Source organism: Bufo bufo, chromosome 1 (assembly GCF_905171765.1).
Source record: "Bufo bufo chromosome 1, aBufBuf1.1, whole genome shotgun sequence".
Classification (NCBI taxonomy): domain Eukaryota; kingdom Metazoa; phylum Chordata; class Amphibia; order Anura; family Bufonidae; genus Bufo; species Bufo bufo.
In genome coordinates, this window is record NC_053389.1 from 820023333 (window position 1) to 820167511 (window position 144179).

The 144179-nt window shown below is 44.7% G+C and overlaps 2 protein-coding genes and 1 long non-coding RNA gene across 3 annotated transcripts; 1 reads left to right on the forward strand and 2 right to left on the reverse strand.

The window, feature by feature from the left end:
* Nucleotides 1-2631: 2631 nt before the first annotated feature.
* Nucleotides 2632-7007, reverse strand: LOC120986638. The gene is made up of 3 exons (XR_005775715.1): nucleotides 6873-7007; nucleotides 3228-3265; nucleotides 2632-2690 (listed from the first exon to the last, which is right to left on the reverse strand). It is a non-coding gene; the product is annotated as an uncharacterized LOC120986638 (long non-coding RNA).
* Nucleotides 7008-15493: 8486 nt separating this feature from the next.
* Nucleotides 15494-70220, reverse strand: LOC120989368 (olfactory receptor 10A7-like). Its single transcript, XM_040417429.1, has 2 exons — nucleotides 69750-70220; nucleotides 15494-16420 (listed from the first exon to the last, which is right to left on the reverse strand). The coding sequence occupies exons 1-2, from the start codon at nucleotides 70218-70220 to the stop codon at nucleotides 15494-15496; spliced, it is 1398 nt and encodes a 465-aa protein (XP_040273363.1).
* Nucleotides 70221-118318: 48098 nt separating this feature from the next.
* Nucleotides 118319-119296, forward strand: LOC120989375 (olfactory receptor 1468-like). Its single transcript, XM_040417442.1, has one exon. It carries the CDS (start codon nucleotides 118319-118321, stop codon nucleotides 119294-119296), a length of 978 nt encoding a protein of 325 aa, XP_040273376.1.
* The last annotated feature ends 24883 nt before the right edge of the window (nucleotides 119297-144179 follow it).

Genomic DNA, 144179 nt, shown 5'->3' on the forward strand with positions numbered 1-144179 from the left:
CTCCAAATCCAGACCTCCATGGGTTGAAAAATTTGATTTCCATTTTTTTATTTTTGTGTGATTTTGTTGTCAGCACATTCAACTATGTAAAGAACAAAGTATTTCAGAAGAATATTTAATTAAAGAGGACCTTTCACCGATTATTACACTATGAACTAACTATACAGACATGTAGAGCGGCGCCCGGGGATCTCACTGCACTTACTATTATCCCCGGGCGCCGCTCCGTTCTCCTGCTATGCCCTCCGGTATCTCCGTTCACTAAGTTATAGTAGGCGGAGATTCCAGTCACTAAGTTATGGTAGGCGGAGTCTGCCCTTGTTCTGCTCTAGCGCTGGCCAATCGCAGCGCAGAGCTCACAGCCTGGGAGGTTATTTTCTCCCAGGATGTGAGCTCTGCATTGCAATTGGCCAGCGCTACAGAAGAACAAGGGCAGACTCCGCCTACCATAACTTAGGGAACGGAGATACCGTAGGACATAGCAGGAGAACGGAATGGCGCCCGGGGATAATAGTAAGTGCAGTGAGATCCCTGGGCGCCGCTCTACATATCTGTATAGTTAGTTCATAGTGTAATAATCGGTGAAAGGTCCTCTTTAACTCAGATCTAGGATGTGTTATTTTTTTGTTCCCTTTATTTTTTTGAACAGTGTATGTGTCTGTAATTACAAAAAACAAAATGGCTGCACACCGCTATATATACAAACAATAGTGCTAAATATATGTGTCTATATAATTGTATGTATGTGTGTATATATGTAAATATATAGAAAAAAGAGAGAAACCTAAGATGTCTATGTGCCAAACTCTACAAAGACGAATGGTGGCTGAAAGAAATCATTTTGACTTTCATTGCTGGAGCGCGATCAGAACATGCGTGAGTACAAGTACACATTGTTAGACGCACTACTGACGGAGTTCCCGTTGGCTCAGTGAAAGCACGAGGTGGAGGAGGAAGTCGCCAACACAGCTGGGGCACCAACACCACCTCAGAAGGGAGGGTTAACATGGGCGAAATGTGGAAAAGCTTTGTCAGCACACCACAACAATCAGCACCACCATCTGATACGGAACGTCTTAGCAGGAGGCAACGTTTCAGTAACATGGTGGAACAGTACGTGTCCACACATCTGCACATACTGACTGATGGCTCTGCCCCATTTCACTTCTGGGTTTCCAAATTGGGCACATGGCCTAAGCTTGCTCTTTATGCCTTGGAGGTGCTGGGCTGCCCTGCGGAAAGTGTATTGTCCGAACGTGTGATTAGCACGGCAAGGGGTGTGATCACAGACAGGTGCATCTGCCTGTCTACAGCCAGCTTTGACAAGCTCACGTTCATCAAAATGAATCAGGCATGGATTCTACAGGACTTGTCCGTACCTTGGCCAGAGTAGAGAGGTATACTGGCCACACCCAGCCATTGTTATACTCCAGCGCAGTATGCGCATTCTCTTTGCCATTTCCTAATGTTTTGGGGCCTTCACAAACCACATACACGGCCACGTCCAACTTCACCTCCACTCGGACCTCCACCTCCTGGCTCAAGATTATTAGTCATAAGCAGGAGGTGCCATTTTTGATTTAGCCGAAATTTGCAAATATTCGCTAGAATATTCGTCTCATATTCGTCAAAATCGAATATTCGTCATTATTCTAGTTATCGCGATTAATATGTGATTTAAATAATTGCGTATTGCGATTTTAACTCAAGGCAACTTTCCTATTGGTTTGATATCTAGAATTAGCGAAGATGAGGAATATGACGAATGTATTTGTGATATTCCTCAAAATGAAGATAACAAAATATTCTCTATCTTCGTTTTAGCTTCATATTCGTCAACTTCGCTTATTCTAGCAAGTTGACCCATTAGAAACCCAGCTCTAAGTTGAAATCGAAATGCGATTACTTCAAGTTATATTAATCGCATTGCGATTTCAACTTATTTCTCACATCCGACAGTACATTCAAGTATGGAGGCGTTCCCATGAGCACGGAAGTCGGCAGAAGCGGCAACGGGCACTGACTGGAGCAGCCAGGAAGCCTCAGAACAGGTAAGAACTACTTTTGGGAAGTGGGAAAGAAAAAAATATAACAATAAACAAAATTATAATAATAATATTCGAAATAACAAATTTATAGCGCTATATTCGAAATATTCGCGAATTAGCGAATGGCCGATATTTTCTAAAAAAATTAGCTATTCGAATATTCATGCTCAACACTAAAGATTATTATGTCTTATATTGGCAAAGTAGAGAGGTATACCAGCCACACCCAGCCATTGATATACTCCAGCACCATTTGTGAGTTTTGTTTGCTATTTCCAAATGTTTGGGGCCTCTACAAAAAAAAAAAAATATGTTGGCTACCTCCTCCACCTCCCCTATTGGGACAGCTCTTATTGGGAGTAGGGTAATACAAAAATCACAGCAAGAGGGTTTTATTCTTTTCCGTGAATTAATTTTATTGGAAAAAAGCAGCAACATATATGCAAACGTTTTCGGCCTTATTGGGCCTTCGTCAGGCACTAAAAAATTTATTTTGACAACATTCAGTCTATATGTACATGATTAACAGTTTACATGTTACATCTTTGATATCAAGTACATTCATTGCAACAAAATTTGCCATCTTTTTTCTATATAAGTAGAAAGCAGTGCATATCGGTAAATGTATCATGGCAGTCATATCTGTTGAATAGGTTATAAGGAAAATATCCACATACATTTTTTGGGATTTCCTCAAAACATCTGAAGGCAGGTAAATCTTTAGAATGATTGTATTCTATGATGACAAGCTATCCAAAGTATTCTTATATTGCATTAAATCTCTAAAGACAAAGACCAGAAGGAATAACAGATATCTAAAGCTAATATGCAGTCTCACCTACAGTATAAGGTGAGAGGGTGAGTATAGATGGGAAGATGGAGCGCTCCAGCCGCCACACAGTACATCTGTAACTGTGTCTCTGGTGTCCCGGTGCCGCTTTTGATCTGTTCGCGGCACCGGAAGGACGGCCGTCTCTGAGGCAGGAAGTGCGGCCGGCGTGCGTTCCAGGAAAGCGGAAACGAGCAGTGGAACGCAAGATGCGTTCCAACTGACAGGAAGTAGAGGCTATGTGCGCTCCAAAGACCGGAAATGACGCCGGTGAAGCGCACTGGATAGGAGCTGGTATAAAGAAAAACTATTAATTATAAGAGAAGTACGAAATTTTGAAAAAAGGATACCTCCTGCGGCATGGTCCTAGTGGATCTATCTAGGATACCTGTGGGGATGGTGAAAAGTATAGAAATTAATGTTGGAAGAGAAATGACAGATGGATAGACTATGGCCATATGTAAATACTGACAGTGTGATGATCACATAGAAGTACATATTTTGCATAGACATTAAATAATTATTAGTAGTAGCCGTCAGGTCATAGTTATCTCAACTGCAATTGATCTAGGCTGGAACCGTCATGGAAGTCACATAAACGCATAAAGTTCATATTTTCTGTTTAGTCCTTTGGGAGACAGGGTTTGTAGAGTGTGGATCCAGAATGCCTCCCTGTATTTCAGCATCCTGGATCTGTCTCCCCCTCTTCTCGGGGGTAATACCTGTTCAATTATTTGGAATTTCAATTGTGAGATGTTATGGTGAGCCTGGTCAAAATGGTATGGGAGTGGTAGGAGCAGGTTCTGACGGCAAATTGTGGACTTATGTTGGCATATTCTGTCTCTGATTGTTTGTGTAGTTTCACCTATGTACATTAGTCCGCAAGGACATTTGATGGAGTACACTACATGGTCTGTCTCGCAGGTAAAATAGCCTTGAATTTTATACGGTTTGCCTGTATGTGGATGGGAAACAATAGAACCTTTTTGTACGTTGCTGCATTGTGCGCAATGCAAACACGGGAAAGTACCAGTTTTTTGAGTTTGAAAAAATAATTGTCTTGGGTGTGATCTAGATGGGCCTATGTCTGCTCTGATAAGGAAATCCTTAATGTTTTTAGGTCGATGATTACACGGGAGAATGGGGTTCTTGAATTCCTCAATATCCGGAAAGGCCTTACGTAGGAGGGGCCAATGGGATTTAATTATGTTGATCACTTTCTGAGCATTTGGGGTGGAATTTATGTACAAAGGCGAGACGTTTGTCATTCGTGATTGTTCTGGTTTTCCCTTTTGTCGGGGTATGTAATGTTTGTGGAGGATAGCCTCTTTCTCTAAAGCGGTTCTTCATCTCTGTTTCCCGTTCCCTCCTAAGTAAGCAGTCAGTGACTATTGCCTGAACTCTTTTGAGCTGTGAACCCGGTAGTGCTTTTTTTGTTGTGGGAGGGTGAAAACTGGAGAAATGAAGTAAACTGTTTCTGTCCGTTGGTTTGCGAAAAAGGTCAGTGGATAATTTTCCTAATGAATCCTTGTGTACTCTTGTGTCCAAAAAACTGATGGATGTATGGTAAAGCGTAATTCAGGATAAATATTATTGAGGAATTGATGGAATTGTGTAAGTGTGTCTATGGGTCCTAACCAGATGCAGAAGATATCGTCTATGTATCTTTTCCATAGGCGGCTGTGTTGTTTGAAAAGTGAGTTTTGGTAGATGAATGACTCCTCTACATCTGCCATGTAGCTATTTGCGTATGGGGGGGCCACGTTGGACCCCATTGCCGTTCCTTATATCTGCATATAATATGTATCCTGAAACAAAAAGAAGTTGTTGTGTAGAACAAGAGTTAATAGATAGGGATGAGCGAACCCGAACTGTATAGTTCGGGTTCGTACCGAATTTTGGGGTGTCCGTGACATGGACCCGAACATTTTCGTAAAAGTCCGGGTTCGGTGTTCGGCGCTTTCTTGGCGCTTTTTGAAAGGCTGCAAAGCAGCCAATCAACAAGCGTCATACTACTTCCCCAAGAAGCCATCACAGCCATGCCTACTAATGGCATGGCTGTGATTGGCCAGTGCACCATGTGACCCAGCCTCTATTTAAGCTGGAGTCACGTAGCGCCGCACGTCACTCTGCTATGATCAGTGTAGGGAGAGGTTGCAGCTGCTGTTAGGGCCAGATTAGACAGTGATTAACTCTGCAAAAACACTTAATTCAGTGATCGATCTACAGCTGTGGATCATTGAACTGCTGCTATTTAATTGCTCACTGTTTTTAGGCTGCCCAGAGCGTTTTTATGTCACTTTTTTCTTGGGTGATCGGCGGCCATTTTGTGTCTTGTGGTGCGCCAGCACAAGCTACCACCAAGTCCATTTAACCATCAATAGTGTGGTTATTTTTTTTGCTATATCCTACATCAGGGGCTTGGCTGTGCTTGCTATTTTATTGAGGGGTAAAATACAATTGCCAAAATAGCAGTACACTAAATCTGGTGTTTCAGCTGTGCTAGCCAATTGTAATACTGTCTGCTGTCAGCCGAAGCACAGTTTTTGTTCTGGGTTGAATACAATTCCCAACTTAGCAATTCCCTAAATAATTTTTTTTCTGCTGTATCAGGCCAAGTTTAAATCTATCCATAAAAGGGTATATTAGATTGAAGGTGCGAATAGTGTCATCCTCAATAACTTCACACGCTACCCAGCATTTCCAAGTCGAATTCTGTCCGTAAACGTATACCTGTCATCCAGCGCCTAAATAATAGGCCTAAAATTTATATTCAGCTAAATCTGTGTTTATTGCTGAGGCTGGTCAATTCATTTAGTGTCCGCCAAAGCACAGTTTTTGTTCTGTTTAAATTATTTTTTTATTCAAATTTTTAAGATTCAAAAAAGTAATTCTGTTTTACAATAAAATGATAATGAAAATCCATATCATAAACATAAATAAGATTGGTCTACATAGCATTAAATATCATGACATGTATTACAATGGGATTGTACAGCAATCAAGTATTAATGTAAGAAAGAAAATTTTTAGTTTTCAAAAGTTATTGAACCTATAACAATTGACGCTGGGGTGACAGGCAATCAAATATCAAGTTAGGACCGAAGTCTTTATTGACAACATGAATTGTGTTTGCCATTTGTTATGTGCCTATACCACTACAGTGTCCTTAATACTTTGGAGTTTATCAAACTTCTAAATTACTGATTGTGGCAGACCTAGTCAAGTCATCCCAGCTATGTCTCAGAGAGAACAGTAACTTTGGGGGGAAAACAATTTAACAGGGGAAACACGGGGAAGGGGATGGGAGGGAGTCAGGTTTAATCTAACCTTATGAGTACAGGGTCAGGATGATGAAGCTGATTAATTAAAGATGTTCAGTTATGGCGTCTTTTTCTAACAGTTTGATCCAAGGGTCCCAAGTTTGATGGTATTTTGGTTTATTATCATCTCTAATTAATCTTAGTTTCTCATAATTATGTAGGGTATGCATCTCCTTCAGCCACTCTGAAATGGATGGGGGTTCTTTTTCCCTCCAAATTTTAGGGATAAGTAGCTTGGCTACATTTAACATATGTAGTGTTAATGGGTGCCTGATAGTGGAAGCTTGTATATCGAATATACTAAATAGAATCAAGTTTGGGGGAATTTTAGCTGTCGTGTTAAAGGTTTTATTGATTATCATTGTAATGGATTTCCAAAAGGCTTCTAGTTTTTTGCAGTGAACCCAGATATGGGATATGGTACCCTTTTCCGCCTCGCATCTCCAGCACAACGGGGATACATCTGGGAGCATACGATTAAGTATAATAGGGGTTCTGTACCAGCGTGAGACTATTTTGTAGTGAGTTTCTTGTATTTTGGGGCTAATTGATTTAGATCTCGTATTTGCAATAATGACTTTTATCTCGGAGCTATTGAACTCCCTACCTAATTCTGCTGTCCATTTTTCAAGGTATGAGGGGGGGAGGTGTGCTCTTATCTAAGGTTACTACCTGTGATCTGATGACTCTGGTGGTATTCGGATTCGCTGTGGTTTCTCCGCCTCTGTTTCCTTGGTTGGTACCTCGGGGTCTCCGAAATCCGCAATTCGGTAGTCTTGCTTGCTCGTTGCTAGAAGTGGACATCTGTGAATCTCTGGATGATGACCTGTCTCTCATGCGTTGCCTTCCTTCCGACCAGTTGTAGACGTTGTTATTTTTATAGTCATTACAATCCCGTAGGAATTTCTTCCTTTTGATGGTTTCAATTTCCTTTCTGGCTGTCATTAGAGTTGACGAAATTCTGTCTTGAAGCTTTTTGAATTCTTCCGGTGAAGTAATTGCTTGTAATTGGAGTTCAATGGAATGGATCTTTGTTTGCGTATCTGTTATAGCTGTCTGAAGGTATTTGAGACTGAGTTTCATTAAGTCAAATGAGCACTTATTTAGGATTTGTTCGAATCTTATACAGTATTCCTTGTTCTCTCTGAAGAAGGTTGGTTGAATTCTCATTCTCAATCCCCTTGGGATTCGTTGTGTTTTGATGTACTCCGCGAAAGTTACGCTATGAAGTTCGTAACTCTGGAGTCTCCTTGATTCCTTTTCAAGGTCTCTTGTCTGGAGGTCCGCCACTGGGGTTTGGAGGAACTCATTTGACAAAGTTACTTGGGATAACACCGTGGATATCTCTTCCTCAGTGTAGGACAGGGTATTCTCTGTCATGGTGTGGTCTTCAGCAGGAGCCTTCCAAATTGGGAAGAATAACAATATTTGCCAGACTTTGTGGCTACCTGCCTCTTTAGGTGCTGTGGATAGGGTCCCCACCCGTAATATGGTAATACAAAAATCACAGCAAGAGGGTTTTATTCTTTTCCGTGAATTAATTTTATTGGAAAAAAGCGGCAACGTATATGCAAACGTTTTCGGCCTTATTGGGCCTTCGTCAGGCACTAAAAAATTTATTTTGACAACATTCAGTCTATATGTACATGATTAACAGTTTACATGTTACATCTTTGATATCAAGTACATTCATTGCAACAAAATTTGCCGTCTTTTTTCTATATAAGTAGAAAGCAGTGCATATCGGTAAATGTATCATGACAGTCATATCTGTTGAATAGGTTATAAGGAAGATATCCACATACATTTTTTTGGGATTTCCTCAAAACATCTGAAGGCAGCTAAATCTTTAGAATGATTGTATTCTATGATGACAAGCTATCCAAAGTATTCTTTTATTGGGAGTAGTCATAGTGCTGGGTGGGTGGTTACTCCCCATGATCCAGGCCAGGTTTTGACTGGCTTACAAAAAGTCAGCCGGCAGGGTCAGGGGTGTGATTATCTGGCTGATGGTGGAGCTCTGTGTAGCTGTGTGTTTTTGGAGCCGAGTGAAAACCGGAGGGTCTGTGCCAAGAGACAAAGGACAAAGCAAGGTCCCCATCCACTCCGTGGGGAGTACAGTACTGTATATCCATCCTATGTGATTTGTTCAGATTCAAGACTGAATTGTTTTTTCTTTAAGTGTCGGCTGAAGTAAGCTGATCACTGCCGCCTGTTGAATTGTGGTGTGCCAACAATAAAATACATTTATCCGAAGGCTACCATTTGGGAAATCCCTACAAATGGTGTCGGATGCTGGCACACCCAGGATTGCTTGAAGTAGCAACAAGTTAAATGTCAGAAGCTGTTTTCTTTTCTCTGGTTGGACTCTTAAAGGGCCAGTAGCCTAAATTACTGAATGGACTTTTTTTGTTGAAAGCAAGTTTTTCAATTGATGTCCTGGATTAAAGCAGCAGTGGAGCTTCAACAAGAGTCGGTGAAAATGGAGGATCTTATCAAGCAGATGGTGCAGAGCAATCTACAGCAGCAAAGGGCTCATGCAGATGCTTTGCAGGCTCAACAGCAGGCTAATGCCCATCAGCAGGAGATGAACCGCCTACTGTCGGAGAAAATTGCAACCCTAAGAGAGAGGGTGGCAGCACAATCAGTGGGGTATGTGGCTGAACAGAATGTGGGCGGAAGAAAAAACATGCAATCTGCCTTACAAAAAATGACTGCAGAGGATGACGTAGAAGCCTTCCTCACCGCGTTTGAGCAGATCGCTGAGCGTGAGAGACTACCAGCTGAGCAATTGGCCAAGGTGCTGGACCCCTTTCTCTCAGGCGAACCCCAGAAGGCGTATTATGACTTATCGTTGCAGGATTCATGGGAATACTCCCGACTAAAGGCAGAAATATTGGCACGTCTGGGGGTAACCATCACCGTTCGAGCTTAGAGGGTGCACCAGTGGGGGTTTCAGAGAAGCAAGCCTCCCAGGTCCCAAATGTTTGATCTACTGCACCTCATCCAAAAATGGCTACAGCCAGATGTCTGTTCCCCAGCCAAAATGGTGGAGCGGGTCGTAATGGACCGATTCATGCATGCACTCTCTAAGCCGGTACAGTGCTGGGTTGCGCAAGGAAATCAGCAGACTGCAGATAACTTAATATGCTTGGTAGAGAGGTACTATGCCGTAGAGCCAACCCTAGCTGCCTCAGGATCCTTGAACTCCCCCTACTGGAAGGCGCGGGTTGAGTCTGAAGTGCAGAGAAAGGGACTAAACCCCCCCAGGGGTGGACGCTATGAGGCCAAGAGTCTACCAGAACCAACACCATGACCGCCCTTAAGAGAGGTCATCTGCTGGAGGTGCCATGGCCTGGGATATATGGCAGCCCAATGTCCCATCAGCCCAGAACAAACGGACTGTTCTGTGGGGAGACAAACCTCAATGTTTGCGTGTAGTGCGGTTCCTAATGTTAAGGAAGGACTCCCTTTTTGTACAATTCATGTGAATGGCAACCCCACAACGGGACTTCTGGACTCGGGGCGCCTGGTCACACTCCTAACGGCCCGGATTCCTTATAAGTTGGTTCCTGGGAAGACCTTGGGAGTCACCTGCATTCATGGTGATACCAAGGTTTACCCAATAGCCCAGGTCACCTTAAAAACAGAAGAGGGTACGGTATACCACCAGGTAGGGGTCATAAAGAGGATGATGCACGAGATGATTATTGGCCGAGACTGCCCTGTGTTCTGGGACCTGTGGGCCAAGGCAGTACCGCAACAACGCCCTGGGGCCGCAGATAGTCTGGTGCTCCTAGACCCTGAAATGGTCCCTGACTTTCCATTCTTGGCCATGGTAGGCGAGAATGAGGAGGAGTCTGCCCTTGAGGAGATGGTCCCGGACTTAGATGTGTCTCATGGAAACTTTGGGACTGCTCAGTTTTGAGATGAGACTCTGAAAGAGGCCTTAAACAATGTGGGGGTAGTCAATGGGGCACCCTCACTTTGCTATGATTGAAAACTTGTTGTACCGGGTGACTAAAATCCAGGAAGAATTAGTGGAACAGCTCGTGGTTCCTAAACCATACCAACGCATGGTAATGTTTCTGGCACATAGCCATGTATTAGGGGGTCACTTAGGGGCTGATAAAACCCTTGAAAGGGTTTTGCAGAGGTTTTATTGGCCCGGGTGTTACAGAGAAATTAAGGATTACTTCCAACCCTGCCCCACATGCCAAGTATCCTCTCCAGTAGCAAACTTCCGCAGCCCTCTAATACCTTTACCAATTATCGAGATACCATTTGAGAAAACTGCGATGGATTTAGTTGGGCCTTTAGTAAAATCTGCGAGGGGGCACCAATATATATTAGTGGTAATGGATTATGCTACCTGATACCCTGAGGCGGTGCCCTTGAGGAAAGCTACCTCTAAAGTTATAGCCAGAGAACTGTTCCAGATTTTCTCCAGAACAGGGCTGCCCAAAGAAAATCCTGACTGACCAGAGGGACCCCGTTCATGTCCAGGGTCATGCAGGATCTCTGTAAAGTATAAAAAATTACCCAGTTGCTTACCTCAGTGTACCACCCACAGACAGATGGCCTGGTGGAACGCTTCAAAAAAACTTTGAAGGCCATTTTGAAAAAAGTGGTCGAGAAAGATGGCCGAGATTGGGATTACCTGTTGGCGTATCTACTGTTCTCAGTCAGAGAGGTACCCCGAGTGTCAACAGGTTTCTCGCCTTTTGAGTTGTTGTATGAAAGGCATCCACGAGGCCTGTTAGATATCGCTAAATAGACCTGGGAGAGTGAGATCACGCCTTATAAAAGTATCATTGAACATGTTACTACATTGCAGGAGCAAATAGCTCAAATAACACCTATTGTGAAAGAGCATATGCTCCAGGCACAGGAGGCACAAGCGAACATATACAACAGGACAGCCCGTCTTAGGCAGTTCAGCCCAGGGGACAGGGTTTTAGTCTTAGTCCCCACAGTGGAGAGCAAGTTTATGGCCAAGTGGTAAGGGCCCTATGAGATAACTGAGAGGGTGGGCGAAGTTAACTACCGGGTACATCAGCCAGGTAGGAGAAAGCCCTATCAAATCTACCACATCAACTTGCTAAAACCATGGAAGGATAGGGACCCTCCTGAGAGCCCATGTCTGTTGACCCAACCAGACACCACGATCGACAATTTAAAAATTGCCGAAACCCTGTCCCCTTCCAAAAAATACCAATGCCAGCTCCTGTTGCAGCAGAATAGGGACTTGTTTACAGAAACTCCTGGCTTAACCAAGGTCGTGGAACATGAGATTCTAACGGACCCTCAGGTGCGAGTAAACCGTACAGGATACCTGAAGCCCGAAGGGAGATAGTTTCCAAAGAGGTCCAGAGAATGTTAAAACTAGGGGTAATTGAGGAATCAAAAACAAAGGTGGTCTAGTCCCATAGTGATAGTCCCGAAGCCCAATGGAGAATGGCGGCTTTGTAATGACTACAACAAATTAAACGAGGTGTCCAAAGTAGATGCTTATCCCATGCCCCAGGTGGATGAGCTCATTGAGAGTCTAGGGCCAGCTCGATACATAATGACCCTGGATCTTACAAAGGGATACTGACAAATTCCATTGTTGAGAGAAGCTAGGGAAAAAACTGCATTTTCTACACCGGAAGGGTCCTTCCAGTACGTTAGGATGCCGTTTGGGTTGCAAGGGGCCCCCGCCACCTTCCAGAGAGCTATGGACCAAATCTTACACCCACATCGGGAATATACGGCCGCTTACTTGGATGATATAGTGATCTTCAGTCAAGATTGGGAGAGTCATCTCAGTAAAGTTCAGAGCATCCTAGATGCGCTACGAAAGGCCGGATTCATTATAAATCCAAGTAAGTGTGCCATGGGGTTGGAAAAGGCTCGATACTTGGGATATATTGTAGGAAGAGGAATAATAAAACCCCAAGTAACTAAAGTGGAAGCTATCCAAAAATGGCCCCGCCCACTTACCAAGAAACAGGTCAAAGCCTTTCTCGGTATTGTGGGATACTACAGGAGATTTGTTCCTAAGTTTGCAGAACTAGCAGTACCCCTGACCGACCTTACAAAAGGGGGGAAGTCTGCTGTGATCAAGTGGTCCCCGGAGGCTGAAGAGGACTTCCAAAAACTTAAGTCCGCCCTCGGTAGACAGCCCATCTTGGTAGCCCCTGACTTCTCCCGGGAATTTATTGTTCAGACAGATGCATCAGAAGTAGGCGTAGGGGCAGTAATGTCTCAAGTCATAAATGAGGAGGAACATCCCGTGTGTTACCGCAGCAGAAAACTGTCCCCGGCAGAGCGGAATTACTCTATAATTGAAAGGGAATGCTTGGCCATTAAGTGGGCCCTTGATTGTCTCCGATACTACCTCCTGGGACGAAGATTTACACTAGTCTCGGATCATGCCCCTCTGCAATGGTTAAGAGAGAAAAAGGGTAAGAATGCCAGTATCACCCGTTGGTTTCTAGCCCTACAGGACTTTAGGTTTTTGGTAGAGTATAGACCGGGCACGCTACAAGGAAATGCGGATGCCCTGTCCAGAGTACACTACAAGTTTGCTGGAGTTGCCCAGACCCCTGGCTTTGGGCAGGGGGGGTATGTAGAAAGGCACAAGGGACCATCATAGATGGAAGATATGTGTCACCGAGGTTCCTGGCCTCGGTGAAGTAGGAGCCAGTAGTGTATATGTCAGCAGCAGTTGCTGATGGACACTTTGGTAGTTAGCATAGCTGTGAAAAGCTAATCCGGGACGGCTCTTATTGGGAGTAGCCATAGTGCTGGGCGGGTGGCTACTCCCCATGATCCAGGCTGGGTTTTGACTGGCTTACAAAAAGTCAGCCAGCAGGGTCAGGGGTGTGATTACCTGGCTGATGGTGGAGCTCTGTGTAGCTGTGTGTTTTTGGAGCCAAATGAAAAGCGGAGGGTCTCTGCAGAGAGACAAAGGACAAAGCAAGGTCCCCATCCACTCCGTGGGGAGTACGGTACTGTGCCCTAATCCATCCTATGTGATTTGTTCAGATTCGAAAATGAATTGTTTTTTCTTTAAGTGTCGGCTGAAGTAAGTTGATCACTGCCGCCTGTTGAATTGTGGTGTGCCAACAATAAAATACATTTATTACTTTGATTTCCACCACTAAAAGGCTACTGTGTATTTATCCGAAGGCTACCATTTGGGAAATCCCTACAATATATATATTTTTTCACACTTAAAGGTTTTCTGTCACCTGAAAAATGGGTATTAAGCTGGCTGACATTAGCAATGTGCTAATGTCAGCTGAACATAACTATATTAGTGCCATCTCCCTGCCTAAAGCCTTTATTGAGAAAAAAAACTAACTTTTATATTATGCTAATTAGCCTCTAGGAGCAGGGGGGGCATTGCACCTGCTCCTAGAGGCTCAGTTTGTCCACCTCTTTTAACGTCCTTCATCTCTTGATTGACAGGGCAGTGCTGCTCTCCTCCCGTCGGCCGTGTCTGCAGTGTAACGGCACAGGCGCAGTGAGGGATGGACGCTCGGCTGCTGCTGGCTTCCTCACTGCGCCTGCGCCAAATACTGAACGGCGCGAGATTTACACTGCAGACACGGCCGGCGGGAGGAGAGCAGCGTTGCCCTGGCCCTGTCAATCAAGAGAAGAAGGACGTGAAAAGAGGTGGGCAAACGGAGCCTCTAGGAGTAGGTGCAATGCCCCCCCATCCCCCCGCTCCTAGAGGCTAATTAGCATATTATAAAAGTTTGTTTTTCTCAATAAAGGCTTTAGGCAGTGAGATGGCACTAATATAGTTATGTTCAGCTGACATTAGCACAACGGTCATTGGACCAAAAAAATCCCTTTAGGGATCTCCACTAAATTTGTAAAATTATCTCTTTCTTTCATTATTTTAAAACATGCGGTATCAGGACAGAAGGAACCGTTAAAACTGTCAGTCCTTAATGGATTTTGAAACCAATTAACCCAGTGGCTGCTAGTGATCACTAGCGGTGACTGAGAGGCATGTGGCCATATGGATGTTGTAACCACATCCCAATTCTCATTACACTGTTTTGGAAAATGAGCAAAACAACATGTGTGATTTTAAATGCAAATTTGCAAAGGTATACACATGACCCTATTCCTGAGGGCATGCATTAGCCATTGACAGCAGAGTATGACTTGTATTATTGATAGGGGCAAGCTGGTACTGTGATAGCTGCTTGGTTGTGCATACGTATGCACATAGAGAGCAGGCTTTTAGATGACTGAGTGATGCTAAAGTCTAACCACACAACTAATTATTGTGGTTGATCTTTGCCTGTTTATTTCACAGGTATAGCACTTTGCTACAATGTGTATTAAACACATGACTCAATGGCATACATTGTTACTAAACACTATCTGTGTGCCGCCCCTGTCTTTATCTATCTATACTGTGCTTGCCACTGCACAGTATAGATAGATAAAGACTAGTGTTTAGTAACAATGTATGCCATTGAGTCATGTGTTTAATACACATTGTAGCAATTGCAGGACAATTGACCAAAGTGCTATACCTGTGAAATAAACAGGCAAAGATCAACCACTGTTTACCGCCTGCCCACTGACGTCACGACTAGTATCAACTAGCGTGGGCGGGGCTAAGCGCTGTTCACTTGATCGGAGCTTAGCCCCGCCCACGCTAGTTGATACTAGTCGTGACGTCAGTGGGCCGGCGGTAAACAGTGAGAAGGCCGCGGCGCTGCTGGAGCGCCGCTGCCTTCTGAAACAGCTGATCGGCGGGGGTCCCGGGTGTCGGACCCCCGCCTATCAGAAGCTGATGATCTATCCAGAGGATAGATCATCAGTTAAATGACTGGGCAGAACCCCTTTAAAAGCTAATTTTATGATAATGCATTCCAAGTTGTAACATAAAATTATCAGACCCTTCACTACAAATAAAAAAATTAATCTGCAGTAGACGAAGCAGTGTTCTACCATTAACTCATGCTTTTATTCACTTGGGGAAAAAAGTCATTTGGTTATCCTAATCATGCATCTAAATCCCTGGCCTTTTTTGTTGGTGTCCCTAACACTCAGCCTCTGGGGCCACGTTCCCCCCCCCCCCCCCATCTATGCCCTAGATATAGATATTATTGGTGTTTTACCAACTGGTAGCGTACATTCACACATTCACAGGCTATTTTGGTCTTTATAAAAGCCATATGTGGTCAGGTGTGATGCATGGCTGGTTTCATCATCAGAAGCCTTTTGTTACTTGGGGAACTTGAAGCTACACACTAAAACTATCATTTTTATAGATTGTTCTAAAGTATAAACTTACTAAATGTTTCATTTAGGGCTGTCACAATATCTTTGTTCCTCAAACTATAGATAATGGGGTTGACCACTGGGATAAACACAGTATATAGCAGTGATAGGATCTTATTAATGGTTGAGGTTTGTCCTTTTGTTGGAAATACATAAACACTGTATAGAGTCCAATAAAATATGGAGACCACAATGAGGTGGGAGCTACAGGTGGAGAAGGCCTTCTGTCTACCGGTACTGGATGGGATCCTTAAGATGTTGACAATAATATTGACATAAGATGCAATAATGATAATGCTTGGTATAATGACTACAGGTATGCTTACTATAATCACCTGAATTTTCACAATGAAGGTGTCAGAGCAAGCTTTTTCTAGCAGAGGAACATAATCACAGAAAAAGTGGTCAAGAATATTTGGTTTGCAAAACTTTAGCATTGACGTTGTTATGACATAAATTAGCACAAGGGTGAAAGCTGCAACCCAACATATACAGATTAACTTCACACAATGTCCACTGGTCATTATGGAGGAGTAATGGAGGGGATTACAGATGGCCACATATCTGTCATAGGACATCACTGTGAGAAGAAGGCATTCAAATACCTCAAAGACACAAAAGAAATATAACTGAGTGATACATCCAGTAAAAGTAATGATCCCCTCATTATTCAGTAGAATGTAGAGCATGTTGGGGACAATGTCAGTGGGTAATAAGATGTCACTGATGGACAGTTGTGAAATGAAGAAGTACATTGGAGTCTGGAGGTTCTTGCTGGTGGACACCAGGGTGATGATCAGGAGGTTCCCAGTTATTTCTCCACAGTAAACCACAAGCAGCAAAGAGAACAGGAAAATGCTTAACTGTGGACCAGTGTGAAATCCTAGGAGAACAAACTCTACAACCACAGTCAGATTACTCTTCTGTATTTAGGGACAAAAAAAATAAGACATTAAATAAAAACATAAGGGGTCAATGATCAAACTGGTGTAAAATAGAAATGGCTTAGTTGCCCATAGCATCCAATCAGATTTCTCATTTCTTTTTCCAAAGGAGCTGTCCAAAATGAAAGGAGGAATCTGATTGGCTACTCTGGGCAACTAAGCCAGTTCTACTTAGGGATATTTGTCAAACTCAGAGAGTTGCAGAGGGAGCAGAGCCTCTAGGTGTAACGGCAACGCCCCTGTTGCTCCTAGAGGCTAATTTGCATATATTTAAACATAATTTTTCTCAGCAATGCGGGCACATAAGAACATGGGGCCAACACAGATGCCTTCAGCTGCCAAGCGCACATGTAACAGCTCAATTTCATAGGTACAAAACTGCTGACAGATGCCCTTTAAAGCCTATTACGATTGCTGGGACTCCTACCTCTCCAGTGTGTTCTGTGCACAGCAGCGCTCCTTCCCATCCACAGTGGAAATACACAGCTCCCTTCTGAAGGCTAGGGGCATTGCTATGCAGTGAAAATCTATGATTGAACAGCAGTGCTCAACCAGTTTTCTAAGGAATCGGTGAGGGTCCTGCCAGTTGGCTATGATATGTAATCATTTACTTTATATACTCTACATACTAAATACAGTCAAAGTAAAATCAATAGGGATTATAAAGGAAATACTGAATAATTAAAGGTTATAAAAGAAATTGATAAACCGTGTCCATGGTGATCAGGAGGGCAATGATGCTCATCGCATGGTAAAATTTTGCTAAATGTTGTATTAGATATACAGTAATATAAAAAACAGTGTGTGGTAGAAGGACTGGGAGAATAATGGCTGAATCCGGGCAGTAATTTATTATTAGAGGCTGAAGGATCAAGCAGATCTGCTATCAAGTAGATATTCACTCATTGCCAAAGTAAGACAGTGTCATACAACAGTAAGCAGTCCATGGTGCCTTTTGTGTCCTTGTACTGAACTGTAGAAGCTCTGTGGGTCATTGCATGGTCCATCCAGAGGGCAGGTGTGGTGGAGATAGTGCTCCCTAGAATAACTCCACCATAAGGCATCAAACCTGTTACTTTTCTGTCAATGACTTGCCTGGCTTCAGTTTAGATATCTGTGTCATGCTCACCTTGAAATTTTGGCCCCATCTACTGCAGCAAGCGGGTCGCAGGGGCAGTATGTGAGTATTGGCGGGCCGATGGCGGTAGAAGTTATTTACTCACTGTTCTGTAGAGCTCCTTGGGCCGGTGTGAATGGAACGACAGCACCAGTTCCTTCGGGGCACACTCTGTTGTCCAAGGACTCCCGCCAGATGGTGGTTGAGGTGCCATTGGTGGAATGATTTAAGGTGTTTGGAGGCAGGGTCCCTGGTGTTTGTGACATCAGCACCATCAGGTGCAAAGGAAGGTGGTTGAAAGGATAAGGAGCCAATGGTTGTGAACAGCAGAACCTTTACTTAATCAATTGCCTTGAGGTAGTTAGTGCAGTACATTTACATGCCAAGGGTGACAACCCATGTGATGCATACATGACTGTCTTAGGCTACTTTCACACTTGCATTTTGGATTTCCGTTTGTGAGATCCGTCATGGGCTCTCACAAGCGGTCCAAAATGGATCAGTTTGCATTCTAATGCATTCTGAATGGAAAACGATCCGCTCAGAATGCCTCAGTTTGCCTCCGTTCCGTCTCCATTCCGCTTTGGAGTCGGACACCAAAACACTGCCTGCAGCGTTTTGTTGTCCGTCTGATGAAACTGAGCCAAACGGATGTGTCCTGGCACACAATGTAAGTCAACGGGGACGGATCTGTTTTCTATGACACAATCTGGCACAATAGAAAATGGACCTGTCCTTTATTGACTGTCAATAGTGTTCGAGACGGATCAGTCTTGGCTATGTTAAAGATAATACAAACGGGTCTGTTCTGAACGGATGCAGTCGGTTGTATTATCTGAGCGGATCCGCCCATGGCAGATCGGTAAAAAACGCGATTGTGAAAGTAGCCTTAGCTGCAATCCTAGTAACAGGCTTGACAATAGGTGCATTGAGATTTTCCTCTGGCTGGTATGAGAGAGCTCCTTTCTAACTGTCCTCACTTTGTCCACACTCTAGCCGCCAGATACTGGATATAATAATGACTCTTACTTGTGTTTAGCAACACACAGGGCGGTCTCTCTAACAGCAGGCATGAATCCTCTGCTCCATTGTTTGCACTGGTTGCTTTCAGAAACACTGGTCCACAATATCCATAGAGGTTTGTGGTAATGGGCAACCTTGCGCCTAGTCGTCCGGCTGTGTCCAGGTGCTGTAAGGCTTCTCTCAGTCACTGGTGCTGTGGAGTCCATAAGCTAATGCTGCTTCTACCTCCACTAGACTTTCTCTATATCCACAGTTTACTCTGGTCTGTGCTAGATAGCTGTAAGGATGTTCTCCCTGCTTCCTCAGCTTGGCCAGGGCCAAGGGACTAAGATAGCAGCTACATATTGGACTTTGCTTCTCCTGCTCCTCAACTACCAGCCTGTTGTAGGGAATTTGAAGATTAAAGTGGCCAACTTCCAACACGGAGTGGGACACTCCACTACTGCTGTTGATTTTGTACCTTTAAAATTTCTACCCAATACTGACACAGGATCCATTATCACTATGTTCCTAACCAAGCATGCTACCAGCTACCTGGATGTCTACTGGGGACAATCCTAAAGACCATTGTCTGGATATTTCACCAGTAAAGCCAACACCCCTTTGAAGGCTAGGAGGACACCTTTAAACTCAAGCCAATACCAACTTGATAACAGTCTGTAGGAACTGTTTTCTAAATAAGCTTTGAAGCTTCCAATATTACATGGTTATGCACCTGATTCCTTATAGTACCATAAATATAGATGTGCCCTTGGGGTCACGTTTTATTATAGAACTCAATGGTAACTTCACTACATTATATAGAGATTGTCCTATCTGCCATCTGTGACGAATGTAGACGTCAGAGTTATGAGGGAAGCAAAATGAGATTGAGATGAAGAGTCTGATGGCCCCAATGACCAATGAAGGGTTACAAAGGTTAGAAGTACAGTATTTTGATAAATGACTAGTTGAGAATACAGTAGAGGTGTGATGACAAGTGTAGTGATCAGTACTTACATCAGATATTTCCATGTTGCTGCATTAATATATTCTAATAATAAACAGTTGTTATGAATTTCTTGGCATTGCTCGAAGATCTGTGCTCAGAATGTGTATAATATCTGTGTTATACGGAGATTCCTGGTGCTTCAGTGAGATGTGGAATAGGGATCATTTATAAAACACATGGCTGTATATATGGGCACGATAATGGCATGGGACTCCGTGAAGTCTCTCTGTGCAGATCATTTCATGTTTTCTCCTGTGTATTCTGTCTTCTAAATTTAAACTGTATTCACATAACAAAACATAAAACCAAAACAGGCCTCAATACAACAACAAATCAAATCAGGGTATGCACATTTACCAGAACATATACCTATAATGTTGCTCACTCACAAACAACAAAGACATATCCAATATAGTCAAAAATATATCCACTTTATTGCATAAAAATCCATGTACACAATATATAACAATATAATAGTAATAATAAAACGACAGATGTATAAAGGTGCCAGAATCACCTGACCTATGCTGCTACTACCCCCAAAAAGATCTTCCACATGTCAAGTGTCACCATATCCCAAAAATATACACTATAAAACATGAATATCACAAAACGCCCTACCTGGTACTCCATGCACGGGTATATCCCTCAGTACGGGTAGATACCTATATCAAGTTCACTTCTAGGAACACTCCCTAATAAATATATCCTAAAACAATGGTACAGCATGAGCCCAGGAATAACCAATGGGACGGAGAAAATGGGGAAAGAAAAATATAAAAAACTGAAAAAAGAAGAAAAAAGAAAAGTAAAAAAAGAAGAGAAACCCCCCAAAAACCACCACCCACAACCTAGTCAGGAAAGCCAATAACAGTGTGACCAACATTTGCCACACGTTGCCACAATATTATGTACAATACATATACAGGACATGATTGGGGGAATACAGAGCATGGCAAATCAGCAAGAATACCTCACATAACAAAAGTATCTGCAAAGCTACACCAAAACCCACTGCTTATAGGAGTGATGATAGATAGATGAAGGCATCAGATCAATATCGAAACGCGTTACATTACAAATACAATATATAAGAACGAAATTCTCTGCTGTTTGTAGATTGCCAAAAAGGGACCTGCTTTTGATATTATTCCTTTTATGGAGCAGTTGTCAGATCCATATTTCCATACCGTTCTTGGATAGGCCAGATAAACACGTTTTGTTCCTCCAGGCTGTCTGCCGACATTGCCTGTCGCTAGTACAAACTTACTGTAGGTATGTGCTAGGCTGAGCGAATTTCTTGGGATTTGTTTTTTGTCCAAATCATCAAATCTTTAAAAAAAATTAATTTAAATCAAATTCTACCTGAATCTAAAATGTTCCAATTGGCCTGGAAATTGTTATAATGAGACTCTGGGGTCTCCTAGGTTCAGTTTTTCTTTCCAATATTTTGCTCTTACTTTCTCCCAGATTTGTTATGCTTTTTAATATTACAAAATTTCCAAAAATTGTCCCTTATTGGGGGCAGGTGGTGTTTAACCCCCTCTCGTCGCTGCACTGTCTTTTAATGTTGTTGCAGCATGTGCCCTATGCTGCAGTCATGTTAAATAAGGTCACTCTACTGTTCCTGAAGCATGCTTCTGTGCACGCTTTCAGAAACAGTTGCCCCGTGCTGCCGGCGTCCTCAGAACCTCCCCTTGGTTCCGTTATCAGCTATGGGATCATCATGATTTAACCAATGGATTCGGCTACAGTGCTATACTGTAGCTATTTCCCGCTGCTGGTCTTACTTTCCCATCTTCTCCATGCTCCCCAGTGATAACTGAACCAATCAGTACAGCTTGCAGCTATGTGATGATCATCAGTGCCAAGGGAATCGAAGCATCCAAAGTGAAATTTGTTCTGAAGTTTAGGAAAAATTTGTTTTGCCACAAATCCGAATTTCCTCATGCTTTGTGGTAATGAATCTTAATTTTTTTTCTAAAATGGATGCTGCGCTTGTTACAAAGGGAAATTAAGAAGCCTGGGAAAGCGATATGACCATGCAGACCATACCATGCAGCTAGCCAATCTGCAGGTAGCCATCCCCTGTGATTTCATAGCCCTATAAGACCCTTATCCCGCTCGGTTTCTGCCATTTCACTGTGAGCTTAGGGAAAGACGTAAGAAATGCTTATGTGCTAGGGACAGTGTTGTAGATAGAATATTGGATAGGGAGAGTGCAGGGACAGTGCAGTGACAGTGAGGAGAGATCGTAGGGAGAGATTTTAGAGACTTTAGGGAGAACATAGGGAGACAACAGAGACAGTGCAGGTTGAGTATAATTGCCGTGTGCATGTTGTGGAACTTCTGCCACATTCCAGTTAATTTGTTTGTTTATACTGTGGCTCAGTATTAAAGGGCGATCTAATATATCGCCGTCTGCATCTTGTTCAACTGCTGCCACATTCCCAGTTAATCTGTTACTTTATACATAGAATTACTGTGCCTCAGTATTAAAGGGAAGTGTAATATATCACCGCATTTATCTTGTTCAACAGCTGCAACATTCATAGTTATTTAATCTGTTACATTACTGATACAGTTACTGTACACTATGGCCTACAGTTTCCCGGGCCCTCCAAAGGAACAGACAGTGGCAAAAAATGTTGCTGTAGCAGGCACAAGTAGCAATCAAGAAGTAGGGAGGAATCATGTTTTCAGATGGAAAAAAATGACGAATATTCTAAAAACGAATATTTGCGAATTCTCGAAGTTACAATATTCGCAATTAAATATTCGTAATTCAAATATTCGCGCTCAACACTAGTGATAAAAAAGTTGTACGTACCACAAAAATGGTACCAATAAAATAAAAAATTTCGTCCCACAAAAACAAGCCCTCATACGGCTCTGTAAACAGAAGTATAAAAAAGTTATTGCTGTTAGAAAATGCTGATGCAAAGAAAATTTTGATTTTTTTTAAAAGTGTTTATTTTTTAAAAGTAGTAAGTTTGGTATCATCATATTCGTATTGACCCACAAAATACATTGTATGCAGTATTAAATTTTGCAAAAAGTGCAACTTATCTCACAAAAACAAGCCCTCATGCTTCTATATTTATGGAAAAAAATAAAAATAAAGTTATGGCTTAGGAAAGGCAGGAGGTGAAAAACTAAGCTGTTGAGCTACTTGCTACTGTAGCAACCAAAACTCAGCTTAGCAGATCTGCATTACAAAACCAACCAATCTCTCCAAAGCTTTTTTTTTAAATCCTCAAGTTTCTACAGTTCATTATTGCCAGCACAGTATCCCATCAGCATTCTGCTGCAAACATTTTTTTTCTTCAATGATTGTGTATTGGATAAGACCTTGGAGCCGGATCAGCTTAATAACAATAACAAGTCACAGGTTCAGTACACTGATTATCAAAATTTTTTTATTTATTTTTTGGGGGGTGGACAGAGGTACAATTAAACATCTCTGTCCGTTTACAAACATTACTGACAATTAAAGGAAACCTGTCACCATGATTTTGCGCATAGAGCTGGGGACATGGGCTGCTAGATGGCCACTAGCTCATCTGCAGTACCCAGGTCCCATAGCTCTCTGCGCTTTTATTGTGTTAAAAAAACGTTTTGAGTGATATGCAAATTACCTGATATGAGTCCTGTAGCCGGAGATGAGTCAAGCGGAAAGGAGCCCAGCACCGCCCCGCGTCCTCCGAATCTCCTCCTTGCCGGCTGACGTCACAGAGCTGGAGCGCCGAAATCTCGCGATGCGCGAGCTAGCGCATGCGCAGTGTCGGCATCATGTTCATTTCCTGTGCTGGCATCAGCACAGGGAACGAACTACGCATGCGCTAGCTCGCGCATCGCGAGATTTCGGCGCTCCAGCTCTGTGACGTCAGCCGGCAAGGAGGAGATTCGGAGGACGCGGGGCGGTGCTGGGCTCCTTCCCGCTTGACTCATCTCCGGCTACAGGACTCATATCAGGTAATTTGCATATCACTCAAAACGTTTTTTTAACACAATAAAAGCGCAGAGAGCTATGGGACCTGGGTACTGCAGATGAGCTAGTGGCCATCTAGCAGCCCATGTCCCCAGCTCTATGCGCAAAATCACGGTGACAGGTTTCCTTTAACAATGGTTTATTGACACAGTAAAATCAGCCATCACATTGTACATGACAGCCCATGGAGATTGCCCCTTCTCGAGAGTGGGGTGTCTCCTGTCAACTACAGTTGCTGACAGTTGAAGGTTGAAACGGAGCTTGTGCATCCACCTCAGTGTGGTGGACAGAGAAATTAGAAAAAGATCAAATAGCATGAGGAGCTATACAAATACAGGGAGTGCAGAATTATTAGGCAAATGAGTATTTTGACCACATCATCCTCTTTATGCATGTTGTCTTACTCCAAGCTGTATAGGCTCGAAAGCCTACTACCAATTAAGCATATTAGGTGATGTGCATCTCTGTAATGAGAAGGGGTGTGGTCTAATGACATCAACACCCTATATTAGGTGTGCATAATTATTAGGCAACTTCCTTTCCTTTGGCAAAATGGGTCAAAAGAAGGACTTGACAGGCTCAGAAAAGTCAAAAATAGTGAGATATCTTGCAGAGGGATGCAGCACTCTTAAAATTGCAAAGCTTCTGAAGCGTGATCATCGAACAATCAAGCGTTTCATTCAAAATAGTCAACAGGGTCGCAAGAAGCGTGTGGAAAAACCAAGGCGCAAAATAACTGCCCATGAACTGAGAAAAGTCAAGCGTGCAGCTGCCAAGATGCCACTTGCCACCAGTTTGGCCATATTTCAGAGCTGCAACATCACTGGAGTGCCCAAAAGCACAAGGTGTGCAATACTCAGAGACATGGCCAAGGTAAGAAAGGCTGAAAGACGACCACCACTGAACAAGACACACAAGCTGAAACGTCAAGACTGGGCCAAGAAATATCTCAAGACTGATTTTTCTAAGGTATTATGGACTGATGAAATGAGAGTGAGTCTTGATGGGCCAGATGGATGGGCCCGTGGCTGGATTGGTAAAGGGCAGAGAGCTCCAGTCCGACTCAGACGCCAGCAAGGTGGAGGTGGAGTACTGGTTTGGGCTGGTATCATCAAAGATGAGCTTGTGGGGCCTTTTCGGGTTGAGGATGGAGTCAAGCTCAACTCCCAGTCCTACTGCCAGTTTCTGGAAGACACCTTCTTCAAGCAGTGGTACAGGAAAAAGTCTGCATCCTTCAACAAAAACATGATTTTCATGCAGGACAATGCTCCATCACACGCGTCCAAGTACTCCACAGCGTGGCTGGCAAGAAAGGGTATAAAAGAAGAAAATCTAATGACATGGCCTCCTTGTTCACCTGATCTCAACCCCATTGAGAACCTGTGGTCCATCATCAAATGTGAGATTTACAAGGAGGGAAAACAGTGCACCTCTCTGAACAGTGTCTGGGAGGCTGTGGTTGCTGCTGCACGCAATGTTGATGGTGAACAGAACAAAACACTGACAGAATCCATGGATGGCAGGCTTTTGAGTGTCCTTGCAAAGAAAGGTGGCTATATTGGTCACTGACTTGTTTTTGTTTTGTTTTTGAATGTCAGAAATGTATATTTGTGAATGTTGAGATGTTATATTGGTTTCACTGGTAAAAATAAATAATTGAAATGGGTATATATTTGTTTTTTGTTAAGTTGCCTAATAATTATGCACAGTAATAGTCACCTGCACACACAGAAATCCCCCTAAAATAGCTAAAACTAAAAACAAACTAAAAACTACTTCCAAAAATATTCAGCTTTGATATTAATGAGTTTTTTGGGTTCATTGAGAAGTCACAGGGGCCTGATGAGATACACCCAAAATTATTAAAAGAGCTTAGTGGTGAGCTGGCAAAACCGTTAACAGATTTATTTAACCAATCATTAGTAACAGGAGTCGTCCCGGAAGATTGGAAATTGGCAAATGTCGTGCCCATTCACAAGAAAGGTAGTAGGGAGGAATCGAGCAACTATAGACCAGTGAGTCTGACATCAATAGTAGGCAAATTAATGGAAACCCTATTAAAGGATAGGATTGTGGAACATCTAAAATCCCATGGATTGCAAGATGAAAAACAACATGGGTTTACTTCAGGGAGATCATGTCAAACAAATCTTATAGATTTTTTTGACTGGGTGAATAAAATAATAGATGGTGGAGGTGCAGTAGACATCGCATATCTAGATTTTAGTAAGGCTTTTGACACTGTCCCACATAGAAGACTTATAAATAAACTGCAGTCATTGAGCATGGACTCCCATATTGTTGAGTGGATTAGGCAGTGGCTGAGTGACAGACAACAGAGGGTTGTAGTCAATGGAGAACATTCAAAACAAGGTCATGTTACTAGTGGGGTTCCACAGGGATCTGTACTGGGACCGATTTTGTTTAATATCTTCATAAGTGATATTGCAAAAGGCCTCGATGGTAAGGTTTGTCTTTTTGCTGATGATACAAAGATATGTAACAGGGTTGATGTTCCTGGAGGGAAACGCCAAATGGAAAAGGATTTAGGAAAACTAGAAGAATGGTCAGAACTCTGGAAACTGAAATTTAATGTGGATAAGTGCAAGATAATGCACCTGGGGCGTAAAAACCCAAGGGCAGAATATAGAATATTTGACACAGTCCTGACCTCAGTATCTGAGGAAAGGGATTTAGGAGTAATTATTTCAGAAGAATTAAAGGTGGGAAGACAATGTAATAGAGCAGCACGAAATGCCAGCAGAATGCTTAGATGTATAGGGAGAGGTATAAGCAGTAGAAAGAGTGAAGTGCTTATGCCGCTGTACAGAACACTGGTGAGACCTCACTTGGAGTATTGTGCGCAGTACTGGAGGCCATATCTCCATAAGGATATAGATACTCTAGAGAGAGTTCAGAGAAGAGCTACTAAACTAGTAATGGATTGCAGGATAAAACTTACCAGGAAAGATTAAAGGACCTTAACATGTATAGCTTGGAAGAAAGAAGAGACAGAGGGGATAAGATAGAAACTTTTAAATACATAAAGGGAATCAACTCGGTAAAGGAGGAGAGCATATTTAAAAGAAGAAAAACTACCACAAGAGGACACAGTTTTAAATTAGAGGGGCAAAGGTTTAAAAGTAATATAAGGAAGTATTACTTTACTGAGAGAGTAGTGGATGCATGGAATAGCCCTCCTGCAGAAGTGGTAGCTGCAAATACAGTGAAGGGGTTTAAGCATGCATGGGATAGGCATAAGGCTATCCTTCATATAAGATAGGGCCAGGGGCTATCCATAGTATTCAGTATATTGGGCAGACTAGATGGGCCAAATGGTTCTTATCTGCCGACACATTCTATGTTTCTATGTTTCTATGGTTGTTGTTCAATAATAAAATTAATCCTCAAAAATACAACTTGCCTAATAATTCTGCACTCCCTGTAGACTTCATTGAATACATTTTCAATTACATGCAATCACAAAAGTATTCAGAAAGATCCAGGTGCTAGTTTGAAAACTGTAGAATATTTTTTTGTGGGCCAACCCCTTGAAACTGGTCTACTAATGCAGTAAAATGCTGGTATACTGATGCAACAATTTATTTTAAATTAAACTGGTATATTGATGAATTAAAACATGTTGAATTAAATTGGTACAGTGATACAGTAAAATATATAGAATTAATCTGGTATATTGACATAGTAAAAAGTGTTAAAAAACTTACAATTTTAAAAGTTAGCAAAATTGCATCGGCTTTTTTTTCTAGAAAGGAAAAAGAGCTATGCAGCAGCACATCCATTGCAATGTATGCTGCTGGGGGTGCTGGGAATATGCATATAAAACACTTATGAATTGTAGAAGTTGATTTTTTTTAAAGGTTGGCCGCTCATGCACAGACAAATAAAATATCTGTGTGCATGTTACGCTGGTGGCCCATGCCCTCCACTGTTCCATTTCTCTAAAAAAACATAGGTACTGTGTCACTCATTCTATGTCTGTTGCAGTTTCAGTGCTCCGGCAGCCAGTGTCCTGGGTGTCGATTACTGATCTTATTCATTGAACCTCACCTCTTTCTTCAGTACTACTAGAGTTAACGCTCCCTTTTCTCTGTGTGTAGATGCTTGGCATGCTACTAAGCTCTGCTTTATATGCGGTGCTGTTCGTCTCACCCCTTGCCTGAGCAACAGGTATATCTAGCTTGCTAGATCTTGCAAAATTCTATTGTCTGTTTGCCTGCTGTGTACCAACTTCTGTCTGATTACTGAATTCTGACCCTCTGCTGACTGATCTGTCCTAAGCTTGATCACCGTAATGACTCACTACCTGCCTCAACTTTAGTTAGAGTTACTCAGTTACATACAGTAGTTAATAAGGTTGAAAAAATACTTAAGTCCATCAAGTTCAACAAAGGGGTAGGAGGGCATGTGAATATTAGAAAAAGGGGAGTGAAACCCAGATCTCTGCATATTTTCATAAACATTAATGTCATTAACTTTTAAGACTTTATCTAAGCTTTTTAAGACTGTCCACTGTTCCTGGTGTGACCACATCCGGAGGAACTCTAGTCCACAGATTCACATTTCTTACAGTAAAGAAGCTTTGACGCTTCTGGAGACTGAACTTTTTCTTCTTCAGTCGGAGGCAGCGCTCCCTTGTCTTTTGAGGGGATTTTATATGGAATAGCTTTTCTCCATATTTTTGTGTGTTCCATTTATATATTTGTATAGGTTAGGCCTCCTGCACACGACCGTTGTGTGCACCCGTGGCCGTTGTGCCGTTTTCCGTTTTTTTTTCGCGGACCCATTGACTTTCAATGGGTCCGTGGAAAAAACGGAAAATGCACCGTTTTGCAGCCGCATCCGTGATCCGTGTTTCATGGCCGTGAAAAAAATATGACCTGTCCTATTTTTTTCACGGCCAACGGTTCACGGACCCATTCAAGTCAATGGGTCCGTGAAAGAACACGGATGCACACAAGATTGGCATCCGTGTCCGTGATCCGTGGCCGTAGGTTAGTTTTTATACAGACGCATCCGAAGATCCGTCTGCATAAAGCTTTTTCAAAGCTGAGTTTTCACTTCGTGAAAACTCAGAACCGACAGTATATTCTAACACAGAAGCGTTCCCATGGTGATGGGGACGCTTCTAGTTAGAATACACTACAAACTGTGTACAAGACTGCCCCCTGCTGCCTGGCAGCACCCGATCTCTTACAGGGGGCCGTGATCAGCACAATTAACCCCTTCAGGTGCGGCACCTGAAAGGGTTAATTGTACTATCATATCCCCCTGTAAGAGATCAGGGCTGCCAGGCAGCAGGGGGCAGACCCCCCCCTCCCCAGTTTGAATATCATTGATGGCCAGTGCGCCCCCCCCCTCTATTGTAATTATTCGTTGGTGGCACAGTGTGCGCCCCCCATCGCCCCCCCTCCCTCTATAGCATTAACAACATTGGTGGCCAGTGTGCTGCCTCCCATCTCCCCCCCCTCCCCCCCCATCATCATTGGTGGCAGCGGAGTTCCGATCGGAGTCCCAGTTTAATCGCTGGGGCTCCGATCGGTAACCATGGCAACCAGGACGCTACTACAGTCCTGGTTGCCATGGTTACATAGCAATAGTACAGTAGTAGAAGATTCATACTTACCGGCTGCTGCGATGTTCGTGTCCGGCCGGGAGCTCCACCTACTGGTAAGTGACAGCCTCAGGTCTGTGCGGCGCATTGCTAAATGAACTGTCACTTACCAGTAGGAGGAGCTCCCGGCCGGACACGAACATCGCAGCTCCCAGGTAAGTATGAATCTTTTACTATTGTACTATTGCTAGTAACCCGCTGCCACCAATGATCGGGGGGGGGGGGAGATAGGAGGCCGCACACTGGCCACCAATGTTGTTAATGCTATAGAGGGAGGGGGGGGGGGCGAGGGGGGGCGCACACTGTGCCACCAACGATTTATTACAATAGAGGGAGGAAGGGGGGGGGGCGGGGGGGCGCACACTGTGCCACCAACAAATTATTACAATAGAGGGAGAAAGGGGGGGGCGGGGGGGCGGGGGGGGCGCACACTGTGCCACCAACGATTTATTACAATAGAGGGAGGAAGGGGGGGCGGGGGGGCGCACACTGTGCCACCAACGAATTATTACAATAGTGGGAGAAAGGGGGGGGGGGGGCGGGGGGGCGCACACTGTGCCACCAACGATTTATTACAATAGAGGGAGGAAGGGGGGGGGGGGCGCACTGGCCACCAATGATATTCAAACTGGGGAGGGGGGGGGGGTCTGCCCCCTGCTGCCTGGCAGCCCTGATCTCTTACAGGGGGATATGATAGTACAATTAACCCCTTCAGGTGCGGCACCTGAGGGGTTAATTGTGCTGATCACGGCCCCCTGTAAGGCAGCAGGGGGCAGTCATGTACACAGTTTGTAGTATATTCTAACTAGAAGCGTCCCCATCACCATGGGAACGCCTCTGTGTTAGAATATACTGTCGGAAATGAGGTTTCACGATCTAACTCATATCCGACAGTATATTCTAACATAGGGGCATTCCCATGGTGATGGGGACGCTTCAAGTTAAAATATACCATCGGATTGGAGAAAACTCTGATCCGATGGTATAAAAGGGACTCCAGACTTTACATTGAAAGTCAATAGGGACGGATCCGTTTGAAATGGCACCATATTGTGTCAACGTCAAACGGATCCGTCCCCATTGACTTGCATTGTAATTCAGGACGGATCCGTTTGGCTCCGCACGGCCAGGCGGACACCAAAACGACTTTTTTTTCATGTCCGTGGATCCTCCAAAAATCAAGGAAGACCCACGGACGAAAAAACGGTCACGGATCACGGAAAAACGGGACCCGTTTTTGCGGACCGCAAAAAAATACGTTCGTGTGCAGGAGGCCTTAATCAGGTCCCAACTTAGACGTCTTTACTCAAGACCCTCCATGCCCCTTATCAGTTTAGTCACTCTTCATTCTTTCCATGACCTGGTGCTCAGAACTGAACTGCATATTCCAGATGAGGCAGCACCAAAGCTTTGTAAAGTGGTAATATTACATCCCTGTCCCGCGAGTCCATGCCTCGTTTAATACATGACAATATCCTGCTAGCCTTTTGGATTGTCTCAATGATTCACACAAACTCTGCCTGCCCTGACCTTGGCCTGTTACCAAAAAAAATTCCTGATCCCTGGGTGCCCCACACTGGTGTCTCTCCAGGAGGTAAGGACCTGATGGCTCCCCTGCAGCAAAGTCCATATCCCTGTATAGGGGGTTAAATGGTGAATACTAGGGAACTAACAGGATAACGTCATTAGGTTTAACCCAAAGTCAAACTGGTTGGTTGACACAGTGGTTCTACACCCACCGATCATGCATTGCAGGCACTGCTATTTGTTTTAATGGCAGTGCATGGCATGAACAGCTCCATCTGCCCTCACTGTAATACACATACAATACAATGCTCTTCCTTTCTACTGATAAAATCAAACTTTTCTACCTATTAATTTAATCTATCTATCGGACAAATATTCTTCTCATTCACTGTACTGTTACTAAAAGACTCTAATATGGCCGGCTTGTGTCTGTTATTGATGTCTGCCAGACACATGGCACACATTTCCTTTCACATCACCAGATGACCTAAGAATGGTGCTCGTGAGCTCGCTCAAAGCCTGAAGGATAGGCCAATACTCTGCCCCATTGTGGGCAAGCCTGCCAGTCAGGGTTCCTCTCACGGTAATGGGATCGCCCATCATCTGCCCTGTATCCGAAGCATTTTAGCAGTAAATTGGTGTCTAACATTTATCATGTTTCTTTTTAAGCAAATTGCCAAAATTTGGGATTTGTTTGGCAGAATTTTGTGAAATTTGTGATGAATCCAATAATGATTGATATAGAATCAATTAGCTCAGTTCTATCCCATTGTCATCATTTTCCATGATGCTAATGATACACCTGTCAGCATGAAAGCAATCAAGCATGCAACTTACCATGCTTTCCAGGTACCAAAGGACCCAGTTCTTTCTGTCTCCGCCCCAATGCTATGATTGGTCATGGGCAATATTGTCATCCTCCTCATCAGACTCATCCTCTTAAGCAAGCAACTCTTCTTCCATCTGCTTCTCCTTCTTCTTCAGTGGTAGCTCTTCAACTTCCACCTTCATGGTACCTTGTCCATATGGGTAACCATCAGCTGACAACAGACTATATACTTGCATTGATGAACTAAAATGAACTTAACTAGGCATTTAAAAATTGTAAAAAAAAAAATACAACAGGTTCTTTGGTAAGAAATACCTACTCAATTAACCCCTTCATGACAGAGAGATTTACTGTTTTGGTAATTTTGTTTTTCATTCCCTGCCTTGTCAGAGCCATAACTTTTTTAATTTTACGTTCACATAGCTTACTATGTAATGTTGGCCTTACTTTTTATTATTTTTTCCAGACAAGTTTTTTTTTTTTTTTGTGGCAACATTTATTATTGCACATGGTATAGTGGGAAGCTGAAAATAATTTCCAAATGTGGTGGATTTGGGAAAAAAAATGTACATATACAATAAAGCTAACTTGTGCTTTTTATTTCCTGGGTCAGTACAGTTACGGCAATATCATATTTGTATAGTTTTACCATACTGTTTTAATACTGAAAAAAATAAGAAAAACTATATATATATATATAATTATTTTTCTTTTCATTGCCATATTTACAGCCCTATAACTTTTTTTTTATAGTTAACATCTACAGATGTGTCTTTTTTTATACCATTTTGGAGTGTGTATGACTTTTTGATCACTATTTATAAATTTTTTGGGGGGATATGAAGGGATGAAAAAATGGCGAATTGTCCATTTACATTTCTTTTTTTCTGTTATGCCCTTCAACATATCGGATACTTTTTTAATATTTTAATTGTATGGGCATTTTAGGGCACAGCAATGTCTATGATGTGTATTGAATACATTGATTGTTTTTGGGGAAAGGGAGGGGAAACTTTTTAAACTTGTTTCTGTTTTTGTTGAAAATTGATTGAAATTTGTATAAAGTAATGGAATAGCATCCATTACCCTACACAAAGATTGCTCTATTACAGTTCAGTGTTACCACCTGCAGCCCTGATCTGTAATAATCAAGAAATAGGCCTAGAAGCCTTATACAAACTGTGGCTTATTACTGCAGTGGACCGCCTTCCCCGATCTCCACCCGGCGGAGGCATTGCTGCCTGGGAATGGGCATTTCTGTGTTTTCGGCCTCTTAGATACAGTGGTCACATTTGACCACAGCATTTGAGGGGTTAAATTTCCACAAATGGCATTACTGCTGATTGTGGACATTAGCCCAAGGTGTCTGCTTTGTGAAACAGCAGGCACCCGGTTACTATAATGCTTGCTCCGGTTGCTATAATGTTCGCTCCGCTCCGGAGAGGGCGCCACCTTTAAAGACCCGACAGGTGACGTACTATTATGTCACATGTCGTAAAGGGTTAAACGTCCATACTATGCACTATTAACCTGTTAACTACCAGCACTGTACACGTACGGCGCTGGAGGGATAGGCAAACATGCCTCCCGCTCACACGTGCAGTGGGCGTCATGGCTGGCAGGTCTCTGCTGTTTCAAACAGTATAGACCTGCCGCTAATTATCTTGAACGGCAATAATGCCGATCGCGGTAATTAAAGGCTTTAGATTCCGTGATCAAGTGAGATCACAGCATCTAAAGTGTCAAAAACTGCGGCCAATGGGGATGTCCGTATTTGCTTTGAATGCTGTGAATCTCGCTGTCGTATTCATGCTGCAATTCTTATTTCGGTCACCAGATAGCAGGCCAACATAAGAAATGAGCAATTGACAGTAATAAACTCATTTTAAAAATACACGATGGTTCAAAATGAAAAAAATAAATAAATATTTTATAGGCTCACATATATGAGTTTCATAAACATTACAAACCATTCAAGTGAACGGAGCTTAGCCCCGCCCAGGCCAGTTGATACTAGTCGTGACATCACTGGGCCAGCTGTAAACAGTGAGAAGGCCGCGGCGCTGCTGGAGCGCCACTGCCTTCTCAAACAGCTGATCGACGGGGGTCCCGGGTGTCGGACCCCCACCGGTCAAATGCTGATGATCTATCCAGAGGATAGATCATCAGTTAAAACAAACTGCAGAACCCCTTTAAGGCTCTGGGAAGGCAGAGAGCACAAAACGAAAACGCAAAAGGAAAAAAAAGCCTCTGGGGTAGAAGGGGTTAAAATAAAACCTTTGAGAAAAATTTTTTTCTTTGCATCACGATTTTCTGACAGCCATAACGTTTTCATATTTCTGTCTACAGAGCTTTATGAGGGCTTTTTTTGTGGGTGAACTGAAGTTTTTATTGGTACCATTTTTGGGGTGCGTGCAATTTTTGGATCATTGTTAGGGCCCATGCACACAACCGTATGCCCTCCGAGACATACAGTCCGTGAGCGAGCCATATGTCCCGAAGCGGCATTGATCGTGTGCACAGCTTCATAGGTCATGTGCGCATTAGGCTGCACGCGAGACTACTGTCCCATAATAATACATTTTAGTAATCTATGAAGCTATGCGCTCCCGTGCACATGATCAATGCCACTCCAGGACATATGACCCGCTCAAGGACCAAATGTCTATAGTGAAGACTATTTTTTCGGTTTATTTATCTTTATATAAAAGATTGGGAAGGTAGGTGATGCTGTCTATAGCTTTCAGTACATGGCAGCCTCCCCTTTCTGCTCGCTGTTCCGCCATGTACTAGTGCGTATTATAGCACATATAAGCGCACACCCTCTGCATATATAAGAGTAATAAAATAAGCAGAAGTAGATGGCAGAACAGCAAGCAGGGTGGCGCAGACAGGGGCCAAGGGAGCACAGGCCAGGGCGGCGCAGACAAGGGCCGGGGGCCCAGACAAGAGCTGGGGGGGTGGCGCAGAAAAGGGCTGGGGGGGGGGGTGCTGCAGAATTGTGCTTTCCGGGGTAATATAACCGGAGAGGTGAACATGACGTCACACAGGATGACCCCTGCTGTAGGATAGGCGCCCATTCTATGTAATGCTGCAGGGCTGAAACCGACTGTCCCCATGGACTGAGCCCCTGATAACCACAGATCACTGTCTCCATACATAAGGGAAGCCTACAAGTAGCCAGGTTTTAATGGATTTACACCTATCGCGAGAACTAGTATTCTGGGACTTGTAGTTCCACAGAAGCAGTACAGGACAGGCGGGGGGCTCTGGTTTTCTGCGACCCCCCGTATCTCCATTCACATGTCCTACCTCAGGAGATGCTAGTTCCTAGTGCGCAAAAGGACCTTTCATGATGTCACAAGCACGTGATCAGTCACATGAGTGGGCGGAGTCAGGCTCCGGGCTGTGCTGGAAATTGTGTGGAAATGACTGCGCTGCTCAGATTCGGTCACACACGGGGCGGGGGTAGAGGTGATGATGGACAGGCCCCCAATGTCGCCAGCGCCGTGCTATATGTGAAGGCGCCTGGCCTGAAAAACTGTATTAGAGAATCAAGAAACTTGGTGTCACGCTGCTGGGCGCCGGGCCCCTTGTCAGCCCGGGCCCCAAAGCAGCCGCTTCCCCTGCATCCCCGGTAGTTACTCCACTGGTCAGGGGAGATGCCACTCTGGGGTAACTGAATTGTACAGAGCAGTAAAATAACCTTTAACCTTTTTGTGACCCCTGTTGTAATAGTATATGGAGCAGGGTCATTAGTGGATTTGGCCCCATATGCAGCAAGTGCCGGCAGTATAGTACAATGATCAGGATCAATGATATATTTGAACTTGTTCATTTTACCCCTGAAATACAGATGTAGCACAGTTAACAGTTACAGTTATAACATGTTAACTAGATGTGATAACTCACCAAGTGTGACTGTTAACTGTGCCATCAACTGTACATGGTCAATTGTGATCACAGCATTTGAACATTTAACCACCTCCGGACCGCCTAACGCAGGATTGCGTTCCGGAGGTGGCAGCGCTGCGCAGAGTCACGCATATATGCGTCATCTCGCGAGACGCGAGATTTCGCTCAAAGCCGGCCCGCGCATGCGCATCGCGGGCCGGCAAAATTAAAAGAAGTATTTCGTCACCAGCCTGCCAGCAACGATCATTGGCTGGCAGGCTGGCGATTTTCAAAAAATCCAATCCAAAGTCATATAACAGATCATATTAGTAAATATGATCTGTTATATGGCTTCTCTGCTCCTCTGCTGGTCCTTTTCGTCGGTTGGATCCAGCAGAGGAGCAGACTGAACTGTGAGTACACCAACACTACACCTTAGCCCCAGATCACCCACCTGCACCCCAATTAACCCTTTGATCACCCCTTTGATCGCCCCTGTCAATCACTAGTGAAAGGAAAAAAAGTGATCAGTGTAAACTGTCACTTTTTTTTTTTCACTGGTATTGGCTGTTAGGTTTTAGGGATAGTTTAGGCCCCTTGGTTAGGTAGTTAGCGTCAGTTAGCGCCCACCCCACCGCACCGCAGTCACTTTTATTCGCTGTTTAGCGTATCGCTAATCAGCATTTGTACTTTTATAGTATCTGTAAGTGATCAAAACTGATCACGGTCAGATCTATAATAGTATTAGTGTCACCTTAGCTCGCCCTCCACCCAAAACGCAGTGTTTGCCCGATCAGGCCTGATCAGTCGCCCACACGTGCGTTCACCCACGCCCGCCCCACCGCAGTGACAAAAAATATATATTTTTTGATCACTGCACATTCATTTTACACGCACTGCGGCGATAAAAAAATCAGTTTTGATATTTTTTATCAACCGCAGCAGCCTCCGGTACTTCGCTAGCCTCCCCTTTGTAAGACAGGTTTGCTTTTTTTCTTGGGTAGTCTCAGGGAATACCCCTAAATTTAGTAGTCCAAAATGTCAAACAGGGGGTATTCTTCTGAAGAGGCCTACAGGATTCTGACCCAGTCGGATGAGGAGTGGGAACCCTCATCTGACGAATCTAGCGGGTCAGAATATGAACCTGTGGAAAGCAGTGGCTCTCTGACCCAAAGTTCGGACGAGGAGGTGGAGGTCCCTGGCAGCACCAGGCGTACCCGGCCCCATGTCGCTAGACCACAGGTTACGCAGGATCCGCTTCAAGAGCAGCAGAGTGGGGCTGTCGCTGCCGGATCACGTGGTGAGGCATACACCAGCAGCGCAGCCCTTCCTGGACCTAGTACCAGCACTGCCGTACAACCTGGTGAAGTAGCGAGCACCAGAAGGGCAGTTGAAGCTGGTACGGTGGCACGTGCAATAGTTACCCCGTCGCAGCCACCGCAAAGACGGGCCCGTAGAGCCCCTAGAGTCCCTGAGGTGCTGGCAAATCCTGATTGGCAGTCACCAACTTCAGCCGCACCAGTAGTTCCCCCTTTCACCGCCCAGTCTGGAGTTCGGGTTGAGACGGCTCAAATCGGTTCGGCCCTGGGATTTTTTGAGCTGTTCTTGACTGCGGAGCTCTTGGACTTAGTCGTGGCAGAGACCAACCAGTATGCCACACAATTTATAACCGCTAACCCGGGAAGCTATTATGCCCAGCCTTTCCGGTGGAAACCAGTCCAAGTTTCCGAACTTAAAATTTTTTTGGGCCTTCTCCTCAACATGGGCCTGACAAAAAAGCATGAATTGCGGTCATATTGGTCAACGCACCCAATTCATCACATGCCCATGTTCTCTGCTGCTATGTCCAGGACACGATTTGAGACCATCCTACGTTTTCTGCATTTTAGCGACAATACCACCTCCCGTCCCAGAGGCCACCCTGCTTTTGACCGGCTCCACAAAATTCGGCCCCTCATAGACCATTTCAACCTGAAATTTGCAGATTTGTATACCCCTGAGCAAAACATCTGCGTAGACGAGTCCCTAATACATTTTACCGGGCGCCTTGGCTTCAAACAATACATCCCAAGCAAGCGTGCCCGGTATGGGGTCAAATTGTATAAGCTCTGTGAAAGGGCCACAGGCTATACCCACAAATTTCGGATCTATGAGGGAAAAGATCAGACCCTGGAGCCGGTCGGTTGCCCTGACTACCTGGGGAGCAGTGGGAAGACAGTCTGGGACTTGGTGTCACCCTTATTCGGCAAGGGGTACCATCTTTATGTGGACAATTTCTACACAAGTGTGGCCCTCTTTAGGCATTTGTTTCTAGAACGGATTTGCGCCTGTGGCACCGCGCGAACTAGTCGCGTGGGCTTCCCCCAACGGCTTGTAACCACCCGTCTTGCAAGGGGGCAGAGGGCTGCCTTGTGTAACGAAGAACTGCTCGCGGTGAAATGGAGAGACAAGCGTGACGTTTACATGCTCTCCTCCATTCACGCAGACACGACAATCCAAATTGAGCGAGCAACCCGTGTCATTGAAAAGCCCCTCTGTGTCCACGACTATAATGCGCTCATGGGAGGGGTGGACTTCAATGACCAGATGTTGTCTCCGTATTTAGTTTCCCGCAGAACCAGACGCTGGTATAAGAAGGTGTCTGTATATTTAATTAAATTGGCGCTCTACAATAGTTTTGTTCTCTACAGTAAGGCTGGGAGAACAGGATCCTTCCTCAAATTCCAGGAAGAGATCATCGAGAACCTCCTTTACCCAGGAGGTTCCGTGGCCCCATCCACCAGTGTAGTTAGCCGTCTACACGAGCGACATTTCCCCAGTGTCGTTCCTGGTACCTCAACCCAACCGTCACCCCGAAAAAGATGTCGTGTCTGTAGCAGGAGTGGAATAAGGCGTGACACCCGCTATTTCTGTCCTGACTGTGCTGACCACCCTGCCCTATGCTATGGAGAGTGTTTCCGGAAGTACCACACACAGGTACACCTAGCATAGGGATCACATCTCACCAGGACAGGCACACAGGGCTATTAGGGCCCATTCACTCACAGCTGCTGCAAACCTCTCCTTTCACCTGGGATAAAGTGCATAATGTACTTCGCCACATCTTTGGGCGATTTGCGCTTTGCACATTGTCCCATGGGGAAGGAGAGGTTTGTTCTATAAAAGGTAAAAAAAACTAAACAAAAAAAAAAATACCGGTAAGTAAAAAAGTTAAATGTTCAGTTAAAAAAGTTTAAAAAAAGTTTCTATGTTCTGTTCAACAGTTAATAAAGTTATTGCTTTGCGGCCTGGTTTTTTCTTTTTTGTTTTGTTTTTTTTACCTTTCAGGTGGACCAACCGATCGACTAGCTGCAGCACTGATGTGCATTCGGACAGAAGCATTGCGCTGCTGTCAGATTACACGCAAGTCGGTGTATGCGGCGCTGCAAGACGAGATTTCTCCTCTGCAGTAAAAGATACGTTTGCCGAGGCATATGAGCTGAGGAGGTGGCGGTGTTCATATACTTTGGCAAACACTTTGTATATAGAAAAAAAAAAATCCCGGCAATGATTTATTCATCCACATCGATTGATGTGAATGGAGAAATCTGGTTTGCCAGGGCATACGGGCTGAGTGGGTATGGATGTTGGGCGGAGCTCCTATGTCCTGGCAGACGCCTTTCCCCTCCTTTTTCTTTTTTTGGCAGAGATTTTTTCATCCACATTGATCGATGCGAATGAAGAAATCTGTGCCGTTCATTTTTTTCTTTCAGCCCAGAGGCTGAACGGAAAAAAAAAATCTCATTACCCGTATGCTCAATATAAGGAGAATAGCAGAAACTCCTAATGCTGGGCATACATGTAATGATTGCGGAGACCCTCAAATGCCAGGGCAGTACAAACACCCCACAAATAACACCATTTTGGAAAGAAGACACCCCAAGGTATTCGCTGAGGGGCATATTGAGTCCATGAAAGATTGAAATTTTTGTCCCAAGTTAGCGGAAAGGGAGACTTTGTGAGAACAAAATCAAAAAAATCTATTTCCGCTAACTTGTGCCAAAATATTTTTTTTTCAATGAACTCGCGATGCCCCTCATTGAATACCTTGGGGTGTCTTCTTTCCAAAATGGGGTCACATGTGGGGTATTTATACTGCCCTGGCATTTTAGGGGCCCCAAAGCGTGAGAAGAAGTCTGGTATCCAAATGTCTAAAAATGCCCTCCTAAAAGGAATTTGGGCACCTTTGCCCACCTAGGCTGCAAAAAAGTGTCACACATGTGGTATCTCCGTATTCAGCAGAAGTTGGGGAATATGTTTTGGGGTGTCATTTTACATATACCCATGCTGGGTGAGATAAATATCTTGGTCAAATGCCAACTTTGTATAAAAAAAATGGGAAAAGTTGTCTTTTGCCAAGATATTTCTCTCACCCAGCATAGGTATATGTAAAATGACACCCCAAAACACATTCCCCACCTTCTCCTGAGTACGGAGATACCAGATGTGTGACACTTTTTTGCAGCCTAGGTGGGCAAAGGGGCCCACATTCCAAAGAGCACCTTTCGGATTTCACAGGTCATTTACCTACTTACCAGACATTAGGGCCCCTGGAAAATGCCAGGGCAGTATAACTACCCCACAAGTGACCCCATTTTGGAAAGAAGACACCCCAAGGTATTCCGTGAGGGGCATGGCAAGTTCCTAGAATTTTTTATTTTTTGTCACAAGTTAGTGGAAAATGATGATTTTTTTTTTATTATTATTTTTTCATACAAAGTCTCATATTCCACTAACTTGTGACAAAAAATAAAAATTTCCATGAACTCACTATGCCCATCAGCGAATACCTTGGGGTCTCTTCTTTCCAAAATGGGGTCACTTGTGGGGTAGTTATACTGCCCTGGCATTCTAGGGGCCCAAATGTGTGGTAAGGAGTTTGAAATCAAATTCTGTAAAAAATGACCAGTGAAATCCGAAAGGTGCTCTTTGGAATATGGGCCCCTTTGCCCACCTAGGCTGCAAAAAAGTGTCACACATCTGGTATCTCCGTACTCAGGAGAAGGTGGGGAATGTGTTTTGGGGTGTCATTTTACATATACCCATGCTGGGTGAGAGAAATATCTTGGCAAAAGACAACTTTTCCCATTTTTTTATACAAAGTTGGCATTTGACCAAGATATTTTTCTCACCCAGCATGGGTATATGTAAAAAGACACCCCAAAACACATTCCTCAACTTATCCTGAGTACGGGGATACCAGATGTGTGACACTTTTTTGCAGCCTAGGTGGGCAAAGGGGCCCACATTCCAAAGAGCACCTTTTGGATTTCATAGGTCATTTTTTACTGAATTTGATTTCAAACTCCTTACCACACATTTGGGCCCCTAGAATGCCAGGGCAGTATAACTACCCCACAATTGACCCCATTTTGGAAAGAAGAGACCCCAAGGTATTCGCTGATGGGCATAGTGAGTTCATGGAAGTTTTTATTTTTTGTCACAAGTTAGTGGAATATGAGACTTTGTATGAAAAAAAAAATAAAAAAAAAAATCATCATTTTCCACTAACTTGTGACAAAAAATAAAAAATTCTAGGAACTTGCCATGCCCCTCACGGAATACCTTGGGGTGTCTTCTTTCCAAAATGGGGTCACTTGTGGGGTAGTTATACTGCCCTGGCATTCTAGGGGCCCAAATGTGTGGTAAGGAGTTTGAAATCAAATTCTGAAAAAAATGACCTGTCAAATCCGAAAGGTGCTCTTTGGAATATGGGCCCCTTTGCCCACCTAGGCTGCAAAAAAGTGTCACACATCTGGTATCTCCGTACTCAGGAGAAGGTGGGGAATGTGTTTTGGGGTGTCATTTTACATATACCCATGCTGGGTGAGAGAAATATCTTGGCAAAAGACAACTTTTCCCATTATTTTATACAAAGTTGGCATTTGACCAAGATATTTATCTCACCCAGCATGGGTATATGTAAAAAGACACCCCAAAACACATTCCTCAACTTCTCCTGAGTACGGAGATACCAGATGTGTGACACTTTTTTGCAGCCTAGGTGGGCAAAGGGGCCCACATTCCAAAGAGCACCTTTTGGATTTCATAGGTCATTTTTTACTGAATTTGATTTCAAACTCCTTACCACACATTTGGGCCCCTAGAATGCCAGGGCAGTATAACTACCCCACAAGTGACCCCATTTTGGAAAGAAGAGACCCCAAGGTATTCGCTGATGGGCATAGTGAGTTCATGGAAGTTTTTATTTTTTGTCACAAGTTAGTGGAATATGAGACTTTGTATGAAAAAAAAAAAATAAATCATCATTTTCCACTAACTTGTGACAAAAAATAAAAAATTCTAGGAACTCGCCATGCCCCTCACGGAATACCTTGGGGTGTCTTCTTTCCAAAATGGGGTCACTTGTGGGGTAGTTATACTGCCCTGGCATTCTAGGGGCCCAAATGTGTGGTAAGGAGTTTGAAATCAAATTCTGAAAAAAATGACCTGTCAAATCCGAAAGGTGCTCTTTGGAATATGGGCCCCTTTGCCCACCTAGGCTGCAAAAAAGTGTCACACATCTGGTATCTCCGTACTCAGGAGAAGGTGGGGAATGTGTTTTGGGGTGTCATTTTATATATACCCATGCTGGGTGAGATAAATATCTTGGTCAAATGCCAACTTTGTATAAAAAAATGGGAAAAGTTGTCTTTTGCCAAGATATTTCTCTCACCCAGCATGGGTATATATAAAATGACACCCCAAAACACATTCCCCACCTTCTCCTGAGTACGGAGATACCAGATGTGTGACACTTTTTTGCAGCCTAGGTGGGCAAAGGGGCCCATATTCCAAAGAGCACCTTTCGGATTTGACAGGTCATTTTTTTCAGAATTTGATTTCAAACTCCTTACCACACATTTGGGCCCCTAGAATGCCAGGGCAGTATAACTACCCCACAAGTGACCCCATTTTGGAAAGAAGAGACCCCAAGGTATTTCGTGATGGGCATAGTGAGTTCATAGAAGTTTTTATTTTTTGTCACAAGTTAGTGGAATATGAGACTTTGTAAGAAAAAAAAAAAAAAATCATCATTTTCCGCTAACTTGTGACAAAAAATAAAAAGTTCTATGAACTCACTATGCCCATCAGCGAATACCTTAGGGTGTGTACTTTCCGAAATGGGGTCATTTGTGGGGTGTTTGTACTGTCTGGCCATTGTAGAACCTCAGGAAACATGACAGGTGCTCAGAAAGTCAGAGCTGCTTCAAAAAGCGGAAATTCACATTTTTGTACCATAGTTTGTAAACGCTATAACTTTTACCCAAACCATTTTTTTTTTACCCAAACATTTTTTTTTTATCAAAGACATGTAGAACTATAAATTTAGAGCAAAATTTCTATATGGATCTCGTTTTTTTTGCAAAATTTTACAACTGAAAGTGAAAAATGTCATTTTTTTGCAAAAAAATCGTTAAATTTCGATTAATAACAAAAAAAGTAAAAATGTCAGCAGCAATGAAATACCACCAAATGAAAGCTCTATTAGTGAGAAGAAAAGGAGGTAAAATTCATTTGGGTGGTAAGTTGCATGACCGAGCAATAAACGGTGAAAGTAGTGTAGGTCAGAAGTGTAAAAAGTGGCCTGGTCTTTCAGGGTGTTTAAGCACTGGGGGCTGAAGTGGTTAAAGGGAGGGGGCTTCTTCTGCCCTCCAATCGGAGCCCCCACTGGAAAATCACAAACTCTGGTTGCTATGACACCCTGGTGCCTTATGACAGAAAAAGACATCTCATCCTGCAAAAAAAACAAGCTCTTATACAGCTCTGTATGTTATGAGTGGTCAAATATTGTGTAAAGAAAAGTCATATTTTTTAAAAGAGTTTTATTATTTTTAAGAAGTAGTAGTCCATTAAGTCACTGCTTAACCTTTTAAACATGCCTTAAAGCATAGCTGAGATAAATAACTAAGCCAGAATCTCATCTACAGACAGCTGTTTTGAGGGGATTGTCCCTCATCAGTGCAGAGCATAGAAAACTGGATTAGCTGAGTGAGAGGCCTTGGTCAGGTTCCTGGGTTTACTATTTCTCCTCATGGAGAGTGTCTAGTAGGCATGAAGAAGCCTTATAGATCAGGCAACAGTCCTCTGGGTTTATGAGAAAAAGATATGCAAATTAACTAGGGATGAGCAAATCGACTTTGGATGAAACATCCGAAGTCGATCCGCATAAAACTATGTTCTAATACTGTACGGAACTTGAGCTCAGTAAAGTATTAGAATGTATTTGCTCCGATGAGCCAAATTTATTGCTTTGAGAAGTCTCATGAGACTTTGCATAATAACTTCACAAATTAATTAGTACTGTAAAAAAACATTTCCCGAACTTCGGCTCATCTGAGCCAATACATTCTAATACTGTATGGAGCTCCTGCTCCGTACAGTATTAGAACAAAGTTTTATGCAAATCGACTCCGAATGTTTCATTCGAAGTCAATTCGCTCATCTCTAATTACAACCATCAAGGTAGTCTCACAGATCCTTAATTGGGTTTCACAATGGGAAAGTAGGTGGCCAGGGTAGTACTTGATCATGCTCTCCCAGCCAATGGATAGTTCTAGCTATGTGACATGTCAGATTCTCTTGCTGGAAGTTCTCATCTGCCCCAGGGGACACAATCAGCATGTATGGGTGTATGTGAACTGCAAGGATAGACTCATACCCAAGTTGGTTGAGAGTGGGCCCAGAGTAGAGATAAGCAATCCTTTTGAGATTTGCTTTGGTTCCGTTTTGGCAATTTTTTTCAAAAAGTTTGTTTTTGGCTTGAATCGATTTTACCTGAACAAAAGTTGCTCCAGTTTCCCAGGAAGTTGGTATGTAAGATCCTCTAGTTTCCTAGCAATATTTTAGGAAAATATATTTTCTTTTTGTTAATTTGTTATGTTTTTTTTTCCTCTGCCCTTTCCCTGCTTCCTAAGCTCTTGAATGCAATGACAGCAATAGTAAATCATATCAGAGTGACACTGACATACATACGGTAGCTGTGGTTAAAGCATGTGTGACCTAGTCAACATAAAGTGTGTTTAAAAACACACCACATCGTCCCATGTGTTATGCTTTTTCATATTCCAAAGCTTCCAAAAATTGTCCCTTATTGGGGCAGATGATGTTTGTGCTTACAAAGTATCCTCTGTATGGATTTTCTAATTTCATTATTTCTCAGACAGTATATTATAGGGCAGGCACCTTGGGTCAATGCACGGGGGTGACCCCCCCCCCCCCCCGTGTTGGCGATCGCCGCAAACCACAGGTCAATTCAGACCTGAAATTTGGGGCTTTTACGGGAGGTTGCGGCGGTGATCTGAGATGCCATCGGGTCCCCGTGCGGCTGTAAGGGGGACCCAATGGCATGGAAGGCAGTGCAATGCCTTCCTTAGGCATCATTGCTACCTTCCGGTGATGAGCCTGTGAGATCCAGCCCCCTGGATCTCATAGGCAGGAAGCTGTATGAGTAATACACACTGTATTACTCATACAGCCAATGCATTCCAATACAGAAGTATTGGAATGCATTGCAAAGGGGATCAAACCCCAAAAGTTGACAAAAAAGAAAGTGAAAAAAAAGTTGAAAAAATTTAGTTTTCCGCCCAAAAAATTAAAAGTTTGAAGTAAAAAACAAACAAAACTAATTTCCCCCAAATAAAGTAAAAAAAAAAAATTGGTGAAAAATAGGAAAAAAAAGAAAGTTGACATATTAGTTATCATCGCGTCCGTATCGACCGGCTCTATAAACCTATCACATAACCTAACCCCTCAGATGAACACCGTAAAAAAAAAAAAAAAAAACAGTGCTAAATAAAATAAAATTTGTCACCTTACATCACAAAAAGTACAAAAGCAAGCGTATGCCCACCAAAATAGTACCAATCTAACCGTCACATCATCCCGCAAAAAATGAGCCCCTACCTAAGACAATCGCCCAAAAAAAAAAAAACTATGGCTCAGAATATGGAGACACTAAAACATCATTTTTTTTGTTTTAAAAAAGCTGTTATTGTGTAAAACTTAAGCAAATTGAAAAAAGTATACATATTAGGTATCGCCGCGTCAATATTAACCTGCTCTATAAAAATATCATACGACCTAACACTTCAGGTGAATACCGTAAAAAAAAAAAAAAAATGAATTTTTTGTCACCTTACATCACAAAAAGTGTAATAGCAAGCGATCAAAAATTCATACGCACCCCAAAATAGCGCCAATCAAACCGTAATCTCATCCCACAAAAATCATACCCTAGCCAAGATAATCCCCAAAAAAATGAAAAAACTATGGCTCTTAGACTATGGAAACACTAAAACATGATTTTTTTTGTTTCAAAAATGAAATCATTGTGTAAAACTTAAATAAATATAAAAAAGTATACATATTAGGTATCGCCGCATCAGTAATAAAATGCTCTATAAAAATATCACATGACCTAACCACTATGTAGACACTAAAACATGATTTTTTTTTTGTTTAAATTTTTTTATCATTGTGTAAAACTTACATAAATAAAAAAAAAATGTATACATATTAGGTATTTCCGCGTCCGTGACAACCTGCTCTATAAAAATACCATATGATCTAACCTGTCAGATGAATGTTGTGAATAACAAAAAAACTGGTGCCAAAATAGCTATTTCTTGTTACCTTGCCTCACAAAAAGTGTAATATAGAGCAACCAAAAATCATATGTACCCTAAACTAGTACCAACAAAACTGCCACCCTATCCCGTAGTTTCTAAAATGGGATCACGTTTTTGGACATTCTACTCTAGGGGTGCATCAGGGGGGCTTCAAATAGGACATGGTGTCAAAAAACCAGTCCAGCAAAATCTGCCTTCCAAAAACCGTATGGAATTCCTTTCCTTCTGTGCCCTGCTGTGTGCCCGTACAAAAGTTTACAACCACATATGGGCTGTTTCTGTAAACTACAGAATCAGGGCTATAAATTTTGAGTTTTGTTTGACTGTTAACCCTTGCTTTGTAACTGGAAAAAAATTATTAAAATTGAAAATCTGCCCAAAAAGTGAAATTTTGAAATTGTATCTCTATTTTCCAGTAATTCTTGTGGAACACCTAAAGGGTTAAAAAAGTTTGTAAAATCAGTTTTGAATACCTTGAGGGGTGTAGTTTCTATAATGGGGTAATTTTTGGGTGGTTTTAATTATGTAAGCCTCACAAAGTGACTTCAGACCTGAACTGGTCCTTTAAAAAGTGGGTTTTTGAAAATTTCTGAAATATTTCAAAATTTGCTTCTAAACTTCTAAGCCTTGTAACATCCCCAAAAAATAATATATCATTCCCAAAATGATCCAAACATGAAGTAGACATATGGGGAATTAAATAAATAACTATTTTTGGAGGTATTACTATGTATTATAGAAGTAGAGAAATTAAAACTTGGAAATTTGCTAATTTTTCCAAATTTTTGGTAAATTTGGTATTTTTTTATAAATAAAAAAGATTTTTTTTTACTCCATTTAACCAGTGTCATGAAGTACAATATGTGATGAAAAAACAATTTCAGAATGGCCTGGATAAGTCAAAGCATTTTTTTTGTTATCACCACATAAAATGACACTTGTCAGATTTGCTAAAAATGGCCTGGTCCTTAAGGTGAAAATGAGCCCGGTCCCTAAGGGATTAAAATCACACTTGAAGAGAAAATATGTTGCAAACATTGCAGTACTGTATATTACAAGGTCTGCAATCTGATATTACATGATTATTGCTATCTTTAGGTACTTATGTGTAGTGATGGCCGAACATCTGTTGGAACGGTTCGCGAACACGATCAAATGTTCGCGAACCGCAAGTTCGCGGCGGTCCCATTCATTTTATTGGCAGGTGAACCTGAAAAACCTTCAGCTCATATTTGCAGCCAAGAAATATTTACTAGAAATGCACAAATAGTCCCACAACATGGACAGTGACATACCAGATGTATTATTCCAATTTGCGATCTCCATTCATAATTTTTTTCAATGCAAAATATCGGCAATATAATTTTTGCGTACGCGCATGTGCAAATGCACTATACATTCCCGAAATGCACTATAAAGAAAGCATATTGGTACATAACACCCCGCTTCAATCAGTTTTTTTGGGCGATGACTGGTATATCACACCAGTAGAAATGATTTGTTCCAATAACGCTCGTCCCTCTATATACCTGCAGTATCGCAGCAGAACCGCACACGACTGCCGCACTATACAAATGTACTATAATATACTGTCTAACATAGAAAGTATATTATAACATTGTACAAGGAAGGCAATAGGGATGAGCGAACCCGAACTGTATAGTTCGGGTTCGTACCGAATTTTGGGGTGTCCGTGACACGGACCCGAACCCGAACATTTTCGTAAAAGTTCGGGTTCGGTGTTCGGCGCTTTCTTGGCGCTTTTTGAAAGGCTGCAAAGCAGCTAATCAACAAGCGTCATACTACTTGGCCCAAGAGGCCATCACAGCCTTGCCTACTATTGGCATGGCCAGGGCCGATCCTAGGGTCACAGGCGCCTGGGTGCAGAAATATTTCTGGCGCCCCCACATGGGCGTGGTTATCTTACTAACTCCTCCCCTTTACAATGTTTCTATGGCAACAACTTCAGCCCCCAACTTCAGCCCCACCAATTTGCTTTGACAATAACTTAGTCAACGGCTTTGACAAGTCAAAATAAATGTCATGTGCCAGTAGCCAGAGCCCCCCATATCATGTGCCAGTAGCCAGAGCCCCCCATATCATGTGCCAGTAGCCAGAGCCCCCCATATCATGTGCCAGTAGCCCCCTTTATGTGCCAGTAGCCCCCCTATGTGCCAGTAGCCCCCCTTATCATGTGCCAGTAGACCACCTTATCATGTGCCAGTAGCCCCCTTATCATGTGCCAGTAGCCCCCCTTATCATGTGCCAGTAGCCCCCCATATCATGTGCCAGTAGCCAGAGCCCCCCCCCCCTTATCATGTGCCAGTAGCCAGAGCCCCCCCCCATATCATGTGCCAGTAGCCAGAGCCCCCCATATCATGTGCCAGTAGCCCCCCTTATGTGCCAGTAGCCCCCCTATGTGCCAGTAGCCCCCCTTATCATGTGCCAGTAGACCCCCTTATCATGTGCCAGTAGCCCCCTTATCATGTGCCAGTAGCCCCCCTTATCATGTGCCAGTAGCCCCCCTTATCATGTGCCAGTAGCCCCCCATATCATGTGCCAGTAGCCAGAGCCCCCCCCCCCAATCATGTGCCAGTAGCCAGAGCCCCCCCCCCATATCATGTGCCAGTAGCCAGATCCCCCCCATTATCATGTGCCAGTAGCCAGAGTGCCCCCATATCATGTGCCAGTAGCCAGAGTGCCCCCATATCATGTGCCAGTAGCCCCCCATATCATGTGCCAGTAGCCCCCCTTATCATGTGCCAGCCCAGTAGTCCCCCCTTATCATGTGCCAGCCCAGTAGTCCCCCCTTATCATGTGCCAGCCCAGTAGTCCCCCCTTATCATGTGCCAGCCCAGTAGCCCCCCTTATCATGTGCCAGCCCAGCCCATTAGTCCCCCCTTATGTGCCAGCCCAGTAGCCCCCCTTATGTGCCAGCCCAGTAGCCCCCCTTATCATGTGCCAGCCCAGTATTGTACCTATATAAAAAAAAAAAAAATAATAATACACTTATACTTACCTCCAGCAATGCGATGCGATGCAGGCCGCCTCTTCCGTCTGTGTCCCTCGCTATACGGCTCAGGCGACGCGATGACGTCATCGCGCCGCCTGCACCGGCCTCTGATAGGCTGCCAGCACTAAGCCGGCAGCCTATCAGAGGAACAGGAGGGGACACACCTCTCCCTCCTCTGCCGCAGCACAGGCATCTGTATTGCCGTCCTGAGGACGGCAATACAGATGACTATGGAGATGAGCGCTTCCGCAATGGAGGCGCTCATCTCCTGCTCTGCCCTGCCGCCGGCCGCGGCCGCCCCCACTTGTCACCAGGGCCGCGGCCTTGCGGCACTCAGGCTTGCCGGCCCACCGGGAAATTTCCCGCTATCCCGGCAGGCCAGTCCGGCTCTGCGCTCGGCGCCTTTCGGGTGACAGCGCTGGGGTGCGGGGCACCCACTGCACCCCGTGTAGGATCGGCCCTGGGCATGGCTGTGATTGGCCAGTGCAGCATGTGACCCAGCCTCTATATAAGCTTGGGTCACGTAGCGCTGCACGTCACTCTGCTATGATCAGTATAGGGAGAGGTTGCAGCTGCGACGTTAGGGCGAGATTAAACAGATTAACTCCTCCAAAAGACTTCATTCTGTGATCGATCTGCAGCTGTGGATCATTGAAGTGCTATTATTGACTTGCTCACTTATTCGAGGCTGCCCAGAGCGTTTTTAGATCACTTTTTTTCTGGGGTGATCGGCAGCCATTTTGTGACTTGTGGTGCGCCAGCACAAGCTATCACCAAGTGTATTTAACCATCGATAGTCTGGTTATTTTTTGGCCATATACTACATCAGCTGCAGGCTGAGCCTGTGTCACCGAAGTGCATTTAACCATCAACAGTCTGGTTATTTTTTGGCCATATACTACATCTGGTGCAGGCTGAGCCTGTGTCACCCAAGTGCATTTAACCATCAACAGTGTGGTTATTTTTTGGCCATATATTACATCAGGGGCAAGTTGATTATGTCACCCAGCGCCTAAAAAATAGACCTGACATTTCTATTCAACCAAATCTGTACTGTTTTAGCTGGTCAAGTTATTTGTAGTGACCGTAAAAGCACAGTTTTTTTTCTGGGTTGAAAAACTATTCCCAAATTTGCCATTCTCAAAATAACTAGTTTCTGGTATTTGAGGCCTACTTGAAATCTATCCCAAAAAGAATATCTTACATTGAAGCTAGTGATAGTGTCATTCAGAAAAACCTAAGACACACGCTAGCGTGCTGATAGAAATCTGATTCTGTGATTAAACCTATACCTGTCACACAGCGCAAAAAAAACACAGGCCTCACATCTCTATTTAACCAAATCTCTACTGTTTTAGCTGGTCAAGTTATTTGTAGTGACCGTAAAAGCAGACTTTTTTTTCTGGGTTGAAAAACCATTCCCAAATTTGCCATTCTCAAAATAACTAGTTTCTGGTATTTGAGGCCTACTTGAAATCTATCCCAAAAAGAATATCTTACATTGAAGCTAGTGATAGTGTCATTCAGAAAAACCTAAGACACACGCTAGCGTGCTGATAGAAATCTGATTCTGTGATTAAACCTATACCTGTCACACAGCGCAAAAAAAAACAGGCCTCACATCTCTATTTAACCAAATCTCTACTGTTTTAGCTGGTCAAGTTATTTGTAGTGACGTAAAAGCACACTTTTTTTTCTGGGTTGAAAAACCATTCCCAAATTTGCCATTCTCAAAATTGTGGTGAACGGGAACAATGAGGAAAACATCTAATAAGGGACGCGGACGCGGACGTGGTCGTGGTGGTGTTAGTGGACCCTCTGGTGCTGGGAGAGGACGTGGCATTTCTGCCACAGCCACACATCTTAGTGTACCAACTACCTCAGGTCCCAGTAGCCGCCAGAATTTACAGGGATATTTGGTGGGGCCCAATGCCGTTCTAAGGATGGTAAGGCCTGAGCAAGTACAGGCATTAGTCAATTGGGTGGCCGACAGTGGATCCAGCACGTTCACATTATCTCCCACCCAGTCTTCTGCAGAAAGCGCACAGATGGCGCATGAAAACCAAGCCCATCAGTCTGTCACATCATCCCCATGCATATCAGGGAAACTGTCTGAGCCTCAAGTTATGCAGCAGTCTCTTATGCTGTTTGAAGACTCTGCTGCCAGGGTTTCCCAAGGGCATCCACCTAGCTCTTCAACAGGGGTGGAAGAGATAGAATGCACTAACGCACAACCACTTATGTTTCCTGATGATGAGGACATGGGAATACCACCTCAGCACGTCTCTGATGATGACGAAACACAGGTGCCAACTGCTGCGTCTTTCTGCAGTGTGCAGACTGAACAGGAGGTCAGGGGTCAAGACTGGGTGGAAGACGATGCAGGGGACGATGAGGTCCTAGACCCCACATGGAATGAAGGTCGTGCCACTGACTTTCACAGTTCGGAGGAAGAGGCAGTGGTGAGACCGAGCCAACAGCGTAGCAAAAGAGGGAGCAGTGGGCAAAATCAGAACACCCGCCGCCAAGAGACTCCGCCTGCTACTGACCGCCGCCATCTGGGACCGAGCACCCCAAAGGCAGCTTCAAGGAGTTCCCTGGCATGGCACTTCTTCAAACAATGTGCTGACGACAAGACCCGAGTGGTTTGCACGCTGTGCCATCAGAGCCTGAAGCGAGGCATTAACGTTCTGAACCTTAGCACAACCTGCATGACCAGGCACCTGCATGCAAAGCATGAACTGCAGTGGAGTAAACACCTTAAAAACAAGGAAGTCACTCAGGCTCCCCCTGCTGCCTCTTCTGCTGCTGCCGCCTCGGCCTCTTCTGCTGCTACCGCCGCCTCGGCCTCTTCTGCTGCTGCTGCCGCCGCCTCGGCCTCTTCCTCTGCCTCTGGAGGAACGTTGGCACCTGCCGCCCAGCAAACATGGGATGTACCACCAACACCACCACCTGCGTCACCAAGCATCTCAACCATGTCACACGGCAGCGTTCAGCTCTCCATCTCACAAACATTTGAGAGAAAGCGTAAATTCCCACATAGCCACCCTCGATCCCTGGCCCTCAATGCCAGCATTTCTAAACTACTGGCCTATGAAATGCTGTCATTTAGGCTGGTGGACACACACAGCTTCAAACAGCTCATGTCACTTGCTGTCCCACAGTATGTTGTTCCCAGCCGCCACTACTTCTCCAAGAGAGTCGTGCCTTCCCTGCACAAACAAGTGTCCGATAAAATCAAGTGTGCACTGCGCAACGCCATCTGTGGCAAGGTCCACCTAACCACAGATATGTGGACCAGTAAGCACGGCCAGGGACGCTATATCTCCCTAACTGCACACTGGATAAATGTAGTGGCGGCTGGGCCCCAGGCGGAGAGCTGTTTGGCGCACGTCCTTCCGCCGCCAAGGATCGCAGGGCAACATTCTTTGCCTCCTGTCTCCTCCTCCTACTCAGCTTCCTCCTCCTCTTCTTCCACCTGCTCATCCAGTCAGCCACACACCTTCACCACCAACTTCAGCACAGCACGGGGTAAACGTCAGCAAACTATTCTGAAACTCATATGTTTGGGGGACAGGCCCCACACCGCACAGGAGTTGTGGCGGGGTATAGAACAACAGACCGACGAGTGGTTGCTGCCGGTGAGCCTCAAGCCCGGCCTGGTGGTGTGCGATAATGGGCGAAATCTCGTTGCAGCTCTGGGACTAGCCGGTTTGACGCACATCCCTTGCCTGGCGCATGTGCTGAATTTGGTGGTGCAGAAGTTCATTCGCAACTACCCCGACATGTCAGAGCTGCTGCATAAAGTGTGGGCCGTCTGTTCGCGCTTCCGGCGTTCACACCCTGCCGCTGCTCGCCTGTCTGCGCTACAGCATAACTTCCGCCTTCCCGCTCACCGCCTCATATGCGACGTACCCACCAGGTGGAACTCCACCTTGCATATGCTGGACAGACTGTGCGAGCAGCAGCAGGCCATAGTGGAGTTTCAGCTGCAGCACGCACGGGTCAGTCGCACTGCGGATCAGACCCACTTCACCACCAATGACTGGGCCTCCATGCGAGACCTGTGTGCCCTGTTGCGCTGTTTCGAGTACTCCACCAACATGGCCAGTGGCGATGACGCCGTTATCAGCGTTACAATACCACTTCTATGTCTCCTTGAGAAAACACTTAGGGCGATGATGGAAGAGGAGGTGGCCCAGGAGGAAGAGGAGGAAGAGGGGTCATTTTTAGCACTTTCAGGCCAGTCTCTTCGAAGTGACTCAGAGGGAGGTTTTTTGCAACACCAGAGGCCAGGTACAAATGTGGCCAGACAGGGCCCACTACTGGAGGACGAGGAGGACGAGGATGAGGAGGAGGTGGAGGAGGATGAGGATGAAGCATGTTCACAGCGGGGTGGCACCCAAAGCAGCTCGGGCCCATCACTGGTGCGTGGCTGGGGGGAAACACAGGACGATGACGATACGCCTCCCACAGAGGACAGCTTGTCCTTAACTCTGGGCAGCCTGGCACACATGAGCGACTACATGCTGCAGTGCCTGCGCAACGACAGCAGAGTTGCCCACATTTTAACGTGTGCGGACTACTGGGTTGCCACCCTGCTGGATCCCCGGTACAAAGACAATGTGCCCACCTTACTTCCTATACTGGAGCGTGATAGGAAGATGCGAGAGTACAAGCGCACGTTGGTAGACGCGCTACTGAGAGCATTCCCAAATGTCACAGGGGAAACAGTGGAAGCCCAAGGCGAAGGCAGAGGAGGAGCAAGAGGTCGCCAACGCAGCTGTGTCATGCCCAGCTCCTCTGAGGGCAGGGTTAGCATGGCAGAGATGTGGAAAAGTTTTGTCAACACGCCACAGCTAAGTGCACCACCACCTGATACGGAACGTGTTAGCAGGAGGCAACATTTCACTAACATGGTGGAACAGTACCTGTGCACACCTCTCCACGCACTGACTGATGGTTCGGCCCCATTCAACTTCTGGGTCTCCAAATTGTCCACGTGGCCAGAGCTAGCCTTTTATGCCTTGGAGGTGCTGGCCTGCCCGGCGGCCAGCGTTTTGTCTGAACGTGTATTCAGCACGGCAGGGGGCGTCATTACAGACAAACGCAGCCGCCTGTCTACAGCCAATGTGGACAAGCTGACGTTCATAAAAATGAACCAGGCATGAATCCCACAGGACCTGTCCATCCCTTGTGCAGATTAGATATTAACTACCTCCCCTTAACAATATATTATTCTACTCCAGGGCACTTCCTCATTCAACACTATTTTTAATTTCATTTTACCATTATATTGCGGGGCAACCCAAAGTTGAATGAACCTCTCCTCTGTCTGGGTGCCGGGGCCTAAATGTGTGACAGTGGCCTGTTCCAGTGGTGGGTGACCTGAAGCCTGATTCTCTGCTATGACATGAAGACAGATTCTGCGCTGACATAAGGCCAGATTCTCTGTTACGGGACCTTTCTCCTCTGCCTGGGTGCCTGGGCCTAAATGTGTGACAGTGGCTTGTTCCAGTGGTGGGTGACGTGAATCCTGATTCTCTGCTATGACATGAAGACAGATTCTGCGCTGACATAAGGCCAGATTCTCTGTTACGGGACCTCTCTCCTCTGCCTGGGTGCCTGGGCCTAAATGTGTGACAGTGGCCTGTTCCAGTGGTGGGTGACGTGAAGCCTGATTCTCTGCTATGACATGAAGACAGATTCTGCGCTTACATAAGGCCAGATTCTCTGTTACGGGACCGCTCTCCTCTGTCTGGGTGCCGGGGCCTAAATGTGTGACAGTGGCCTGTTCCAGTGGTGGGTGACGTGAAGCCTGATTCTCTGCTATGACATGAAGACAGATTCTGCGCTGACATAAGGCCAGATTCTCTGTTACGGGACCTCTCTCCTCTGCCTGGGTGCCTGGGCCTAAATGTGTGACAGTGGCCTGTTCCAGTGGTGGGTGACGTGAAGCCTGATTCTCTGCTATGACATGAAGACAGATTCTGCGCTGACATAAGGCCAGATTCTCTGTTACGGGACCGCTCTCCTCTGTCTGGGTGCCGGGGCCTAAATGTGTGACAGTGGCCTGTTCCAGTGGTGGGTGACGTGAAGCCTGATTCTCTGCTATGACATGAAGACAGATTCTGCGCTGACATAAGGCCAGATTCTCTGTTACGGGACCTCTCTCCTCTGCCTGGGTGCCTGGGCCTAAATGTGTGACAGTGGCCTGTTCCAGTGGTGGGTGATGTGAAGCCTGATTCTCTGCTATGACATGAAGACAGATTCTGCGCTGACATAAGGCCAGATTCTCTGTTACGGGACCTCTCTCCTCTGCCTGGGTGCCTGGGCCTAAATGTGTGACAGTGGCCTGTTCCAGTGGTGGTTGACGTGAAGCCTGATTCTCTGCTTTTACATGAAGACAGATTCTGCGCTGACATAAGGCCAGATTCTCTGTTACGGGACCTCTCTCCTCTGCCTGGGTGCCTGGGCCTAAATGTGTGACAGTGGCCTGTTCCAGTGGTGGGTGACGTGAAGCCTGATTCTCTGCTATGACATGAAGACAGATTCTGCGCTGACATAAGGCCAGATTCTCTGTTACGGGACCGCTCTCCTCTGTCTGGGTGCCGGGGCTTAAATGTGTGACAGTGGCCTGTTCCAGTGGTGGGTGACGTGAAGCCTGATTCTCTGCTATGACATGAAGACAGATTCTGCGCTGACATAAGGCCAGATTCTCTGTTACGGGACCTCTCTCCTCTGCCTGGGTGCCTGGGCCTAAATGTGTGACAGTGGCCTGTTCCAGTGGTGGTTGACGTGAAGCCTGATTCTCTGCTATGAGATGAAGACTGATTCTGCGCTGACATATGGCCAGATTCTCTGTTACGGGACCTCTCTCCTCTCCCTGGGTGCCTGGGCCTAAATGTGTGACAGTGGCCTGTTCCAGTGGTGGGTGACGTGAAGCCTGATTCTCTGCTATGACATGAAGACAGATTCTGCGCTGACATAAGGCCAGATTCTCTGTTACGGGACCTCTCTCCTCTGCCTGGGTGCCTGGGCCTAAATGTGTGACAGTGGCCTGTTCCAGTGGTGGGTGACGTGAAGCCTGATTCTCTGCTATGACATGAAGACAGATTCTGCGCTGACATAAGGCCAGATTCTCTGTTACGGGACCGCTCTCCTCTGTCTGGGTACCGGGGCCTAAATGTGTGACAGTGGCCTGTTGCAGTGGTGGGTGACGTGAAGCCTGATTCTCTGCTATGACATGAAGACAGATTCTGCGCTGACATAAGGCCAGATTCTCTGTTACGGGACCGCTCTCCTCTGTCTGGGTGCCGGGGCCTAAATGTGTGACAGTGGCCTGTTCCAGTGGTGGGTGACGTGAAGCCTGATTCTCTGCTATGACATGAAGACAGATTCTGTGCTGACATAAGGCCAGATTCTCTGTTACGGGACCGCTCTCCTCTGTCTGGGTGCCGGGGCCTAAATGTGTGACAGTGGCCTGTTCCAGTGGTGGGTGACGTGAAGCCTGATTCTCTGCTATGACATAAAGACTGATTCTGCGCTGACATAAGGCCAGATTCTCTGTTACGGGACCTCTCTCCTCTGCCTGGGTGCCTGGGCCTAAATGTGTGACAGTGGCCTGCTACAGTGGTGGGTGACGTGAAGCCAGATTCTTTGCTATGGCATGAAGAGACTGATTCTCTGCTGACGTGAAGCCAGATTCTCTGCTATGGGACCTCTGTCCAATTGATATTGGGTCATTTTTATTTTTTTTATTTTTATTTTAATTCATTTCACATTTGTTTGCAGGGGATTTACCTACATGTTGCTGCCTTTTGCAGCCCTCTAACTCTTTCCTGGGCTGTTTTACAGCCTTTTTAGTGCCCAAAAGTTCGGGTCCCCATTGACTTCAATGGGGTTCGTGTTCGGGACGAAGTTCGGATCGGGTTCGGATCCCGAACCCGAACATTTCCGGGAAGTTCGGCCGAACTTCTCGAACCCGAACATCCAGGTGTTCGCTCAACTCTAGAAGGCAATCCATTAGAATATACATAAATATAAAATGTAACCTTTAATAATGTTACTATGAGGGTCCATTCACACATCCGTAAAGGTTGTGCGGATCCGCAAAACACGGGCACCGGCAATGTGCATTCTGCAATTTGTGGACCGTACATCACCGGCACTATAACAGAAAATCCCTAATCTTGTCTGCAATTGTGGACAAGAATAGGACGTGTTCTATTTTTTTGTGGAAATGGAAGCACAGATGCGGAAGTGCGGATCCGCAAATGCAGATGCGGACAGCACATTCCGGCTCCATTGAAAATTAATGGGTCTGCACCCATTCCGCTAAATTGTGGAATGGATGCGGACCCATTTTGCAGACGTGTGAATGGAAAAGATATCCCTCAAAATGAAAATAAATTAAATTATTCAAGTTAAGCAAAAAGCATAGATGTGGTCGGCAATAACAAGTGCTCGGCGGCACCAAATCAGAAACCATATGTCCCACCACAATCCGGGGGGTTCCAGTGCACATCCATGAATCCCGGAGGGAAAGCAAAAAACATCCATCCCTGGGCTAGATGATGATGTGGTATTGAAGGACAGGGTGGGCAAAGAACTGTCCCTGATATTGCCCTACAGGGGGTGCTATTCTGGCCCTGATAGCCTAACCACAGACCCCCCGCCCTGATAAGAGCGACCCTGTCCGGAACCTTACCCTATATAAAAATGGCCCTAGTAAGCCCCTAGCCCCTAGCCCCCTGACTTCCAGGTGATCACTATATAGATTTATGTGCTTTTGACTCATTATAAAAGTATATTATAAGTATATCGCACCCCTCTGTGTATCACACCTATCGATAGCACACCTTTACCAGTCCTTAAAAGGACTTTTGTGGCCCTATTAGCTAGCGTTTGGTATCCCTAACAGTCTGTCCCTGCTCCACACAGCAACCTCTCCCTACACTGGCAAAACACTGAATGTAAAATGCCTGCCAAATCAGGTTTATTTATAAGGTAGGGGGTATGTCCATGTGCTGAAACGTCTCAATTGGCTGTCCTGTACCACCTGATGGAAGTGTCATGGGTCAAAGTTCTTCACAATGTAAAAGAATATGGCGGGCACGAATATCTCCATATGTTAGCATGTTCGGCGAATCGCGAACACGCAAAGTTCGCCGTGAAATGACCACTGGGCGAACCGCAAGGCCATCTCTACTCATGTGTCCAGTGCTAACAAACACAGTGCCTCTCTAGTCGAAAGCTAGAGGCAATGGTCTCCTCCCCAGGAAAGAATTAACTTTTTCAATGTCTTTAAGTGGGCTTGAGTGAATCGAGCTTCAGATCATAGATCCAAAGCCAATTCGTTAAAAAACGTTGGTGTTAATGCGTACAGCATTAAAATGTATTGGCTCTTTGAAGCCAAACTTCGTCTTGCCCGAAGTCGCGCGAGACTTCGGTGAATTACTAATATTTAAAAACATTTTAAAATAGGAATCCAAACTGGGCGAGTACCTCAGTCCCAAAGCCCACTTCGGATGCCTATTTTTAAATGTTTTTAAAGACACAGATAGAAATAACATACTCATTTACCGAAGTCTCGCGTGACTTCGGGCGAGACAAAGTTTGGCTCCACGGAGCTGATACAATTTTAATGCCATACTGAAACTAAGATCTTGAATGAATTGACTTTGGATCTATGATCTGAAGTTCGATTTGCTCAAGACTATCTTCAAGTTTTATGAGTTCCTGTACATGGAGGCAGGTTTACAAACAAAAAATATCTGCAGGATTTCAGTCTGGATTTCTGTACATTTCCACACCAAATCCTCACCAAAATGTATGAATGGGGATTTTCGTTTGTGGATTTGATTGAGTTTTGCTGCGGATCTCCTTCTTGCATTGAAATGGGTGAAATCTGCACAAAAGAACCACACAAATCATTAACCTAATGCCAAAATCTGTACTGCAGATCAATTTCCACACAGAATAAAAAAGCTAAGTGTACATGACATTTCTACTGTATTACGTTTCCACATTAGAATCCGTGAGGAAAAATCGTGTATAATACACAATGTGTGCAGAAGGCCTTAAGGAGAACTATCTCCCCCGTATACCTTTCTGGAATGTAAGAAAACTGAATAAACATTCCTGTTGGTGGCATCATGGATATAGGGGGCATTTTACTTGTTCTAGCTTAACACCAGTTAGTATATAAAGGTATGAATCTCAAGGCAGTAGAGATAAGCAAATCACTCGAGATTTGGTTTACGTTCACCAAATTCTTGGCGACACTGACATACATAGCTGTGGGTTAATGCATGTTTGACACAGTTCACATACAGTGTATTAAAAAACTTTTCAAGGGCGTTTGATACTGTCCCACATGGACGGCTAATGGGTAAATTGAGGTCTATTGGTTTAGAAAATATAATTTGTAATTGGAGTGAAATTTGACTTCACGATCGTATCCAAAGAGTTGTGGTCAATGATTCCTACTCTGAATGGTCCCCGGTTATAAGTGGTGTACCCCAAGGTTCTGTGCTGGGTCTGCTATTATTTAACTTATTCAATAATGACATAGAGGATGGGATTAACAGTGCTGTTTCTATTTTTGAAGATGACACCAAACTTTGTAATACGTTCCAGTCTATGGAAGATGTTAATAAGTTACAAGCTGACTTGGAGAAGCTTACTGTTTGTGCCTCCACTTGGCAAATGAGATTCAATAAAGATAAATGTAAAGTTATGCACCTGGGGGCTAATAATGTGCATGCAGCATATGTCCTAGGGGAGTAAAACTGGGAGAGTCACTTGTTGAGAAGGATCTGAGTGTATTAGTAGATCATAGACTAAATAACTGCATGCAATGCCAGTCAACTGCCCCTAAGGCCAACAGAATTTTGTCTTGTATAAAAAGAGGTATGGACTCATGGGACAGGGATGTAATATTGCAGCTATACAAAGCATTGGTGCGGCCTCAACTGAAATACACAGTTCTGTTCTGGGCACTAATCCATAAAAAAAATGCCCTGGAGTTAGAAAAAGTACAGAGGAGAGCAACAAAACTCATAAAGGGCCTGGAAGATCTTAGTTATGAGCAAAAAATGTAAAGAATTTAAATTGAGATGCGCGATTTCCTGTGAACGCGCGCACACAGGCGCGTGCATTCACAGGATCGGAAGGTAAGCGAGTGGATCTCCAGTCTGCCAGCGGCGATCGTTCGCTGGCAGGCTGGAGATGCGATTTTTTTAACCCCTAACAGGTATATTAGACGCTGTTTTGATAACAGCGTCTAATATACCTGCTACCTGGTCCTCTGGTGGTCCCTTTTGTTTGGATCGACCACCAGAAGACACAGGTAGCTCAGTAATAAGTAGCACCAAACACGACTACACTACACCCCCCCGTCACTTATTAACCCCTTATGAACAACTGATCACCCCTGATCACCCCATATAGACTCCCTGATCACCCCCCTGTCATTGATCACCCCCCTGTAAGGCTCCATTCAGACGTCCGTATGATTTTTACGGATCCACTGATACATGGATCGGATCCGCAAAACACATACGGACATCTGAATGGAGCCTTATAGGGGGCGATCAATGACAGGGGGGTGATCACCCCATATAGACTCCCTGATCACCCCCCTGTCATTGATCACCCCCCTGTCATTGATCACCCCCCTGTCATTGATCACCGCCCTGTAAGGCTCCATTCAGATGTCCGCATGATTTTTACGGATCCACTGATACATGGATCGGATCCGCAAAACACATACGGACATCTGAATGGAGCCTTATAGGGGGGTGATCAATGACAAGGTGGTGATCACCCCATATAGACTCCCTGATCACCCCCTGTCATTGATTACACCCCTGTCATTGATCACCCCCCTGTAAGGCTCCATTCAGACATTTTGTTGGCCCAAGTTAGCAGAAATTTTTTTTTTTTTCTTACAAAGTCTCATATTACACTAACTTGTGTCAAAAAATAAAATCTCACATGAACTCACCATACCCCTCATGGAATCCAAATGCGTAAAATTTTTTAGACATTTATATTCCAGACTTCTTCTCACGCTTTAGGGCCCCTAGAATGCCAGGGCAGTATACAGTGAGGAACAGAAGTATTTGAACACCCTGCGATTTTGCAAGTTCTCCCACTTAGAAATCATGGAGGGGTCTGAAATTCACATTGTAGGTGCATTCCCACTCTGAGAGACAAAATGAATAAAATAAATTCAGGAAATCACTTTGTATGATTTTTGAAGAATTTATTTGTCTTGCACTGCTGAACATAAGTATTTGAACACCTGAGAAACAGCAAGAATTCTGGCTCCTAAAGACTTGTTACTGTGCCTTTAAAAAGTCCACCGCTACTCCACTCGTTAATCTAACTTTGTAGCACCTGTCTGAGCTCTCAGACACCAGAGACAAAATTGTGGACCTCCACAAGGCTGGAAAGGGCTACGGGGTAATTTCCAAGCAGCTTGGTAAAAACAGATCAACTGTTGGAGCAATTATTAAAAAATGGAAGAGGCTAAAGACGACTGTCAGTCTCCCTCTGACTGGGGCTCCATGCAAGATCTCACCTTGTGGGGTATCACTGATGATAACAAAGGTGAGGAATCAGCCCAGAACTACAAGGGAGGAGCTGTTCAATGACATGAAGAGAGCTGTGACCACAGTTTCAAAGGTCACTCTCGGTAGAACACTACGCCGTCATGGTTTCAAATCATGCATTGCACGGAAGGTTCCCCTGCTCAAGTCATCACATGTCCAGGCCCGTCTGAAGTTTGCCAGTAACCATCTGGATGATCCAGAGGAGGCATGGGAGAAAGGCATGTGGTAAGATGAGACAAAAGTAGAACTTTTTGTTTTAAACTTCACTCGTCGTGTTTGGAGGAAAAAGAAGGATGAGTTGCATCCCAAAAACACCATCCCTACTGTGAAGCAGGGGGGTGGTAACATCATGCTTTGGGGGTGCTTTTGTGCGAAGGGGACAGGGCGACTACACTGTATTAAGGAGAGGATGAATTGGGCCATTTATTGTGAGATTTTGAGCAACAACCTCCTTCCCTCAGTCAGAATATTGAAGATGGGTCGTGGATGGGTCTTCCAACATGACAACGAACCGAAGCACACAGCCAGGATAACCAAGGAGTGGCTCCGTAAGAAGCATATCAAGGTTCAGGAGTGGCCTAGCCAGTCTCCAGACCTAAATCCAATAGAACATCTTTGGAGGGAGCTGAAACTCTGTGTTGCTCAGCGACAGCCCCAAAACCTGACAGATCTAGAGCAGATCTGTGTGGAGGAGTGGGCCAAAATCCCTGTTGCAGTGTGTGCAAACCTGGTCAAGAACTACAGGAAACGTTTGACCTCTGTAATTGCAAACAAAGGATTCTGTACCAAATATTAACACTGATTTTCTCAGGTGTTCAAATACTTATGTTCAGCAGTGCAAGACAAATAAATTCTTTAAAAATCATACAATGTGATTTCCCAATTTATTTATTTTTATTCTGTCTTTCAGAGTGGGAATGCACCTACAATGTGAATTTCAGACCCCTCAATGATTTCTAAGTAGGAGAACTTACAAAATTGCAGGGTGTTCAAATACTTCTGTTCCTCACTGTAAATACCCCACATGTGACCACATTTCGGAAAGAAGACACCCCAAGGTATTCCGTGAGGGGCATATTGAGTCCATGAAAGATTGAAATTTTTGTCCCAAGCTAGCGGAAAGGGAGACTTTGTGAGAAAAAAATAATAAATATCAATTTCCGCTAACTTGTGGCAAAAAAAAAAAAATTCTATATACTTGCCATGCCCCTCATTGAATAACTTGGGGTGTCTTCTTTCCAAAATGGGGTCACATGTGGGGTATTTATACTGCCCTGGCATTGTAGGGGCCCCAAAGTGTGAGAAGAAGTCTGGGATCCAAATGTCTAAAAATGCCCTCATAAAAGGAATGTGGGCCCCTTTGCGCATCTAGGCTGCAAAAAAGTGTCACACATCTGGTATCGCCGTACTCAGGAGAAGTTGGGCAATGTGTTTTGGGGTGTCATTTTACATATACCCATGCTGGGTGAGATAAATATCTTGGTCAAATGCCAACTTTGTATAAAAAATGGGAAAAGTTGTCTTTTGCCGAGATATTTCTCTCACCCAGCATGAGTATATGTAAAAAGACACCCCAAAACACATTGACCAACTTCTCCTGAATACGGCGATACCACATGTGTGACACTTTTTTGCAGCCTAGGTGGGCAAAGGGGCCCACATTCCAAAGAGCACCTTTCTAGGGGCCCAATTTTGGGCCCCTAGAATGCCAGGGCAGTTTAACTACCCCACAAGTGACCCCATTTTGGAAAGAAGACACCCCAAGGTATTCGCTGATGGGCATAGTGAGTTCATAGAAGTTTTTATTTTTTGTCACAAGTTAGTGGAATAGACTTTGTAAGAAAAAAAAAAAAAAAATCATCATTTTCCGCTAACTTGTGACAAAAAATAAAAAGTTCTATGAACTCACTATGACCATCAGCGAATACCTTAGGGTGTCTACTTTCTGAAATGGGCTCATTTGTGGGGTGTTTGTACTGTCTGGCCATTGTAGAACCTCAGGAAACATGACAGGTGCTCAGAAAGTCAGAGCTGCTTCAAAAAGCGGAAATTCACATTTTTGTACCATAGTTTGTAAACGCTATAACTTTTACCCAAACCATTTTTTTTTTTTACCGAAACATTTTTTTTTTATCAAAGACATGTAGAACAATAAATTTAGAGAAAAATTTATATATGGATGTCGTTTTTTTTGCAAAATTTTACAACTGAAAGTGAAAAATGTCATTTTTTTGCAAAAAAAATAGTTAAATTTCGATTAATAACAAAAAAAGTAAAAATGGCAGCAGCAATGAAATACCACCAAATGAAAGCTCTATTAGTGAGAAGAAAAGGAGGTAAAATTCATTTGGGTGGTAAGTTGCATGACCGAGGAATAAACGGTTAAAGTAGTGTAGGTCAGAAGTGTAAAAAGTGGCCTGGTCATTAAGGGTGTTTAAGCTATGGGGGCTGAGGTGGTTAACCTGTACAAATATATAAATGGACCATACAAAAAATATCAGGGGAAGCTATTCTGTGTTAAGCCCCATCAAAGAGAAAAAAAATATTCAGTCATAAGAAGCAACAAGCATTATTTACAGTAAGATCTGTGAATCTCTGGAATAGCCGCAGGAGCTGGTCATAGCAAATACAGGAGATGGCTTCAAAAAAGGTTTAGATTACTTTTTAATTCAAAATAACATATTTCAAAGGTGTAAAAATTATTTTATTGGGGGCAGAGAATGTTTGAACAAACATGGTGTTGTGAGATTAAAGAAAAGAAAAATGGCTTGGGAGACCAAAAATTATGCCTTGACAGGGTCAGAATGCCTGCCCATACGACACACACAAGTGTTGATTGTCAGAAGAAAAATTGACTCATGAATTAGCCAAAAAGATGTATCAGCAGCTGTGCAGTGTGGATGTGAAAAGGGTACGGATATAGTGGCATGTGGCTACAATAGTAGCAGCAGCAGGAGCAGTATAGCATGGGACATACAAGACTGTCTTTAGGTAGTAATAGTAATAGTAGTAGTGGTAGTGGTAGTAGTAGTAGTAATAATAATAGTAGTCATAGTAGTAGTAGTAGTAGTAGTAGTAGTAGTGGCATCTGGTTTTAACCCTAATCCTTTAAAAAAAAAAATACCAATAGGTTCATGGTATGGAGGGATCCACATGGGATTATGGTCATCCCTGTTGTGGATCCCTTAATTTTATTGTTTTGAGGAAGGTTTTCCCACCTCATTGCTGAGTAACATATCTGGTACAATAACACAGGAAGACAGAGGCTGCTGCATACATGCTCAAATTCTCCGATCCCTGCCAGGGAGAGCCAGAGCACACCCGGATGAATGGGTGAAAGGCTGTGACCGGCATTACTGCCAGTTGTGGACATTTCTGCAGGGTGCCTGCTCTTCAAACAGGAGCCACCCGTTGGAGGTGCGGGAAAGACAAAGGTTCATATTCCATATCTGGTGGTCCTGCCCTCAAATCAAAGCATGGTGGTCAGAAATATCTGAAATAGGTAACGTGATATGTCACTCAACTATCATAATATCACCACAACTTGCACTTCTAGGGATCTACACTCCCAATACAACGGAGCCTATCCCACCACTGTTTAACCACCGTCTAGACGCAGCTCGTCTCTTGATTCCCACGCTATTAGTTATCTGAAGAGACACCACCCATACCCCAATGGTTATCTAGAATAGACCAACTCTACAGGTTTGAGGAAATAGCCTCATGGGAAAACAATAGAATAATCACATTTAGGAAGTGTTGGCTACCTTGGTCTTCTTTTAGGAACTACTAAGTATGTAATAAGTATACTCAGAACCCTTCTTTAAGTAGATAACCTTTGAAATAGATGAACTGTCTTGCCCTGACTCTTTTAAACTTGTCCTTACTCCATGATTTGTAACATCATCCTGCATTGTACCTGATTAGTTGTTTTGATAATATGTCTATTGTCTCTTAACAGAATTTTCTGTAATATCACAATTTTCTTCAATAAAGAATGAAAAAAAATATATAATAATAATAATAATAATAATAATAATTAAAAACAGGAGCCACCCAGCGGCCATAGTGCCCACTGCACGCACCAGTGGGAGCCATTTTTAAATGCCCGGCCGCCGTCGTAATTTTACTGTTGGCGGTTGGAAAAGGGTTAACTTTCAAGCCTTGACACTGAGATTGGGCTACCAAGTAGGAAGAATATAATTAGGCAGAGTGGGGTGTACAAGATTTATAGTATCATGGCCTAATTTCATGTTATCACTTTTTGTGCGGTACCCTGTGTATTGGGGCAGTAATCACCAACTGTATATACTGGTGATGTTTCCACAATTTTTATCTTCATGTATAGTTTATATATATGTGGCATTGACCTGTTTTCTTTCAGTGATTTTTAGCATTTATCCTACTCATGTCTAAGTCACCTCCATGCTATGACGAGCTTGTCTGAAATACATAATCGGTATCTTATGTCTTTGTGATGGAATTTTTGGAAATAGTAGAATAAAGTCTGGATTGTTTAATCCCTATTAGATGCTGGAATCTACTTTCTTCCAGATGTATTTATTACTGTTGATTTGGGCCCCTTCAAACACAAAGTAGCATAGGAACTGCTTATGTTTTTTACCATTCCTAATGCAGTTTTCCGTTGACTTTTCCTCAACAGCAGTGTGAGCCCTATGTTTTACATTTTCTTCTGGTGTTTTTCCCCCAATAGTGAAGAACATATCAAAATGCCAGAAAAAAAATACTTTAATATGTTGCTTTTTAACTAAAACTACAAAGGCCCTAAAATGATACCAAATTAACAAAAACACCAGTAGCAAATAATAAAAAAAACTTATTTGTCCTGTGTTTTATACTTTCCATAGATCTTCAAATTAACTTTGAGTTGGTGTTTTTACCACAGCAGCACACACCAATAAAATACAGGTGCAATAAAAAGCCAGTAAAATGGAAATATGCAAAAAATCATTTGTCTGATGAGTTCTGGTCCATGGAGAAATCTATAAATGAATCATTTCCAACCTAATCCACGAGTCAAATCTTTCATAAGAATATTTAGAATAAACATAAAGGATTTTTTTCCAATTTCATTCCCTGAACTAGGGATGAGTGCATCTTAAAACTTAGTAACATTTATTGATATGCATTAACTCTTGCTGGACCTTCACCATACATGTCCGGTCTTTAAATATAGCACCTGCATGTGAGCTCAGCAGGCACCATAGCCACAGGGTTTCTGCTCTTTAAAATTTCAAAGATATACTAATAGGGAACTTAGATTGTGAGCCCCATTGGAGAGAGCAAGCAATATTAATGTATGTAAGGCGCTGCAGAATAGATCGGCATTATATAAGTGAAATAATAAATAAATAATAAATTAAACAACACCCGGGGATATTGCCTGTGATTGGCGATAATGCCGATCATAGAGATTTAACCTCTCAGATGCCTTGATTAATTGTGACCATGGCATCTGAAGCAGCTTTCTCTGGGAGCACTGTACTCCTGGGGCTTCAGTGGCTTCACTATGTGGAGATTAGGAATCTGTTACGCTACTTCTATATAAAAACTTTAGTTTCTCTGGAGAAACCAAAGCTTTTATAGCTGTAGTTCCCATGTACCCCTCAACTCCTGTTCCACATAATTAAATTTAAAAGAAACAATAAAAATAAATAAATTAATGTAATAGGCATCACTACATTCGAAAACATTCATACTATTAAAAAATAAATATATTTGTGGTCGGGGCACTGACGGGAGAACGTAACTCCTACCTGTAGATGTATAACTAAAGCGGTTAGATTTGTGCCGAAACTGTGCCGTTGTAGGGATACCTGAAGAAGGCAAAAAATAAACAACAAATTTCTTTCAAGACAACTTTATAACTCCAAATTACAACACCAAACTTTGAAAAGCATGAGACATTTCAGAATTCGGGTGAGGTATATATCCGTTAAAACAAGAGGAACGCCAGCGATTTAGTCTCTTGATGATATGTGCTGGCACTTGATTTTTTGACGCGGCGGATGCCGCTCCTATTCGATAAGAATGCCCGGATACTGAGGTTGGGTCTATTCCAAGGTTAGCCAAAAATACATGAATGTGGGTTATGAATTTGGGGCAGGTGAGGTAAGTTCCGCATGCCTAAGAGAGACTGTTGCTCCACTTTTTTGACCACCCTGGCTAACTTGAAATTGTGGATGACTTCCCTGATCCTGTGTAATTTGTCTTCTGGCAATCTGGCTAGCATATTGTGGGTGTCCAAAATGATGCCGAGGAAGGTAATGACACCAATATTTCGCAAATATTTTGAAGAATATTCATCGAATATTCGCAAATTCGAATATTCGTTATATTCTACGATTTTTTTACTCGAAAATTAGGCAAGGTAATGATAGTGTAATATGCAAATTTTCGTGATGCGAATTTTCGTAATGCAAATATTCGAAAAAACTAAGTTATAGCAATATAGCGAATATTCGAAAAAAATACGAATATAGAGCAATTTAGCTAATATAGTGCTATAATCTTCTTTGTCTAATAGTTGTAAGTTGAAAAATTTGCATTACGAAAATTCGCAAACAACACTACTCCTAAAGTCAAATATACTGCAGCCTTCTCATTGGCCCACAAGCTAGAAGCAGGGAGGGATCATGTGTACTGATTTTAAAAAAATTCTAATATTCGAAATTACGAATATATATCACTATATTCTAAATATTCGCGAATTTTCAAAGTACCAATATTCGCGATAAAAATTCGAAATTCTAATATTCGTGATCAACACTACTTGGGAGACACAGGAACGGCGAGTTGACTGAAACAGTTTAGAAGTGAATGAAGGTCTTTTGCGGTGGAGTCAGGGTGTTCGATAATTAGAAAATCATCTAGGTAGTGAATGACATTACTGCAGTGGAATTCATGGACTAGTATCCAGTGGAGAGCTTGGGCTAACTGGTCGAATAACCATGGGCTACTCTTGGAGCCGAAGGTGAGTTTGGATGCAAAATAATAAAGACCCCTCCACTTGATACCATGCCACTGCCACAGAGACGGCTTGATAGGCAGTAATTTGAAGGCATCTGAAATGTCAGCTTTTGACAGGATTGAGCCGGGGCCTAACTGCAATATGATGGCGATGGCCTGGGTATGGACGAATATCTTATGCTGACTTCTTCTGATGGAATGAGGGAATTGATGCTGGGAATGGAGGAACCATGCAGGGCAGACAGGTCAATAATCAATCTCTCTTTCTTGCTGAATTTACCGGTGACCACGCCTACAGGACTGACCCTCCACCGTTCGAAGGGTGAGGATGAAAAAGGGCCTATCAGGAAACCTTTAACTAACTCTGCTGTGATTAATTTATCGGAGACATCTGGGTTGCGGCCAGCGTATTGTAGATTTTTGAATTCATGTGTAGATTCTGGTAGGGAAACCATCCCAGTGTGGAAACCGAACGTGAGACCTGTGACTAGGAATTCCACAAAACCTGGTAGCGCAAGAACCGTTGCAAGCAACCTACGTTAACGACACACATGTAACTTTTATCCGATTTTAATGAACAGACTGACATAGGATGGTCTCTGAAGCAGTTAGAACAAATATGCAGCAAACAACACTGACTATAGTTGCAGGATGAGTAATTGAAATTGTTGCATATCTGTGACCTACCGAGAAGTTTGATGGGTCTACCTAACTTGTCTACCATGCCAGAGGATCTCTGTGGTTCAGAGGGCCTGGCAACTGGCACTGTGGAACTGAACTCAGCACCGGGAGCAGCCTTATGACACCATACTGTGGAATGATATATGGATTGGCACAGGGAGCATGATGGGGCCCTCAGCCCGGCGAAATGCCTGCAAAATATCTCAGTGTCGATGTTGGCCCAGTTCGTAACTGGAACTGACTGAGAGCGGCTGCTGCCTTAGCTGAGAATGAACAGTGGTAGTCATAGAAGGAACTACCCCTGTACTTATGCCCTAGTTTAGTTACTCTAAACAAATACAAATCTAGCTCTTCCCTTCGGTCAGGACGCACTGAGCAGATCACGTCTCTGTACAAGCTGAAGGCAAGAACAAACTCTGGTATGGTGAGCTTACGATTCAGCCTGTGGTCCCGGCCTCTTAGGACCACAGACACATCACCACAAGCAATGACTTTACTATCTGAAAGATCCCGGGTAGCGATAAGCAAGGATGCAAGATTAACATCCCTACCTTCCAGGATATCTTTCTCTAAATTGGCAGGAATGAAATGCGCCAGGGTGATATTGGGCACTGCTACTGTGACACCTGAGCCCCCTGCTGCAGATGTGGAAGGGATGGCTACGTCAGTAGTAAGCAGAGTATTAGCGGTACCGCGGGACTCAACCGCTTCTAGTCTGGTTTGGATATCCGAGATGGACAAAATCAGGTTGTTCAGCATGACATGAATTTGTGCGAGGGAAGTCTGTACTGTGGTCATGGAGACCTCTTCTTGACGTTGAGGGCATGAGCTAGCGGTGAGCAGACTATATAGTTCGGCTTTTCTGGCAGTAGCGGGAAAAGAGATACCCCTTTTTGATAGTTCCTACATCAACCTGGGGACGGTCCAGCTGCGCAGAGACGGAGTACTGCCCCCTTCTGACATCCTGGCGGCGTTCTCATCGACCGAAGCCTCCACTATGTCTGACGCGTGTGACATTTTCCTGCGGGTACAGTATGCTACAATGAATGCCGGTAATCAACCCGTCACAAGAACCGCGTGGCAAACGACACTCGTGCAAGACGTGAGAAGACCCGGAACCATGCAAACTGTGTTGGATATATACGAGGGATGGGTGACACGGTGAGCCTGTGAAGCAACCTGAAGCAAAAGCTGAAACCTGACTTACCCACGGTGACGGGTATGTCAGACGGTGATACAGAGCTAACACTACCACCTGACAAGAACGTTAGGATAGAAATGGCAAGTAAAGGCTGACATCTACCGTACTGTACCCTGCTAGTCGTAGGAAGGAACGTAAATCACGAAGAACCACAACACAGATCCTGAAACAAAAGGAGACGTGAGAACATAGCATACGCTCTACGGCCAATGCGTGTTGGCACATGGATGAAAATAACGAGTAGACAAGTATGTGCGAAAATGCGTCATCATTCCCCCCCCCCTTTTTTTTTTTTATATATACAGTTGCAAGAAAAAGTATGTGAACCCTTTGGAATGATATGGATTTCTGCAAAAATTGGTCATAAAATGTGATCTGATCTTCATCTAAGTCACAACAATAAACAATCACAGTCTGCTTAAACTAATAACACACAAAGAATTAAATGTTACCATGTTTTTATTGAACACACCAGGTAAACATTCACAGTGCAGGTGGAAAAAGTATGTGAACCCTTGGATTTAATAACTGGTTGAACCTCCTTTGGCAGCAATAACTTCAACCAAACGTTTCCTGTAGTTGCAGATCAGACGTGCACAACGTTCAGGAGTAATTCTGGACCATTCCTCTTTGCAGAACTGTTTCAGTTCAGCAATATTCTTTGGATGTCTGGTGTGAATCGCTTTCTTGAGGTTATGCCACAGCATCTCAAATCGGGTTGAGGTCAGGACTCTGACTGGGCCACTCCAGAAGGCAAATTTTCTTCTGATTTACTTCTATGCTTTGGGTCATTGTCCTGTTGCAACACCCATCTTCTGTTGAGCTTCAGCTGGTGGACAGATGGCCTTAAGTTCTCCTGCAAAATGTCTTGATAAACTTGGGAATTCCTTTTTCCTTTGATGATAGCAATCCGTCCAGGCCCTGACGCAGCAAAGCAGCCCCAAACCATGATGCCCCCACCACCATACTTCACAGTTGGGATAAGATTTTGATGTTGGTGTGCTGTGCCTCTTTTTTTCCACACATACTGTTGCGTGTTTCTTCCAAACAACTCAACTTTGGTTTCATCTGTCCACAGAATATTTTGCCAGTACTGCTGTGCAACATCCAGGTGCACTTATGCAAACTGTAAACGTGCAGCAATGTTTATTTTGGACAGCAGTTGCTTCCTCTGTGGTATCCTCCCATGAAATCCATTCTTGTTTAGTGTTTTACGTATCATAGATTCGCTAACAGGGATGCTAGCATATGCCAGAGACTTTTGTAAGTCTTTAGCTGACACTCTAGGATTCTTCTTCACCTCATTGAGCAGTCTGCGCTGTGCTCTTGCAGTCATCTTTACAGGACGGCCACTCCTTGGGAGAGTAGCAGCAGTGCTGAACTTTCTCCATTATAGACAATTTGTCAACAATTCTTAATCGTAGGTCTTCTGAGAGCTCTTTTGTGCGAGACGTCATTCACATCAGGCAATGCTTCTTGTGAAAAGCAAACCCAGAACTAGTGTGTGTTTTTTATCAGGCAGGGCAGCTGTAACCAACACCTCCAATCTCATCTCATTGATTGGACTCCAGTTGGCTGACACCTCACTCCAATTAGCTCTTTGAAATGTCATTAGTCTAGGGGTTCACATACTTTTCCCACCTGCACTGTGAATGTTTACATGGTGTGTTCAATAAAAACATGGTAACGTTTAATTCTTTGTGTGTTATTAGTTTAAGCAGACTGTTATTGTCTATTGTTGTGACTTAGATGAAGATCAGATCACATTTTATGACCAATTTGTGCAGAAATCCATATCATTCCAAAGGGTTCACATACTTTTTCTTGCAACTGTATATATATATTTTTTATACACTATTATATATATATATATATATATATATATATATTAGTATATACACATATAAATACTTTTTTTTTCTTATTTTCCTACCTCTCTTTTTATTTTTTTTTGTTTTTTGCCACAACAATTTCATGTAGTAACTGCAGTGGCCACTAGAGGGAGCAAACAAGAGAACTGTGACTCCCCTCCTGCCCGCAGTACCTGACAGACTACTAGAGGGAGCAAACATGAGAACTGTGACACTGCAAGGAGCATCTGTGGAAACCGAACAGCAGGTCGGCGCAAGGCAGGGGTGAGAGAGTGCGGGAGCGGGCATGACTATGAAAAAACTTTTGCTGCGGCTGCAACCCTATCTCTCTAGCGGCATGGCAGCCCGTGCCATACATTAAGGATGTGAGATGCGTCAGTTGATTCGGGATCACGCTGACCCCTGCTCCCTATGATTCATGTCGTGTGGGAGCCAAAGCTGCCTGGCAGAACGCTCCGGTGTGGTGTAGCTCCCCCTTACCTAGGGAGCCGGCACCGCCGGCCGGACTTTCGACATCGAAGCTGCGATACGAGGCAGCCACTTACCTGTTCTAGGTGAGAGTTTGTCGGCGTAGTTTGAGACACGAAATTTGCAGGCTAGATGAAAAAAGCTATAGCGCTGCACACACAGAACGAGGCCAGTGTTGAAACGACGTTCATAATATAGGCAGCAGTGCCCCTCCCACAAATACAGGCCAATGAATCGGCCTTAAAACGTATCCTGTACGGTGAACGCCATAATGGAAAAAATATCTATATTGCCGTTTCACCATTTATTGTCACCTCACCTCCTAAGAAAATAGAATAGAAAGCGTTTAAAAAGTCATACACAATTCAAAATGGTATCAGTAAAAACTACAGATCGCCCAATAAAAATTAAACCCACAGCTCCATAATTATAACTATACAAAAATATTGTTTTTGAAATATATTTACATGTGGTATCACTGTAGTCATACCGACACAGAGAATGAAGTTAGGTCAGTTTTACCATACAGGGAACACTGAAAAACCAATACCCATAAAAATGTGGTGAATTTTACAATTTCACAACTTTTAGAATTGTTTTACATCTTCCCAAGAGCCTAATGCAGATGGATGATGTATATAAAGCACTGAAAACGTAACTGATAACGGCCGTACGTGTCAAAATAGAACAGCAGAGGCAGTTGCTATGACATCACAGTGCCCTTCTGCACTGGGTCTCACATAATGCCTTCAAAATTTCATAATGCCTTCTTTATAACGGTCCTGATGCTCCTGCTCCTCGTCCTCCTACTTGTCGTCAGTCATTCCGTCAGCAATCGATCACCGAAGCGATTGTCAAGAGACAACAGTATGCGTGCACTCATCAAACAGCGCAGAAGCTAAATGTGCTCCTGGCCAAGTTGCTGGTGCTGCAGTCCCTTCCTTTCTAAGTGGTGGACTCTGCACCTTTCAGAGAACTGATGGCTTGTGCCGAGCACAGGTGGAGAGTCCCAAGCCGTCATTTTTTTGCAAAAAAGGCAGTAACAGCCCTGCACACATGTAGAACAGAAGGTGGGGCAGTCATTGAGCCTGTCGGTGTCTGCCAAAGTGCACAGGAAGCAAAGAAGTGTGGAGCTGTAACTCAAGGATAATACATGTCCTTTACGGCCCACTGGGTAAATGTGGTTCCAGCCCAGCCACACCAGCAACTTGGCCAGGTGACGTGGCTTCCGCCTGACCGCGGGGATCGGAAACTTTAGTATTCCTAAAATATATATGTTGCGGGCGGTGCGGGAGGCGGGCAGTGCGGCAGGCGGGATCGCGATCCCCCGCCCGCCTCCCCTTGAATAATCATTGGTGTACAGTGGGTATACCAGGGTGTCAGCACATTGCTGACACCCTGGTATAAAAGGCTGACATCTGTGATGCAATGTCAGCCGTTTAACCCTTTCCATACCGCGGTCCGTACGGACCGCTGTATGGAAAAGGTTAACAGCTCAGGGAGCTCCCTCCCTCTCCCATCGGGGGGCTGCTGTGCCTTTACAGCCCCCCGATGGAGAGGGAGAGAGCCCCCAGACAGCCCCCAGACAGCCCCCCTCCTTACCCTTCCCCGTCTGCGCAGTTCTGGCCACTACTGAGCAGATGGGGAAGGTTCCCATGGCAACAGGATGCCGTCTCAGGCATCCTGCTGTCCATAGTGCTGAACAGATCTGTGCTAAAGGCAAACAGACAAAGTGTAAGTAAAATACAGTACAAAACACTATATGGTGTACTGTACTGTATTATACAGACATCAGACCCACTGGATCTTCAAGAACCAAGTGGGTCTGGGTAAAAAAAAAAAAGTAAAAAAAAAAGAAAAAAAGTAAAAATCAAAAAACACATTTATCACTGATTAAAAATTAAAAAAATAAAATTCCCTACACATGTTTGGTATCGCCGCGTCCGTAACGACCTGATCTATAAAACGGTGATGTTACTTTACCCGAACGGTGAACGCCATAAAAATAAAAAATAAAAAACTATGATGAAATTGAAATTTTGCCCACCTTACTTCCCAAAAAAGGTAATAAAAGTGATCAAAAATATTGCATGTATGCCAAAATTGTAACAATCAAACCGTCATATAATCCCGCAAAAATCATACCCTACCCAAGATAATCGCCCAAAAACTGAAAAAACTATGGCTCTTAGACTATGGAAACACTAAAACATGATTTTTCTTGTTTCAAAAATGAAATGTCACGAGGGTGTCAAGAGCCACGCCTGACTCTGTTATACCCGGGGTCAGGAAGTCGCAGCGGGTGGCTGCGCGCTCTATGTAGTAAGATTGTGCTGTTTCTTTATGGTAGCTTTCTGGGTTTGCCTTGCAACCCTTTTTGGCTCACTCAGGGATCCGTAGCTCCTTCTCCTCAGCTGTTTCTTGTCCAGCACTCCCAACCTCCTTATATTCCCCTCTCACACTTTTCTGGTTGCCAGATATAGAGCTTCCTGCCTGGACTTCTATACTGACCCACTGGAGCTGTGTAACTGTGTTCCCTGGTTGTGTTTCCAGAACGTTACCCTCTGGATCCCTGTTGGGCCTTGGTGTTCTGCTGTTGTCGCCCACCTGGGATTATATGTTTGTCTGTATTGTCTGTCCTCTCCTTGGTGATTTCCTCTCAGTGTCAGTGGTGCGGACTAGTGATCCCACCGCCCCGTTCACTACATAGGGCTCATCTTAGGGAAATCCAGGGTTTAGGCACGTGATCGGCGTACGGGTGAGGAACCCGTCTAGGGACGTCAGGGCAGTCAGGTGCCAGCCGCAAGGTGAGTCAGGGGTCACCACCTTTCCCTCTCCCTTGGACAGGGCCTTCCCATTTCCCTCCCTTTGCGTGACACCGGTCATTACATTATATCTGGCCCTTATTTTGTGTAGGTAAAAAAAATAAAAAAATTCTTTCTACCTACTTAGAATCCAGTATGGATCCAATTGCTGCTTTGTCAAAGCAACTTCAAGGCCTGTCTTTGGAGGTGGCAGGATTGAAGGCGTCGGTCCTCCAGCAACAGCAGCAATTACAACAGACCGCAAGCCCAGCGGTTGCTACAGGTAACCAGGTTGTTGCGGAACCCAAGGTTGTTCTTCCTGACAGATTTTCTGGGGGAAGGGACAAATTTGTTCCGTGAGGCCTGTAAATTATATTTTAAGTTGCGCCCTTACTCCCCTGGTAATGAAGAACAGCGGGTGGGGGTTGTTATTTCCCTGCTGCAGGGGGACCCGCAATCCTGGGCGTTCTCGTTACCCCCTGGTTCCCAGGCTCTCAGGTCAGTGGATGATTTTTTTGGGGCCTTGGGTCTCATATATGATGACCCTGACCGAGTCGCACTGGCTGAATCAAAATTACGGAGACTCCTACAGGGAGAGCGGCCAGTAGAGGAGTATTGCTCAGAGTTCCGTAGGTGGGCTACGGATACCCAGTGGAACGACCCGGCTCTCAGGAGTCAGTTCTGCTCTGGGTTATCCGAAAGGATTAAGGATGCGCTTGCGCTGTATGAGACTCCCTTTTCCCTTGATGCGGTTATGTCCCTTGCTATCAGAATAGATAGACGTCTTAGGGACAGATTGAAAAAAACGGAGCGATTGGTAACCCCTCCCAAGCAGCAGTTAGTCTGTACGGACTTAGACGAGCCTATGCAGCTAGGAGGAACTACTCGTCAGGTCCGTCCTCCTGAGGCTCGCCGTAGGCGTGGGGTTTGTTTTTTCTGTGGGGAGAGGGGTCATTTTATTAATGTCTGTCCTTCCTTCCTCAAAAACAAGAGACCGTCGGAAAACTACTAACCCCAGGCTGTGTGGAGGATGTCAGCCGGGGGGTATACGTTTCCTCCATACGAACATCGCAATTTGTGTTGCCAGCGGTTGTTGTTTTTGGCGTTAAGACGGAGACTATTTCTTTTTTTTCTAGACAGTGGAGCAGGAGTAAATTTGATAGATGCCCATTTTGCCCACACTATGGGTTTGTCTCTCTGTACGCTACAGAGACCTATTCCCATATTCGCTATTGATTCTGCTCCTCTGTCTCAGAGAAACCTCACTCACATTGTCCATAACTTACACCTTCGGGTAGGGGACCACCATAACGAGATGCTTTCATGTTATGTTCTGGAGGGACTTCCCACTCCGGTGGTGTTGGGTCTTCCCTGGTTGGTAGCGCACAATCCAGTGGTGGATTGGCAGGCCAGGGAGATTGTCATGGTTTGACTCTCTCTGTGACAATGGCCACACCCATCTGCCTCCCAGCCAAGCTCTTGAACTAATCTCTGCTTTCCTCATTTGCATAGCCAATCAGAGGGGGTTTTACAATTTACCAATTGAAAGAGGTGTTCCAACTGTCATTATAAATATATGTGATGCATTCAATAAAGAATTTGTCAGTTTGAACTCACATACAGCCTGACTGGTGTTAGTTCTGTGAGAATTAAAACGACACGAGCGGTCGTTTGAGGCCGGATCATAAACGGCGGAGCCAGCAGATATTGTGGTCACATCAAGGAGTGCCGTGAGAGCAGAATAGAGCGAGGAGGGGCTCGTTACATTGGTGGCAGCGGTGGGATTGGCTCTCCAGTTACTGGGACACTCCAAATCACAACTAGGAATGACCAGCTACGCAGCCTGCAGGAGAGACACACTGAAAGATTTACTTGAGAGCCAAGGAGGGATCGCTGGGACAAAGAACAAGGCCACCTTGATCAGTGAGTTAGCTGAGATGGATCAGAGGGATGGTGATGCTGGACCTCGGTCCGTGGAAGCCTTGTTTCAGCAACGAGTTAGAGAACGGTTGGCATTATATGGTGCCAACCCATCCGAGACCGCCATACAGAATGCCATCAGAGACATCCAGCTGCAGGATGAGCGGCAAGAGAAAGAACTAGAGCGACAAGAGAGAGAATTGGAGCGACAACATGAGTGGAGAATGGCGGAAATACGGCGATCAGAGACAGCACCTAGAGATACAGCACCTGTCCGTAAGTTGCCCTTTCGCGCATTCAAATTATTTAAGGAAGGAGAGGAGGAAATAGAAGAGTTCCTCCAGGACTTTGAGAGACTGTGCCAGATACATAAAGTGCCGTCCCAAGATCGGGTCGCCTTACTGGCGAGTAACCTAACTGGCAAAGCTGCGGATGCGTATCGGGCCATGGAGGATGAGGACGCCATGGATTATGACGGGGTAAAAGAAGCCCTGCTAGCCCGATTTGCCATTACCCCTGAAGCCAGCCGGATTAAGTTTCGAGAATCCCGGAAACAAGGCAACCTAACCTACGTGGAGTGGGCACATCGTCTGCAGCGGAACCTCAAGGGCTGGTTCCAGGGAAGCCATGCTCATACCATAGAGGACATCACCCAGCTAGTTCTCTTAGAGCAGTTCTTTGACCACACCCCTCCGAAAGTACGGGATTGGGTGCGAGATAAGCGGCCACAGACGGTACAGCAAGCAGCTACTTTGGCCGATGAATATCTGGACTCTCGGAGATCCATTGGAGGCCAGCGCTATCCACTACCGTGGTCCAGTGTACCAACCTCGAGCCCAACTCCAGTATCTCAGTGGGCTGCCTCTAGACCCTTAGCCCATTTAAAATCTTCTACCGGGCCTAAGTGCTATACATGTAATCAAACGGGTCATCTGCAGCGTTATTGCCCTAACCGATCCCCGAGGTACCAAGAGACTGCCCAGTTATCCAGGTCGGCGAATTATTGCCTCCAGAACGAGGCCAACCCGCTAGATGTTCAAGAAGAGTTTGGTGAGCTGTTCGAGGCGGATCCCGTCCAGGCCGCAGCTGAAGATAATCGGCAGCACCATCGTCAGGCGGTATGGGTTAATGGGCAGCCAGCCCAGGGACTTCATGATTCCGGGGCTACGATTACCCTTATTCAGCCTCACATGGTTCCTCAGCCGGCCCGAACCGGCGAGACTGTGGCAGTCAGGGTAGCAGGGGGCAAGGTGCTGCGTTTATCCACCGCCAGAGTTCACCTGGATTGGGGCTCAGGGAAGCGACAAGTGAGAGTAGGGATACTCCGTGAGTTACCCGCAGAAGTACTTTTGGGGAACGACTTGGGGCATTTGACTTCTTCATTTGCACCAGAGACCGCCATGGCCGTGACCACCCGACAACAAAACCACCTACAAGGCAACTCCACTCCTATGGGGACCCAGGTAAGACCAAATCCTCCCTCGTTACCCCGACTTGACAACCCCATGTCCTGGGATTCTTCTTCTGACGTTAGGCAAGAAACCCGGAAAGACCCTACGTTAGCGTGCTATCGGGACAGGGCGGACAAGGATCCAGGGGGGTTAGGGGAAGACAGAATAGAGTGGGAGGGAGGGCTTCTTTATCGTTACACTGAAGGGGTGGGCAACGGGAAACGCGAGGGCCCCAATAAACAGCTAGTCGTACCCCAGAAGTACAGACAGGAGCTATTGAGGCTGGCTCACGACATCCACTTGGGCGGACATTTAGGGATAGCTAAGACCCGGAGTCAGTTGTCTCGTGCTTTCTTCTGGCCTAGGTTACATGCAGAGGTACGAGAATACTGCCGGACCTGTGAGACTTGCCAGAGAGTAGGAAAGGCCGGGGATCATCCAAAAGCCTCTCTGCACCCCATGCCGATAATTAGGGAACTCTTTAGCCGGATAGCAGTAGACATTATTGGCCCACTGGCCCGCCCCAGTGCTACTGGGAAGAAGTATATTCTTACAGTGGTGGATTACGCCTCCCGCTACCCGGAAGCTATTCCCCTATCCAATATCCAGGCTGACACGGTAGCTGATGCCTTACTGCGGGTGTTTACTAGGGTAGGATTTCCCCAGGAGATATTGTCTGATCAAGGAAATCAGTTCACCGCTGAGCTGACCCAGCAGCTCTGGCGCCTCTGTGGTATTAAAACCCTCCAGAGTGCACCCTACCACCCCCAAACGAACGGGCTGTGCGAGATATTTAACGGCACCCTAAAACAGCTACTTCAGGCCTTCGTGGAGAGTAGGAAGGATTGGGATAAATATCTTCCCCACCTACTGTTCGCATACAGGGAGGTACCTCAAGAGTCCACAGGGTTTTCACCATTTGAGCTGTTGTATGGGCGAAGGGTTAGGGGACCCTTAGACTTAGTGAGGGCCCAGTGGGAAGGGGGAGAGGATCCTGAAGGCCTCCCCATCCTTAGTTACGTCTTGGAACTCAGGGATAGACTGCGGGAACTTACCGAGCTAGTCCATGAGAATATGCAATCAGCCCAGAGTCAGCAGAAGGTTTGGTATGATCGATCTGCTCGGAATCACACTTTTTGTGTCGGACAGAAGGTCCTAGTACTAAAACCCTTGAAGCAAAATAAATTACAGGCCTCCTGGCAGGGCCCCTATCAGGTGGTAAAACAGCTGTGCGACACCACCTACATGGTCGCCAGCTGTGCAGACACAAGAATTAAGAGGACATTCCACATCAATATGATGAAGGCCTATCACGAGAGGGCTGAGGCAGTAGCCGCCATATGCGCTCCTGCCACCGGGGACTCTGACTCCTGCAATCAGTAATCATTCTGGGGGGGTGGAAGATGTTCAGTTAGGAGATGGGTTAGGACCCCAGGAACAAGAACAGGTCAGGAAATTACTCCAGGACCGGAAAGAGATGTTCTAAACACTCCCTGGATACACTCACTTGGCAGTGCACAAGGTGGAGACCCTCGGGCAGAAGCCCCTGAGACAATCAGCCTATAGGATTCCTGGAGCTGTGCAAGAAGGGATGAGAGCAGAGATTAGGGAGATGCTTAAGTTAGGGGTAATCGAACCATCAGCAAGCCCCTGGGCTTCCCCTGTAGTATTAGTCCTAAAACGGGATGGCACGACCCGATTTTGTGTGGACTATAGGCGACTGAATGACTGTACTGTGACAGATACCTACCCCATGCCCCGAGTGGACGAATTGTTGGACAAAATAGCTCAGGGACATTATCTGACGACTATTGACCTGTGTAAGGGTTACTGGCAGATTCCCCTGGAGGCGGCCGCCATTTCAAAGTCAGCCTTTATCACCCCGTTTGGCCTTTACCAGTTCCGGGTAATGCCATTCGGGATGAAAAATGCTCCGGCTACCTTCCAACGAATGATAAATCAACTCCTCGGTGGTCTTAAGGATTTTGCATGCGCATATCTTGATGACATCGCAATCTATAGCCAGACATGGGAGGAGCATCTCAGACACCTGGGCATAGTGCTAGACAGAATCAGAGTTGCAGGACTGACCCTGAAGCCAGACAAGTGTAATATCGGGATGTCTGAGGTACAATATTTGGGACATAGAGTGGGATGTGGGAAGCAGAGGCCGGAGCCTGCAAAAATCGAGGCCATCCTAAACTGGCCGGTTCCCAGAACCAAGGCCCATGTACTTGCATTTTTAGGGACAGCCGGGTACTACAGAAAGTTTGTACCTCACTATAGTGACATAGCCAAACCACTGACGGACCTGACCAAAAAGATTCTCCCTAGACAGGTCCTGTGGTCCCCGGAGTGCGAAACAGCATTTCAACAGTTGAAAACCACCCTAACACAAGCTCCCATACTGACGGCACCCGATCCTAACAAACGCTTTGTCGTACATACAGACGCCTCCATGTTCGGACTGGGAGCCGTATTAAGTCAAGTTGGCGACGATGGGAAGGAGCACCCGGTGGCGTATCTCAGCCGCAAGTTTTTACCCCGTGAAGTTGGATATGCTGCCGTGGAAAAAGAATGTTTGGCTTTAGTCTGGGCTTTAAAGAAATTGCAGCCCTACGTCTATGGACGCTCTTTTACCGTCATGACGGACCACAATCCCTTGATATGGCTAAACCGGGTGGCGGGAGAGAATGGCCGATTACTAAGGTGGAGCCTGGCTTTGCAACCCTACAATTTCACCATACAATATCGGCCAGGGCCTCAAAAAGGGAATGCGGATGGATTGTCACGGCAAACGGACCTAGAATCTTAAGACTACTTTTCCAACATCCTCAAGTTGACCCGGTGAGGGTCCCACTGTGGCTGTTGGACTGTTTCCCGGGAGGGGGGGTAATGTCATGGTTTGACTCTCTCTGTGACAATGGCTACACCCATCTGCCTCCCAGCCAAGCTCTTGAACTAATCTCTGCTTACCTCATTTGCATAGCCAATCAGAGGGGGTTTTACAATTTACCAATTGAAAGAGGTGTTCCAACTGTCATTATGAATATATGTGATGCATTCAATAAAGAATTTGTCAGTTTGAACTCACATACAGCCTGACTGGTGTTAGTTCTGTGAGAATTAAAACGACACAAGCGGTCGTTTGAGGCCGGATCATCAACGGCGGAGCCAGCAGATATTGTGGTCACATCAGGGAGTGCCGTGAGAGCAGAATAGAGCGAGGAGGGGCTCGTTACAGAGATATTGGAGTGGAGTGAGCAGTGCAGAGAAAATTGCTTAAATAGCAATTGCTTAGTCGCCTCCATAGCTACCCTACCTACATTTGTTTCGGACTTTAAATACGTTTTTTCTGAAAAGGGTTGTCAGAAGTTACCACCTCATCGTCCTTATGATTGCCCGGTTAACCTGATTCCCGGTGCAAAATTACCCAAGACCAGGTTATATAATCTTTCGGGTCCGGAGAGACAAGCCATGAAAGATTATATCTCCGAGAGCTTGGCAAAGGGACACATCAGACCCTCTTCTTCACCCGTGGCTGCAGGGTTTTTCTTCGTTAAAAAAAAAGATGGGGGCCTGCGTCCTTGCCTAGATTTCCGCGAACTAAACCGGATAACTATCCGAGACCCATACCCCCTTCCTCTCATTCCTGACCTGTTTAATCAGATTGCGGGTGCTAGGTGGTTCTCCAAACTTGATCTTAGGGGGGCCTACAATCTGATTCGTATCAAGGAAGGGGATGAGTGGAAGACAGCTTTTAACACCCCTGAGGGGCATTATGAAAATCTAGTCATGCCTTTCGGTCTGACCAATGCTCCTGCTGTCTTCCAACATTTCGTTAATGACATTTTTAGTCATCTAATCGGCAGGTTTGTGGTGATATACCTAGATGATATTTTAATTTATTCGTCTGATCTGAAAACACATAAGGTGCATGTCAGACAGGTACTACAGGTCCTACGGACGAATAAATTATATGCTAAAATTGAAAAGTGTGTCTTCGCCGTTCAGGAAATTCAGTTCCTAGGTTATTTATTATCTGCTTCAGTTTTCGTATGGATCCTAGGAAGGTCCAGGCAATTTTAGATTTGGATCTTCCTGAGAACCTCAAAGCACTGCAACGGTTTTTGGGCTTCGCTAATTTCTATAGAAAATTCATAAAAAATTATTCGGTGATTGTAAAACCCCTTACTGACATGACTAGGAAGGGGACTGATTTTTCTAAATGGTCTGACGCCGCTAAAATTGCTTTTTCCTCTCTAAAAGAGAGGTTTACCTCGGCACCTGTACTAATCCAACCTGATGTCTCCCAGCCTTTTATTGTTGAAGTCGATGCGTCATAGGTGGGAGTGGGGGCGGTGCTGTCTCAGGGTCCGTGTTCTGGCAAATGGCGTCCTTGTGCTTTCTTTTCTAAAAAACTATCTGCAGCAGAAAAGAACTATGATATTGGCAATAGGGAACTATTAGCTATTAAACTAGCGTTTGAAGAATGGTGTCACTTTTTAGAGGGGGCAATCCACCCCGTCACTGTGATTACGGACCACAAAAACCTTCTGTACCTCGAATCAGCTAAGCGTCTCACCCCTAGACAAGCTAGGTGGTCGCTATTTTTTACCAGGTTTAACTTTGTTATTACCTATCGTCCTGGGGCAAAAAATACCAAGGCAGATGCACTATCTCGTTGTTTCCCTGGAGGGGGTAATGTGAGTGATCCGGTACCCATTCTACAAAGAGGAGTGGTTGTCTCTGCGGTACACTCTGTTCTGGAGGGGAAGGTGTTAGAGGCCCAGGGGGACGCCCCGGTCTCTTACCCCTCAGAGAAATTGTTTGTACCGTTAAACCTGCGTCTTGAATTATTAAAGGAACATCATAATTCGGCACTTGCTGGGCACCCGGGTAGTAAAGCAACCTTGGAGCTATTGTCTCGTCGTTTTTGGTGGCCAAGGTTGCGTCAGGGTGTAATGGATTTTGTGTCTTCCTGTTCTACTCGTGCACGCGCGAAAGTCTCTCATACACGTCCTGCAGGGTCTTTATTGCCACTTGTCATTCCCAATAGACCATGGACACTGACTTACCTTTGTCTGCGGGTAAAACAGTTATCTTGGTAGTAGTGGACAGGTTTAGCAAAATGGTACACTTCATTGCGTTACCCGCACTACCTAACGCTGAGACTCTTGCTCAGGTATTCATCAGTAAAATCGTGAAGCTTCACGGGGTCCCTTCCGATGTTGTTTCGGATCGGGGAACCCAGTTTATTTCTAAGTTTTGGAAAGCTTTTTGTTCCCGTTTGGGGGTACACTTGTTTTTTTCCTCAGCTTTCCATCCTCAGTCGAATGGACAGACTGAGCGTACCAACCAAAACCTTGAGACATATCTAAGATGTTTTGTGTCTGAAAACCAAGAGTGTGGTCATCATATTTACCGTTAGCCGAGTTTGCCATAAATAATCGCCGTCAGGAATCTACTGGCAAGTCACCATTTCTTGGTGCATATGGTTTTCATCCCCAATTCTGTACTTTCAAAGAGGGGGGGTCTTCTGGGGTTCCCGAAGAGGAACGGTTTTCATCATCTCTTTCATCGGTATGGCAGAAGGTGCAAGCTAACTTGAAAAATATGGGAGGTAAATATAAATGCATGGCTGATAAGAGACGGTCGCCAGGTCCGGACCTAGGAGTGAATGACTATGTGTGGTTGTCTACTAGGAATATTAAATTAAAGGTTCCCTCTTGGAAACTGGGTCCTAGGTTCATTGGCCCTTACAAAATAGTAGCCATCATTAACCCCGTGGCTTTTCGCCTGGAGCTACCTCAGACTTTTAAAATCCATAACGTCTTCCATAAGTCGTTACTCAAGAAATATGTTCCACCTCTAGAACCGTCACCGCTGCCACCCCCTCCTGTTGTTGTGGATGGTAATCTAGAGTTTCAAATATCCAAAATTGTTGATTCTCGTCGTTGTTGGTGTTTTCCTCTTAGTGTCAGTGGTGCGGACTAGTGATCCCACCGCCCCGTTCACTACATAGGGCTCATCTTAGGGAAAGCCAGGGTTTAGGCACGTGATCGGCGTACGGGTGAGGAACCCGTCTAGGGACGTCAGGGCAGTCAGGTGCCAGCCGCAAGGTGAGTCAGGGGTCACCACCTTTCCCTCTCCCTTGGACAGGGCCTTCCCATTTCCCTCCCTTTGCGTGACGCCGGTCATTACAGGAAATCATTGTGTAAAACTTACATAAATAAAAAAAGGTATACATATTAGGTATCGCCGCGTCTGTATTGACCGGCTCTATAAAAATATCACATGATCGAACCCCTCAGATGACCACCGTAAAAAAATAAAAATTAAAACGGTGTAAAAAAAGCAATTTTTGTCATCTTACATAGAAACATAGAATGTGTCGGCAGATAAGAACCATTTGGCCCATCTAGTCTGCCCAATATACTGAATACTATGGATAGCCCCTGGCCCTATCTTATATGAAGGATGGCCTTATGCCTATCCTATGCATGCTTAAACTCCTTCACTGTATTTATAGCTACCACTTCTGCAGGAAGGCTATTCCATGCATCCACTACTCTCTCAGTAAAGTAATACTTCCTGATATTACTTTTAAACCTTTGCCCCTCTAATTTAAAACTATGTCCTCTTGTAGCAGTTTTTCTTCTTTTAAATATTCTCTCCTCTTTTACCTTGTTGATTCCCTTTATGTATTTAAAAGTTTCTATCATATCCCCTCTGTCTCGTCTTTCTTCCAAGCTATACATGTTAAGGTCCTTTAATCTTTCCTGGTAAGTTTTATCCTGCAATCCATGTACCAGTTTAGTAGCTCTTCTCTGAACTCTCTCCAAAGTATCAATATCCTTCTGGAGATATGGTCTCCAGTACTGAGCACAATACTCCAAATGAGGTCTCACTAGTGTAATATGTCACAAAAAGTGTAATAGCAAGCAATCAAAAAATCATATGCACCCCAAAATAGTGCCAATCAAAATGAGACCCTACTTAAGATAATCGCCCAAAAACTGAAAAAAACTATGGCTCTTAGATTATTTAGACACTAAAACTTTTTTTTTGTTTTAAAAATGAAATCATTATGTAAAACTTACATAAATAAAAAAATTGTATACATATTAGGTATCGCCATGTCCGTGAAAACCTGTTCTATAAAATTACCACATGATCTAACCTGTCAGATGAAAGTTGTAAATAACAATAAAAAAACGGTGCCAAAAAAGCTATTTCTTGTTACCTTGCCGCACAAAAAGTGTAATATAGGGCAACCAAAAATCATATGTACCCTAAACTAGTACCAATAAAACTGCCACTCTATCCCGTAGTTTCTAAAATAGGGTCACTTTTTTTTGAGTTTCTACTCTAGGGGTGCATCAGGGGGGCTTCAAATGGGACATGGTGTCAAAAAAACAGTCCAGCAAAATCTGCCTTCCAAAAACCGTATGGCATTCCTTTCCTTCTGCGCCCTGCCGTGTGCCCGTACAGCGGTTTACAACCACATATGGGGTGTTTCTGTAAACTACAGAATCAGGGTTATAAATACTGAGTTTTGTTTGGCTGTTAACCCTAAAGGGTTAACAAAGTTTGTAAAAGCAGTTTTTAATACCTTGAGGGGTGTAGTTTCTTAGATGGGGTCACTTTTATGGAGTTTCTAGGGGTGCATCAGGGGGGCTTCAAATGGGACATGGTGTCAAAAAACCAGTCCAGCAAAATCTGCCTTCCAAAAACCAAACAGCGCACATTTCACTCTACGCCCCGCTGTGTGGCCGTACAGTAGTTTACGGCCACATATGGGGTGTTTATGTAAACGGCAGAGTCAGGGAAATAAAGATACAGTCTTGTTTGGCTGTTAACCCTTGCTTTGTTAGTGAAAAAAATTGGTTAAAATAAAAAATTAGGCAAAAAAATGAAATTCTCAAATTTCATCCCCATTTGCCACTAACTCTTGTGCAACACCTAAAGGGTTAACGACGTTTGTAAAATCAGTTTTGAATACCTTAAGGGGTGTAGTTTAGAGAATGGGGTCATTTTATGGTGGTTTCTATTATGTAAGCCTCGCAAAGTGACTTCAGACCTGAACTGGTCCCTAAAAATTGGGTTTTTGTAAATTTCTTAAAAATTTCAAGATTTGCTTCTAAACTTCTAAGCCTTGTAACATCCCCAAAAAATAAAATATCATTCCCAAAATAATTCAAAAATGAAGTAGACATATGGGGAATGTTAAGCCATCACAATTTTTTGGGGTATTACTATGTATTACAGAAGTAGAGAAACTGAAACTTTGAAATTTGCAAATTTTTTCCAATTTTTGGCAAATTAGGTCTAAAAAAAATTTTGGGACTTCATTTTACCAGTGTCATGAAGTACAATATGTGACGAAAAAATAATCTCAGAATGGCCTGGATAAGTCAAAGTGTTTTAAAGTTATCACCACTTAAAGTGACAGTGGTCAGATTTTCAAAAAATTGCCTGGTCCTTAAGGTGAAATAAGGCTGTGTCTTTAAGGGGTTAATATGCCCTACTGTTTGTCCCCCACCCCCCACATGTCCCCCAAAGTAGGCACATAAAATAAAAATAAAAAATCTGAAAAAAAATATATGAAAAGCTAAATACTCACCTATGTCCAGGGCCAGGCTCTTGCTCGCAGAGGAAGGCGGGATGAGGCAGTGCTGCGTCCTGGCACAGGCGCGCAATGACGTCATCACGCACGCCTGGGCCGGGATTTCACTACCGCATAGGCCTCATGCCTACTAGGCCTGAAGCCTATGGCTGTGATCAGCGACGGGACAGGGAGCTATGCGCTTCCGTGCCCCGCCGCAGTATGTGGGCATTCGGGTCGACGTTGGGCCCCCCAGCGGTGCTGGGCCCGGGACTGCCGACCCGAACGTCCCTATTGTAATCCACCACTGGTTCTACACCTAGTTTGCCTGGGCAAACGCGTAGACTGACAAGGGCATCACTGGTTATTAAACATTCTGTACCTCTGTACCTGATATATCGCATGACCAAATAAAGTAACCTACGACTTCATCAATTTTGAGTGCCGGATTTTCTTCCTTTCAACCTATTATAACAAGGCTTCATCCTTTATATCCGTGCACCTTGCAAAAAAAGGCGGGTGAGCTGGAATCCAATTACCTAGAGATTATTTACTATTATGTATCCCTGTGACGGTGACAAGTAAAGGTTTTGGGGGGAAAGGGATGCAAATGAGCTCTTAACAAGCTCTGTCTCTAAGGCCACCAGATGTAAGGCAGCTATCCTACAAGTCAATGTTCAGCTCTTTAACTAAGCCTTGAGACATGACTTGGCTATTAAATAAGCCAACACCTCATCTGGTTTTTTAACCCCCCAAAAAAAGGTAGGACACACCGACCCAATTACCCGGCTGAATAACTATTATATATCCCTGTGATGGTGGCAAGTACAGTGTTTTAAACACCAAAAAAAAAAGAAGGCCGATCAAACCGACCAAATTATCAGGCTGAATTACTATTATTTATCCCTGTAACAGGGAAAGGTAAAGGTTTTTTCACCAAAAAATAGGTAGGTCTCACCCACACAATTAATAGACTGATTAACTGTTATATTTCCCTGTCACTGGTGCAAAGGAGCGGGATTGCACCGAACAAAAATGCCAACACGTTACCCTCAGACTGAACAGCAGGATTAGGTCTGGTATTTCTGTCTCACTGGTGCAGAGGAGCTGTATTGCACCCATCAATAATGCCTACAGGTCACCAGCACACGTTTTAAAACTAATAAATGCCTAACACTCTCCCTGCATGTAGCAGCGTCCTGTCCGTACACCAGTCAGAGCAGAATGGCGGCGCACCATGTGATCCAGCATTTATGTATGCATGGTCACATGGTGCTCCGGCCAATCACAGCCATGCCATTACTAGGAATGACTGTGATAGCTTCCGAGTGCCCACAGCTTAACCGCTTGTTGATTGGCTGAGGTGCAGCCTTTCAACAAGCTTTATTTAAAGTATGAACAAGGAACTCCGACACAGACTTTGGCGCCAATATCCGGGTTCGGTACTTGGACACCCAAATGTCCGGTACAGTCCCAAACTTTGCAGTCCGGGTTCGCTCATCCCTAGTCACAATATGTGGAAATCCCCTGATTAGAGAAGAGCAAACTTTTGAAAAATTGGATTCGGACGATTCGATAAATTTTCCAAACAGTTTAAATTCGATCTGAATTTACTTGTGACAAATCACGTTAAAAAACAGCTATTTCCCGGCTGCGGAGAGACTGTATATCAGTGTAGAACACTGTGCATTGCAGAAACATGCTTAGGTATACCGCTGTGGTAGTGAAACAGTTACTTTGAGTCTGTATGATGGGCAGGTGACAGTCGTCACTCTTAGAATTGCTTCATACTTCACTTATTTAGTTAGTTATGGGGCCAAAACTGACCAAATAACTCAATTGTGAACTCAGCCTTACAGGTCAATGTCAGCACCAGGTATGAAGAACCGAGCAGTGGCCCAAGATTCTACTATAGAGTGAAAGAGCGCACTCCTTTTACACCATTGTCAGCTGATTCCACATAGATTTCTATAGAACCTGTTCTGTTACACACTGAAACTAGTAGTGTCCCCATGACCAAGTGGACATGTTGTCAGCAGTAAGTTTGTGTTGACGTCACTGTTTATTTTGTCCTTCTTCTCATCCGTCACAAGAACAACCCCAAAAAAAACAGATCCTGTCTTTTAAACCTCCACCTTCACATGGTTAGCATTTGCTCAGTAAACCATCTGTATTGCTAAGGCCAAAAAAACCAGGAGTGGATCCAAAACGGAGATGACACATGATTGGAATATTTTCATGTTTTGTACCGACTCCTGCTTTTGGCTTTCAAATCATGAGCAAATCTTGATGCAAAATAAGGACTGTGTGATACATGCCTTACGGCTGCTCCAGAGACAGGATCCATTGTGTTTCTCATTTTTCCGTCCTTCTGTCAGATCAGATGAAGGGCAAAATAAATAGTGATGTGAACAAGTCCAAACAGTGACACAGAGTGGGGAGGGTGGCAACAGCATGGGGAGTCAACACAGTGGACCACTTACATTATGGGGAGGGTGGCAACCACTTGAGAAGTCAACACAATGGCCCAATTACAGAGTGTTAAGGGTGGCAACCGCATGAGAAGTTAACATAGTGGTCCAGTCACAGAGTGGTGGGAGTGGAAAATGTATTAGGCTACTTTCACACTCGCGTTTGGTGCTCATCCGTCATGGATCTGCACAGACAGATCCATTCAGATAATACAAACATCTGCATCCGTTCAGAACGTTTGTATTATCTTTAACATAGCCAAGATGGATCCGTCTTGAACACCATTGAAAGTCAATGGAGGACGGATCCGTTTTCCATTGTGTCATAGAAAACGGATCTGTCCCCATTTACTTACATTGTGTGACAGGACGGATCAGTTTGGCTCAGTTTCGTCAGACGGACACCAAAACTCTGCAAGCAGCGTTTTGGTGTCCGCCTCCAAAGCGGAAAGGAGATGGAACGGAGGCAAACTGATGCATTCTGAGCGGATCCTTTTACATTCAGAGTGCATTAGGGCAAAACTGATCCATTTTGGACCGATTGTGAGAGCCCTGAATGGATCTCACAAACGGAAACCAAAACGCCAGTGTGAAAGTAGCCTTAGGAGTTAACATGGTGGGTCAGTCACAGGGTGGGGGAAAACAGCAGTGGCAGTAACAGCACAAGATGATGGGTGGCGGTAGAAGAACATGGCAGCAGGTGTGTGACATCAGGCGGGTGGCAGCATCAGAATAGTGGCTGAAGCAGGTGGCCAGAAGAAACGGATCTCTTTTTACGAAGTTTGGGTGTGGCACCCAGAAAGATCTAGTCTGATGGATCAGGCACTTGCTTGTGGAAATCCTGGCTGATCCACACCTGATTTATTTTCACAAAGGTCAATCTTTCAACATTTTGGGTGGAAAGGTGAGATGTCCTTGGGGTAACTTTGCCCACCGCTTCTTTAAACACCCATTCTGATGCCACACCACTGGGCAGACAGGAACGATTGCCAGGGAAAACTTGGCCAGTTGCAGCCACAAATCAAGTTTGACTGCCTAGTAGTCTAGAGATCTTGGATGTCGGGTAGCAGGGTGCAGTCTAAGTATGCCACCACCTGCTGGTTCAGGTTCTGCTCCATGTCTTGTTGCTGCTGGTGAGTGGTTTCTTCAGTAGGCGGGGGAAGAACACGACTCATTAGAGACTCCAGTCTTAAGTTGCTGCTGATGATGCTGGTGCTGCCCCTGCCCCCCCCCCTCCAGCAGCCATGGCAGTTGAACGTGAAGGCAGAGGGGCCCCCGCACAGACCTTCGTGAGGATGGGCGATGAGCACAGCTTCTCTCCTGTCACTTGTGCTGAAAAAACACCCATTTCTATATACATTGCTTGTGTGTGAATGTCCTCCTCCTACAGTTCAGCGCCCACAGGGCTCAGGTGGCAATGAGATGTAGGCGCCACCTCTCCTGTATCAGCATCTGCTCCAGGACGTGAAGGAGTGGAATTACTTTGTTCATCCCATAGTCCAGACTGACAAATAAAGTGGCCTCCTCAAAGGGCCTGAGCAAATGGCAGGTGTCACGCATGAGCTGCCACTGGCTAACGTCAATGTTACATAGGGGAGTGCTTCTGTCTGCCTTCATCATCAAGAAATCATTGATGGCCTATCTCTGCTTAAATAGACAGTCCAACATGTGGAGGGTGGAGTTACAACGGGTGGAAACGTTGCATATAGACGATGTTGCGAAATGCCATTCTGCCTTTGCAGCTCAAGTAGGGTGTGCTTTGAAGTGTAACAGTGGCTGAAGTGCATGCACAGTCTCCTAGCCATTTTCAGGATGTCTTGCAGTTGGGTCAAAGACTTCAGGAAATGCTTTGCAACCAGATTAAAGACTTGTGCCATGCAGGGTGCATGGGTCATTCTCTTTGATACACTCCTAACACAATGTTATTTCCATTGTCGGAGACCATGGTTGCAATATTAAGTTGGCAAGGAGACAGCCAGGAATAAATTTCCTCTTCAAGGACTCAAAGCAGTTTCTCGCCGGTGTGACTCAGTTCGCCCAGGCAAATCATGTGCAGAACAGAGTGACACCGCTGTGCTCTGCACAGGTAGTATGCTGGACTAGCACTCCAAATTGTTCCGGCAGTGGAGGCTAAGGACAAGGGGGGATGAGGAAGCAGAGGAGGACATTGCCGCAGGACCCAGAGCTTAAGAACGCGGAGGCGGCAGTGTTATCACCTGGCCAAGTTGCTGGTGTGGCTGGACAGGAGCACTCCCCTGTGTACCTTTAACGTTAACCAGTGGCAGCTCATGCATGACATCTGCTGTTTGCTCAGGCCCTTTGAGGAGGCCACTTTATTTGTCAGTTGCCAAGACTATGGAATAAACGGCATTATTTCACTCCTTAATGTTCTGGAGCATATGCTGATCAATCTGGCTGGACAGGGGACAGGAGATGAGGTGCCTACATCTCATACATCTCCCTTTGGGGGCTGAACTGCAGGAGGAGGACATTCACACACAAGTAAGGGCTCTTTCACACTTGCGTTGTTGTGTTCCGGCATAGAGTTCCGTCGTCGGGGCTCTATGCCGGAAGAATCCTGATCAGGATTATCCCCATGCATTCTGAATGGAGAGAAATCTGTTCAGGATGCATCAGGATGTCTTCAGTTCCGGAACGGAATGTTTTTTGGGCGGAGAAAATACCACAGCATGCTGCGCTTTTTGCTCCGGTCAAAAATCCTGAACACTTGCCGCAAGGCCGGATCCGGAATTAATGCCCATTGAAAGGCATTAATCCGGATCCGGCCTTAAGCTAAACGTCGTTTCGGCGCATTACCGAATCCGACGTTTAGCTTTTTCTGAATGGTTACCATGGCTGCCAGGACACTAAAGTCCTGTTTTCCCTGGAAAAGTGTAGTGGGGAGCGGGGGAGCAGTGTACTTACCGTCCGTGCGGCTCCCGGGGATCACGTCATCCATGCGCATGGGGCGCTCTGACGTCATTCTGGAGCGCCCCGGGAGCCGCACGGACTGTAAGTATACTGCTCCCCCGCTCCCCACTACTACTATGGCAACCAGGACTTTAATAGCGTCCTTGGTGCCATAGTAACACTGAACGCATTTTGAAGACGGATCCGTCTTTAAATGCTTTCAGTTCACTTGCGGTGTTACGGATCCGGCGGGCACCTCCGGCAAATGGAGTGCACGACGGATCCGGACAATGCAAGTGTGAAAGAGGCCTTATGCATACAGAAATGGGTGATTTTTCTGCACAAGTGACAAGAGAGGAGCAGGAGGAGCTAGAGGGTGAAGAGGAAGACCAGGCAGATGACCCGAGTTCGGGAAATGTTTTTTTTACAGTACCAATTAATTTATGAAGTTATTGCGCGAAGTCTTGCGAGACTACGCAAAGCAATAGCTTCGGCTCATCTGAGCCAATACATTCTAATACTGTACGGAGCTCCTGCTCCATACACCATTAAAACTAAGTTTTATGCGAATCGACTTCGGATGTTTTATCCGAAGTCGATTCTCTCATCCCTATACCTGATGCTAACATTAAACTATAAGGCTAAGTTCACACTTGAGTTATTTGGTCAGTTTTGGCCCCATAACTGACTAAATAAGTGAAGTGTGCAGTGATTCTAAGAGTGACGCCTGTCATCTGCATGTCATACTGACTCACAGTATTGTTTCACTACCACAGCAGACTCCCTATGAGTGTTACTGCAAGGCACAGTGTTCTACACCCCTATACAGGCTCTCTGCAGCCAGGAAATAGCTTATTTTAAATTCAGATCAAATTGAATCTTTTGGGAAAATTCAGCGATCCTTTTGCAGCCCTGTAGCGCTTTCTATGACTTTTTTACAGCCATTTTTCAGCCTCAAAGTTCAGGTCCCCATTGACTTCAATGGGGTTCAGTGTCCAGGGTTAAAGTCAGAACCCATTGAACCCGAACATGCCTTGGTCCGCTCATCACTAGTCATTATGTGTATGGCCTGCTTTCTTTTTCCGTCTACCAGATTTTACCTATTAGACAGTGTAAAGGGGGAATATTAATCACCAATATTTGTGCAAATATCGATAATTAATATTCATAAATGGGAGGAGCCACCTAGTGATAACTCCGCCCATTTATGCCTTTATATAATAATAATACCTTTGCTATGCTTTACACTAATCACTACGCTAGCTGCAAGCGCCTTACTATCACTATACTACGGCGGCGACTACTAAAAACACCATACACTGCATTATGAACAATAAGGAATATTTATTACACAATACAATTATATCAGTCTAGCAATACGTTATATCTATATATATTCATGGATCAATGGATATGAATATATATACATATAGACGTACACACCGCAATACAGAAACAGTACTACAATAAACACAATACAAGCCTAACTACACTACACAATCCCAAATTCCACCCCACATACTATCTATACATTACAATAATACATCATACACACAAATATCAGTAACCCACCCCACCTGACTATTCACTGTCCCTACGGGGTACGACGACGGTTAATGGTGGCCTCACAGGGGTGTAAACCGACCACAAACACAAAGGGTTAACAATGGGGATAATATCAGAACTGTACAGCAATGCAAGGGTGAATACCCTGCAAGTGTACAGGGGGGGGGGGGTGTGTGGCAGGGTTAGAGCAGGGGTTACCACCAGGAGTTAATCAGGGTAGGGAAAGGGTTACACGGTGGAGCAAGGGTTTGGGGGATCAGGGTGTCCAGTAACATGGCAAGGGTAAGGGGTTACAGGACCAGGGGTGATATGTGAGGGGTAGGTAGGGGCTACACAGGTATACTTAGGCCTTATCCAGGTGGTCATCATGAAGCTGCTCTCTCCCCTGCATCTCTGAATCTAGTCTGGTTGCAAGAGACCGCACCTCTGGCCGGTTCGGGGTTTTATAGCCCAAAAGCAACCCCCTCCTCAGGGATGTGACATCATAGTGTCACTGTGACGTATGCCTGCCTACAATCCCCAGAGTCCCCCCCCCCCCCTAGTCCCAAAGATGCTGGGAGTAGTGGGATGGAGTTTTAGCCATGGGCAGAGGTGTGGAAAAACAGGTTCTCAGCTTCTTGATGTCTGGTTAGAAGGTCCCCTCACAAACGGTGCCAAAGCGTCTGATTGCTTTGGGCCTGTACAAAAGGGGACTAGATGCTAATCAGCTGTTATCCTACAGGCTATAACAACTCTGTAGATAACAGTTGGAATTGCATATATGCATATATATATCCACAGATGCTTGGGGGCTCATCTATAAACACATACAAAACCGGGGGTATGAATGGGCAGCAATAAGCCCACATACATACTGTCATGCTGACATAAGTGTATATACATAGACACGTGTGCAAATACATACACACCTATCTATATATACACACACCCTCGCATATATCTGGGGCATACAGGGGACATATATAAGAGGGCACATATATATACTAATATAAGGGGGCACAGCTTCCAGGGACCACATATTTCCCACAGGGGCCACCATGAGCCCCTGGGGATCACCATGGGCAGACGTGCGCAGATGCTGGGCACATCTGCGCACATCACCCCATGATGCGGTGGTTAATGTATGCATATATATACCATACATGCCCGCACGTGTTTGCAGGCATGCATGGATATATATGCACACGTCTCAACCGTTCCTCAACAGACAGTTACAGCAGCTTTTACTTTCTTTAACTTTTTTACTCAATAATTGACAAAGTTCAACTTTTTACCTAAAGAAACTTTGTTTAATCTCTTGACAACTAATTATCAGAAGTTTTCCTGGAGCCCAGGAGACACATGAGGTCATGGTGAAAACCTTCCACGCTCCATTCCCTTTACTGTATGTGTGTGTATATATATATGACCATGTGCCTGATCTCCTCACACAAGATCTCTGCATTATGAAGGGTCTGTATTTCTTTATTTATCGATGCATTAATAATGTGAAGATGAAAAGTATTTCCAGGGAAACATCTGCTGTAAGTACAGAATCAGTGTACATTTGTGTATTATCGCCTGTAGCAGTAATACTAGTAGTATTACTAATAAAGATGGTTTGTGTATATGATGCTGTCATCTTCAGTAACATTGTATAAAATACTATAAAATATTTTATAGATAAAATATAGATATAATAATTACACATAGATGCATGTAGACAGTGAAGAGAAGTAAAACCCAACTCTCGGCCGAGCTTCCAGTGCCGGATAAACCCTGTACAATCGCTGCTGCTCCTCCAGTAGGACACCTGAACATCTCACCATAGGCTTCCATACATTTCTTCTCCTGGACTGTATAAGGACATCCTGTTTCCAAATCCACTTGGTTTCTTCATCAAGTCTGTATTCTATGTGTGCTCCTGGCTGCAGATCTCCACTGATCAGCAGCTTCTTCTGATTATAATGTAGAGAAGAGATTATAAACTGTAGGGGGTCTAAGAATTACTGCTGGATGGAAGTGCAGACTAATAACATGTGCAGAATGTGACTGATGAGGTGTCCTCAGGTTCTACAGACTCCTTCTTCACATCAGCAGAAGAAGACTTCACAAAGACAGGGACTTGTAGCCAGGAAATTGGAGAGAAAGGTTCACTGTGGACATTGCAATGTGAAGGGTTTGGCCAGCCTTTGAAAAATGTACTTAAAGGGTTTCTGTCACCCCATTAAACCGTTTTTTTTTTTTTCTTTACCAATAATCCCTACACTGCGATCTCAGCATACATAAGCTAATTAATGATTTTCGTTCAGTAGAATTTGCTAAAAATCGATTTTTGAAATATGCTAATTACCTTGTTACCAGCAAGTAGGGCGGCTACTTGCTGGTAGCAGCCGCATCCTCCGATCGTAATGACGCCCCCTCGGCATTCTGATTGACAGGGCCAGGGAAGGGAATCGTTCTCTGCTGGCGCTGTTAGAATTTTAAATCTCGCGCCTGCGCCGTACCTGTCTACAATCGGCGCAGGCGCACTGAGAGGCGGCCGCTCGATCGACCGCTCCATCCTCAATGCGCCTGCGTCGATGACGTCATCGCATACACCCGGAAGAGAAGACGCCGGCATCGCTGGAAGGAGGCGGAGAGTCTGGATGACGTCGCTGGATGCTCGAATCAGGTAAGTATGTATGTAATAAGCATGCTGCCACAAAAACCACCAACGAAATGGGAATAAAAAACAATAAATGATTTTTATCAAAAGTACAATTATTAACACTATACCACCAACGAATATGAATAATAAGCCCTACTCAATAAATATACAGATGCTTATATATGACACATATATAAATATCTGTATATATCTGTCAAATAGTGTATATATATATGCTATTTATATATATATACACATATATTTTAGTGTAAGTGATATATATCATTATATATGTTTCTTTGTGTATATATTACTATATATATATAAATATATGTTCACGGACTGGCATATATATACACATAGAAACAGATATAGAGATACACATAAATATTTATATATATATATATATATATATATATAAATAGACATAGAGTAATTCCGATATATTATCATAAAGATATATATAGAAAGAGTCGTGATAGACAGGCACAGATGGACAGGCAGACATGGACAGGCAGACATGGACATTCTCTGCCTATGTATCTCTGCCTATGTATCGCTGCCTGTCCATCTCTGCCTGTCCATGTCTGCGTGTCCATGTCTGCGTGTCCATCTCTGCGTGTCCATCTCTCCGTGTCAATGTCTGCCTGTCCATCTCTGCGTATCCATTTCTCCGTGTCCATGTCTGCCTGTCCATCTCTGCGTCTCCATGTCTGCCTGTCCATCTCTGCGTGTCCATGTCTGCCTGTCCATGTCTGCGTGTCCATCTCTGCCTGTCCATCTATGCCTGTCTATCTCTGCGTATCCATGTCTGCGTATCCATCTCCCCGTGTCCATGTCTGCGTGTCCATCTCTGCCTGTCCATCTATGCCTGTCTATCTCTGCGTATCCATGTCTGCGTATCCATCTCTCCGTGCCCATGTCTGCCTGTCCATCTCTGCCTGTCCATGTCTGCCTGTCCATGTCTGCGTGTCCATGTCTGCGTGTCAATGTCTGTGTCTCCATCTCCCCGTGTCCATGTCTGCCTGTCCATGTCTGCGTGTCCAACTCTGCGTATCCATGTCTGCGTATCCATCTCTCCGTGCCCATGTCTGCCTGTCCCTCTCTGCCTGTCCATGTCTGCCTGTCCATGTCTGCGTGTCCATCTCTGCCTGTCCATGTCTGCGTGTCCATGTATGCGTGTCCATGTCTGCCTGTCCCTCTCTGCCTGTCCCTCTCTGCCTGTCCATCTCTGCCTGTCCATGTCTGCCTGTCCATGTCTGCCTGTCCCTCTCTGCCTGTCCATCTCTGCCTGTCCATGTCTGCCTGTCCATGTCTGCCTGTCCCTCTCTGCCTGTCCATCTCTGCCTGTCCATGTCTGCCTGTCCATCTCTGCGTGTCCATGTCTGCCTGTCCATGTCTGCCTGTCCCTCTCTGCCTGTCCATCTCTGCCTGTCCATGTCTGCCTGTCCATGTCTGCCTGTCCATCTCTGCCTGTCCATCTGTGCCTGTCTATCACGACTCTTTCTATATATATCTTTATGATAATATATCGGAATTACTCTATGTCTATTTATATATATATATATATATATATATATATATATATATACACTGCTCAAAAAAATAAAGGGAACACATAAATAACACATCCTAGAACTTTGTTCTTTACATAGTTGAATGTGCTGACAACAAAATCACAAAAAAAATAAAATGGAAATCATAGTAACATAGTAACATAGTACATAAGGCCGAAAAAAGACATTTGTCCATCCAGTTCGGCCTGTCATCCTACAAGTTGATCCAGAGGAAGGCAAAAAAACCCTGTGAGGTAGAAGCCAATTTTCCTCACTTTAGGGGAATAAAAAATTCCTTCCCGACTCCAATCAGGCAATCAGAATAACTCCCTGGATCAACGACCCCTCTCTAGTAGCTATAGCCTGTAATATTATTAAGCTCCAGAAATACATCCAGGCCCCTCTTGAATTCCTTTATTGTACTCACCATCACCACCTCCTCAGGCAGAGAGTTCCATAGTCTCACTGCTCTTACCGTAAAGAACCCTTTTCTATGTTTGTGTACAAACCTTCTTTCCCCCAAACGCAGAGGATGTCCCCTCGTCACAGTCACAGTCCTGGGGATAAATAGATGATGGGAGAGATCTCTGTACTGACTCCTGATATATTTATACATAGTAATTAGATCTCCCCTCAGTCGTCTTTTTTCTAACGTGAATAACCCTAATTTTGATAATCTTTCAGGGTACTCTAGTTGCCCCATTCCAGTTATTACTTTAGTTGCCCTCCTCTGGACCCTCTCCAGCTCTGCTATGTCTGCCTTGTTTACAGGAGCCCAGAACTGTACACAGTACTCCATGTGTGGTCTGACCAGTGATTTGTAAAGTAGTAGGAATATGTTCTCATCACGGGCATCTATGCCCCTTTTGATGCAACCCATTATCTTATTGGCCTTTGCAGCCGCTGCCTGACACTGTTTTTTGCAGCTTAGTTTGCTGTTTATTAAGATTCCTAGATCCTTTTCCATGTCAGTGTTACCGAGTGTTTTACCATTTAGTATGTACGGGTGACTTGCATTATTCCTTCCCATGTGCATAACTTTACATTTCTCAGTGTTAAACCTCATCTGCCACTTATCTGCCCAAGCCTCCAATCTATCCAGATCCCTCTGTAGTAGTATACTGTCCTCTTCAGTGTTAATTACTTTACACAGTTTAGTGTCATCTGCGAAAATTGATATTTTACTATGCAAGCCTTCTACAAGATCATTAATAAATATATTGAAGAGAATAGGGCCCAATACTGACCCCTGAGGTACACCACTAGTGACAGTGATCCAATCTGAGTATGTACCGTTAATAACCACCCTCTGTTTTCTATCACTCAGCCAGTTACTTACCCACATACAGACGTTTTCTCCGAGTCCGAGCATTCTCATTTTATATACTAACCTTTTATGAGGTACAGTGTCAAATGCTTTGGAGAAGTCCAGATACACGACATCCATTGATTCGCCGCTGTCAAGTCTAGAACTTACCTCCTCATAGAAACTGATTAAATTAGTTTGACATGACCGATCCCTCACGAAACCATGCTGATATGGCGTTATTTGCTTATTTCCCATAAGATGCTCAAACATAGCATCTCTCAGAAAACCTTCAAACAGTTTACCCACAACAGATGTTAAACTTACCGGCCTATAGTTTCCAGGCTCTGTTTTCAGACCCTTTTTGAATATTGGAACCACATTTGCTATGTGCCAATCCTGTGGGACATTCCCTGTCAGTACAGAGTCCGCAAATATCAGAAATAAGGGTCTGGCTATGACATTACTTAATTCCCTTAGGATACGGGGGTGTATGCCATCCGGTCCTGGCGATTTGTCTATTTTGATTTTTTTAAGTCGCTGTTGTACTTCTTCCTGGGTCAGACAGGACACTTTTAATGGCGAATTTATTTCAGCATTCAGCATTTCATCTGACAGTTTATTTTCCTCAGTGAATACATTGGAGAAAAAAATATTTAACAGCTTTGCTTTCTCCTCGTCGCTCTCTGCGACTCCCCCCTAATTACTCTTTAAAGGGCCGACACCTTCAGATTTATACTTTTTAACATTTATATAATTGAAGAACATTTTAGGGTTAGTTTTACTCTGTTTGGCAATTAATCTCTCGGTCTCTAGTTTGGCCGCTTTTATTTGTTTTTTACATGTTCTGTTTTTTTCCTTATAGTTTTTTCGTGCTTCCGTGCTACCCTCCTGTTTTAGGGTTTTATATGCTTTCTTTTTGTCATTTATTGCTTTCTTTACAGTTCTGTTTATCCACATTGGTTTCTTTTTGTTCCTTAACCTTTTATTCCCATACGGTATGTACCTCTCACAATGAGATTTTAGGATGTTTTTAAAGATATCCCATTTTTTGGCTGTATTTTTATTTTTGAGGACTTTGTCCCAGTTAGTTAGGCCTATGGCCTCTCTTAGTTGGCTAAATTTAGCTTTTTTGAAGTTTGGTATTTTTGTTTCTCCCTGTAGAAACGCTCTTTTGAATGATAATTGGAAGGTTATTACTTTATGGTCACTATTTCCCAGGTGTCCCCCAACCTGCACGTCTGTTGTTCTGTCAGGTCTATTGGTTAATATTAAGTCCAGTATGGCCGTCCCTCTAGTCGGGTCCTGAACCAGTTGGGAGAGATAATTGTCTTTGGTTATTGCCAAGAATCTGTTTCCTTTATGAGATATACAAGTTTCAGTTTCCCAGTCTATATCTGGGTAGTTGAAGTCCCCCATAATAACCACCTCAATCAAATTTTTTAACCCATGGAGGTCTGGATTTGGAGTCACCCTCAAAATTAAAGTGGAAAAACACACTACAGGCTGATCCAACTTTGATGTAATGTCCTTAAAACAAGTCAAAATGAGGCTCAGTAGTGTGTGTGGCCTCCACGTGCATGTATAACCTCCCTACAATGCCTGTGCATGCTCCTGATGAGGTGGCGGACGGTCTCCTGAGGGATCTCCTCCCAGACCTGGACTAAAGCATCTGCCAACTCCTGGACAGTCTGTGGTGCAACGTGACGTTGGTGGATAGAGCGAGACGTGATGTACCAGATGTGCTCAATTGGATTCAGGTCTGGGGAACGGGCGGGCCAGTCCATAGCATCAATGCCTTCGTCTTGCAGGAACTGCTGACACACTCCAGCCACATGAGGTCTAGCATTGTCTTGCATTAGGAGGAACCCAGGGCCAACCGCACCAGCATATGGTCTCACAACGGGTCTGAGGATCTCATCTCGGTACCTAATGGCAGTCAGGCTACCTCTGGCGAGCACATGGAGGGCTGTGCGGCCCTCCAAAGAAATGCCATCCCACACCATTACTGACCTAATGCCAAACCGGTCATGCTGGAGGATGTTGCAGGCAGCAGAACGTTCTCCACGGCGTCTCACAGGGCGCCAGTGGCGAATTTGCCAATCTTGGTGTTTTCTGGCAAATGCCAAACGTCCTGCACGGTGTTGGGCTGTAAGCACAACCCCCACCTGTGGACGTCGGGCCCTCATTTCACCCTCATGGAGTCTGTTTCTGACCGTTTGAGCAGACACATGCACATTTGTGGCCTGCTGGAGATCATTTTGCAGGGCTCTGGCAGTGCTCCTCCTGTTCCTCCTTGCACAAAGGCGGAGGTAGCGGTCCTGCTGCTGGGTTGTTGCCCTCCTATGGCCTCCTCCACGCCTCCTGATGTACTGACCTGTCTCCTGGTAGCGCCTCCATGCTCTGGACACTACGCTGACAGACACAGCAAACCTTCTTGCCACAGCTCGCATTGATGTGCCATCCTGGATAAGCTGCACTACCTGAGCCACTTGTGTGGGTTGTAGACTCCGTCTCATGCTACCACTAGAGTGAAAGCACTGGCAGCATTCAAAAGTGACCAAAACATCAGCCAGGAAGCATAGGAACTGAGAAGTGGTCAGGTCACCACCTGCAGAACCACTCCTTTATTGGGGGTGTCTTGCTAATTGCCTATAATTTCCACCTGTTGTCTATTCCATTTGCACAACAGCATGTGAAATTGATTGTCACTCAGTGTTGCTTCCTAAGTGGACAGTTTGATTTCACAGAAGTGTGATTGACTTGGAGTTACATTGTGTTGTTTAAGTGTTCCCTTTATTTTTTTGAGCAGTGTATATATATATATATAAATATTTATGTGTATCTCTGTTTCTATGTGTATATCTGTTTCTATGTGTATATATATGCCAGTCCGTGAACATATATTTATATATATATAGTAATATATACACAAAGAAACATATATAATGATATATATCACTTACACTAAAATATATGTGTATATATATATAAATAGCATATATATATACACTATTTGACAGATATATACAGATATTTATATATGTGTCATATATAAGCATCTGTATATTTATTGAGTAGGGCTTATTATTCATATTCGTTGGTGGTATAGTGTTAATAATTGTACTTTTGATAAAAATCATTTATTGTTTTTTATTCCCATTTCGTTGGTGGTTTTTGTGGCAGCATGCTTATTATGTACATACTTACCTGATTCGAGCATCCAGCGACGTCATCCAGACTCTCCGCCTCCTTCCAGCGATGCCGGCGTCTTCTCTTCCGGGTGTATGCGATGACGTCATCGACGCAGGCGCATTGAGGATGGAGCGGTCGATCGAGCGGCCGCCTCTCAGTGCGCCTGCGCCGATTGTAGACAGGTACGGCGCAGGCGCGAGATTTAAAATTCTAACAGCGCCAGCAGAGAACGATTCCCTTCCCTGGCCCTGTCAATCAGAATGCCGAGGGGGCGTCATTACGATCGGAGGATGCGGCTGCTACCAGCAAGTAGCCGCCCTACTTGCTGGTAACAAGGTAATTAGCATATTTCAAAAATCGATTTTTAGCAAATTCTACTGAACGGAAATCATTAATTAGCTTATGTATGCTGAGATCGCACTATAGGGATTATTAGTAAAGAAAAAAAAAAAAAAAACGGTTTAATGGGGTGACAGAAACCCTTTAAAGTAGAGAAAAGGCTAAAACATGAAAAATAACTGACACTTACCTGGTGATTCCTCCATGGCACCGCTCTGGTGGTCCTCATTAGTACTGTCAGTGTTAAATGTACCATACATACAGATATGACCGCTGCAGCCGATCACTGGCCTCAGCGTTAATGCCTGTATATTCAGCAGAAGACAAAGTGATTGTCTGCAGTAGTCACACACTCATGACGTGTCATCACTGCAGGACAATTCATACAGACTGGTGGGGACCCCCAGAACAGCATTTCTGGAGAGGACGAGTAGAAGCTTATTTTTTAAGATTTTCTTTGCTTTTACAACAATTTTTATAAACTCTATGGGGGGGGGGGGGCATTTACTATCAGATATACAACAATGTTCTGGTGAATAACAGTTGCAGATTGCGGCACAAAGGTTATTTCCACCATCACGCCAGGTCTAAAAGAAGAGGGGTAGCATGAGCGGGGAAGGGGCAGGTCCTTCTGATTTACCATTTTCTACGTGTTTTAAGTGTAGAAAATGGTGTAAATGTAAGACACATGGAAGCTGTCTTACATTAGACACTTTGGAAGCTGTCTTACATTACACACTTTGGAAGCTGTCTTACATTAGACACTTTGGAAGCTGTCTTACATTTAGACACTTTGGAAGCTGTCTTACATTAGACACTTTGGAAGCTGTCTTACATTTAGACACTTTGGAAGCTGTCTTACATTTAGACACTTTGGAAGCTGTCTTACATTTAGACACTTTGGCAGCTGTCTTACATTTAGACACTTTGGCAGCTGTCTTACATTTAGACACTTTGGAAGCTGTCTTACATTTAGAAACTTTGGAAGCTGTCTTACATTTAGACACTTTGGAAGCTGTCTTACATTTAGACACTTTGGAAGCTGTCTTACATTAGACACTTTGGAAGCTGTCTTACATTTACACACTTTGGAAGCTGTCTTACATTTAGACACTTTGGAAGCTGTCTTACATTAGACACTTTGGAAGCTGTCTTACATTTAGACACTTTGGCGGCTGTCTTACATTTAGACACTTTGGAGGCTGTCTTACATTTAGACACTTTGGAAGCTGTCTTACATTTACACACTTTGGAAGCTGTCTTACATTTAGACACTTTGGAAGCTGTCTTACATTTAGACACTTTGGAAGCTGTCTTACATTTACACACTTTGGAAGCTGTCTTACATTTAGACACTTTGGAAGCTGTCTTACATTTAGACACTTTGGAAGCTGTCTTACATTTAGACACTTTGGCAGCTGTCTTACATTAGACACTTTGGAAGCTGTCTTACATTAGACACATGGAAGCTGTCTTACATTTAGACACTTTGGAAGCTGTCTTACATTAGACACTTTGGAAGCTGTCTTACATTTAGACACTTTGGAAGCTGTCTTACATTTAGACACTTTGGCAGCTGTCTTACATTTAGACACTTTGGAAGCTGTCTTACATTAGACACTTTGGAAGCTGTCTTACATTTAGACACTTTGGCAGCTGTCTTACATTAGACACTTTAGAAGCTGTCTTACATTAGACACTTTGGCAGCTGTCTTACATTAGACACTTTGGAAGTTGTCTTACATTTAGGCACTTTGGACGCTGTCTTACATTTAGGCACTTTGGAAGCTGTCTTACATTTAGGCACTTTGGAAGCTGTCTTACATTTAGGCACTTTGGAAGCTGTCTTATATTTAGGCACTTTGGAAGCTGTCTTACATTAGACACTTTGGAAGCTGTCTTACATTTAGACACTTTGGAAGCTGTCTTACACTTAGACACTTTGGAAGCTGTCTTACATTTAGACACTTTGGCAGCTGTCTTACATTAGACACTTTAGAAGCTGTCTTACATTAGACACTTTGGCAGCTGTCTTACATTAGACACTTTGGAAGCTGTCTTACATTTAGGCACTTTGGAAGCTGTCTTACATTTAGGCACTTTGGAAGCTGTCTTATATTTAGGCACTTTAGAAGCTGTCTTACTTTAAGAAACTTTGGAAGCCGTCTTACAATTAGAAACTTTGGAAGCTGTCTTACATTAGACACTTTGGAAGCTGTCTTACATTTAGAAACTTTGGAAGCTGTCTTACATTCAGAAACTTTGGAAGCTGTCTTACATTTAGAAACTTTGGAAGCTGTCTTATATTACACACTTTGGAAGCTGTCTTATATTACACACTTTGGAAGCTGTCTTATATTTAGACACTTTGGAAGCTGTCTTAAATTTAGAAACTTTGGAAGCTGTCTTACATTTAGAAACTTTGGAAGCTGTCTTACATTTAGACACTTTGGAAGCTATCTTATATTACACACTTTGGAAGCTGTCTTATATTACACACTTTGGAAGCTGTCCTATATTTAGACACTTTGGAAGCCGTCTTATATTTAGACACTTTGGAAGCTGTCTTACATTTAGAAACTTTGGAAGCTGTCTTACATTTAGAAACTTTGGAAGCTGTCTTACATTTAGAAACTTTGGAAGCTGTCTTATATTACACACTTTGGAAGCTGTCTTATATTAAACACTTTGGAAGCTGTCTTACATTTAGAAACTTTGGAAGCTGTCTTACATTTAGACACTTTGGAAGCTGTCTTACATTTAGACACTTTGGAAGCTGTCTTACATTTAGACACTTTGGAAGCTGTCTTACATTTAGACACTTTGGAAGCTGTCTTATATTACACACTTTGGAAGCTGTCTTATATTAAACACTTTGGAAGCTGTCTTACATTTAGACACTTTGGAAGCTGTCTTACATTACACACTTTGGAAGCTGTCTTATATTACACACTTTGAAAGCTGTCTTACATTTGGACACTTTGGAAGCCGTCTTACATTTAGAAACTTTGGAAGCTGTCTTATATTATACACTTTGGAAGCTGTCTTATATTACACACTTTGGAAGCTGTCTTACATTTACACACTTTGGAAGCTGTCTTACATTTACACACTTTGGAAGCCGTCTTACATTTAGACACTTTGGAAGCTGTCTTACATTTATACACTTTGGAAGCCGTCTTACATTTAGACACTTTGGAAGCTGTCTTATATTTACACACTTTGGAAGCTGTCTTACATTTAGACACTTTGGTAGCTGTCTTACATTTAGACACTTTGGAAGCTGTCTTACATTTAGACACTTTGGACGCTGTCTTACATTTAGACACTTTGGAAGCTGTCTTACATTTAGACACTTTGGAAGCTGTCTTACATTTATACACTTTGGAAGCTGTCTTTCAATAGACACTTTGGAAGCTGCCTTACATTTAGACAGGCGGTGTATGCACCAAAGTTATTTAGAGACCGGCGGTGTATGCAAAGTTATTTAGAGACCGGTGCCAAAAACTTTGGCCTTATTTAATGTGCCCCTCTATTTGTATAAATCCCCCTGTATGTTAACGCCGCCAACCGTGCGTGTACCCACAGCTATGTATGTCAGTGTCACTCAGACATTATTTACTATTGCTGTCATTACATTCAAAAGCTTGAGGAGGGGGGAGAGAAATAAATTTATAAGAAATTAAAAGAGATAACAAGTTTTCCTAAACCTCCGAATCCTAGGAGGCGAGAGGGGGTTATATACCGACTTTCAGGGCAATTGGAGCAACTTTAGTTTGGCCCAAACTGATTTGGGTCCAAACCAAACTTTTAAAATTTGGCGAACCGGACACTAAACTTATCTTGACTGGTTGGCTCATCTCTAATCCGTACACTCTGCATCTATTTTGCCTCATAATTCACATATCAGAACACTGCTGTATATAGTATATATCTGTACACACTGCATCTATTATACCTCGTACCACACATATCAGTACACCGCTATATATATTATATATCTGTACACACTGCATCTATTATGCCTCGTACCTCACATATCAGTACACTGCTGTATATATTATATATCTGTCCACACTGCATATATTATACCTGTTACCTCACATATTCATTACGCTGCTTTATATACTGTATATGTGTACGCACTGCATCTATTTTACATCGCACCCCACATATCAGTACACTGCTGTATATACTATATATCTGTACACACCACATCTATTATACCTCGTACCTCATAAGTACACTGCTGTATATACTATATATCTGTACACACTGCATATATTATACCTCAGTACACTGCTGTATATACTATATATCTGTACACACTGCATATATTATATATCGTACATTATATATCAGTACACTGCTGTATATACTATATATCTGTACACATCACATCTATTATACCTCATACCTCATAAGTACACTGCTGTATATACTATATATCTGTACACACTGCATATATTATACCTCAGTACACTGCTGTATATACTATATATCTGTACACACTGCATATATTATATATCGTACATTATATATCAGTACACTGCTGTATATACTATATATCTGTACACATCACATCTATTATACCTCATACCTCATAAGTACACTGCTGTATATACTATATATCTGTACACACTGCATATATTATACCTCATATATAGTATATACAGCAGTGTACTGAGGTATGAGGTATAATAGATGCAGTGTGTACAGATATACAGTATATACAGCAGTGTACTGATATATAATGTATGATATATATGTGCAGTGTGTACAGATATATAGTATATAGAGCAGTGTACTGATATGTGAGGTACGAGGTATAATAGATGCAGTGCTGTATATACTATATATCTGTACACACTGCATATATTATACCTCGTACCTCACATATCAGTACACTGCTGTATATACTATATATCTGTACACACTGCATATATTATATATCATACATTATATATCAGTACACTGCTGTATATACTGTATATCTGTACACACTGCATCTTTTATACCTCATACCTCAGTACACTGCTGTATATACTATATATCTGTACACACTGCATCTATTATACCTCCTACCTCATATATTAGTACACTGCTGTATATACTATATATCTGTACACACTGCATCTATTATACCTTATACCTCACATATCAGTACACTGCTGTATATACTATATATCTGTACACACTGCATATATTATACCTCATATATCAGTACACTGCTGTATATACTATATATCTGTACACACTGCATTTATTATTTGTGGTCGGATCGGCTATCAGAAAGGTGAACCTAACCTATCTAACCCCATCTACAACAAGCAGTAGGGTTATGCTTTACTGCTGTGGTAGGGCAGCCTAAAGGGGCCAAAGAGAGCAGACCTTAGTTTAGAGTAAATATATACATAACGTTACGACACCCACTTTTGAACGCAAAAGACCTTTCACGATGAAGGTGCGGAATGTACCGTATATAACAGTGACTTCCATCTACCTTACCTCTTTCATGTGCACCGGCACATCGTTCTTGGAGGTGGCTAATGCTGATGCGATTGAAAGAGTGGCCAGTAACCAGAAACAATTTACTCCTATGTTGACTAAAAACATATAAACATATTACGAGAAGATCTGAATCCTGAGAGCTGCAGACTGAAACAAACAATGGTGAATCTGTTGGAAGGGCCTAAATGAACTCCAACCATTCGCCAAGGGCCCTGGTCGGCCACCGACTGTTCCTGGTGGCAAAATACTTCACCTCTACTTATTCCCCAGGCCACACTTTTTTATTTTATTTTATATAAAGGACCCAAAAGTTAGAACATGGCGTACGCCGTCTTACTCTATTAGTAAGCAAAATGTGTAAACCCACCAGGCCTGGGGAACCATAAACAGGAATACATGGCTATTTCGATTAACGAGCTAATGTTGCCTGTAATAAGGACAGAACGTACACATAATACCTGCAGTTGTGACAGGAAATAAGCTTAAGGTTGTGATAAACTATGTATGCAGTGCCTGTAGTCGTGATAGGATTTGTTGTGTCTGTAGACGTGACAGACTTCGTAAATTGCGCCTTATTACCGTACCTCCTACTGGAAGACAGACCGATACCCAGGACTTAGGCCGGACACCAACACCCTCAACCCGAGTTTGTAGATGAAGTAAGCATGCCTGGGAGAAGGTGATGTCCGCAAAGGCAGGCTTGGGATGACTGCTTATAAAGAAAACAATGAAGACCCAACAACCTAGAAAATAAAAGTCAGAGAAATACAATAATGTGAGTGAGGCTCTAATGGCACAAGCCACGCGTGTGAGCCACCACAAGAAAAATTGTATTCCGAGCCACAGATGACCGAGCCATGAGAGCGGGTCTGAAGGCAGAAAAAGACATGGAAACTACTTGTGGTGGGACCACGCAGCCGGCCTCGAATGGCGGAGCCATGCATGTAGAATTTAAACGGAGGAGCCATGCGTGAGAGACTCTAATGGTGGAGCCATGCGTGTAGAATTTAAACGAAGGGGCCATGCGTGAGAGACTCTAATGGCGGAGCCATGCGTGAGAGACTCTAATGGCGGATTTATTATTTTTTTTAAAAAATATAAACCACTTATGCAGCACCAGTATGACTTGGGGACTCGCATAACCATGACCCTCTCCGACAATGAACCTAGGACGCTAACCAGCCTACAACCATATTGTACCCCTAACAAACAACATGAAGAACGGTCATCGGGCCCCCAAAGCCATGAGGCCCCCAAAGCCAAGAGACTGAACTGGATGACCTTACAGTGACGATAAGTAATTAGGTGAGCCAGACCTAATGGAAAATGCATAGACATTAGTGATCCGAATGACGTGTGCATAAACGAAACATTAAACCAACCGCGAACAGTAAAATTGAAACAGATGGGAGAAAAACAAGAGCCAGAGGCATTGCAGTTCGCTAAGAGAAGACCCTTGTCGTGACAAACGAATGAACAACTGTGAAAACAAAGTAGGAACTTACTCCTATTGGCCCACTGACCGCTAGGTAGCTATTTGGTTAACTGGGGCAGGAGACCAATCTGAGTGAATACGAACCAGAAGTCAAGGAGACCAGTCTAAGTGAATGCAAACCAGGACTAAAGAACACCACAATTTTTATTTTTTTTTCTCTTTTCGAAGTGAACAGAAAAGGTAGGCCTATGGAATGTAACCAACCACCGAGGAAAGAAATGTAAGCCTGAGAAGAAAGCAGCTATGTTTATCGGAAGAGCAGTATCAGAGCGGTGTGCTGGTTGCCCTAGTAAGAATACTGAGTAACCATAATGTAGCATTGAAAAGAAATGCAGTTTAAGTGGAAGCAGAGTATAACACATGATGTAAGAACAAGTGGGTGAATGCAGCTCTAAATGTAAGTGGTGCCTAAAAACATGGTATGGGCACAGCTCTGAGAATGAGCATGAAGAGCATGGTATAAAGCAGCCGTATGAATGCAATCTGAAAGTGAGCAGAGTATTAATGTAATGCAACAGCGGACGCATTAACGCAGCTCTAGTAGTTAATGGCGTATAGGACAAAATGTAGCTTTGAAGGTAACAATCCTAACCACAATCATATGACCATTAGCGCCCAACCCCCTTCGCCCCAGAGCGCTACAAGTCACGGACCGTGTACCCAAGTCCTATCCTACCGTGAATGCCAGCACTCGCCTGGCACCTTCTGCCATTGCCCAGGCGCGAACGAACCACCACATGATGCTGCAGGAGTGTTTTTATTATTATTATTATATATTTTTTTTTTTTTATCGATGGTCACCACAACACCACCTCGTGTTGGCCTAAGAAAAACAGAAACGTGGTTGAAACATAAACCCTGATGCAACGCCAATTAATTGACATATGGTGTACCTATAAACATAGCACGGAACCGCTGACACATGCTTGCCCATAAAAAAATGTTTATCGAAACGGCCGGGCAACCATCCTAACCACCATCATCCGACTATTAGCGCTCAATCCCCTTCGTCCCAGAACACTGCAAATCGCGGACCACAGTGGGAGTCCTGTGCAGCAAGTTCGATCCTACCGTGAGCGCCGGCATTCGCCTGGCACCTTTTGCTGTTTACCCAGACGTGAACGAGCTGCCACACAATGCTGCGGGGTTTATTTATTTATTTATTTATTTATTTTTACGACCATTGATCCATGACCCTTCCAAAAACTAAATTAATAAAATACCATCACTTAAACACAGCGTGCGTAGCTTGGAGACACGCGTCCCGTATGTAACAGGTATCAGAAAATGTGCGACCATACCTATTCTGGGCACATGCTTACACCAATAACAATATGCAATAGCCCCCAACAAGCCCCTAAACAACTGGACAAAATATACTAACAACAGTCATTTGACCATTAGCGCCCAACTTTGCTTCGTCCCAGTGAATGCGCAGACCGCAATGTGGGTCTCGTGCAAACAAGTCTGATTCTACCGTGAACACCAGCACTCGCCTGGCACTTTCTGCCGTTGCCCAGGCGTGAACGAGCCTCTGCACGATGCTGCTGCATTTTTTTTATTTTTTAAATCGACCGTTGATCCATATTAACCATCACTTAAACCCAGCGTGCATAGCTTGAGCCAACTGCAGACACGCGCCCCGCATGTAAACTAGGTATCAGAAAACATACAACCATGCCCACTCTAAGCACATGCTACCCCAATAACTGTATGCAATGGCCCCAACAGGCCTCTGAATAGCCGGACAAACAATACTAACACAAATATCAAGATGGTGGCTCACTCCAAACGAGATACAGGAACAGGTGCTGCTAGCCCAAATTAGAGGGACACCCACCCTCTGGTAGAGTTTATGTAATAGAAGCTATAATGATGGGCGAGCACACTTCATTTGGACTGATGCAATTAATACAATTTTATTAAATCACACGTGTATAACATATAGCAATATAAAATCAGATATAAACAATATACTGTAAAATACACTAAAATCTAATAAAAATGAATATAGTGCACTTCATGAAAGCTAATACCATCACATATATCTGGCAAGGTCCACAGGATTTGCCAGGAACTGCCAAGATGGTTCCTAATTCGCACAATAATAGACTAGCTATATTGTGTCAAAGTTCTTAATAGTATTTGATTAAAGTCCCATGGGGATAAATCCACATATAGGTATAGGTGTGTGTCCAAAATCTTGTTGTACGGGTATTCAGACACTTTGGCGTTTAATGAATTGTTGAAATGTCAGTCTCTTGTGCTGATAGACCGTTAGTTTATTTTGCCCACATATATTAAGGTTGATATATTTGTAGGTAAAGTCCTCTTACCTTCCTCGGCGTTAGTAGTATATTCTGGCGAGGGTCGGGCCGCGCGGGACAATGCCGGCATCTCACTCCGTACTCCTCTAGCCGGCATTGTCCCGAGATATCGCAGGAATTCGGACGGGACTTCAGTTTATACTTGGTCCGTGCTTGTTTCTCTTCCGGCGTACTACAGAGGAAGGTATCTTTTCGGTCTATAGATCTTAGTTCCGATGATTTTACAGCTGTCCTTTGGTTTCAATTTTCATAGCGTGGCCACGCTTATGACTGCGGAGGTGCTCTTTACAGGTGTCCCTCCTGAGACATTCTGCCATCGCCCAGCCGTAAGGAGCCTCCACACCATGCTGCTGTATCCGAGAGCTGAGCCGGAGGTAGTGAAATCAGCTGAATAGGCATCAGCCTGGGCCCACAGGTGCCTATAAATAGCCTAGTAATCAGCCAGCCTATTAAGAACTTTGACACAATACAGATCATACGAGTGTATCACTGTACAGCAGCGGGGGCATGAAGCGCACGGCGTCATAGCAACCAATGACGCCATGCGCTCCTGCTGTCAGAAGGAATCCCGGCCGGGTTACCACGGACCGCTCTCTGCCGCGGAACACGGCCGTGTGCATGAGGCCTAATACATATCATGCATTATATATCAGTACACTGCTGTATATACTATATATCTGCACACACCACATATATTATATCTCATACCCCATATACACTCACCTAAAAAATTATTAGGAACACTTGTTCTATTTCTCATTAATGCAATTATCTAGTCAACCAATCACATGGCAGTTGCTTCAATGCATTTAGGGGGGTGGTCCTGGTCAAGACAATCTCCTGAACTCCAAACTGAATGTCAGAATGGGAAAGAAAGGTGATTTAAGCAATTTTGAGCGTGGCATGGTTGTTGGTGCCAGACGGGCCGGTCTGAGTATTTCACAATCTGCTCAGTTACTGGGATTTTCACGCACAACCATTTCTAGGGTTTACAAAGAATGGTGTGAAAAGGGAAAAACATCCAGTATGCGGCAGTCCTGTGGGCAAAAATGCCTTGTGGATGCTAGAGGTCAGAGGAGAATGGGCCGACTGATTCAAGCTGATAGAAGAGCAACGTTGACTGAAATAACCACTCGTTACAACCGAGGTATGCAGCAAAGCATTTGTGAAGCCACAACACGCACAACCTTGAGGCGGATGCGCTACAACAGCAGAAGACCCCACCGGGTACCACTCATCTCCACTACAAATAGGAAAAAGTTGCTACAATTTGCACAAGCTCACCAAAATCGGACTGTTAAAGACTGGAAAAATGTTGCCTGGTCTGATGAGTCTCGATTTCTGTTGAGACATTCAAATGGTAGAGTCCGAATTTGGCGTAAACAGAATAAGAACATGTATCCATCCTCTGATGGCTACTTCCTGCAGGATAATGCACCATGTCCCAAAGCTTGAATCATTTCAAATTGGTTTCTTGAACATGACAATGAGTTCACTGTACTAAAATGACCCCACAGTCACCAGATCTCAACCCAATAGAGCATCTTTGGGATATGGTGGAACAGGAGCTTCGTGCCCTGGATGTGCATCCCTCAAATCTCCATCAACTGCAAGATGCTATCCTATCAATATGGGCCAACATTTCTAAAGAATGCTATCAGCACCTTGTTGTATCAATGCCACGTAGAATTAAGGCAGTTCTGAAGGCAAAAGGGGGTCCTAATAATTCTTTAGGTGAGTGTATATCTGTACACACTGCATCTATTTTACCTCGTACCTCACATGTCAGTACACTACTGTATATACTGTATAGCTGTACACACTGCATCTATTATACCTTATACCTCACATATTAGTTGCAAGCAGAGCCCTTGTAGCACGGTGGATTTTTCTGCTGGAGTAGGGTTCCCACCCCTATCAATCATAAATTCAGAGACTCCAGCCAAGTACTTGGCTGGAGTCTCTGAATTTATACCTCACATATTAGTTCACTGCTATATATACTGTATATCTGTACCATCTGCATCTATTATACCTCGTACCTCACATATCAGTACACTGCTGGGTATACTATTAGAGTTGAGTGAATCAAAGTTGACGAAGTGTAATTCGATCTGAATTTCAGAAAAAATTAGATTTGCCCGGAAGTCGAATTTTCTCGCGCTTTGTGGTAACAAATCATATTTTTTCTAAAATAGATGCTGCACATTTTAGATAGAGGAAGAAAGAAGTCCAGGAATGAGGGATCACCCATAATGCCGTGCAGACAGCCAATAAGCAGCTAGCCAGCCCCTATGATGTCACAGCCCTATAAAAATTCTCCTCATGCCCGGTCTCCGACATTTTACATTGCACTTAGTGCAGTGCAGGGATAGACGTTACAGGCACTAGGGACAGTGATTAGGAAAGACTTTATTCACCGGAAATTACTATTGAGCAGTTCAGGGAAAGATTATTCATAGTGTAGGCAAAGGATAGGGAGGCATTATCCACAGTGCTGGGAAAGATCAGGGACCAATAGGAGAGTGTAAAGCCTAGGTAATAGGAGCTATTCTATTACACCTTGCTGCACTAATTGGGGTTAAAAGATGATCTATTACTACAGATTTTAGGTTGTTTGCATTCTTTTATACATCAGTAATTCCATTAATCTTTTCTTCTGATATTGGGGTGAATCTGTGGTCAGATTCTATAGAATTTTTTTTGAGGGGGTTAACAGTGTTTTATAAATAATTAAATCTGTTAATCATTGGTTCCACTGATATGCAATGTTTATCCCCATTGGAACTCCACCCTCCACATGTTGGACCTACTATATGAGCAGAGGAAGGCCATAAACTATTTCTTGATTATGCAGGCGGACAGGAGCACTACTCTGTGTAACTTTGACGTGAGCCAGTGGCAGCTCATGAGTTACACCTGCCATTTTCTCAGGCCCTTTGAGGAGACCATTTTATTTGTCAGTCGCCAGGACTACGGTATGAATAACTAAGGCAGATCCACCGCAGGGCTTTATTAAGTCCAGCTTTTAAAATGCCGGTCTTTATAAATGTGCCCCAACATTTTTAATTACATGCAATTACAAAAGTATTCAGATCCAGGTGCTGGTTTGAAAACTGTAAAATATTTTTTTTTGTGGGAGAACCCCTTTAACTTCTGGATTAACATCTAATCTGCTCCATTCTCTGGGCACTTCCCATAATCACTAATGTTGCCTCTGAAGTATGCTGCAGAGTGACCTGCTTATCCATATCCTGTGCTGAGGCATCCATGAAGAGCAGACAGTCTCCACCCAACAGCTCTGAAAAAAAATCTGGATTGTAGATAGAAAAACTGCTAAAAATGCCAGATACAAGTTATGTAATAGCCAGAAATAGGCTCCTTTCACATGAAAAAGTTTTCCATATGGGTGCAATGCATTGCACCCCCATTGAATCCTGACCCATTCATTTCTATGGGTCTGTGTACATGAGCGTTGTTTTTCACGCATCATCTCTGTGTTATGTGAACATCTCAGCATGTTCTATATTCTGCATTTTTCACGTAGCCCAAATCCCTTAGACGTGTATGGGGCTTCTGTAATGACACATAGTGCCATTACCACTCTTTGCACCTTGCTACTGTCTCCAATGTGCTAACTTGTGTCATCAGAATGTATTTTATTCCATATCTGACTAATGTGCATATTTATTCCTGTGAAACTGTTTTATGTTCATGTAATTACCCGGTTTACCACAAGGTGGCGGCATGCCTGGCAGAGCTGTATTATATAGAATGGAACCCTTCTTCCATTCTATTCCCCTCTCTAGAGAGGGAGGAGTTTTAGCTAGAGTAGTGAGTTCCAGCCTACCCCTCAGGGGGAGAGGTTGTGTGTCCAGCTTGTCCCCTGCTGGGGAAGAAAGCAGGCCTTTTCCCTGTTTGGACAGGCCCTGCCTGTGAGTTTCTACATGGTTGCATGTCCCCTCCTGGGCTTGCATTGCCTAAAAGCCAAGCTAAGGAAGCTTGAAGCCAAGAAGAAGTTTTCCTAGGATTACGGTGAGAGTCAGACTACAGAAAGCTAAGTTGCAGCCTACAACAGAAAGCTAAAGGAAAAGTTTCTATTTAAGCCAGCCAACATTGCAGAGCTGAAAGAGTTCAGATATAGCAGAGCTAAGAGTGTTTGCCTTTTAGAACTTCATGCCAAAGCTTGCTGGAAACCAAGACCAAGTTTGTATATTGTTTGGATTACCGTTTACCCAAGTAAAGCTGTATTGCAATTATATACAAAGTCTGGACTTAATCATTCCTTCATCATCCAAATTAACTACCCCTTTTGCACTGCAAAGGACGATCACGTCTGGGATCCAAGAGTATCCATGTAGGAGCACTGTGACACATGCTTAAAACATCTACAGCAGGCATCCTCAAACTGCGGCCCTCCAGCTCTTGTACAACTACAACTCCTACAATGCCCTGCTGTAGACTGATACCTGTAGGCTGTTCGGGCATGCTGGGAGTTGTAGTTTTGCAACAGCTGGAGGGCCACAGTTTGAGAAAGCCTGATCTACAGGGACATTGCAGGCCCACCTACACCACTGAAGCATTCCTACCCTGGGTATTAACACCATCATACATAAAGGGGACTACATGTCCTCGTTTCTTCAATGCAACTGGCGACATGACTTCTTACTCTATAAGAGGGACATATATCGTAAAAACCTGCTAAGGGGCAAGGGATACCCTAGACACGGAAACCGTACATTGCACTTCCGTTAAATATGCATTGCATCCAAATGGAAAGCGTTTTTAATTGATAGTTTCTAGGGGATGTAGTTTGTTATTCTACAATTTTTTTTCATGCGCATGAAAAACGCACCAAAACTGACAGCATCCGCATGAAAAAAAAAAAAAAAACTGAAACACCGAATGCAGTTGCAGACAAAACTGTGCTTGTGTTTAAATCCAAAGTTTTTTTCCTGGACAGATCCGGACACAATCTGTATCATTCTTGTGAAAGAGGCCATAGTGTTATATTGCATGTACACACATGAAAAAAGAACTGAGACAACAATTATACAATGACAACTTGTGACCACTGTGGCCAATCACTGGCCTCAGCATTACCATTTTATTCCTTTGCCCTAATGTGGTATCATCTCAGAAATCTCCATTTGTAAGGATGAGAGATTTAGGCTACCAACATATGGTTCATGCCCCATATCTAGTGGATGCCATAGTCTTATGTCTACTAATCTGGTCTTAAAAATAAATAAATCACAGCCTGGCTTAATGTTACTAGATGTTTCCTTTAATTTCTTACTGTACTTGCAGACAAATCTGACTGTGGTCGCAGAGTTTATCCTTTTAGGATTTCAAGGCAGCCAACTTTTGAGAAATCTTCTATTTCTTCTGTTCCTTGTTGTTTTTGTTGCCACAATATGTGGGAACCTCCTGATCATCATCCTCGTGTCCACCAGCAAGAATCTCCACACCCCAATGTATTTCTTCATCTCACAACTGTCCATCAGTGACATCCTATTACCCACAACTATTGTCCCCAACCTGCTCCACATCCTACTGAATAATGGAGGAACCGTCAGTTTTATTGGTTGTATGACTCAGTTTTATTTTTTTGATTGCTCTGAAGTATTAGAGTGTTTTCTTCTCGCCGTGATGTCTTATGACAGATATGTGGCCATCTGTAATCCCCTCCGTTACACCTCCATCATGACAAATAGATTTTGTGTTACATTAATCATTATTAGTTGGTTGATGGGTAATGTTATTTCATTCATTGGTACGATAACATCATCAAAACTAAACTTTTGTGGGTCAAATATCATCGACCATTTATTCTGTGACCTTGTCCCCTTACTAGACCTGTCCTGTTCTGACACCTTCTCTGTTCACTTGGTGATTTTTGTTTTGGGAGCTCCAACTCTAACGGTCGCAACCTCAATCATTGTAGTGTCTTATATTTACATTGTTATATCAGTCTTAAGGATCCCATCCAGTACTGGTAGACAGAAAGCCTTCTCCACCTGTAGCTCCCACCTCATTGTGGTCTCCATTTTTTACGGGACTATATTTAGTGTTTACGTTTTACCTAAGAGAGAACAGACTTGGGTCAGTAGTAAGATCCTCTCTCTGCTGTATACCGTATTTACTCCATTTATTAACCCCATTATATACAGTCTGAGGAATAAAGACATTAAGAAAGCCGTACAGCAAACATTACATAAACTCATATCCCGTAATAAACATTAATACACATTTAGAGACAAGCAAATCACTCAAAATGTTAATTGTTCAACCAATTTTATTTGAGTGCAAATTGACTCTACCCAAATCAAAACTGTTCTAACTGGCCTGAAAATGTTTGTATAACACTAGTCTCATAGGACCCATATTCTCTCTTTTTTTAGTTTTGTTTCTCTCTCTCTCAGATTCAGAAGCAACTTGAGATCTTACAAAATAAAGGTGGAATTTGATTCAATTAGAATTGATTTGCTCATCTCTAATTGATGCTGAGTCACTCACTAGTGATCAGCGGATCTGGATTTCAGGATTAATTTGATTCGCCCCAAAGCCGAATTTCCTCCTGCATCATGGTAGCGAATTGATTTAACCTGAAATAGTGTAAAAAAAAAAAAATTTGCGACGGCCACCATTTTGCTTGAAGATCTTGCACGAAATCCCATGCGTCCTGTCGACTGGACTCTACATTCTACTATGACAGATCGAAGTCTTGATCTTGACTTATGTAGGCATTTAAAATAGACCTTTAAGTATTGCCACAGGTGCACCTCAAATTAAATCAAGTGACATTAATTATTATCCTTTCAGAAGCTTAACCATAACATCATTTAATGGAATTTTCCAAGTATTTTTAAGGTACAGTAAACTTGGTGCATGAAAACTTTTGAGCTACTGGGAGTGTGGTGAAAGAATTACAAGCTGAAATAAACCTTTGTCTCTAATATTCTTCTGACATTTCACATTCTCAAAATCTAGAAGTGACTTAAACCTTGAGGTACACTACTTATAACCCTGGACCATTCTGAATAGGAATCATTGACCACAACTCTCTAGACACGGTCCTTCAGCCAGTTTTCAATCCAATTACAAATGATACTTTCCAAGACTATAGACCTTACTTTACCCATTAAATATCTATGAGGGACAGTATCAGAAGCCTTTACAAAATCTAATAACACTACATCCACAGCTGCCCCTTAGTCCAGGCTTCTACTCACCTTCTCAAAAAAACAAATCAGGTTAGTCACAACTCATGTTCTTGGTGTTAGAGCTGATTGGCCTAAGCGACAGGAGCCACAGGACTGTCTGTAAATCTATGGATGGTTGGCAACCCAGTACACTGTTTGATCAGTGATTTTCCAACTCGCTGTAATTTCACTTTGCACATGCTAGAGCGTCTGTATGAGCAGCGGAAAGCTATGAACGATTTTGTCATGCACCGGACAGACTCAACAGGAAACATGTGTTGTTTTGAGGTCAGGCATTGGCAGCTCATCCAAGATGCCTGTCTTGTGCTGAAGCTCCTTGAAGAGGGCACAAAATTAGTCAGTAGTGAAGACTGCAGCATGAACAACGTTATCCCTCTTATATTTATCTTAAAACAGAACAACAGCTGAAAAAAACATGCAACACATCGTTCTGTTTGGCCTGTAACTGTTGGGGACCCACAAGAAGAAAGTCTCATGGAGGAGGATGATCAGAAGCTGACACCGGAGGAGATGAAGGAGCAGGAGAATGAGGATTATACCCAGTCATCTCAGTGGGTTGTGGTGCCAAATAGAACTGGGTCCTCGGGCACACTGGCCATATTGATAAGCTCTATGCTTGCTCATTCACAAGCGTATCACTCACATGAAGGAGTTTGATTATTACTGTTTAGACATTCTCTTAGATCCTTGCTATCAAAGCAAAATGGGGAAATGTTTTTCTTTCTGGTGAAAGGGAGGCCAAATTATTAGGGATGAGCGAACCCGTGGATGTTCGGATTCGCTGTATTCGGCCGAACTTTGTTTCAAATTTCTGTTCGGGTACCCGAACTTGACCCTGAACCCCATTGAGGTCAATGGGGACCCGAACTTTTGGGCTGTAAAATAGCTATTAAAAAAGCCATAGAAAGGGCTAGAGGGCTGCAAAAGGAAGAAAAATGGGGGTAAGAGCAGGACAATTGCCCTGCAAACAAATGTGAATAGGGAAACGACTTAAAATAACATATGAAAAAATTATAATCTTAAACCAGGACACAGAGGTCTAAGTGGAGTAGGAAGTTGAGGAGGCTTAAGACGTGATGGTGTAAGTGGAAGAGGCGGAGGAGGAAGCCAACACTGTTTTTGTGGGGCGTTTTTGGGGGTGGTTCTTTATTTTTTTATTTTTTTTAAATTTGTCTGTTCTGTCTCATTTCTGTGTGTGACCTATAACAATTTTTGGGGTGTGGCGGTATACTTCTCTACTCATTAGACATTATAACAAATAATAATCTTGAGTCAGGAGGTGGAGGTCTTAGTGGAGGAGGAGGTGGACATGGCAGTGTAGGTGGAAGGGGCGGAGGAGGTAGCCAACACTGTTTTTGTGTTGGTGTTTTTTATTTTATATATTTTTTTTATTTGGGGAGGCCTCAAAACATTAGTAAATGGCAAACAGAATGCCCAAACTGTGATGGAGTATAACAATGGCTGGGTGTGACCGGGTATACTTCTCTACTCTGATAATATAACAAATAGTGATCTTGAACCAGGAGGTGGAGATCTGAGTGAAGGAGGAGGTGGACGTGGCAGTGCAGGTGGAAGACAAGGAGGATGCGGGGGAGGAAGCCAAAACATTGGGAACTGGCAAACAGAACGCACAAACTGCTCTGGAATATAGCAATGGCTGGGTACAGCTGCTATACTCCTCTACTCTGCCTAAACTACGGACAAGTCCTGTGGGATTCATGCCTGGTTCATTTTACTGAATGTGAGCTTGTCCACGTTGGTTGTTCTCAGGCGGATGCGCCGTTCCGTGATCACACCCCCTGCCGTGCAAAACACACATTCGGACAATACACCTGCCGCAGGGAAGGCCAGCACCTCCAAAGCGTAAAGGGCAAGCTCAGGCCACGTGTCCAATTTTGAGACCCAGAATTTGAATGGGGCAGATCCATTAGTCAGTACGTGCAGACTTGTGCACACGTACTGTCCCACCATGTTGCTGAAATGCTGCCTCCTGCTAAGACGGTCCGTATCAGATGTTGGTGCTGGATGTTGTGGCGTGCTGACAAAATTTTTCCACATTTCTGCCATACTAGCCCTCCCTTTTGAGGTGTTGCGGTGCCCCAGCTGCGTTGGCGACTTCCTCCTCCGCCTCGTGCTTCCACTGAACCCCCGCTGTCAGGAAGGAAAGCCGTCAGTAGCGCGTCTACCAGCGTGTGCTTGTATTCACACATCTTCCAATCACGCTCCAGTGATGGAAGTCAAGACGGCACATTTTCTTTGTATCCACCCAGTAATCAGCACTGGTTTCAATCAGGGGAACTCAGCGGTCGTTGCGGAGACACTGCAGCATGTAGTTGCTCATGTGAACCAGGCTGCCCAGAGGCAATAGCAAGCTGTCCTCTGTGGGAGGTGTATCATCTGTGTCTTCTGTATCCCCCCAACTACGCTCCATTGATGCCTGTGAGGTGATTTCAGTGACACCCTGCTGTCAACGGGTATTCTCCTCATCATCCTTATCATCATCCAAAACAGTATATAGTAACGCTAATTACAGCGTCATCAGCGCTGGCCATGTTGGTGAAGTCCTCGGAACAGCGCAACACGTCACATGTCCCCCATGGAGGAAGTCATTTGTGGTGCTTTTCCACAGAATGACTCACCCGTGTGTGCTACAGCAGAAATGCCACTATCGCCTGCTGATGATCACATAGTCTCTACATCATGTGTGAGATTGAGAATCTGTTCTCATTGCATGTATACTGTTTGATTTAGTTCAAGACTGTTATTTGTTGTTTAGCCACCAGATGTCGCTATTTCCCAGTCACAGCTCACTGACTGCTCGGATTACAATATGCATGAAAGGGGTGGTTAACAAGCTGCAGGGAAGCAGGAAGTCGGCGCCATTTTATAGAGCAGACAAGGAGACACAGAGGGAAGTGAATCTATCGACATCCCGGTGTGAGAGCCCTCTTTTGCTACTGGAACTATAGTCAAGGGAAGCAGGTCTCATCCAACACCAGGATCTTGTACTGAAGGATGATTTCTGCTACAGATATCACTAAAGGGAACTGAGGAGCGAAGCAGCGACGTCACTCTGCCGCACGCATGTGGTAAGGACATTGTGCAGTTCGCAGTCATCAGCAGAGACAAAGCAGACCCGGGTCGGTAACACGGACCGTGCACGCAGCTTGTTTTAGTATTGACGCCTGGAAGATTAAAGACTGTGAGCCTGTAGCTAGTTAGTTAGGGTTACTGTGTAAAGCTGGCCGCTAGGCTTGTGGACTTAATTATAAGTCATTGTTCGCACCGGAGATCACAAACCAACTTTACCGTAAATTTCATCCGGTTCAGTGTTGATCGGGAGTAATACTGGCATGTGCCACAGAAACAGTTGTGGGGAAGGGTTAAGGAATTAATACATAGTTCAGTAGGATTGTAAGATTTTGTGCTGCACCGCGGGCTAACCCGTACCTCGCACCCCACACAATTGTTCCTGCCTTTAGGGTATTAACAGGTAAGGCGAGGCAGTGGTATTCGTGCTCGCCATAGGCAAAATTATAGTAATCATGTTCCCCAGCAAACATCAGGGGGTGCCGTGCTGTGCAGCACAAGGGTCTCGGCCCTGGCTGAGTGTATGTAAATAACTTTTCTGCTCTTTGCATGTGGGGTTATGTTTGATATCACTGTTCAGTAAAGTAAAGTTTGTTTTACAAGAGCTGGTGTTGGAGTTGCTTTCTTCGTTCGTGACTTCACTGTATCCTGGTACACGGCTTACACTTGGCAAGGTAGAGTTCCACCTTTTGGGTATGGTGCATATGAGGAGGTGAGCGGGAAAGCAGAATTTACACTGCAGCACAGACAGGCGAGCAGCAGCAGGGTAAAACGCTGAAAGCTCGCACAGACAGTTCACACTTTATGCAGCAGCTCTGACATCTCGGGGTTATTTGTCAGGACCCTCTGCACGTCTAAATTCAACACATGCGCCAGGTAAGGGATGTGCTTTACATCGGCTTTGCCAAGAGCTGCTACGAGATTTCGCCCATTGTCTGACACAACCAGTCAGGGGCGGATTGGCCATAGACTCTACAGGGAAATTTCCCAGTGGCCGATGCCCAGGGGGCCACTCAAGCCCTCTTGATGGCTGCAGGCCAGGTACAGTACATAATGATCTGATGCTCAACAGCCACAGGTGCCCTCCTGAACACAACTGTATGACTGTCCTCATGATGGTGATACTACAGTTGTATACTGTGGTTTGGGCGGCAGTATTTCGTGCTGCCCTGTGGTACTTGGTTCTGCTGGGACATTATTCTGTGCTGCACTACAGTATTGCAGACACTGCCTACTTGATTTGTCCTATCTTCTGTCAATTTGGACTATGGGGCCACTTTTAGTTTTTTTTCCAGGGCCACTTTAAGTTCCCAGTCTGCCCCTGCAACCAGGCTGGGCTTGAGGCTCAGCAGCACCAACCACACATTGGTCTGTTCTTCAATGCCCTTTCTTCAACACATGCACCAGGTAAGGGATGTGCTTTAAATCGGCTTTGCCAAGAGCTGCTATGATATTTCACCTGTTATCACACACCACCAGTCTGGGCTTGAGGCTCAGCGGCACCAACCACTCATCGTTCCATGCCCGTCCACAGCTCCTGCGCGGTGTGGGTTTTTTCCCTCCAAACAGATGAGTTTCAGAACAGCCTGCTGTTGTTTCCCCCTTGGCTGTGATGAAGTTGGTGGTGCAGGTGTTACGCTGACCGGATGAGGAGGCGGTAGAGGAGGAGGAGTCAACATTAGGCACCGTGCTTACTGGTCCACGTATCGGTGTTTATGTGGGCCTTGTCACTGATGGTGTTGCGCAGCGCACACCTGATTTCTTCCCACTTGTTCGTGAAGGGCAGGGATGACCTGCCTGGAAAAGTAGCGGTGGCTGGGAACCACTTACTGTAGGACAGCCACAAAAAATGGCTTTGTGTTACCGACACAATTACCGTATTTTTCGCTCCATAAGATGCACTTTTCCCCCCTGCGTCTTATGGGGCGAATGGTTCCATTTTACATTGCAGTGTCATCCACAGATCCCCCCCCATAACAGTGCCATCCACAGATCCCCCACCCCATAGCAGTACCATCCACAGATGCCCCATAACAGTGCCATCCACAGATCCCCCATAAACAGTGCCATTCACAGATCCCCCATAAACAGTGCCATCCACAGATCCCCCATAAACAGTGCCATCCACAGATCCCCCATAACCAGTGCCATACACAGATCCCCCATAACAGTGACATCCACAGTGCCTCTATAACAGTGACATCCACAGTGTGCCCATAACAATGACATCCACAATTCCACAGTGCCGCCCCCCCCTCCCCCATCCCAATTTGCCAGTGAGTGCCCCAAGTGAGAACCGCAGCATAGCAACCAGCCTCTGTGGCTGATCGCTATGCTGTCATTCCTGCACAGCGCTTACATCGCGCTGTGCAGGAGTCAGTACAGGCTTCACATGCGGTCCTGAACATGCGCACTAGCATTCAGCCTAGTGCGCTGTGAAGACTGCCGACCGACGCTTTCTCCAGCAGGAGGCGGTGACATCACTCTTGACGATCCATCTCTTGCTTGAGAAAGGAAGAGAGAAGACAGGAAGATAAGAAGACGGACTTCGGTCAGAAGCAAAGAAAATCCATCTGGAGGAACCACGTGACCGGGAGCAGATCTCAGGAACGGCTGCACTCAGGAAGGTAAGTATGTGTTAATTATTCTTTCTTCCACAGGTTAGATTTTTAAAGGAAAAAAAAGGTTAAGTCCGGAGAACACCTTTAATGCACGGTGTAAAATGACTTGGAGTAAATACACAGATGACATTATTGTTTGCCTATTAGCGGGGCATAGGAATGGCCGTGCCCTTCTGGGGTACTACATATAAATCGAAAAGTTTTTTCACGTGCAAACTCAGACTGAGGCCAATCAGCAAACAGAGATCTTCCACCTCAATGCCTAGGTTCAGTCTTTCCTGGCATTTCTCAGGAATATACCCTGTTCCTACTCCGGCTGAGTCCAATGAATAGATTTGGCCTTGCCGACGGTGCCCCATCTTGCTACTGTTGTTGCCTGCCTGCCTACCAATATGTTGCCTGCCTACCATCATGTTCCTGCTGTCATCCTGCCACTGCTGCCATTATGCCACTGCCACTGTCTGCCTTCCAACACATACCATATGTCATATGCTGCCACGAGCAGCGCAGCTGCTACTCCTCACTGCAAATCCTCTACTGCCACCACTACTAACATTGCACATCTGCCACTTACACTACTACTACCCCTAAACCGCCAATCTACTGTATGTCCCATGCTATGCTGCTACTGCAGCCACTACTGTTGCAGCCACATGCCGCTATTACATTAACTTTTCCACATCCATACTGTACATCTTCTGCTACACTAAAAGGGAGAATAGAGGGTGTTACATACCTATTTTCAGGCCAAATGAAGCAACTTTGGTTCAAACTCAAAAAGTTTGTGTGTGTATATATTGTGAGGCAGTGACAGGCCTCATATATGAAGGAAGGTATGTATCTCCCAGAATGGTGCAGAAAACCTATTAAGGAGATACATATCAAGGTTTGCTGTGGTGCACCTGAGACGTGCCACCAAGGTACCCGGCCTTAGTGGAGTAAAAGCCGTTAGCTTGTGCTTCTACTAGAATAGAGAGTGGACGCTCTTGTTAACTAGCATAGCTGGTTTCAGCTAATCCGGGCCTGTCTTTTACTGGGAGTAAGCAAAGAGCTGGGTGGGTGCTTACTCCCCACGATCCACTTCAGGGTTTATACGTGGCCCATGTCCATTATTGAGTTTAAAGTCAGCAGCATGAAGGGTGTGTCTGTTGAGTGAGCGACTGCAGATCACTCCCTGCAAGCACGTGTGAAGGAAACAGTGGCCCGTGGACTGATTACCTCCGTCTGTAAATGTGTGAAATTGTGAAACAGCTCTTATTGGATAAACACTGTATTTCTGCTGTTTGGCCACATAAGGCCGCTGTTTCCCCACACAGCTAAACAGACTGCTCAGATTAAAATATTCATAGGAGGTGGAGCTGTGTCTAGAGGAAGTAAGCTGGCGTTCATCTTAGTGTCAGACTGGAAAAGTGTGTGAGAGAAGAAATCCATTAACATCCTAGCGTGGATGATCAAGCCGGCAGGAGCTAGAAGATAAAGAAGTCGCAATGCTGGATGAATTCCCAGGGGGGCTAATCCATTTGAGACAAGTCAGCAGGAGTCTGAAGAGGAGTCAGAGGAGGATGGTGGCTGGGGGGCGGAGGAGGAGGAGGAGGAGCAGGCTTTAAACTTTTCGGGGATCCCTGGTGTTTCCGAGGCTAGGGGGAAGAGACCAAAGACGACATTCTCCTGGGCAATGAGCAGGAACCAGGGCGCTCCACCTCTTTCAATTTAGTGCAAATGGGGGCCTTTATGCTCCAGTGTTTGAAGAGGGACCCCTGTATAAAAAGCATAAAGGTCAAGGACCTGTACTGGGGGGCAACGTACTTAGACCCCCGGTACACACACAAAATGGCGGCCAGGTTACCAACATCACAGAGGGCTGTCAGAATGGAGTATTTTCAGGCCTTGCTGCGAGAGATGCTGCATTCTGCTGTTGTGGGAATTTCCACCCACAGCGAAACAGGTGCGGGTACCAATCCTACGGCGCCTGCAAAAAGAGGGCGGTTTGAAGATGTGTTGGTCACTTCGGATATGAGATCATTCTTGCAGCCAACCCATCGACAGCTGCCCTCCGGATCCAGCCTTAGGGAACGCCTAGCCTTTGCACATGCTGGCCAGACTGTGGGAGCAGCAGCAGGTGATAGTGCAGTTTCAGCTGCAGCACGCACGGGTGAGTCGCTCTGCGGAACAGCACCACTTCACCACCAATGAGTGGGCCTCCATGCGCTGTTTCGAGTATTCCACCAACATGGCCAGTGCCGATGACACTGTTCTCAGTGTTACTATCCCACTTCTATGCCTCCTTGAAAAAACACTTTGGGTGATGATGGAAGAGGATGTGTGTTATGCAAGCGGGTGTGGACCCACTGCGCCACTTACTGGGTATACTCCGGAGGGGCGTAACTAAGCAGCTACCTGGTATTCACTAGAGCCCCTGATGGTGGGGATAGGCTTGGGCCGTAGGGTAGCTGCCAGGTGCCACTCCAGAGTAGTCCCCAAGTCAATGGCAGCTGACCAAGGGGTCAGAGTGCTCGGTGCAAGCACCGAGGGGACATACGAGGCCTGGAGGTACGAGTCAGGACAGGCGGCAATCAAGCAAAGTCAGCAAACAAGATCCGAGGTCAGGGGCAGACGGCAAACAGGCAAAGTCCATAAACTAAGTCTGAGGTCAGAGGCAGGCGGCAGAAAGCAAAGTCCAGGAGTATAATAGCAGGATTCGGTACACAGGAAGGCAGACAAGATAAACACCTTTGCATAGGGATTAGACAGGCTAGACACTGAGGTTTCTCAGGCAACTTCCTGTAGTAGGAAGAGCCTTTAAATACATGCTGCAATCTGGCCATTGGCTGCTGAGACAGAGGGCGTGTATGTGTTGCCACATAGGAAAGAGAGACACACCCACGCAAGCTTCAGCAGCAGTGCAAGTTTCCAGCAGCAAGGAAACACTGGCATGGATCATGTAGCAGAGTTAAGTTAGTTTCTGCCTGTGTTTGTCAGCTGGGCGGCAGGAGGGAAAAGAGGAAGAGCGTGCCTGCTTATAGGGGCAGCTGCGCCGACACAGGCTGCTGGGCTAACAATACCCCCCCTTACGCCCCCTCTCCTCAGGCCTGGTCCTGGACAATAATTTTTTCAGCAGAAGGGGGGCATTGATGTTTTCCCTGGGTTCCCAAGATCTCTCCTCAGGGCCAAACCCCTTCCATTCCACCAGAAACAGGGTTTTCCCTCTACTCTTCTTCATCCCCAAAATGGCCTTTACCTCATAGACGTTCTCATCACTGACCGCAACAGGAGCAGAGACAGGTTTCTTGAAGAAACGATTCAGGATGACGGGCTTCAGCAGGGAGACATGGAAGGATTTTGCTACCCGGAGGGAGGCTGGTAGCTTAAGCTTGTAGGAAACATCATTGATTGTTCAAGAATTTCAAATGGACCGATGAAGCGAGGACCCAATTTGTAGGAGGGTATTTTGAGCCAGATGTATTTGGAAGCGAGCCAGACTTTATCACCAGGACGGAATTTTGGAGAATTTCTAAGTTTTTTATCCGCGGACTCATGCGCACAGAAGCCTCTTTCAGAGCTCCCCTAGTCTCCTCCCAGATTTTAGAGAACTCTCTTGAGGTAGTGTCTGCAGCAGGGATACCGGAAGAAGGAGACACCGGGAGTGGGATATTTGGTTGTTGGCCATAAACAACAAAAAATGGAGATTTCTTGGAAGACTCGCTGACATGATTGTTGTCTGAGAACTCAGCCCAAGGCAATAGTTTGACCCAGTTGTCGTGATGACTGTTAGTGAAGTGGCGCAAGAAGTTTGTCAGAATTTGGTTAACACGCTCTACCTGACCGTTGGAGTGAGGATCATGTGTTGACGAGAAGTCCAGAGATATATTTAATAGCTTGCAGAGAGCTCTCCAGAATTTAGACATGAACCGTACGCCTCTATCGGACACAATACGGAGTGGATAGCCATGAAGGCGAAAAATGTGTTCGATAAATTTCTTGGCCAGTTGGGGAGCAGAAGGAAGACCAGGCAGAGGGACGAAATGTGCCATTTTGGAGAAGCAGTCAACCACTACCCAAATTACAGAACAACCGAAGGACATGGGTAGATCTGTGATAAAGTCCATGGCTATTTTTTGCCAGGGAACCTCAGTAACTGGAAGGGGAAGCAGAAGGCCAGCTCGACGCTGTTTAGAAGTTTTATTTTGGGTGCAGGATGGACAAGCAGCTACAAATTCTAGGATGTCTTGTCGCATGGTTGGCCACCAGTACCGCTGTGCAATGAACCTGAAGGTCTTCCTCTGACCAGCATGACCCGCCACTTTAGATGAATGACCACATAGTAAGATTCACTTTCTGAGAGATTTTGCAACAAAGGTTTTTCCAGGAGGAATTTCGGATAGCTTAACTGGACAGGCCGAGATTTTAGTGGGATCAATGACGAATTGGGGCTCCTCCTCCTGGTCAGTGGAATCAAAGTATCATGAAAGAGCATCTGCTTTGATGTTCTTATCTGCAGCACGAAAGTAAAGAACAAAATCAAAACGAGTAAAGAAGAGGGACCATTGAGCTTGGCGTGGATTAAGTCTCTGTGCAGATTGTAGGTAGGTAAGATTCTTGTGGTCAGCATAGATCACTACCGGATGACTGGCTCCCTCCAGATGGTATCGCCATTCCTCCAATGCCATTTTGATAGCCAACAACTCTCTGTCAACGATCGAGTAGTTGTGCTCAGGAGCGGAGAAGGCCCTGGAGAAGAAACCACATGATGTCATCTTACCTGAGGGAGATTTTGTGAAAGCACCGCCCCAGCTCCAATAGACGATGCATTCACCTCCAAGAAAAATTACTTACTGGCATCAGGACGATGGAGTACCGGAGCCGCAGAGAAGGCCTGTTTCAAGGCTTGGAAGGCTGATTCAGCCTCAGCAGTCAAATTTTTTTGATTTGCCCCTTTACGTGTCAAGGCTGAGATGTGGGCTGTCAAAGAAGAGAAGTGTGGCACGAACTGGCGGTAGTAGTTGGCGAACCCCAGGAAGCATTGAATAGCCTTTAAACCAGAAGGACGGGGCCACTTCAAAATCGCAGACAGCTTTTCAGGATCCATCGGTAGGTTAGTATCAGATATTATAAACCCCAAAAATGGCATACAGACAATTTTTTCTTAGCCTTTGTAGGATTAGGTGAACCTGACTCTGGTGAGTAGCCAAATCTGGAGAAAAGACAAGGATATCATCAAGATAAACCACAACACAAGAGTATAACAAGTCTGTGAAAATATCATTAACGAATTTATGGAACACTGCAGGAGCATTGCTTAGTCCAAAGGGCATCACCAGATATTCATAGTGACCATCACGGGTGTTGAAGGCGGTCTTCCACTCGTCCCCTTGACGAATTCGGATCAAGTTGTAGGCCCCATGCAGATCTAATTTGGAGAAGATCTCAGCTCCTCTGAGGCGGTCAAACAACTCTGGAATAAGGGGAAGGGGGTATTTGTTCTTGATAGTGATTTTATTTAGGCCCCTATAATTGATGCATGGGCGTAGAGAACCATCTTTTTTCTTTACAAAGAAGAAGCCAGCACCAGCCAGAGAAGATGATTTCCGGATAAATCCTATGTCAAGATTTTCTTTGATGTACTCAGGCATGGCTTGTGTCTCGGCTGGTGACAGAGGATAAATGCGACCACGGGGAGGTGAAGAACCAGGAATGAGATCAATTGGACAATCATAAGGCCTTTGTGGAGGTAACATCTCTTCCTCCTTCTTATCAAAGACGTTGGCATAGGCATGGTATGCTGTAGGCAGATTTTCAAGATTTGGTGGTACCCGGGGTAGCCGAGCAGGCCTAACATGAGAAAGACACTTTCCAAGGCAGTACTTTCCCCAATGAAGCACCTCTCCAGACTTCCAATCAAGAACAGGTTCATGGGTACGGAGCCATGGAAGCCCCAAAAGGAGAGGGTGAGAAACACTTTGAAGAACCAGGAACAAAATCTCTTCTGTATGAAGAGCTCCCATCTGTAGTCTTACAGGTTCAGTACAAAATTGTACGGACTCAGATAGAGCCCTTCCATCGACGGATGACACCATCAATGGTCTCTGCAGGTGTCGGACTGGAATACGATATTGATCCACTATGGCTTGCTGCAGGAAGTTTCCTGCTGATCCAGAATCCAGAAGAGCCGTCTTCGTGAACCGATTGCCGGCAAACTTGTCATTTGGAGATAGAGTCAGGGGTGGAGAGGAATTATCTTCACCTAAAGCCGCCTCTCCAACGTACCCTAGGCTCGGGAGTTTCCCGGCTTCAGGGGACAAGCACCGAGCACATGATCAGAAACACCACAATAGAAAAATAGTCCTTGGTCACGGCGGTGATCACGTTCCTGTTCAGACAGCCTAACTCGGTCGACCTGCATGGGCTCAGGAACTGCAGACAACATGGAAGGCAGAGGGTTAGGAGCTTGCTGAAGAGGAGATGCCAGATGACAAGGCTTCCCCTCACGTGCTACTTCTCTGGCACGTTCCTGGAACTGTAAGTCAATTCGAGCAGCCAGGGAGATGAGGTCATCCAGAGTGGAAGGAACATCCCGTCTGACCAGCTCATATTTAATTCTCCCACAGAGGCCTTCCCAAAAAATGGCCACCAGTGCCTCATTATTCAAGCTGAGTTCAGAGGCTAGCGTACGGAACTGGGTGGCATACTGGCCTACGGATTGGTTCCCTTGACGCAACCGCAGTAGGGAGGATGTGACAGAAGTGGTGCGTCCGGGCTCATCAAACACCCTGCGAAATGTCTCTCGGAAGACCCGAAGATCCATTATGACTGGGTCGTCCTTTCCCAAAGGGGATTGATCCAGGCCAGTGCCTCCCCTGTGAGGTGTGACATAAGAAAAGCCACTTTGGCTCGGTGCGAGGCAAATTGGTGAGGCAAAAGTTCAAAATGAAGGGTGCATTGATTTATGAACCCCTGGCACTGCTTAGAGTCACCGTTGAAACGTGGAGGAGCAGAGAGACAAGGTCCAGATCTGGGTACTTAGGAAGAGGACAGAGCAGGAGCCGAATTAACCTGGGCAGAGAAGCTTGATGACTCTGGTTTAGCAGATGTCAGGTCATTTAGACGCATATTCACATTGTGTAGGTAGGACAAAATTTGATCCTGACGCTCACGCTGCTGGGCCAACTCCTGGTGTAACTCAATGTTACTGGGCAGGTTCGGATCAGCGGGGTCCATTGCTTGAGCAAACTGTTATGCAAGCGGGTGTGGACCCACTGCGCCACTTACTGGGTATAATCCAGAGGGGCGTAACTAAGCAGCTACCTGGTATTCACTAGAGCCCCTGATGGTGGGGATAGGCTTGGGCCGTAGGGTAGCTGCCAGGTGCCACTCCAGAGTAGTCCCCAAGTCAGTGGCAGCAGACCAGGGGGTCAGAGTGCTCGGTGCAAGCACCGAGGAGACGTACGAGGCCTGGAGGTACGGGTCAGGACAGGCGGCAATCAAGCAAAGTCAGCAAACAAGTTCCGAGGTCAGGGGCAGGCGGAAAACAGGCAAAAACCATAAATGAAGTACGAGGTCAGAGGCAGGCGGCAGAAAGCAATGTCCAGGAGTATAATAGCAGGATTCGGTACACAGGAAGGCAGACAAGATAAACACCTTTGCACAGACACTAGACAGGCTAGACACTGAGGTTTCTCAGGCAACTTCCTGTAGTAGGAAGTGCCTTTAAATACATGCTGCAATCTGGCCATTGGCTGCTGAGACAGAGGGTGTGTATGTGTTGCCACATAGGAAAGAGAGACACACCCACGCAAGCTTCAGCAGCAGTGCAAGTTTCCAGCAGCAAGGAAACACTGGCATGGATCACATGTAGTAGAGTTAAGTTAGTTGCTCCCCGTGTTTGTCAGCTGGGCAGCAGGGGGGAAAAGAGGGAGCCCGGCGCCCGTGCCTGATGATAGGGGCAGTGTCGCCGACACAGGCCACTAAGCTAATAATGTGGCACATGAGGAGGAGGAGGAAGGATCATTTCCAGGGGTTTCAGACCAGTCATTCACAAGTCTCTCCGAGGGTGGGTTCCTGCACCCACATATGCCAGGTACACAATTGTCCAGCCAGGGCACAGTTCTGGAGGATGATGAGGTGGAGGATGAGGAGGAGGAGATGGAGGAGGAGGAACCATGTTCACAGCAGGGTGGCACCCAAACCAGCTCATGACCATCACTAGTTTGTGGCTTGGGGGATACAGAGGACACAGATTATACACCTCCCACAGAGGACAGCTTGTCGTTACCTCTGAGCACCCTGGCACACATGAGCAATTACATGCTGCAGTGTCTCCGCAACAACCGCCGAGTTGGCCACATTCTAACTTGTGCTGATTACTGGGTGGCCACACTGCTGGATCCCCGTTACAAGGACAACGCACAGTCCTTAATTCCGTCACTGGAGCGTGATCGTAAGATGCGCGAGTACAAGTGCACGCTGGTAGAAGCTCTGCTAATGGCATTCCCACCTGACAGCGGGGGCACAATGGAAGCACAAGGCGAAGGCAGAGGAAGAGGTCGCCAACGCAGCTGGGGCACCGCCAGCACCTCAGAAGGCAGGGTTAGCATGGCCGAAATGTGGAAAAGCTTTGTTAGCACGCCACAACAACCAGCATCACCAGCTGATATGGAATGTCTTAGCAGGAGGTAGCATTTCACCAACATGGTGGAGCAGTATGTGTGCACACGCCTACACATACTGAATGACGGGTCTGCCCCCTTCAACTTCTGGGTCTCCAAATTGGGCACATGGCCTGAGCTTGCCCTTTACGCCTTGGAGGTGCTGGCCTGCCCTGCAGCCAGTGTATTGTCTGAACGTGTATTTAGCACGGCAGGAGGCGTCATCACAGACAGACGCAGCCGCCTGTCTACAGCCAATGTGGACAAACTCACATTCATTAAAATGAACCAGGCATGGATCCCTCAGGACTTGTCTGTACCTTGTGCAGAATAGACATGTATACCGGTAAAAACATTTCACTAATTTAACTGTTACATTCTTGGGTGACATTTGACCATTTTTGCCTTGATTAAACACCTGCTCTGCATAGGTGACAGGGACATTGTCAGGTGACATTTTACCAATTTTGCCGTATACAAACCCCTGCTCTAAATAGGTGACAGGGTATTAAATTTTAAAAATTCTTCTTTAATTGACGCGCGCCCCCTCCTTTTATTCAAAGCTTAAACTTTAACAACTTGTCTAACATTTGCGCTTCAATAATCTGTCCTACTTTTCCGCTCGATCACATTTAATTTCAAACAATTAACATCCCTTGGATGTGGTATCCCTTTCTCATGCTCCCTTTCCGGCGTGGAACCCTGATTCGCCGCTAACCATGATCTCCATGGTAGGCACAGAAAAGAACATCGAAAGTTGAAAGAGAAGATATCAAATTGGATCGTAAACATCACGGGGACGTGCGACATGGTGGGGCAGTATGTTTGCACACGCCTACACGTACTGACTGATGGGTCTGCCCCTTTCAACTTCTGGATCTCCAAATTGGGCACATGGCCTGAGCTTGCCCTTTACACCTTGGAGGTGCTGGCCTGTTCTGCAGCCAGTGTATTGTCTGAGCGGTTGTTTAGCACGGCTGGAGGGGGTAATCACAGGTTATATTTCCCAATGTTTTGTGGTGCACCCTAATTTAAAAAATAAATAAATAAAATTAAAACCAAAAACCAGTGTAGGCTACCTCCATCTCCTCCACCGCCGCTTCAACCTACACCACCACATCCACTGCCTCCTCAACCTCCTACTACATATGGACCTCGTCCTCCTAGATCAAGATTATTATTATTTTTTTTATTTTATGTTATTTGAAGTCATTTCCCTATCCACAGTTGTTTGCAGAGCACTTGCCATTCTCTTAATCACATTTTGCTGGCATTTTCAGCCCTCTAGCCCTTTCCATGACATTTTTAGAGCCATTTTAGTGCTCAAAAGTTCGGGTCCCCATTGACTTCAATGGGGTTTGGGTCAAATTCGGGTCCCGAACTCGAACTTTTTTGTGAAGTTCGGCCGAACCCTTAGAAAACCGAACATCCAAGTGTCCGTTTAACTCTAATCACAATGCAGCCATTGACCTCCCTTGGATGTGGTATGCCTTTCTCACGCTCCCTCTCCGGCGTGGAAACCTGATTCGCTGCTAACCATGATCATCATGGTAGGCGCAGAAAAGAACATTGTAAGTTTATAGAGAAGATATCCAATTGGATCGTGAACATCATGGGGAAGTGCAACATGGTGGGGCAGAATGTGTGAATACGCCTACAAGTACTGACTGATGGGTCTGTCTGGAGAGAGTTATCACAGGTTATATTTCCCAATGTTTTGTGGTGCACCCTAGTTTAAAAAATAAATAAATAAATAAAATTAAAACCAAAAACCAGTGTAGGCTACCTCCTTCTCCTCCACCGCCGCTTCAACCTACACCACCACATCCACTACCTCCTCAACCTCCTACTACATATGGACCTCGTCCTCCTAAATCAAGTTTATTATTTTTTATTTTTACGTATTTTATGTTATTTGAAGTCATTTCACTATCCACATTTGTTTGCAGAGCACTTGTCATGCTCTTGACCACATTTTGCTGGCAGCCCTCCAGCCCTTTCCATGACTTTTTTAGAGCCATTTTAGTGCTCAAAAGTTCAAGTCAAGTTCGGGTCAAGTTCCGGTCCCTTAACTCAAACTTTTTTATAAAATTCGGCCTAACCCGTCGAACCCGAAACATCCAGGTGTCCTCTCAACTCTATTTATGGCCTTTCTCTGTTCTTACAGTTGGTCCAACATATAGAGGGTGGAATTTCAACGGGTGGAAACGTCGCATATCAGCCTATGTTGGGGTATGCCGTTCTGCCGCTGCAGCTCAAGGAGGGTGTGCTTTGCGGTGTACGAGTAGCTGAAGTGCATGCAAAGTTGCCTGGCCATTTTTAGTATGTCTTGCAGATGGGTGGAAGACTTCAGGAACCACTTGACAACCAGATTGAACACATGTGCCATGGAGGGCACATGGCTCAACCATCCTTGATGCAGCACCGACAACAAGGAAAAAGCCAGGATTTGATTTCTTGATGAAGGACATGGAGAAGTTCCTCCCCTGTGTGACTCCATTCGCACAGGCAAATGAGGTGTAGAACTGAGTGACATCGCTATGCCCTGCACATGTGGTATGCTGGAGGGGCACTGTGAATTGTCCCTGCAGTGGAGGCTGAAGAAACGGTGGAGAATGAGGAAGCAGAGGCAGACATTGTCGCAGGACCAACGGTGTGACAAAGTAGAGGCGGAAACAGAATCACCTGGCCAAGTTGCAGGTGTGGCTGTGCAGGAACCACATTAACGCAGTGGGCCGTAAAGGACATGTATTATTCTTGATTGTGGTTACAGCTCCACATGTTGGCGCTGACGTGCACTTTGGCAGACACCGACAGGCTCAAGGACTGGCCCACCTTCTGTTCTACATGTGTGTGCAGGGCTGATGCTGCATTTTTGGCAAAGAAATGACGGCTTGGGACTCTCTACTTCGGCTCGGCACAAGCCATCAGTTCTCTGAAAGGTGCAGTCCACCACTTGGAAAGAGAGGGACTGCAGCACCAGCAACTTGGACAGGAGCACATTCATCTTTTGCGCAGTTGGATGAGTGCACGCATACTGTTGTCTCTTGGCAATCGCTTCGGTGATCGTTTGCTGACGAAATGACTGATGAGTAGAGTTGAGAGAACACCTGGATGTTCGGGTTCGAGAAGTTCGGCCGAACTTCCGGTAAATGTTCGGGTTCGGGATCCGAACCCGACCCCAACTCTTTCCCGAACCCGAACCCCATTGAAGTCAATGGGGACCCAAACTTTTCGGCACTAAAAAGGCTGTAAAACAGCCCAGGAAAGGGCTAGAGGGCTGCAAAAGGCAGCAAAATGTAGTTAAATCCCCTGCAAACAAATGTGGATAGGGAAATTAATAAAAATAAAAATAAAATAAATAAAAATTAACCAATATCAATTGGAGAGAGGTCCCATAGCAGAGAATCAGGCTTCATGTCAGCAGAGAATCAGTCCTCATGTCATAGCAGAGAATCAGGCTTCTTGTCAGCCAAAACTGGAACAGTCCATTGTCATATATTTAGGCCCCGGCACCCAGACAGAGGAGAGAGGTCCCATAGCAGAGATTCAGGCTTCATGTCAGCAGAGAATCAGTCTTCATGTCATAGCAGAGAATCAGGCTTCACGTCACCCACCACTGGAACAGGCCACTGTCACACATTTAGGCCCCGGCACCCAGACAGAGGAGAGAGGTCCCATAGCAGAGATTCAGGCTTCATGTCATAGCAGAGAATAATGCTTCACGTCACCCAACACTGGAACAGGCCACTGTCAGATATTTTTAGGCCCCGGCACCCAAACAGAGGAGAGGTTCATTCAACTTTGGGTTGCCCCGCAATATAATGGTAAAATGAAAATAAAAATAGGATTGAATGAGGAAGTGCCCTGGAGTACAATAATATATGGTTAAGGGGAGGTAGTTAATGTCTAATCTGCACAAGGGATGGACAGGTCCTGTGGGATCCATGCCTGGTTCATTTTTATGAACGTCAGCTTGTCCACATTGGCTGTAGACAGGCGGCTGCGTTTTTCTGTAATGACGCCCCCTGCCATGCTGAATACACGTTCAGACAAAACGCTGACCGCCGGGCAGGCCAGCACCTCCAAGGCATAAAAGGCTAGCTCTGGTCACGTGGACAATTTGGAGACCCAGAAGTTGAATGGGGCCGAACCATCAGTCAGTACGTGAAGGGGTGTGCACACGTACTGTTCCACAATGTTAGTGAAATGTTGCCTCCTGCTAACACGTTCCGTATCAGGTGGTGGTGCAATTAGCTGTGGCGTGTTGACAAAACTTTTCCACATCTCTGCCATGCTAACCCTGCCCTCAGAGGAGCTGGCCGTGACACAGCTGCGTTAGCGACCTCTTGCTTCTCCTCTGCCTTCGCCTTGGGCTTCCACTTGTTCCCCTGTGACATTTGGGAATGCTCTCAGTAGAGCGTCTACCAGTGTGCGCTTGTACTCGCGCATCTTCCTATCACGCTCCAGTGCAGGAAGTAAGGTGGGCACATTGTCTTTGTATCGTGGATTCAGCAGGGTGGCAACCCAGTAGTCCGCACACAATAAAATGTGGGCAACTCTGCTGTCATTGCGCAGGCACTGCAGCATGTAGTCGCTCATGTGTGCCAGGCTGCCCAGAGGTAAGGACAAGCTGTCCTCTGTGGGAGGCGTATCGTCATCATCCTGCGTTTCCCCCCAGCCACGCACCAGTGATGGGCCCGAGCTGCGTTGGATGCCACCCCGCTGTGAACATGCTTCATCCTCATCCTCCTCCAACTCCTCCTCATTTTCGTCATCCTCGTCCTCCAGTAGTGGGCCCTGGCTGGCCACATTTGTACCTGGCCTCTGCTGTTGCAAAAAACCTCCCTCTGAGTCACTTTGAAGAGACTGGCCTGAAAGTACTAAAAATGACCTCTCTTCCTCCTCCTCCTCCTGGGCCACCTCCTCTTCCATCATCGCCCTAAGTGTTTTCTCAAGGAGACATAGAAGTGGTATTTCCAAAAACAAAGGGTCAATTCCAGCTTCTGACGTATAAAATAATTGTTCTTTATTCGGCTTTCAAAGTTTAAGATCCAACATACATCACATGGAGAGACACAAAGTAATTGTAACAATTACTTTGTGTCTCTTCATGTGATGTATGTTGGATCTTAAACTTTGAAAGCCGAATAAAGAACAATTATTTTATACGTCAGAAGCTGGAATTGACCCTTTGTTTTTGGACATATCAAGCGTGGCTGGGTTCAAGCCACATCTTCCGTGCTTCACAAGGGTGATTAGAGGTGAGAGCTGCAACTTTTCTTTTCTCTATAGAAGTGGTATTGTAACGCTGATAACGGCGTCATCGCCACTGGCCATGTTGGTGGTGTACTCGAAACAGTGCAACAGGGCACACAGGTCTCGCATGGAGGCCCAGTCATTGGTGGTGAAGTGGTGCTGCTCCGCAGTGCGACTGACCCATGCGTGCTGCAGCTGAAACTCCACTATGGCCTGCTGCTGCTCGCACAGTCTGTCCAGCATGTGCAAGGTGGAGTTCCACCTGGTGGGCACGTCGCATATGAGACGCTGCCGTGTGACATGGTTGAGATGCTTGGTGACGGAGGTGGTGGTGTTGGTGGTACATCCTCTGTTTGCTGGGCGGCAGGTGCCAACGTTCCTCCAGAGGCGGAGGAAGAGGCCGAGGCGGCGGCAGCAGCAGAAGAGGTAGCAGGGGGAGCCTGAGTGAGTTCCTTGTTTTTAAGGTGTTTACTCCACTGCAGTTCATGCTTTGCATGCAGGTGCCTGGTCATGCATGTTGTGCTAAGGTTCAGAACGTTAATGCCTCGCTTCAGGCTCTGATGGCACAGCGTTCAAACCACTCGGGTCTTGTCGTCAGCACATTGTTTGAAGAACTGCCACGCCAGGGAACTCCTTGAAGCTGCCTTTGGGGTGCTCGGTCCCAGATGGCGGTGGCCAGTAGCAGACGGACTCTCTTGGCGGCGGGTGTTCTGCTTTTGCCCACTGCTCCCTCTTTTGCTATGCTGTTGGCTCGGTCTCACCACTGCCTCTTCCTCCGAATTCTGAAAGTCAGTGGCACGACCTTCATTCCATGTGGGGTCTAGGACCTCATCGTCCCCTGCATCATCTTCCACCCAGTCTTCCTCCCTGACCTCCTGTTCAGTCTGCACACTGCAGAAAGACTCAGCAGTTGGCACCTGTGTTTCGTCATCATCAGAGACGTGCTGAGGTGGTATTCCCATGTCCTCATCAGGAAAAATAAGTGGTTGTGCGTTAGTGCATTCTATCTCTTCCACCCCAGGGGAAGAGCTAGGTGGATGCCCTTGGGAAACCCTGCCAGCAGAGTCTTCAAACAGCATAAGAGACTGCTGCATAACTTGAGGCTCCGACAGTTTCCCTGATATGCATGGGGGTGATGTGACAGACTGATGGGCTTGGTTTTCATGCGCCATCTGTGCGCTTTCTGCAGAAGACTGGGTGGGAGATAATGTGAACGTGCTGGATCCACTGTCGGCCACCCAATTGCATAATGCCTGTACCTGCTCAGGCCTTACCATCCTTAAAACGGCATTGGGCCCCACCAAATATCGCTGTAAACTCAGGTGGCTACTGGGCCATCAGGTAGTTGGTTCACTAGGACGTGTGGCTGTGGCAGAATGGCCACGTCCTCTCCCAGCACCAGAGGGTCCACTAACACCCCCACGACCATGTCCGCATCCCTTACTAGATGTTTTCCTCATTGTTTCCGTTTACCACATTAAGAAAAAAATTATTTGGCCCAATGTATTGAATTCAAATTAAGGCCTTTTTTACAGGCACCTAACACTATCTTGCTATCTATTTAGGTACCGTATAACACTAATACAGGCACAGCAGTAACGACAGATTTAGCTGAATATAAATTGTAGGCCTAGTATTTAGGCGCTGGATGACAGGTATCCCTTTTACGGACAGAATTAGACTTGGAAATGCACGGTAGCGTGTGAAGTTATTGAGGATGACCCTATCAGCACCTTCAATCTAATATACCTTTTTATGGATAGATTTAACCTTGGCCTGATAGAGAAGAAACCACTGATTTAGGGAATTGCTAAGTTGGGAATTGTATTCAACCCAGAACAAAAACTGTGCTTTGGCAGACACTAAATAGATTGACCAGCCACAGCAGTAACAGATTTAGCTGAATATAAATTGTAGGCCTAGTATTTAGGCGCTGGGTGACAGGTATCCCTTTTACCGACAGAATTAGATTTGGAAATGCACGGTAGCGTGTAAAGTTATTGAGGATGACCCTATCCGCACCTTCAATCTAATATACCCTTTTATGGATAGATTTAAAGTTGGCCTGATGCAGCAGAAACCACTGATTTAGGGAATTGCTAAGTTGGGTATTGTATTTCAAACCAGAACAAAAACTGTGCTTTGGCGGACACTAAATGAATTGACCAGCCTCAGCAATAAACACAGATTTAGCTGAATATAAATTTTAGGCCTATTATTTAGGCGCTGGGTGACAGGTATACGTTTACGGACAGAATTAAACTTGGAAATGAACGGTAGCGTGTGAAGTTATTGAGGATGACACTATCCGCACCTTCAATCTAATATACCCTTTTATGGATCGATTTAAACTTGGCCTGATACAGCAGAAACCACTGATTTAGGGAATTGAGAACTTGGGAATTGTATTTCAACCCAGAACAAAAATATATCCTTTGCCAGACAGCAGACAGTATTACAATTGGCTAGCCACAGCTGAAACACCAGATTTAGGGTACTGCTATTTTGGCAATTGTATTTACCCCTCAATAAAATAGCAAGCACAGCCAAGCCCCTGATGTAGGATATAGCAAAAAAATAACCACACTATTGATGGTTAAATGGACTTGGGGGCAGCTTGTGCTGGCGCACCACAAGACACAAAATGGCCACCGATCACCCAAGAAAAAAGTGACATAAAAACGCTCTGGGCAGCCTAAAAACAGTGAGCAATTAAATAGCAGCAGTTCAATGATCCACAGCTGTAGATCGATCACTGAATTAAGTGTTTTTGCTGAGTTAATCACTGCCTAATCTCTCCCTAACAGCAGCAGCATCCTCTCCCTACACTGATCAGAGCAGAGTGACGTGCGGCGCTACGTGACTCCAGCTTAAATAGAGGCTGGGTCACATGCTGCACTGGCCAATCTCAGCCATGCCAATAGTAGGCATGGCTGTGATGGCCTCTTGGGGCAAGTAGTATGACGCTTGTTGATTGGCTGCTTTGCAGCCTTTCAAAAAGCGCCAAGAATGCGACGAACACCGAACCCGAACCCGGACTTTTACATTGCACTGCTACTTCCCGCGCAGGTAGGCTCCTGCGAAGCGGATGGTCTACCCGGGGCACGTTTGGCTACCGACCTCCCACTGCTGCCACCCTGCTGACTCCCGGCCACACTAGTGACTTGCTGTGTCCGCCGTTGCCTCAGGGGCAAGCTGCCACCCTCTTCTCCTTATGATGAAGCACCTTCGTCACCCGGCTCCCAAGTGCGATCAGCTACATCATCATCATCGAGTACTGTCTGCACGTCACTGATGTCCTCCACAACCGTCTCTGGGTCAGAAGCTTGACCGCTCGCAACACCAGCTCGCACACCACTCTCCTCATCACTACTTGCCCGCCTAGTGGAGAAAGCGGCGGAAGTCTCTTCCACATCTTGCCAGTAGCTGCTGACTGTCTTCTAGTACAGTAGCTCATCCTCACTGTATAGTGGAGCTAAGCCCACACCACACAATACTTCTTTGGCTGAAGGAAAAGAAAAGGACAGAGGCAGGTTGAGGACAGGTGAGGGCACAGGGACTGCTCCCGGGCCATGCCAAATAAGGGTTTTGTCTGATGAACCCACTGACTCTTGGCTCGGGGTGTCTGATGTCACTTGGGATAAGGTGGATGACCGAGTCAACCATTCAAGAAACGCTGGGTTGCTCGTTAAGACACGACCACTAGATGACACTAAGAGCTCAGTCCTCTCGCTGCGAATCCTACTGCCACGCCCCCTTGCTCTCTGCTGTGACCTGTGCCTGCGCCAGAGACATTAAGGCCTCTGCCTCTCCCCTGTGCAAGGCTTGGCACTTCTCTGTCTGACATACTATTAGATCAAATTAATAAATAAAAAGGAAATAAAAAAAATAAATAAAAAAGTCTGTAATTTTCTCACTTCACCACACAACGGCTAATAAGCCCTTTTTTCCCCACTAATACACACAAAAACAGCTTTAGAACATATAACTGCACCACTGAACAGCAAATATATTTTTCTTTTGGCACAAATACATGACAAAAAGGGCTTTACAACATATAACTGCACCGCTGAATGGCAAATATGCCCTTTTTTTCCACTTATACACGCCACAAAAGGCTTTAGAACATATAACTGAACCGCTGAACAGCAAATATATTTTTCTTTTGCCACTATTACACGACAAAAAGGGCTTTAGAACATATAACTGCACCACTGAATGGCAAATATATTTTACTTTTGCCACTAATACACGGCAAAAAGGGCTTTAGAACAAATAACTGCACCGCTGA

Bases quoted from the DNA above. Each gene is read 5' to 3' on its own strand.
- LOC120989368 (XM_040417429.1), bottom strand. From the start codon at position 70,220: ATGACCACAGTACAGACTTCCCTCGCACAAATTCATGTCATGCTGAAC. The intron at 16,421-69,749 runs GTAACTAAACTA...CCCTAAATACAG, and splicing joins TAGATTTGTATTTGTTTAGA to AAGAGTAATCTGACTGTGGT.
- LOC120989375 (XM_040417442.1), top strand. From the start codon at position 118,319: ATGTTACTAGATGTTTCCTTTAATTTCTTACTGTACTTGCAGACAAAT.